Below are 144179 nucleotides of genomic sequence, written 5' to 3' on the forward strand. Positions count from 1 at the left end.
TGACTATTCAGGTATTTCACCTCATTTGAGTATTTGAGTGCATAGTCATTGGATATGTTAAGGAGTTGTCATTCTTGAAAAGGAGTAATGAACAACTTGGTTTTACTTACATCAAATAAGAGTAGTTAATCTCTTTTCAAGGTACATTCATTTTAATCATCTTCATTTCATCTATGAGAACGATAATATTAAAGACATCAAAACAACTATCAAAGCAAGAGCAAACTCGTGTGAGTGAAGAGCGCGCTTGCTTTCATTTCATCAAATGACATAAATGATATGACATGAATGATCCATGTAGTGACGATGATGATAGTGCATCTTCCTCCTCATGAAATAGTGGATTAATAGAGACTTTCATTGGTATAGGTGGCATTCATATGCCCCATACCTAGACATAAACAATATGTGATTTATAGATTTGTTATAAGATGAATCAAGTGAAGGTCCTAGCTCATGACCTTAAAATGTTTTGGGCTAATATTCCATCTATTTATGGATTACACATCCTAAAATTTAGTGTAAAAATATGTATTTTCATGGTACTTTATGATTTTAATTTCTTATAATTATCATGGTGGTTATTCATTTTTCACATTTGTTTATATTCCATATTTTTGCACATGAGTACTATCATTTATAATAATGCTTATATTGACACTTGTAATTTATGATTTTTAATTTCATACACTTCAAAGCCTTGTAGGGTAGTGAATTGATGTTAAGGAACGAGAAACCTTATATTTCAGTAAAGCATTTTTGCCAGTTGTTGGAATAAACACAACTACATCACAAGGAAAGCTGGACTTCATAAGTGGGCCTAAACAACATAAGAAAACCTTTACTTTAGAAGTAAACCACGCTGGCTGGGGTTGGTGGAGGTGCCCTCAACTATACTAGTAAACCTGGATTATACTACTAGACCTAGACTATGAGGCTACAAACTTGAAGCCATATTGAGAAGTAAACTTGGACTATACTACAAAACTTGGACTACAATAAACTTGGACAGTGAGGCTACAAAATCAAAGCAAAGTTTAGAAGTAAACTTGCATTTTATTACTTATCGTTTATGATTTAACATGTTATAAATAATCACCTACATTGTGGGGTTTGGCACCTTGTCTTGATAGGACTACCTCCCGTTTGGCGACACGTTTATGTGCACACTCTAGGTTTCGAAGACATAGAGAGGGTTTACCTTAGGACTCGAGATGTTTGAAAGGGAAATTGCTGACATGCTGGCAATTGGCTTAACCATATTACATACATTGTCAATCACACGATCAAGGTCATTGAGATCACAATCCACAAGATGCATCTCATCACTTCTAGCATCATGGCTCTCATCCTCATTGTGTCCACCATGATCCTTAGTCTGGATTTTTATCATGGTTATTAACATCCCCATTGGATTTACCTAAAAGGCATTTGTCCTTCTCTAGAAAAGAACAACCATATAAAGGCAAGAAATTCAGATAGACTAACCATTTGCAAATCATGCAAACCAATATCTAACAAATTTCATAGCTAACAGACTTGCGCCCATATGCTGCACATTGTCATCATACTAAACTAGGCCCTCATTTTAAAATCATTAAAATTTGAACACACAATGTCAAAAAACTTAAAGCAATAAGGTAAAGAAGGCCCTGATCTTAAAAGCTTACATGCTTTATATAGCCCTCATTAATTTTATTTTTAATCTTCCTCATTCTTGGGGGCTTATCTAACCTGTATATTATCATTGCTTTTTTCACAAACTACTCTACAAACATCTCCTTTGACCCCGTCTCATCTGACTCGAATGTGGCATGAAGTCCCAACAAAATTCTACCTTTGCATACTGCCCTCTTTCATACTTCTCGTAGTTATTGGCAAATTTCCTCTCAACATCCAAGAAGCGCTCCTTCGAGTGCTTTAAAGATCCCCGATATTGAGATCCAATCTCTCCTTCTTACATGCCCGTCCCGTCTTTTGTCGTGGCACATCTATGGTAATGCCATGCTTGGCTTTTAAATATTGATCCATGCGAGCTCTTTTTAAAAAGTGCAGATCATGTGACAAGCAATGCTCATCTACTCGGGCAAAGGAGGGCTATTCTCTCATCCTCCAATTGAACTTTAATATAAGGACACTGAACCTAAGCATTCAAAATTTATATTTACTATCACAAATAAAACTAAACAAACAAAACTTGTCACATCACCATAGCTGCCACCGCCATAGAACAAGAGGGGCAAGAGCTCTAGCACCACCCAACCACAGAGGAATGTGGATAAGTTTCCACATTAGCAGCTTATATAGTGGCATCTTCCCACACTAGCAAGGCTACCCACAGTCCTCCCGACCCAGGTGCCTCACCCCTGAACCCCGGACACACTTGCCACATGAGCTCCAACATGTGGACTCCATGTCCGGTCGAGCTCCGCTGCCACTACGGGCGACTCACACATGCCGTTATAGGCTACGTGAAATTACCCCCCCCCCCATTCTAAAGAGTTTTTGTCCACGAAAACAAACTGGGGAAAGTTGTTGGTAAGCATATATAGTTGTTCTCAGTTGAGATCTTTTATGACCTAACATTCCACTTAACAAATACCTGTCAAGACACAATATACCTCGTGTTCCGATCTTCAGACCTAAGAACCATCTTTGGTCTAGTGGAGGTGCCACTAACTCCAAAGACTTAACTACAACTTTAAGGTAAACTACGTGCCCTGGTTTTCTACAGCCACCACTAGAACAAAAGTTAGATGTACTCAAGTTTGTAGACTACGCTACCAACCATTTGTAGACTACGTTACCAACCATTTGTAGACTACACTACTAAATATTTGTAAACTCCGCTACCACGCTACGCTACCAACCTGTTTAATCTTCTCCTTGCATAGCTCTATGGCCATAGGAGATCTAGACTAGATTTCATAAAAAAACATAAATGGAGAAAATCTAGTCATGAACAACAAAAAATAAATTTCAAAGGTGAGAGGTGCTCCTCTCCACTAGATTATTCATCTATACACAAGCATATGCTCTAGAACCTTGTTGGGTTTCTAGTTTGACCACCATCAATCTATGGATGGTTAACCTCACACTTACTTAAGAGTGATATTTAACCTTTAAAGATTTTCCTTCAAAGATGACTATCAAACTTTCTATCTCTACCCAACAGGGAAAGCCATATAGTTTGTGGAGATGTTTGAAATAGCCTTTCAAACTCAGATGTTTTCACATCTTATTAGTTGATCAAATGTTGACCTTTTTACTTTTCCCTTCAAGAAGAGTTTTCGTCTACAAAAACGATTGAGAAAGCTGTAAACAAGTGTCTGTGTGTGTAGACCATATGGTCATCTACGTCTGTAACTTTCCTAAGTACTATGACAAGGAAAGCATGACACAGAGCACATATTTTCCTTAAGTACTACGACCAATGAAACATGCAACACTCATGTTTCATCTGGAACACCAAACCATAGTTACCACTTGCAACCATGAAAGATGTCAATAAAACACAAATTGCTACTAAGGCATTAAATGACATCATGCCTTTAGTATATGCCAGAAGTCCCCAAATCCTCAAGAACCTCATAATGAACGTGCTGCGATATTCAAGGAATTCCTTTGCATGTTCTACGACATCAAAGATGTTTTCCTCTTGTGGTTAGAAACATATTTCATCTAGAACACCAAACCATAGTTGCCACTTGCAACCATGAAAGATGTTAATAAAACACAAATTGCTACTAAGGCATCGAATAACATCATGCCTCTAGTATATGCCAGAAGTTCTCAAATCCTCAAGAACCTCAATGAATGTGCTCCAACATTCAAGGAATTCCTTTGCATGTTCTATGACATCAAAGATGTTTTCCTCTTGTGGTTAGAAACCACATGGACTATAATTCAACAAAATTTGCACAACTATTACAAGTCTTTAACAAATTGTTCTATAATGTGGTAAAGTTTAATTGACCTTACACATAGTTTAAGGAAAGCTACACTTTCTTCTCTCCAAATTTCTTTCGTTCTACCAAGAACAGTTTACACATCTTGCAACGAAGATGATTTCCACATAGACAGTGTCTATGTGATGTATAGTGTCTACACACTACTAGAAAACATGAACCAATAAGAGTACCACTCCCAGCCCACGAGTAGATACATGCTTATTCACATGTCTACTCCTCCAACCACTTTGGTTGCCTGGCAATACATATCTATGTCTCTACAACTAACCATGTCTCTACGGACATGTTTATGGGCTATCTATGGTCACATTTAAAAGCTAAAAGCACCATCCAGACACACCTCAATAAGTGTGGTCTCACTAGACATTTCTAGTATGCGAAACAATATCGTAAACCATTTCAATTATGGAAAATGATTTACTATAAAGCAATAAATGATCAATTCTTTATTGCTTACAGAGTCTGCAAACACATATGCTACGATATGTGGATTAGGTATGCCTCCAACACACCTTACACTATAGACAAATAAAATCAATCTCTGTACTTTGAGAGTCCTTCGACATGAATAACATAACATCTAATTTGTGTTCTGTAATGTAGGAAATTATATGCTTGTTTAACTACACATGCACATGTGGGATGAGGGCCTAGGCACATGATATGGGGCATAGGACTTGGGTTTATGGGCAGCCTTTATGGGCAGCCCATGTGTGAAAGGTCCTAGGAGTAAGTGACAATATAAGTCACTTATGGGATAGTTTGTACCAATCTTTAATATCTTTTATGAATACACATTACCTTATGCCTATGGCACAAGCTTCCATGGTGAGCTTCTCTCTTCATGAGATTCTAGGATGGTGACCTACACCCTTGTTATCTACTCCATGTAATGAGTGGGCCTTCTTTCTTACAGTGGTATGCTTATGCCTCCGATCCATTTTCTTGAATTATCTTGATTTTTTTGATCAAGAACTGAGAAAAACCCACTAAAGACATATAAAGATGTATCTAATAGCGTAGTGGCTAAGTACTTCCAACGTGATGATATGAATGCCACCATTCCAATCAAACTGGAGGGAACAAGAGTGAGCATAGTCACTAAAAACATGTGGTGAAGATGGGGAGTAAGCCCCTAAAAGATATGATGACCTTGAATGGTTAAATTTCCTTTTCTTCCTACGCTTTTGGTGCCATGGGTTTTATGTGGACCAAATTTTGGGTGACCTGCACCTAATTTCATATCTCAGGACCAAAATTAGGGGAAATTTTCACTAATCAAGATTAGTGTTTTCAATCAAAATGTTTTTTTTCTTTCTCCCTCATCTTAGCTTGATTTCTGTAAGCTATGGTGCCTTCATCTTGCAGTCTTAGTTAGCGATAGCTTAGGGTTTTGATTTGGCATGTCAAAAGCTTCACAAAGAGCCTTCCAATGATGAATTTCATGGTCCTTTTCTGACCATGAGGACGCTGGACAACTGCGTGCATTTTCTTTATTTCTTGGAGCATTGGGACACACATTGAAGCTTAGATGAGCCTTGGAACGGTTTTTGAGAGATTAATTGCAAAGCATTGATGCATAGTTTAATGCTGCAATACAACTCCCTTGACGTTTTTTTAAACTTCCATGGAGCTGCACGCATTGTTGGCTGCGCATGGCATTTCTCAAAGGTTTCTTGGAGCCATAGCAACAATAATCAGTTTCTTGTGGTGTTACATGCCTTAATCACTTAAGATGTGGCCATGCTTTTAATTTGTGACGATTTTGGCATTTTCTCCACCTTCATGGTGCTGCGCAAATCTGCCTTAGAGCATGGTGGTATTTTGTCAAACCCTAACTACTCTTCCATGATATAAGCTTAGAATGCCTAATACATGAGGTTTAGCACTAACCATCTCATGAGATAGCTATTAATCAAGTCTTTGATGCTTTTGGGGCTATTTTGTTTCCTGAGATTTTTTGTTATAATTTCAATTACTTTGAGCTTGGGGGTTTCTTATCAATAGTTATCATTTGCAAGGCTTAATACTCCTTTAGGCTTGCATTTAATAGTTTTGATCATAATTTTTCAAACATTTTGGGGGTTTGCACCTATCATTACAAGTGTGGGCATAACATGGGTATTGGAATCCTTATGCAATGGATGAAACTTTCCTAGTCTTCATTCATGCGCTTAACTAGTGCATTAAGGCCAATATGGATTGATAGTGTCAATGAATGATGCAAGGGATTTTATGTCTTCTTGATTGAGTACATACATTAACCTTTGCTTTTTGCCAAGGAATGGAATTGAATAGGTTGAATGCATTATGTTGTGTCTTTGAACCTTGGTAAGAAGCAAAGTGATTAGAAGAGATGCTTATGGATGCTATGGAAATAGCATAGCTTATGATTGGTGATTTCCAATGCAAGTACCGGTTTATGCTTTCCTTATGCGATGGGTGAGAGCACATGTTGTTACATGCTTGGGGGTGATGATTGAAGACTATGATGCAATGAGGACATAGCCTATGGTTCTTTTCCTTGGATACTAACCATTTGGAGTGACCCTCGAGCCTCCACTAAAATCAGACTTTTGTAATGTGATAGAGTGAATGGGCATGCAATTATAAGTGCCAATTGTAAGTGACTCCATACATACTTTCAAAGTTTAAGCTACACAACTCACACACACTTTTATCCAAATTTCAATTTTTAGTAAACAAGGGATGTATGAGGGTACCTCGATATATGGTGGAGAGGCCGTGGGGAGCATATTTTGAACCAACCATGCTATGAGTGCTTTTGGTAAAGCGGTACGGGAGGGGATTAGGTACTTGGTGAGAAGACATGGCCCAAACTTGTGCCCTCGGAATTCAAACTTGGATACAAGAGTTAGAAGAGCTTGGCTAGGAGATTAGCATGCTTCATCAAAGACAATCTTGTTGTTGGTAATTGCATTTGGAGCAAAGCAATGACATATGACACGAGTTGGTAATTGCATTTGGAGCAAAGCAATGGCACAAGAAAAGTGGAGAATATTGCAATTGTTTGGTATATGCATATTGCCTATGCTTGGGCATTGTTTGTCGTTAATTTTGGATTGAGATTCAGTAGCAATTGCCCAAAGTTAATTTTGGATTGAGATTCAGTAGCAATTGCCCAAAGTTCATGCCAAAATTTCTTTAGAATGAAATGCCAAATGCTTATCTTGAGTCAATACATGCTATTTGGCATTGGAAAGATCATTTGTGGTCAAGCTTGATGCATTGGAGACTAGTGGGACAATTTTGACTATGCGCAGGTAGTGTAGAAAAGCTTAATTCATTCACAAATAGTGTGGGTTGTTTTGAAGGGGTTTGGAGTGTTGGATAGCACTACTAAAAAGCTTTCTAACAAGCATTAGAACTCGAGAATCGGAATTTTGAAAGGTGGTGAACTTTGGCATTTTCCACCACATTGTTTTTGGGATAGATTATACAAAACCTTGGCCCAGTCTAAATTCCTTGAGCTGATGGAAAAGTGATCATATAGCATGAAAGTGTATATCAAGATCTTTCCAACAAGCCCAAGCACATGCCCGGTTCAGAGATCATTTGACCGGTCAACTCAAAGCGATTGACTTTTCTATTGTTCAACAAAAGGAAAATTGACTTTTCAAATCTGTTTTCACACGTCCTTGATCTACGCATCAAGAGTATTTCAATGACCCAAACTCGGGGGGTTCACTATATGTAAACCCTCTGTATCATGCACGTTCAAGGCCTACTTTAAAAACCCCTTATCTGTGAATTTTTCATGAATAAAACACACCCTTTTTCTATTCAACTTGTGAATACCCCCTTTAAATGGTACCCTTTTGTATGTAAAAAATGTGTAAAAAATGGATTTTAAAAATCCCTTCTATTTAACCCACGTGCCCGCTTACATATTCATGAGTGACCTCCCCTAGGACCTAAAGATTGGTTCATTTGAGTGGTGTAGTAGAAGACGGGCATGTGGGCACAAATCTCAAAATAGAGAGGTATAGCGCACATCCAAAGTGGAATCCAGGGTGGTATGCGCTTTCGTCTCTCCATTGCAAACATGACAAATTAAAGATCATCAAATTTGGAGTCTGTTTGAGCAAAATACGCCCTATTTGATGTTTTGGCAGTTTTTGACCGCATTGAGCCGAGTGCTAAAGCCTAATTCAATCAAGCTTTCAACCTTGTCGATTGGATTCCAAAATCACAAGTTGGATCAAATCTTGTACCAGGGACATAGTTTAGCAATTTTGGGTCTGGTACACTATTCGAGTCATGGATGACTATGATAGTGAGGATGATGAAAGCTATTATGGGAATGGAGATGATTATAGTACTGATGACAATATTCTCAATGGAAGTTGTACCACACAGATGAGGAAGATTGCATTGAAGAGGATACTCTCGATGGGAATCGAGATAATCTTGAAGATTCAACATGCATGGATAATGATCATTGTGATGAAAACTATGAGTATGATCATCAAGGACATACATGAGGTATGGATTTTGATGCTTATGCTTATAAGAATCAAGTTGGCTATGATTCTTCCTATGAGATCACTCATAGCAATGATGATTGGATCCATGAAAGTGAAGTTGAATTTCAACTGAATCAAGGTGGCTACAATTCTTCCTATGAGCACTCTTAGCAATGGTGATTGGAACCTAATTGAGAGTGATCTTACAAACTCAATTAATGAGGATAGTGATGAAGAGGATTTTGATGACATGCAAGCAAGAATCAATATTTTTACTAATAAGCAATCTTCTTCAAGCATATATGGTATACAAGGATAAGGCTTCTCTCAAGCAAGTCCAACCGGAGACTTCTCATTTTTAAGGGCAATGGATGGAAATGCCTATCAAAGGCCTTTATCAATTGAGATTCAAGACAAAGGACAATATGCTTTTGTGAAGACATAAGGATTATGGAACATTATGATACAAAAGCAAGATTTAGATTTTCCATGATGTATGGACTTTTTGTATACAAGGTTGTTGGAATCAATGAAAGTGCAAGCTTTTCTTGAGTATATAGTATCTACTCAAGTAAGTAGTTTATGGTTCAAAAGAGGGGAACCGTTTGCACAAAGATTGTTTGCATTCGATGGTGAAGGAATCACTTGCATGGGACTCAAGGATTGGATTCATAATTGGGATGCCTATTTTCATGCCTTTCCTTGTGGGGCGAGCTTGTGAAAGTGAAGATGGCGAGCTTGCGAAAGTGAAGAAAGGAGGAAGAAAGTGACTTCTCATTTCAAAGGAAGAGCTAGATCTTGATGGTTGAAGGAAATGCATAAGTATAATTTGGATTGGCAGAATTTGGCATATGATGTTGTGTAATACTTTGTGACCACCCAAGAGCAAAAGTGATTGAGACTGATGCTTACTATTCGCACATGAGGACTCTCTATCTAGCTATATGGAGAGATATTGATACCTTTCCTTCTTTGTTCCCGTCATCAAAGAGAAGGAAAGTATAGAAGGTTTTATGCAAAGATTAGACAAAAAGTTCATACAAGTATCTCAAGGTATTGTGCAAATTGATGAGGACATTGGTCTTAATGAGATCATGGTGTTGGTGGGACTTATCCACATGCATACCCAAAGGGTCAATCACAAGGGCAAGTTTATTGAGCTAAGCAAGATAGAAATGAATGAGTTCTTGGCTACACTTCATGCTTGAATGGGGATGGAATGCTTCAGCTCATGTTGAAAGATTTAGGTATAAAAAGGGATAAAAGAGGTTACCCGCTCACTCAACCTTTTGGGCATTGCATGGACTATGATTATGGGGGTCTTTGTGAGTTCATTGAGGGTATCCTTATGGTCAACACACTTGCTGAAAATTCTGAAAAGCAAGTGATTGTAAAACCATACACTCAAGTACAAGATGTTTTGAACATTATCCCATGTACCGATTATGTTCCGACATGCATAGATTTTTTTCCTATGTTGGAAACATCCATATGTGTTGATGTAACGGCCCATTGTGAGCCAATGATGAGCTTTATAATGGCTAGAAATTCACATCCCGTTGATGGTTGTGTGAATGAGCCTCTTTCACCTTTCTCAAGGACTCTTCACACTTGGCTTTATGATGCATTGATTAATTATTGTTGGGACAACAAGCACATGTGGAATGCGACGAGTTTCTTGGAGTGACTCACCTTTTCTTGGGGTTGACTTGAAGTCATATTTAAGAGATATTGATGTGCATGAGATGATGGAGTCCATATGTGTTTTGGAGGTGGATGGTTTTACTTTAGGCACTACACCTTCTATTGATGCATGTATCCATGAGTATGATGACTTTGTGGAAGAGATGGATGCTTATGTTCATAAGAGATTGGATAGTTGTGCATCTATTTTGTGCGATGCTCATGATGTGGACATATGTGATACTCATAGTGTGGACAGCTTTGTTTTTGATCCACCTATGGTAAGTTTACACGTGCATTGATTGGTGTGGACAGCCATACTAGGGATTCACCTGTGGTGGTGATGCTTTTTCGAGTTCGGAGTGGAAAGTTTATGATTGTGAGCTCTATGAGACCGCTTCTTTTGCGGATGCCTTATCGGAGTCTAATGTTGATGAGAATCATGCTTATGATGGTCTTGAGGATTGTACCTTGGACATGTGGGTAGATTACACATATGGTGATATTTATGCACATTATGATTTGACATGTATTGATCAAAGTGTTGTGTGTTACAGTGATGCCTTACATACACCTATTAGAGATGCTTCTTGTTTCCGTAATGTGTATGGCAATTGTCCTTAACTATGGGACATTGATAGGTGCTATGCTCATTGCATAGAGGATGACATAGAGAGAGTTGTAACTATGGAGGGTTTGTCAGATTATCATTGTACTACCACACCTATCATAAGGACGGGGATAACTATGATAATGCTTATTCTATGCTTGATGGTGGAGATTTCTGTATGTATAGTGAGCATGTGTATTTGGATGATCACACCTATGTCCATATGGATGTCAGCTCTATGAGGTGTGTATTTTTGGACCTTATGGATGCCAACACGAGGTGATGGTTTATGCAGTTGGGGAATTCATTTTTGTATGTGCTTGGTGCCATTTGGAATGTTATTTTGATGGATATCACACGACCATCTTCATCATAGATAATGGTTCTTTACATTTTCCATTTGACCCTAGGGGTTATAGAGCCATTGTCTTGGGCGAGTGCAAGACCTGGATTTCCATTTGACCCAGGAGATTGTGTGATGATTGAGGATGCATGGCTATATCATCTTTTTGACCTAGGTGGCATCATGTTATACAGCTTAGGAGTTGGTCCATGAAGTTTTCCATTTGATCTAGGAGGCTACGAGGACCTTTTGATGTTGGTGTTGCTTGTGCATCGATATTTGAAGGTTTCCATTTGATATTGGCGGGCAACTTGGCTTATTATAAAGGATCATGGACTATTGACACTTACTATGGTATATGACTCCACATGTTGTGGGTCAGTTTTGGTTTGTTTTGCACGACCACCCTTTGATTTCGAGGACGAAATCATTGTAGGAGGGGATGGTTTGTAATGTAGGAAATTATGTGCTTGGTTATACCACACATGCACATATGGGACGAGGGCCTAGGCACATGATATGGGGCATAGGACTTGGATTTATGGGCAACCCATGTGTGAAAGGTCCTAGGAGTAAGTGACTCTATAAGTCACTTATGGGATAGTTTATACCAATCTTTGATATATTTTATGAATACACATTACCTTATGCCTTTGGCACATAAGATTCTAGGATGGTGACCTACACCTTTGTTGTCTACTCTATGTAATGAGTGGGCCTTCCTTCTTGCATGTTCAATACCAATATAAAGTCTAGCGTATAACAAATCTTTGTTGCCTCCTCGTTTTATAATGGCAATGCACTACCTACTTGTAGGTGGCAAGATACTAACCAACTGTAATCTATGACCAACAAAGAATAATGGTCTTCATACACACTTCATAAACATATTACAAAACATAAATATGTACAAGTTTATTTTTCTTAGCGACATAAAGAGGAACAACATCCACTTTGCTTTGTCTATCAGAACGCCAAATCTTTCCCTCAATTTGGTTAACTCTGTACTTTTCTATGAGTAACTATGTACCCATGAATATACTCTTCTTAAGTTGGAATATTTCAAGAGCCACCTCTTACAATTTGCTTGAACCACTTACTACAAAGTGCTCATATAGATTGGGTTAAAACTTTTGGGACTATGGCACAAAGTTTAGGGCATTCCAGCACCAAATTATTGTTGATCCAACATATAAACAACAACTATGCCAATCTCTGAACTCTATGGTTTAGTATCTAACTATGATCCAAATTATTGTTGATCCAACATATAAACAACAACTATGCCAATCTCTGAACTCTATGGTTTAGTATCTAACTATGAGTCCCACTAGGGAGCGATAGGGGCCTTAGACTCATCTTCAGTGTGAATACAAATAGCAAAGTTCTTTAAGAACTTGCCCTAAATATTTTGTGGATCCACCTCATGGACATCTACCATGCTTGAGCATAGCGTGAAAACAATTTCATACATACTCAACTACACACTGAATACTCTTACCAATTTGGTTTAGCACCGAATTGACAAGGTTAGGGCTTTATCTAGAATAACAAGCACCTAAAGTTTGTGACTTTCCATAAAATTTGAGCTCGATGGAAGTCAATAACTATATTGGTTAAATGAATATGTCACTTTCTTCCGATAAATTTATCACCCCCATTTGACACAAAGTTAAGCGGGCATGAAGGATCCACCCCTAAATGCTCTGTCTCAGTACATAACCCAAGAGATTCGTCGAATTCCTCCGAATCAGCACTCACTCTTCTTCTCGTAGAAACCTCGACTAATCCCTCCAGATTAGCACACCCTTTTAACGAGGAAGGTAATGATTGTTGGAAAGTACACGCACATACAATAATACCATGCCAAAGTATAAAAAATGATCGAGATAACTGCTAGGCATTCTGTACTAGCATCAAGATCAAGATCAAGATAACTGCTAGGCATTATGTACTAGCATCAAGATCAAGATTTGTGTAATCACTCTGGATTAGCTTCAAACCTTGAGTTTACTTCTGAACCACCATGTTCAGTCTAAACTCGCCACACATGTTAGAATACTCCGCTAAGCTCTCCGGCTTAGAATTCTTTTTAACACACAGTCATGGTTTGTAAAATTATGTTGGATCCAATTAAGTAAATAACCATGCTTGTTTGGAGTGAAGTACTTCTCACTTTAACCAAGTAGTAACCCTATCACATACTGGTAATGATCTACTCATTTCCCAGTGCCTAGGTTCTATAAGGACATTAACTTTGCAACACTAAATACCCTAAGAAAACTAAGAATTTACCTTTTTAATTTATGAAAGTCATTCCATACTTCCATAATTTGCATGGTAGTAGCCCTACATGTGCTAAAAAATGAACACCAGTCTTGGATATAGGCAAGATTACACTCCTTGAATGTTCTAGGGCACCCCCACATATCACAACCATCCAACTATACTAGTCTTCTTGGTCACCCCAATGGTTCTATAGGGGTTCTATAGCATTCTCAAACTAGAAACCACTCTATCAGCACTAGTATTTAATCATTGCTATGCTACACAGAGCTTCTCCGAACTCTATCATTGGATTTCTTCCCAACAAAAGGCTATAAGTGAGTCTCAAACTCAATCTTGTCTAAACAGTTGATCACTACAGAACAAGCTTACAACCAATCAAAGGGTCAACCTCTATGTACAAGCCTTGGTGTCCCATACCACCAAGACCACAATGACCTTCATGAACATTTGATGTCCCATACCAGCATGAAGCTCATCTCCTTGAGAAATAAAATCTTATGCATATGGATGACTACGCACCGTTTGCACAAGACGAACCATGCATAGTCTGCTCCAAAGTTCAACATGGCTATAATTTTAAGAACTATATCAAGTTCCATAGCCTCGGATACTCAATCTAGAGTATTTATTAGAATAATCCGACAATGTCCCAACGGCCTTCTACATAAACTACTGATCAAGCTAGTACATGAAGTAACAAGGGAAGGTCTAAAGACTAGCCTCAAGGTAGCTTTTAGAGCAAGACCTCTAAGGGACACTCCCATCTTATCAAAAGAAAGGAGCAATGACATACTTTAAAGGTGGGTAGAGTAGCTCCGTACTCTATCACAAGCCATAGTGAACAATTAGACCGTTAACATCATGAACATCCGGGTTTTGGTAAACTCCGAATTGAAAAATCACTACAGACCTCACTCTAAAATTACTACAAATCTTAGAATAATTGATCTATATAACCATGCACAAGTGCTTGCATCTCTACGGACCAATAATACACATCGATTATTTTGCAACAAACACTGCAATTATCATATTCTCCAGGTACTTATTTGTGGTTTAAATCTACAACACCCACCCGGATTGTACAAGTAAGCAAATGACTCATGTGCATTCTTGCACAATCATCCATAAATGTACACATTTATTTTATCATAGCATCATATGACGATGGCACCAATTTTATGGCAATTGCAACCATGAATTAAAATTCTTTATTCGGCTCTGTGAGAACCCTTCTTGTAGATAATTCTATGTGTGACTACACACACTTGGAGCCAAAAATGTCAGATTAGGCTCCCTTTTATCATGCCAAATACTCATGGTCAACACACAGGACCATGTCATTAGTTTTTCAATCGCTACGTTACCCGCAAACTATTTCCAGACTGTGCCAAATTAAGACCTCACTTACTCGTATCCTCTTTATGGGCATGCACAAGAGGTAAAAGCACTCAAATTCCATGATGCCAAGTTTTTGTGTGACGAACAATCAATGACAACGAAAGTGTGTACACTTGCAAATCTATGCTACAATGACGACACAAAACTGCCTACACGTGGCTATGTGTGCTATGACTTATGTCATCGTGTGTGTGTTTCACACACACCCCACACACACATATAAAAAGTGTGTGAGGTTTTTTATTGTGGGAACCTCCCCCAAACATCTTAAAAATAAAATTAAAAATTAAAAATTTATTAAGGTTCTAAAACCTCATCATCATCGTGTGGCACTCTCGTTGCTGTTGGCCTCGCTCGTCATGTGAGATAGCTGGTGAGCATCTATCGTTGCTGCTGCAGTCAGCGCAGAACCAAGGCAACGGTGTCGATGTCTGACAGACGGACGCCAAGGCAACGGTGTCACCTAGCCCTTGCCCCTGGGTGTCGTTACGCTCATGGGCCTTGGGGCCTGCGTTCTGACCGGACTATTGTCGGAAACACGCCGGCTAAGCGTGTAGTAAGAGAGCCGTAGCCCCTGCATGCTGCAGTTGACGAAACACGCCGGCGACGGCGACTGTTGCGCACACTAGACGGGCAAGACTATAATCATCATCCTTTTTTATCTTTACCCTGTAGAATTGCGTAGCCAGTTCATCTAATCATACGTTCGCCTTCTACTACTTTGCTGGTGTGGCTGGACTTTCCTGGTCGACGTCCTCTAATTTTTTGTAACCAACTGTTTGACTTGTTCTAATAGCCGGACCAGCTGTACAGGCTGTCCCAGTGGTATTTGTACCACGCGTACTTCACACTAATTATAATTATTTTCTGCCCAATGACATCTTTTGCGGCTGCGAGTTTCAGCTATTGTGTTTTCAGCCCAAGACTAATTCATGAGACACCAATTGTCAACTCAAAGACACCAATTGTCAACTCAGAGCGTGGGAATACCGGATTCATATTCATACACGGTGGATAGCAAGGCCAATTGCCTCTGAAGACGTTGGCTTCTTTGGATAGCAAGGCCAATTGCCTCTGAAGACGTTGGTAGCTTTGGGCGCAGTTATCACAGATTGTCATGGCTATATGGGTATGCCCATCATCAACATCTATTCCGCTGCACACACCTTTGGTGTGTGCACATACAGAATCGTTTTCACCCTACTCTGTTGCTTTTCTCGTTTGGCTATGGCTAGCTCGGTCGCCCATGGTCCTCTAACCCATGTGCCTCTGCCCTGGACCCCAAACACACTCGCCACATGTGCTTCGGTGTCATGTGGACTCCATGTCTGGTCGAGCTCCCGCCACATGCTGTTTACAGGCGACGTAGTAGCATGTCATTCTCCCCTGTCTGTAAGGTTTTCTCTTCCAAGTCTAATGTCAACGAATTTATTACCCATTGTCAGTTGCAATTCTTATCATAACAACATTCATAAGCTCACATGTTTAAGCACCATACAATAGCAATGACCATGGTATTTACTACATAAGCTATACTTTTAAATGCAGCTTAATAATCTTTACTACACAAGCTATACTTTTAAATGCAACCCAATGAGCTATAAATTGCAACATTGAAACCTTGTTTCCTTTATAAACAAGAATTGCCAAAGTTGACAAGCCTTCTAATCCTTCCCATGTATTGTTAAATTAGTCCTTTCTAATGATAATGGAAAAAGAGTAAACCTTTAGATTGCTATGCCTCGCAGGGTTCACTCACACTAAAGATACCCATTCCAGCCTAAGCATGTGGAAAAGAATTAAACAATAAAATATAACATGTTCACCTCCTAAATTGTCAAATGCCATACAGATTCGAGATTGACATAATAGCAAGGATCCCAAGAGAAAGCACCTCTCTAGATTTGGTTGGGGAGGATTGAGAAGTTTGAGTACTTTTGTCAGTTTTGCCTAATGTATTAAGAGAGCAAAGGGAGATGCCACTCCTAATTCATATGGGTTATAAACCACTACCAAGAATCCTGAGGTATCCCAATTAGACCTATCTCAACCTCTTTACATTAGAGAAGAGGCAACATAGGTAGTTACTACTAAAAAATGCTCAAACCCGACAATATTGTTCGCCCAAGAGCAAGGGGTCTAAGGATATAGCCACAAATTGACACAATCCCAAGTTCCTCATGCATGGATACGGGGTGAAGAATGTTATAGGCCTCCCCAATTGTCACGATGCATGAGAAAAGTCTCGTAAGGGCCCACCCTTGTTGGCCAGGAATTTTATGGGAGAAGTGAAAAAAAGATTGTGTGTTGAGCACACCCTTGCTCACCCACCTCTGCCACATGCTAGAAATGTAACCTTGACATTGAAACCCTTAAGCATTGCCAACATGCCCACCACATGCTTCATGATCAACATAGCATTTTGTGCATACATGATAAGTTGATTTCAGCCCTTGGTTAGTCTCTAACATTGGAAATGCATATTAAATATGAGGCCCACTATTTGAATGCCTCCCTAAGTTAGACAAAAACACCAACCTAATCTATCCTCTACTCTATCATGGACTTCAATTGTGCAGCATATATGCTCACCTCATACCATCATGCAAGCAAGCCTCTCGACACAACCTTTCAAGATGCATGCTATGGTCAATAATTGAAGAGAGAGAGGCCTAACATAAACATATCTCTAGGACACAGTAAATGTTTTGCATAACATACAATGTGTTCACCCAAAAACCTCACCAACAAATTTATACGCTACATATTAAAGAGGGCTGTGATTTGGGGCTTACTTGACAAGCTCTATTTTGAGGTTGTTTCAACGGTTGAGGAGGCGTAGATTGCTGGGCAAAAGGTGCAGAGAAGTGAGCAAACCCTTGCGTGGCTTACGGGTAAAGAATGCAAAAGCTTACACATAGGGCAGCACGGTGGTTTACCTGCATGATTCAAACTTGGCTTACATGAGATGACTCATGTGTGAAAGTCTTGGTGATGGCATTGCTCGCATGCCTGACATGTGGCCACATGTCTCTCTTGGTTTGGTGTGGTTTACCAAAAAAAAAAACTAGGCCCCGTTTTTTAAAAACACTCACCGTGCCATAACATGGGCCTTCACATGAGGCGTACGCTTGTAGATGGGTAATAACAATTTGTGAAGGCTCTCATAGTTTAGGTTCTCCCGTTAGTACCACTTGATATCCAGGCGCGCTCTGTCATTGGATTAGCGATCGCCTTCATTTTCAGATCAGTGGTCTCTGTGTGCAGATGATTTCAAGCGGAAAGAAGACCCTTATCACCTGCTTATGGCGGGGGATCGTAGCAAAGCAGGACATTTCTCAGGGTGTCAAGGAGGGCGTGCAGTTCCCACCAGTTGGCCGCATAGGTAGGGTTTCCTCAGAGATCAGAGGTCCCCCTGTTTTCTCAGAAACTAGGGTTTCCGCCCTTGCTCTTCACTCGCATTTCAGATTGAGCAGGCATCTCCAAGCTTACAGCGTCTCTGATTTTCAACAGCAAAAGGTAAACACTTAAACTGTTGGCCATGATTGCTCACAAGCTTCTGCAGACGGTTGCCCAAGCAGCGATACCATCAGGTTTAGGTGGCAGTCAGCTAAATGTTTCTATGTGGACTGTCGATAATTTTTGATTGCTTTCGTGGGGTTTTAGACAAAATTGTGGGTGAGGGCAACCATGTTTTGATTTCATGGCTAGAGAGACCTAGCATTGTTTGACATCAGGGAACACATGCATGTCTTATTAAGAAACTGTTTACTTGCAAATGCCTCAACAGTTACAAGGGAAATAATGTGCAATTCTTATAGTAGATTTTGCCTCTCTTCTTTTCTTCGTCACATAGTGTTGGGGCTCTTCACAGATGTCTGTGTGTCGGACAAGTTTGAATGTCTCATGTGTCAGGACAATCAATTTGCGCATCTATGGATGGACCAACCCATGTATTAAGCTGAATGTGATGTTTTGTGTGGAAATTGATCCGTGTGTCAGAAGTATTCCTTTGTCGGTATGACACCCTCCTCAACTTTGTTGAGAATCTTACTATGGAATTGATCATGGTGATTAGCAACATAGATTAAGCATAACTAAGGTGTGTTATACCACACCAAGAAAGCCATTGCTAGAAAGAGAGAGTAGCACACTCAACAATCAATTCTATTGCATATGCTAATGAACCATACAATGAGGTTTCTAATGTAGATAGCTCTCATCGCACTTTACATGTGCGCATCCATGTGGCACACTCTTTTCCACTCTTTTGGTCAACACTCATATACCATACAATATTATACGAAGCATTCTGATCTTTCCACAATATCTTGTACCTCTAGGGTGCTTTCCTATATATTCAATCAAATAACCCATTCATTTTACATATCTCATTTCAACACCCCTTCTTAATGTAAAATTGGGTGTTCATAATCTCTCCAATCATTTTTGACCAACTTACCTCTCTCCAATCATTTTTGACCAACTTACCTCTCACCTCCATCAATTTGGCATTGCCAATCTCAATACTCTCTTTCAATGCAAATTAGAGTGTTCAACAAGTGTGTGTACATGTGCCTAGCTAACGTAGACACGAAGTCTATTTTGAGGTCACTTGCTCACAGTGAAACCAGTGAGTCCAATTATTTGAACATAAATGTTCGGGTGGAACCGATCCATGCGCATGCACCTTGCACGTGCATCGCCTATGCACGTTATTACAAAACCATTTTGAGCTTCTTGGTGAGCTCGTGTACGGTTACCTTCATACCATAGGTGAAAAAAATACAATGCCTTTTAGTTGAAGCCAGGCAACGAATCCAAGTGTGTGTGAACATCTTCTTCAAAAACTTTGAAATTTTGGTTGTGTGTGAATGGACCTTTAAACTTTATTAAACTTTCTTAAAAAATTAACACATGCTGCTAACTGCAACTCTGACATCTGCACACGGCTTGCTTTTGCATTGAATTCTCTTTCACTTGCTGCCTATTGTTGCATGTCTTTCTTTCTTGTTGAAGTGCGCGGAACTGACTGCCTTACTTTCTGCTACACACCAAGACTTGTAGGTGTATGTGGATCTGCCTGTTGTAGGTTGAGACCCACTTTCCTCTTTTGTAAGTCGTCTTCTTTGTTGTTGCTAATGTATACACAGTCTGCCATAGCTTCTGCTCCATGGGGACCTTGCCACGATTGCAACCTCAAGTAATGATTGTGTACGTTGAGCTCTTGGTTACACTAACCATGATTGTGTTCGCCCTCTATTGTTCGTTGAATGTTCGCTGCTTGCCTGCTGTTTGCTGCAATGTCCATTTGCTGCTGTTGGCTTTCTTGACATTGAATAGAAAGTATATGCTTGCTTTGGCTGCCTATCTTCATGTTACCATAGCTGCATCTACAGTAGTTCTGTGCAATAATCCTTGCTTACCTTGCTCTTTGCGTGTTGTGCCGGCTGACTGTGATGTGATGTTGATGCTTTCAGAACTCTTTCTCGAGCTTCTTGCTTCTTGCCTAGCTGCACCTCTCTCTCGGGCTACACTCGGCCTCAAGACTCGGCCTCAAGCTTGCTCTTCTTACTGTGCAGTCTCCTCTGGCCGTGTCCATTATCAACCTCCTCATTTTGCAGCACTTGTGTTTGTCGCTGTTCCTTTCCATGCAACGGCACTAGCTCTTACAAAGCCTTCTTGCTTGATTATACTCTTCAAGTGGTTTGAATATGCAACCCCTTGTACCTGCAACGTTTTGCCTAAAAAAAAACCTCCTCTTTGATGTGTTGCTACTTCTTGTAGCTACTTGCCTCCACAATGAACCTTCTACCAAGGTTCCATAGCCATTAGTATGGCCATTCACAAGCTCACCATTGAGCTTCTCATAAGCATGCATCCACTGTTGCATGCTCCAAAGGGTGCTTCTCCCATAGTTGTCACGGTACGAAAAATACGATACCGTATGGGAATTTTTTGTTCGATATGAAATTTTGAAATACCATACGATAAAATACGGTTTTTTTTTTCTACTCTTCCAAAGTATGGAGCTTCAAACTTGAATGTGGGGAAGGTTGGGGGGGAGGAGAGTCTAGAGTGCTTGAGAAACCAGAACATGGAGATGTGTCTCTCCCAGTTGCATCTTCCAATTGTCTCCAAAAAGAGCCTTCATGGGTAATGCGATACCAAAGGTCTTCTAATGTAGCGTTTATGACTAAGGGACCATCCTTGCACAAATACGGATAGTGCATCTAGGGTTCGTACATAGCTTGAGGATCTGATTGTTTGCTACCTATACCAGGTATCTCCAAGTGATGTAGCAAGATTCTCTCATCCTACCAATCAAGTGTACACTACCAGTCTACCTTGCCATATTTTTTAGGTCTCTCAGCAACTCCATATGGAATACTGAGTGGACACGAAAGTTGCGAAGTATTGCGGGCATCTGGGATCTTCTTAGGGCATGATTTTGTTTTTTGGAGCATTTGGAATTTTTTTTCTCAAGGTTGGGGGGGGGGGATTCGTACCGTATGAAACCATACGGTACCGTATCGTATGGTACGAATAGGTTCGTACCGGTACGAGAAACAACCTTGGCTTCCTAAACATGGGTTTTCTCAGTGAAAGCTTTAAATGCTTCCACCAATGTTGCCCATTATTTGTGAGCACCTTCGTGAGCCAAGCCCATATGACATGCTCCAATATGAGTTGCAACCAGGGTTGTTTCTTGTACCGGTATGAACCTATTCGTACTGTATGGTTCGTATGACGGACCGTACTACGATATTGTACGGTTTCATACGGTATGAACTCCCCCTCCCCCAACCTTGAGGAAAAAATTTCAAATGCTAAAAAAAAAATCTTGCCCAAAGAAGATCCCAGATGCCCGCAATACTTTGCAACTTTTGTGTCCGCTCAGTATTCCATATGGGGTTGCTGAGAGACTTAAAAAATCTGGCAAGGTAGACTGGTAGTGTACACTGGATTGGTAGGATGAGAGAATCTTGCTACATCACTTGGAGATCCTTGGTATAGGTAGGCTAGACAGACAGATCCTCAAGTTATGTATGAGGGAGAAGATTTAGACAAGGCCATTTTGATCTATAGATGTCATGTGCACAGTGTGTATCGCACGCAAGACTAGTTTCGAGGCTTGGGGAAGCTTGGAGCTAGGCAGGCTGATTGACGAGCTGAGTTAGGGAAATACTAACGGGCGGGCACCCAAGTATGGACGGGCGGGCGTCCAAGTGTGGACGCCCGATGACCAGCCAAGAGCCTATAAAAGGGTGGCCAAGGTTAGTTATTGAGATATAGAGAGTCTCGCGAGTTTGTGAGAGCTCTATGGTCTTGGAGCGTGGATCTAGTGCAGACATGCACCTGCTTTATGCAGCCGAGGCCGGCAACAATCTCAAGGCCCGTGAGGGCAGCTTTGTGGCGGTATGGGATGTCGTGAGGAGGAGATTGGTCGGTACGTCATCCTAGTTAGCTCAGCTCGTGGCTCGGTGGGGACAGCCAAGATTGTGGGCTTGCCCACGGCTGTCATGGTTGGGAGGTGAGTCAGGCTTGCACCCCCTTGCTTGTTTGTTTGTTTGTTTGTTTGCAGGATTCGAGTCTCGAACCGAGATCGATCACGAGGGGATCTGTGGGGATTTGACAGTGGTATCAGAGCATACCTCGTGAACGAGCAAGTCGGTAGGTAGAGAAGAAGAGGTCGAAGAAAGGTATGTGTTAAAAAGCTTTCTTGTTTTTTCTGTGCATACTGTTGTTTTCAGATTCAGTATGTGTTTTTTCTTCATCAAAGAGACCCATGTTGATGGGAGATGGTAGTCTTAGAAGGGTCGTTTACTTTGCAAAGAAGAGAAGAGTTTGTTGGTGCAGTCGCATGAACTGCAGGGAGAGAATCAGAAAAAGCATGTTGCTTTTCGTTGAACGAATGAGCGAGAGAGCACGTGTGAGAAGATGGATATGCGGGCACGTTTGTGCGCTGGCGGGAGACCTTGGCTATCGGGGGTTGGCAGGCGGGCGCATGTGCCTGCGTAGCCAGGCGGCCAGGCCTGCCAAGCTAGGTGGCCAGGCAGCCAGGCCCACGTAGGCGCCTTGGCCTACGCAGCTAGGCGACCAGCCTAGCGTCGGCGCCCAAGTTAACGCGGTTGGCCTAGAGGCAGCACCGGCCGACGGCTACATGTGCGACGCACTCAGGCGCCGGCAGCAAGGCGTGCACCGGCAGCAGTTCGATGGCGGCTCGTGGATGACGCCTGCAGACAGCTCGCCGCGGCGGTTAATCCTGGAGGGAAGAGAAAAAAAAAACGAGGAAAGCCTTCGCCGTTTTAGACTGGCTTTCGTTTTTTTTAAAGTTTAATTGTTAGAGATTTAAAAAACCCCCCCTCCAAGGTTAAACGTGTTTTATTTTTTTTAAGAAAATTGAATATATATATATATCCATATATATATTAATATATATATATTTATTTTTTAAAAAAAACACAAAAGCAAAGCAAAAGCTAAGCCTAGCTTTTGGAGATTTTTACCTTTTGGGAAATCTTTATAAACCCCTCAAGTGGGCTTCTTGCCACACATCTCTCAAGTTTTCAAGCTCTCAAGCTCTCAAGTTCACTCGCACTTTCATTGTGCAAAGATCGACTTTTCTCTCCACGTACCCTCTTCACGATGTCGACCCAAGAATCGGAATTGGAGCCCCTTGTGGAACGCGAAGGCTTGCCGGCTACGGAAGGTATCGATGCCGATCTTTGTGACGATTTTGTGTCAAAATCAGATTTCCAAGAGTTCAAAGTAGCTCTCGAAGCTTCTTCAACGGAACGTCAGGCTCAAATCGCAGCCTAGATGCAAGCTTTGCAGAACTCCATCGCTCTATTGACTACTACCCTCTCTACTTTCTCGGGTATGGATACCTTGGCTTCAGCTTTAGGCCCCAATATTACTCTAGGACTGTTCGGGGGCGAGCAAAAGCAGCGCACCAAGGAGATCGTGGACACGTGGCTACGTAAGTGGCAAGTTCACTTTCAGTTTCATCCATATGATGATGGAAAGAAGATCCAGTTAGCAGCAGGTTTCCTGCTCGGCAAAGCCTTGCTTTGGTGGAAGGAACTTAACCCTAAGCCAACGACTTGGGCTCAATTCGAAGACGTCTTCGAGAAAGAATTCCTCAAGAAAGAGGATGACTATGATGTTGTTGCCCGGTTTTCAGCTTTGACCATGACCTCGCAGCACCTTACTTATGAGGTCTACCTCCAGAAGTTTCGTGACTTGCAGATGAAAGCTACAAAGATGGATCCCACTACTCTTTTGAGATTTTTCGTAGCTGGTTTACTAGACTCGTACCGTCTACAGGTTAAAAATAACAAATGTAAAACATTGGACGAGGCCATTCATGCAGCTCGTATCTATGACGATACAATGGTCTCTTCCAAGTCAAAACCCGTTACCGAGCAAGGGAACAAGCATAGAAGAAAGTTTCTCCGCACCTATGGCTAACACGACAGAAGGAAAGTCTTCGGACCAACCTTCGAAGAGTTTCAGCTCGACACCAGCGAAGAAGAAACGACTCCTTAGGGCTTTAAAGCTCAAGAAGGAAGGACGTTGTTTTATCTGCGAAGAAAAAGGACACATGCGTAACGAGTGCCCAAAGCAAAAGGGTACCAAGACAAACGCAGGACGCAAGCCAAAGGCAGCTAATCAGTTGTCTTTGATAGGTACGTCAATTACTGTACTTTCTCGCCCTAGTTCTTGTTCTGATTGTCTGTTTAATTCTAAAGTATTTGGCTTGCATGATCTTCTCCGAGTTTATGGAGAAGTGAATGGCCATAAAATTCACATTCTTTTAGACCCTGGCAGTTCACATAACTTTGTTAACTACAAACTTGTGCAGAAATTGAGTCTTGATATGACACTCAGCGACCATACCTATGAGATACGTCTACCTGCGGGAAGGCAAGTTTGGGATCGCAAGGTGGAGATGCTTCCAATCTAGATTTAGGACTACAAAGACACTCTGGAATGCTATGTAATGCATCTAGAAAATGTAGACTTGTTATTAGGGATTGAGTGGTTTAAGACTCTTCAAGTCCAGATAGATTGGTCTAGTTATATTTTTTCTTTTCAGCATAGGGACACTAAGTATAGTATTTTAGGTGATTGTATTCATCCCTCTCAGGGACCTCTTGTAAATACAATTGATTTTGGAAATATAATGGATTCTTCTTCGTATACCGCTTTCCATTGTGTATTGATTCCACTTTCTTTCTTTCTCATCCCTTCCTTGGATGTAAATGAATTAAGTGTGTTTGAAAGCAAAGAATTACAGAAGATACTTGATTCGTTTCAAGATGTATTTCCTAAGGAACTGCCATCGAGTTTATCACTTGAACGGGCGATGAAAGGGTATGTAGAAGATTATGTTCTCAAGTGTCAAATTTGTCAGGCAAATAAAGCTGAACGCTTTAGACAGGCTGGGTTGTTGCATCCTTTGCAAATCCCAGGTAATAAATGGGAAAGTATTTCCATGGATTTTATTACCGGATTGCCAAGAACACATCAAGGCCACGATTCTATTTGGGTTGTGGTAGATCGCTTGACAAAAATGGCTAGATTTTTACCGACCTGGAAGACCATTGCAGCTACGCAATTAGCACGGCAGTTTATCGAGCAATTCTTTAGACTGTATGGGTTACCGCAGGACATATTCAGTGATAGGGACTCTAAGTTTACGAGTGATTTTTGGAAACTTGTTTTTGAGAAGTTGGAAACAACTTTAAATTTGAGTTCCTCTGATCATCCTCAATCTGATGGCCAGACTGAAAGAGTGAATCAGATTTTGGAGGATATGCTTCAAGCATATGTATCCAAAAGACAGAGTTCATGGGAGGATTATCTTCCTATGTTAGATTCTGCATATAACAGTACTAAGCATTCGAGTACAGGTTTTAGTCCTTTCATGCTTATGTATGGTTTTCAACCTAGATCACCTGTTACAGTAGGATTCTCAGGACTTCAGCATGATGCAGCACGTAATTTTTTGCAAGATATGCAGGAAATGTTACAAGTTGCGAAGGAATCTATTAGAAGTGCTCAAGACCGAGACAGGTGGCATGTAGATGGCAGCAGGCAGAGGATGTCTATCAAGCATGACCAGGATGTGGCGTTTACCCAGAGAGTTCTCTGAAGGAACGATGGTGTATTTGTCTCCGAAAGATTCTGAGACTTTACGGACAGGTAGATCTCCAAAATTATCCCCTAGATACTTACTGTGGATCATTTCGTATTACACGACGGATTGGTTCAGTTGCATATGAATTGGATTTGCTTTCTCATGTGAAAGTTCATCCTGTATTTCATGTCAGTAGACTTAAGGAAGTACTGGGTGGAGCAGATCAGTTAGTTACTCCTCAAGAAATTATAGATGTCGAGGACATGACATTTGTTCCGCACGAACCTGAAAAGATTCTTGGATTTCGTGAAAGAAGATTACGTAATACGCTTATCACGGAATACAAGATCAAGTGGAAGGATCGTGTTGAGGAGGACGCTACATGGGAGACATTGACTACTCTTCAGAGAGATTACCTTGGCTTTTTAGTGAGCTCAGGAGTGAGCTGAGGAAGGGGAGTATGTCATGTGCACAGTGTGTATCTACTATGTGCTATACGCACGCAAGACTAGTTTCGAGGCTTGGGGAAGCTTGGAGCTAGGTAGGCTGATTGATGAGCTGAGTTAGGGAAATACTAACGAGCGGGCACCCAAGTATGGACGGGCGGGCGCTCAAGTGTGGACGCCCGATGACCGGCCAAGAGCCTATAAAAGGGTGGCCAAGGTTAGTTATTGAGATATATAGTCTCGCGAGTTTGTGAGAGCTCTATGGTCTTGGAGCCTGGATCTAGTGCAGATGTGCACCTGCTTTATGCAGCCGAGGCTGGCAACAATCTTGAGGCCCGCGAGGGCAGCTTCATGGCGGTATGGGACGTCGCGAGGAGGAGATTGGTCGGTACGTCATCCTAGCTAGCTCAGCTCGTGGCTCGGTGGGGACAACCAAGACTGTGGGCTTGCCCACGACTGTCATGGTTGGGATGTGAGTTAGGCCTGCACCCCGTCGCTTGTTTGTTTGTTTGTTTGTTTGCAGGATTCGAGTCTCGAACCGAGATCGATCACGAGGGGATCCGTGGGGATTTGACAACAGAGGAGTCCCTAAACCTATCACCCTTGATGCACTGCCCATATTTGTGCAAGGACGGTCCCTTAGTCATAAAGGCTACATTGGAAGACCTTTGGTATCGCATTACCCATGAAGGCTCTTTTTGGGAGACAATTGGAAGATCCAACTGGGAGAGACACATCTCCGTGTTCTGGTTTCTCACGCACTCTAGACTCCTCCTCCCCAACCTTCCTCACATTCAAGCTTGAAGCTCCATAGTTTGGAAGTGTAGGGGAAAAAAAATCGTATTTTATTGTATGGTATCCCAAAATTTCATATCGAACCAAAAATTTCCGTACGGTATTGTATTGTACGGTATCGTATTTTTGTACCGTGACAACTATGGCTGCAACCAGCCCATCACCGCTTGCTACCAAGTTGACAAGCTTGCACCTTCAAACTTGCTCTTTGCTAAATGCAAGAGCCATGGGAATTGTAATTCCCCACGCAGCAACCCTTCACAAGAATTGAACATCTCAGCATGCCCAAACTCTAAAATTATGCTCCACAAAACTTTTTGGCAGCTTCTTGTTGACTATGTAGACTCCAAAGGTTTTTATATTACTAAAATCTCCATTTTCAGCTTTGTAGGCAGCTTCATAATCTCTCCAATCACCAAGAGCATAATCTCTCTCCAAATGCAATACTAATGACAATGAGTGTTTAATTTTTTTTCATAATAAAATAAAAATAATGCTTAATGAAATACCTCATAAACAAGAAAACTATACATAGATATGCACCGTGATCAAGAGCCCATCCTAGCTTTGATATCATGTTGAGAATCCTATTGTTATAGGACTGAGTATTTTACCGTTTTATCTTAAGCATTGCAATCATGTTTTAAACCTATTTAGCATTCACTAATCATGTTTACCTGTAAATGCATGTGTAAGTTTGTACACGTGTGGATGCATGTTTGGTGTGTGTGTGCGTGCATGTTCATATGCATGTGTTCTTCTCTTATGCTGTTGCAGGGGCAGCACAATTAGCAGCTGACGTGGCACTGCCACATGGCAGTTGACACGTGTGCAAGTACGGCTGGCTGCATAGGCTGGACTGCACGTGTGGCAGGCTGCTGCCTAGGAGCTGAGGCGGCTGCTGGTATTGCCACGTAGGCAGGCGCACAAGTGTAGCGCTGCCATGTTTGTAGCAGGGCAGCAAAGGCAAAGAGAAGCGAAGCTGTGCAAACAGGTGCAAGGCGAGTAGCAGCGATGGCGGCTGGCTACCACGCAGGCGGACAGGCGCATATAGCGTGGGCAGCAGCAGCGAAGTGCCGTGCAGCACATAAAGCGTGGGCGCCGGCCAGCAAGTCGCGTAGGAAAAAAAGGCGCAAAAGAAAAATGCCGGGCAGCCCATATAAAAAAATATATATCAAAAAAAGAAAAGCAGCGTGGGTTTTCGAAAAAAAAATGCTAGCGCTACTTGTGTTTTTCTTTTATTAAAAAAAGAGAGAGAAAGAAAGAGCTTTTTGATTGTCTTTTTGAAAAAAAGCCTTTCTAGTAGATTTTTCTAAGGGAGAAAAGCATAGCTTATTTCCCCAAACTTGTATAAATAGAGGCCAAGGCCCTTCTATCCCACAACACATCTTGGGTGAAAGCTTGAAGGAGATCTCCTCCCTGTGGATCAAGGAGGAATCTTCTCAGGAATTGTACAAGGGCTACGCCGACCTTGAGTTATAAATAAATACCTGCGGGGGCGCCACGCTTTGGAGCCAATTGGTCTTTTGTGCAGGAGCACTTTAGCTCCACTTAATTATTTTCTTCTTCTTCCAAATTTATTATTCCAGTTCGTAAAGTGATTAAAGTGTGATTAAGTGTGCTCACCGCCCGTCAAGGCCAGTTTCAAGGTTCCATTGTCGGGATTCATCGTCAACTTTTTCAAGAGGGCAAGCTTGTGGCCGACACGTTTAATTCTATGGCTGGAACTAGTACGGAGATGAAGGATTTATCTTCAGAAGAGGACGACTACTACTTCGATGAAGACAAGGAAAGTGAATAAGAAATACCTTGTGATATGCCAGAACTTGAAGATGATGATGCCACCTATGAAGCAAAGATGTAGAGTTTGATGGAGGGATTAATGGAACTCGCACGAAGGACTCACGTTTTCCACGAAACTTCAAAGTTGATTCTAAACCACGGAGGCAGGGGTCTGAGAAGAAAGCTAAGCCTCAACATTCGGCTCCCATCCACCCAAATTTTCAGCCATACCCCGATTCTTCTTCTTTTCCCCCACCTATGTTAGAAGTCATCTCCTGTCTTTACTGAGACACCAGGGCCTCTGTTGTGGGTGTGCCCGCGCTTATTAGGTGTTTTCTCATTTTTCCCCACTCTTCGTATTTTTTCCCATTTTTCTGTGGCTTGGGAGGCAGCCCTGTGGTGGCAGGAGGTCTTAGTTGTTGGCCGATTGCAGCTGTATGCCTACTGGAGGTAGCCAACTATACTTGCACAGGTCGTGGACTTGTTTCCATGCAGGCTAAATGTTCACACCTGGCTGACTGGGTGTAGGGGCTGGTCGTGGAGTTCATGCACCTGTCGGCTGTCCTAGAGCAGGCCGACTGCAGTGCTGGGCCATATAAAATGGCTCCACAGCCCCCTTGCCACATTGTATCATATTCGGGATCTTCTTGTGTATATATAGAGCAGAGTAACACGCCTCTATCTCTCTCCCTCTCTTGTGTTGTTTTTTTGCATTGCGTTTGCTCGTGTTCCCAGAGTTGGTCATCATCTCTGCTGCGTATTTTGACAACTTATCAAAGGAAACCCTTTCAATACTTCTCATCCTGGTTACTTTGGCGGAGGCTCTGTCTTTCATTCCATGACGGGTGTTACCCAACATGGGCATGACTGGTAGCTATGGTATGCAACCAGGTATGCATGGAGGTATGTATGGAGGTATGCCAGGAGGTATGTATGGAACTTATGGTGGTGGTGGTGAAAGTGCTTTTGGTATGCCTGGTATGGGAGGTGGTATGATGGGCATGGGATCTAATGTTGTGGGCAATTCTTTTCTCAAACCCCCATCCCTATGATAATCTTGTTCACGGCGAGAAGCCAAAAGATTATAAAGAGGGTGGTGCTGCAGTAAAGTTTGATACTTTCAGTGGAGCAAAGGATCGTTTGAAGGCTCTCACCTTCATTCAATAGTTTGATGCGGCATTTTTTGGTGGTAACTTCACAGAGGTATCTAAGGTATGAAAGGCAGCTTCTTTCCTAAAGGGTAATGCTCTTCAATGGTGGTCGACACTTCTTCATCAGGGAATAGCACCTAGCACTTGGGTGGAGTTCAAGCGAATCTTCTCTTCCTTATGGTTGACATCGATTTTTGAGGTGGATGTTATGATAGCTTGGTATCGATTAGATTCTAGAGATTGTGACAATTTGGAAGAATATAACAAGAAATTTTGGGATGCTTTGCTACCGGTCACATCCTTTAGGCCCGTGTCACTAGTTGAGCAGATAGAGACTTATTGTTGTGGGTTACCCAAGGAGCTTCGAGATTATTGCATCAAAACAAAGGTCATTAATATGACTCAGATGATAGAAAATGCTCACACTGGATATGCCATGCTTACTGGTCAGATGTCAGGATTCAAGGATCAACGTCTCTTCTCCAAGAAAGCACCAAAGGAGTCGAAAGAGACCAAAAACATTGCCCCACGAGAGAAGGGGCAATCCAAGAAGAGAAAATTTCAGCCCTTACCTCAAAGGACAGATGAAGAAAGGAAAGAGCTTATAGCTGGCAACAAATGTTTCTCTTGTGGAGAAGCAGGGCATCGGTACTATAGGTGTCCGAAGAGAGCACCTAAAAACGCAGTTGATTCACAGGAAGAGCCTAAAGCAAAGAAACAGAAACCGTCTGCTGGACTAGTACCTGACTTGATAGGGATGAAGCAAGGGGATGCATCTTCAGAGTTATGCAGAGCATGGGGAAGACTTCGGGATCAGGAGGTTTTGATCTTTTTCGATCCTGGGGCTCGTGCAAACTTCATCACCCACGAGCTTGCAACAAAGTTGGGCATCAAACCAGAGGAACTGGGTGTGTTACATGAGGCTACTTTGGCTTGTCTTGGTCATTCGGTTGAGGTTACACCGATCATTGGGAAACTGCGTCTCAGTGTGTAGACTTACACGGACAGAGAGGATAATTTCTTCATAATGCCTTTGGAGGGTTGTGATGTTTTGTTGGGTATGCCTTGGTGCCATAAGGTTCAAGCGGTAGTAGATACTTTCAACAGGAAAATCTCTCTAACTAATAAGAATAAGGAACACACTCTTGATGTAAAGCTTAAAGGGGAATCTATTCCTGTTGTATCGGAATAAAGAAACATCTTTCTGTATACTTAACTGTTTGTTAAAGAGAATCAGGATGCCACAGATTCTAACCTATCTGAGTTGGATAAGGAAAGATTGGATTTTCTCAAAAGTTTTCAAGATTGTTTTTCAGAGGCTTTGCTAGGGGAATTGCCGCCTGCTAGGCCCGAGGATCATGGGATTGATTTGATTCGTGGAAGTTCACCACCGAATAAGCCATCCTATAGGGTGAGTGCAGCCCAACAAGAAGAGATTATGAGCCAAGTGTGTGATCTGTTGGACAAAGGGTTGATTCAGCCGAGCTCTTCTCCCTATTGTTCACCAGTGCTTTTGGTACAAAAGAAAGATGGTTCTTGGCGGATGTGCATTGATTACAGGGCACTAAATAAGATTACCATCAAGAACAGATTCCCTATACCTCGAATTGATGATATTTTGGAATCGGTTACAGGGAGTAGCTTACTTCAGTCGCATTGATCTGAAGAGTGGATATCATCAAATTCGCATCAGGCCAGAGGATGTGCACAAGACGGCTTTCAGGACAACTTTTGGACTCTATGAGTTTTTGGTCATGCCCTTTGGTCTTACGAATGCTCCAACAACATTGAACAGGATGATGGATTGGATTTTTCGACTCCACTATGCTTTTGTGGACACTTTCTTTGATGATATGATTGTGTTTTCTCACTCAGAGAAGGAGCATCAGGAGCATTTGACCAAAGTCTTTGAGGAACTCAGAAAGCATAGGTTGGTTGTCAATGGAAAGAAGAGTGAATTTTTCATGTAGGAGATTCACTTTCAGGGGCACAGTGTGTCTAAGGATGGTGTCAGGATGGATCCAGCAAAAGTTGAAGCGATAAAGAATTGGCCGGATTTGCAGACCATACATGATGTGAGAAGTTTCTTAGGACTTTGTTCATATTACAGGAGGTTTATCCGATTCTTTGCAGAAATTGCTTCACCTTTATATCACTTTGACCAAGAAGGATGTAAAATTTTGATTGGACAGTAAAGGAAGTGGAAGTTTTCAACAAGCTTAAGGAAAAGCTAACCACTGGTCCAATTTTGGTTTTACTGGATCTTCATAAATTTTTTGTGGTATAGTGTGATGCATGCGGGAATAGCATTGGAGTTGTTCTTATGCAAGAAGGACATGTTATTGCTTATGAGAGTAGAACTCTGTCACCAGCAGAAAGGAATCTACAAGTGTATGAGAAGGAGCTTCTTGCGATTATTCATGCTCTTTCTTCTTGGAAGCATTACCTTCTTGGGACTGATTTCATTGTTCAGAGTGATCATCAGACTCTTCGATACTTCCTTACTCAAACGAAACTCTCAGAGAAGCATATGAGATGTGGGCAAACTTTTTGTCCATGTTTCACTTTCAGATTGTTCATGTGGATGGCAAAAAGAATGTGGTAGCAGATGCCTGCCGCCGTCTCCATTATCTTTCATCATGAACTTGATGATATGCGAGAACAGTATGCTCATGACTCAGTTTTTGAACGGATTTTTGATCGTTTGACCGAAGGAGAGTGAGTTTATCATTATTCTCTCAAGGAAGGATTTTTGATGATGCATGACAAATTGTGTCACATCTCAGTTGAGGCAGAAGGTTTTGACAGAATGCCATGCTCCGCCTTATGTAGGCCATCGTGGTATTGAGGCTACAATGAAGGCTTTGGAGGCATTCTTTTATTGGCCTACTATGCGCAGGGATGCTGATCATGATTGTATCATTTGTCAGAAAGTGAAGTATGACCGTCAAAAGACACCTGGGTTACTTCATCCTTTGCCTATTCTAGATAGACCATGGGAGAGTATTGCCGGGGATTTTATCTTTGATCTTCCTAGGACAAAGAGTGGGAATGATGGCATCTGGACTATTGTGGATCGTTTCAGCAAACAGGCACATTTCATTCCAGTCAGGAAGAAGATTAATGTAGAGCAAATGGTGAGGATATTTTTGATGAATATCTTCAAATACCATGGGATGTCCACATCTATTGTCAGTGACCGAGATCCTTGAATGACGAGTTTATTTTGGAGAGCATTGTTCGAGGACATGAAGACTTCGTTTAAGTTCTCATCGTCTTTTCATCCACAAACAGATAGGCAATCGGAAATTGCCAACTCAGTTGTATTGGATCTTCTAAAGTGTTATGTTTCGGATCATAAGGAACAATGGGAAAAGTATCTTTCTTTGGTGGAGTTTGCTTACAACAACACCATTCACACTTCGATAGGAAAGGCACCTTTCGAGATTGTGGAAGGCGGGAAGAAAGTACCTCCGATCCTGCATACAAAAGATAAGATCTTCGAGGCAGATCGTTTTGTGGAGAATATGGATGAGGCTTACAAAAAGGTCAAGGTGGCTCTTCAAAGGACTCAAGAGAAACAGAGAAAAGCAGCAAACCTTCACCGTCGATCATTGGTTTTTGATTTGGGTTGGGTGCTTTTGAGATTTGAGAAGGCTAGACTCAGGAAAATGAAGGGTAAACAGAGCTTATATCCTAAATTGAGTATGCGGTACTACGGGCCTTTTCAGGTGTTTGAGAAGATGAGTGATGTTTTCTATCGTCTTCTGTTACCGGATCATTGAAAGATTCATAATGCATTCCATGTGAATCTTCTTAGACCTTTCAGAGGTGCGGTGCCTACAGAGCAGGTTGATGAGCCGCAACCAGAGGTGGAAGAACTTGATGAGATTCTTCAACCGGAACAGATCTTGGCACATAAAGAAAGAAAAGTTAGAGGGAAAGTTTCACGTCGATATCTGGTGAAGTTTGTGAACTATTCACCTATGGATTCGAAGTGGATGGAGAAGGGTGACTTGGCAGATTCACCGAGGATACTACAACTTTACCTCGAGGCTTTTGGTTTGGAGCCTACCTTAGAAAGTGCTTCAAAAGGTTCAGCTATGGATTCTGGAGTACTACCTGTTACCCAAGAGGGGGGTGACTCCACTCCTTTGTCACAAAGTTCACTTGGATGAGATCTGGAAGTTGGTTGGTGTTCTTATCAGCACACCTGAGATACTGACCTGACAGTATATCTGCCTATGGGATTTCTATGATATATGTGTACTAGTCACATGGTTTGATTCATGGATATACGAATATCTTCAGAGAATATTCGAGAAGTGGAGGCTGTTTTTCTGGTCCTGCAGGCTGCGAGCAAGGTGTGACTCCTTCTTGCTTGGTAGAGCTTAGATGGCAAAGGTGGAGGCCCCAAGTAGAGAGGTAGAGGGTGTGGTAGAGGGCTGATGTGGAGGTAGAGGAGTAGAGGGCAAGGTAGATGGGTAGAGCAGCTCCAAACAGGCGGCGGAAAGAAGGCGCAAAATGCCGGCGAAAGAGAGCACGCGGGTTTCTAAACCCTGGAAAAAATAAAACTTGGAAACGCCGTTTCCGTTTCTGGAAACGTTTTCGAAACGTTTCCACGTTTCGGTGGTCCAGAAACGGCGTTTCTGGAAACTATGCTCCATCGGGATGGGACGGGGTGAAAAAAAAATTCAGCGAGGCTTAATCTTTAGGCATCTGCTGCGGGTGAGAAGATCTTTCTTCTGCCTCCATACAACGCCGGGTAGGGGAGTAGAGCGGAGAGGGTGAGAGGCTCACAACCGTAGGCCCGGGAAATTTTTTTTGCTCTGATACCACTGTGAGGATTACTGTTGTTACTTAGTATTTCATCCACTATCTGTGTATTTAAGACTGAAACTGAAAGTAGACTTGAACACAGATGTTTGATTGATTGATTGAAACTGTGGTACAATAGGCTCCTTATATAGGAGTCCAAGAGACACGAATGAAAAGACACATCCCATGACCAATAGTCATGACTCTAGGCGAAGAGACACATCCTTTGGACGAATAGCTGCAACCATTGGATGAAGAGTTGCAACCCTAGAGCGAAGGGGTGTGACCAGTCGTCGAAGGAGTGTGGCTCTTGATGAAGAGGCATGTCTCTAGAGCGAATAGTCGTGACCATCCGAGTGTAGGGGTCCTCTGTAATCATGTCACTTCAGTATCTGTAACCATGAGGAGACTGTGTATAATGAACTAAGTCACAATCGTGACACCTATTCTAGACTTTTGTTTGATATGCATCAGTGTTTACTCATGTTCATGATGCACTGCTGATCGTGGGTCCTGTGGGATGGCCATGAGCGGAGCAGGTACAGCACAGGGGGGATATGACTATTCACGAGGTGGATGCCCTTGATTTATGTTATTCGGATGTTTTGTTTCAGTTGGCAGGACATAGCTTTCTCGTTGCTTTCTTAGGTTCTGTTTCAGTTGATAGATCCTTTGAATGAACAATCGAGGACGATTACTTTGTTTTAAGAGAGGGGTATGTTACAGGATTGAGTATTTTACCTTTTTATCTTAAGCATTGTTATCATGTTTTAAATCTGTTTAGCATTCACTAATCATGTTTACCTATAAATGCATGTGTAAGTTTGTACACGTTTGTGGATGCATGTTTGGTGTGTGTGTGTGCATGCTCATATGCATGTGTTCTTCTCTTATCCTGTTGCAGGGGCAGCATCTTTTGGGACAGCACAGTCAACAGCTGACGTGGCACTGCCACGTGGTAGCTGACACATGTGCAGGTACGGCTGGCTGCATCGTGTGGCTGGTTGCTGCTCAGGAGCTGAGGCGGCTGAGGTACTGCCACGTAGGCAGGCGCACAAGCTTAGCGTTGCCATGTTTGTAGCAGGGTAGCGAAGGCAAAGAGAAGCGAAGCTGTGCAAACAGGCGCAAGGCAAGCAGCAGTGATGGCGGCTGGCTGCCACGCAGGCGGACAGGTGCATATAGCGTGGGCAGCAGTAGCGAAGCGCCGTGCAGCATGTAAAGCGTGGGCGCCGGCCAGCAAGTCGCATAGGAAAAAAAGGCGCAAGAGAAAACGCCGGGCAGCCCATATAAAAAAATATATCTCAAAAAAAGAAAAGCAGCGTGGGTTTTTGAAAAAAAAACGCTAGAGCTACTTGTGTTTTTCTTTTATTAAAAAAAAAGAGAGAAAAAAAGAGCTTTTCGATAGTCTTTTTGAAAAAAAGCCTTTCTAGTAGATGTGTCTAAGGGGGAAAAGCATAGTTTTTTTCCCAAACTTGTACGAATAGAGGCCAAGGCCCTTGTATCCCACAACACATCTTGGGTGAAAGCTTGAAGGAGATCTCCTCCCCGTGGATCAAGGAGGAATCTTCTCGGGAATTGTATAAGGGCTACGCCGACCTTGAGTTATAAATAAATACCTGCGGGGGTGCCATGCTTTAGGGCCAATTGGTCTTTTGTGCAGGAGTACTCTAGCTCCACTTAATTATTTGCTTCTTCTTCCAAATTTATTATTCTAGTTCGTAAAGTGATTAAAGTGTGATTAAGTGTGTTCACTGCCCGTCAAGTTGCTGAAGGCCGGTTTCACCTACTATGGGATTGATCATAGCGATTAGCAACATAGATTAAGCATAACTAAGGTGGGTTATACCACATTAAGAAAGCCATTGCTAGAGAGAGAGAGAGAGAGAGAGAGAGAGAGAGAGAGTAGCACACTCAACAATCAATTCTATTGTATATGCTAATGAACCATACAACGAGGCTTCTAATATAGATAGCTGTTATCTCACTTTACATGTGTGCATCCATGTGGCACACTCTTTTTCACTTTTTTGGTCACTCACACACCATACAATATCATATGTGGCATTCTTATCTTTCCATAATATCTTGCAGTTCTAGGGTGCTTTCCCACATACTCAACCATATAACCCATTCATTTTACATTGCACATTTCAACAAACACTAGGGGGGAGTGTTGGCGATTTATACTCAACCCAAAGCATGCATGTGAACATATTTGTAGTGGAGAGTGCAAGAGCCTTGCTATGAAGCCATTACTGATGCCACTAATTTAAGGTTTTAAGGCCTATTTAAAGGCATCTCTTGTAATTGTTTAATATAATAGAGTTCATTGTTATCTGTCCATGTTACTGCAATTCTATCAAAAAGTAGTCGTTTAGGGTATACCGTATTCCACATACTGTCTCTCTCTTTTTCCTATGCTTTCATCTCTTTGTATCTGCAAACCCTAATGTGGACACCATCTCCATTTCTATCTTTTCCACTTCCTTTTACATACGTTAAGATTTAGCCGTAATCTTGCCTAACCGAGAGCTTCCTTGCTCACATGTTGCCTATTACCAATTTAAAACACGTAACACTAAAACAAAAGAGACAGGCGAGGGGAGATAGAGACTACCATAGTTTGCCCATCTTCCTGTATGCAATTGGCTGCCCAAATCGACATTTACTGTTGGTATTCACTAACACTGGTGGGCAGTGGGTACATGAAGGCCTGCCAACTGTTTAGAAAGTGCTCGGAAGGTTGGCGTCATGTGAATGTCCACTTTATGAAACTTTTAAGCAAGTGGCTAGAAAACAATGAGCAAGGACATTCATGGAGACTAGAAGACTTGCACGGGAGACAATAACTATGAATGGCGGATGGTCGAGTACCACCAGCAAGGACATTCATGGAGACTAGAAGACTTGCACGGGAGACAATAACTATGCATGGCGGATGGTTGAGTACCACCAGTGTTTGGTTGAGTGGTGCCTTACCTTAACATTTGAAATTGTTAGAAACAGGTTTTCAAGCAGTATAGTGTAAATTTGTCAAATTGTTTGCTTTGAATGGTAAATTTTTCGGTTTCATATATAACTGGACTACTCTAGTTTGTATTGATGCAATGCCACATGGGACCATAGGCAGGTAGATTGTTGAAACAAAAGTGAAGCAGAGTTATTAGAGTTGATTTTTGGCAGATATATCATATAACATGGGATCAACTTGACATGCTTCATCAGGAAGGGTTTATATAGAGCTGATGGGGCTCTATTGAGAGGTCAAGATACTTGGGGGTTCACTTACCATGTGCATTTTTCTTGGGGACAGCTCTGTGTTCCATCACATAATTGCATGTCGATACAGGTTAAGAGGTGGTTCTCACAAGGGAGGGTAGGGAGGTTCAAATAAATATGCATGATATGTAACACATAAGTGTGGAGAGAGAGGAACATGCCTTACTCTGCTAGTCAAGATTTCAGTGCTGCCTGCTCCTGCTCTCTCTCTCTCTCTCTCTCTTCACATAAGATCTTATCTTCAATATAATGCTGGGAAATAAAATCATTTCTTTTTTGTTTTGGGTGATAAAAGCAGGACTCAGGGCCATTTCTAAGGCAACAAAATTGCTTTCTACTGCAAACTCGTGGCTTAAAGGCAGCTCCCAAGCAGATGGAAATCATTCTTACGGCGGTATGTACTTTTACTAACTCCAAATACTTAGCGCCTATTTATAAGGTCAAAAGTTGTTTCACATGTTCATCTGAATGCCTTCTTTACTTGTTTCTTATCTCTAGGACCTCAACAAGGTCGGAAAAGCTGGAGAGATTGTGAAAGTTGCAAAAGGATACGCGCGGAACATGTTAATCCCACAGCTCCTTGCCTTGCCAAAACTTGATAAGTATGTGGACCTTGTTCGAAGGCAACTTGAGGTAAGTTTTCAAATCGTGTGCAAGGTTCTTGAGCATGTCTGGGTTATGAACTTACGACCATATTTTGTGTTGTCAATATGGAAAAATATTTATCAGGAAAAGGGTTTTTTATACTTTGATGGTTTAAAAAAGTAGTATACTGTTTAATTTTCTGAACCGATGTGCATTTTTATGCTTATGTGACATGTTGCTGCCCTTTATACCCTCTTTTGATGCCTAGCGTACTATGGGAATACAGGTCCCGTCCAGTGCTTACTCGAACAGCGTTCTGATTCTCTCTGCTAAGTTGAGGACCAGGGACTCTTTTTTTGGATGAGATACAGACGCTAGATGTAGACCTTCTTGGGAGGCTAGGGTATCAAGGCTAAGATATTGTTTTTCCAGAATTCAGGCAGGATGGAGCCATGGAGCTAGATGATGAAGAGACTCAAGGTGTGAGACACCTCACCTGTAGTAGCGTCACATGGCAGCCAGGTGGCAAACGGACAGCCAAGAAGGCATCAGGCAGAGTGCGCACGCAGTTAGCAGAGGCGGCCATGGTTGTGCAGGCCTGTGGGCTGCCTTGGGACTGGCACCTGTGCCATGTGGCAGGCGCCCAGTGGACAGCTGGTTGGCATCACTAAATGGAGGTCATGGACAATAAAAACAGGCAGACAGCAGCTTCTAACAGCTGACCAGCACTCTGGTGCATATATATGTGCATAAGGATATCATCATTATCATCTGCATACTTTGCAACGCTAGGCATCTAGAGAGTGTTTCTCTACAGGTGTGGGCTGGCCAAGGGGATCTACTGCAGAGCACCGGTTGAGTATTGGTGTCTTCGTTCTCAGTCATCCCTTGTACTCAAAATTCAGTCATGATACTTACTTCTTGTACGTAATACAAAATAATAGTTTTAGGCCTTGTGTGTGCTGTGCGTGTTTGATTTTGCTGCTCTCTTCTCTCTCTCTCTACTCTCAAACCTTGGTACATATACACAAATGGAATCTTCTCACCTGCCGTGTGCATTGGGTGGAGTATCTTCTGTGTTCAATGTCATGGAGGCACCACAGGAGGACATATCACCACATTTGTCTTAACTCTGGGAGAATATACTAGTTCACAGTGTGCAGAGATTTCTTGGAGACTATCGACAATAGCCAGAGTTTTTTCTTCGGTGTATCAGGGGATGTATTACTTGAAGTATGTGTTCCACAAGGAGATAGTGGTCCAGATATACAAATGCAAGCAGTACTGATGGATACAGATTTGGTTCAACTCTTCCAAGGAGTATTGTTCTTGGTTCTATCCTTCAAGGTGCATTGGAGTTGGTGAACGTAGGTATTGTGATCTGGTTGAGCCGATGCATTAGTGGTTGGAGTGTGGATAGCGGAGTTTTGCAAGGCCATTTTCCAAAGTGTTCTTCCCATGGGCTACCTGAGGATTCTTAGTGGCCTGCAATGATTCTTCATGGCCAGTTTTGGACAAACACAAAGTGCTAGGTCATGCAAGAGTTGGTCATCCGTAGGTTTCTCTGCAAGTCTTTGTGCTGACACGACGAGGTGGAATGTGAACCCTTGCATTGGATGCAAAGTGGTCTCGTAGTGTTTGGGATCTTGGGTACTGTGGATCATAGTTTCCACGAGTTTCGGAAACGGGGGTGCGGAGCACGGCGGGAAACGGAGTTTCGGAGTTTCGGCCTTCGGGAAGAAACGGGGAAACGGAGTTTCGGTTTTAGGGTTCAATACATACATATATAATTAATAAAAACATTACAAAAGCTTGAAAAATACATCTTTGCTCAAGTTCAATGTCAAAGACTCAAATGATAGATCAAAATTCAGAAATGACAACTGTAGGCTCAAGGCTCAAGCCTCAAAAGAGTCAATACAAAACAAGATCCATCATCCATCATCCATCATCCATCATCCATAATCCATAATCCATATGTATAGACTATAGTAAATACAAAACATGATCAAAAAATATCCATGTGGCTGGCAGGTTGGCAGCAGCTGCTGGCATGACAAAATCCTAGAGCTAAGTGCTCCAAAAATCACTCATCAAGATCATCCATGGAGGAGTCATCCTCCGACTCATGAGAGTCAGGCTCAGATGAAGAAATGGTAGGATCGTGGTCCTCTGCCTCTGCTGAAGTGGAAGCGATGGATCCCCCCCTCTGCCTCTGAGAATGGGTGGTGCAGCGGGTGTTGTGGCTCGGCACTGTCAGCTCCTCATAAAGCAAGGTGTACATATCACGCTCATTCCGTGGGATCTCTGGGATGAACCTCTCCCTCCTGATGTCGATCTTATCCACATTCACCTGCGAAGGCTCCGGATGTCGGGCATTCCTCTCAAGGAGCTGGAGGTTGCAATGACAAAACACCAACCGCTCTAGCCGAGCGGTACTCAGCCTATTCCTCTTCTTTGTATGGAAGAGGGCCCAAGTGCTCCAATTCCTCTCACATGGACCCGAACTGCAATCCTGTGAGAGCACTCGAATGGCGATTCGTTTCTGTTATTGAAATGCACATACAATTAGAAATTAGAACTAAGTGGAAACAAGAAAGATGCACATTGTACAGTGTACTATGTAAACTGTATTTAAGGGTAGTGAATTACCAGCGTGGGAGCACAATTTCCATACTTCTCCCACCATGAGACAGGCTGTAGCTGAGTCTCTCGAAGCTTTGCAGTCTCTCGACCAAAGCTCCCTGTCGGGTTGCGAAAGGCCAAGAGATCATCCTCTATACATTTCAGCATGTGCACATTACCAGATGTCAAGTTCCTCATGTATGTCATGAAGCCTTCTTCTAGCTCCTCGTTCTCGTATTGCTCCTCATCTCGCCACAAAGGATGCAATACATGTGCTATTGCATGAATCGGCCTGTGAAACCAATCCCATCGCCGATTCCACACAGCCTTGATTTCATCAACCCTTTAGAGATCAAACCATAAGATAAAAAAGGACAAAAAACAAGAGTCAAGAGTCGAGACCAATGTAAAGACTCAAGAGTAAAATAAAGATAAGAAGTAAAGCAAGGGTAGCCATGACTGAGGAGACTTACTGCTCTGCTCTCAAGTAGTCTTGCTTGTTGAGAGCCTCCCCAATCTTGTCCATGTACTCATATAAAAGGCCTAGAGTACTGCCCTCCATGTCTGTAATGCGTAACACTGTGTAGATGGGGTTGAGAGTTTTGATCAACCCCTCAACCTCTACCCACCACTCCTCTCTCATGACATCACGCCCAAAACCTCTTGCCTTGGGGCTCTCTCTCTCATCCCACTCTAGCCATTCATTTGAGTAGACAGTGCGTACCAACTCTCTGCGGACTCGCAAGAGTCTCTCAAGCACAATGAACATGTATGCAAATCTGGTGGCTGCAGGCTGCAATAGCTCAAGAGTGCTGTAGGCCCGATACATGCTCAAGACTTTTGGCCTCTTCTTCACAAACTTCACCATGCTTCGTGCGGTGCAAAAGATGGCTTCAACCCATTGTATTTGACCTATGTCCTCAATCAATAAGTCGAGGCTATGTGATGCACAAGGGTCCACACAATGGCTGGAAATTCATCCTCTAGCATAGAGCCCATAGACTTACAATTACTTCCATTATTTGTCACCACCTGCACAACATTCTCAGGCCCAACTTGCACTATAGCCTCCCTTATATGTGTCCAAATAAATGCACCTGTAACTGTGAGACCTGGGAGGGAGGCATCAATGGCTTTCAAAAACATAGTGCCTTTGCAGCATGACACCAAAACATTGTATACATTTCTCCTGCGTACATCTGACCACCCATCACACAATATAGTGCAGCCATACTTTTTCCATGTTTCCTTCAAGGGCTCTAGCTGCACTTCTATGCATGATTTTTCCCGCTTTAGCTCTCGTGTCCGCAGAGCCTCAGATGTAGGGCCATCCCACTCGCATCCAATGCGGCTGATGGCCCTCATGGTCTTCCTCCATTGATTTGTCTTGGCCACATGAAAGGGAATGGCACACCGTATGAACATCCGGGTGAGCTCCCTAGTTGCCTCTGCAATTGCTTGCTTTTGAAATCCTGCTTGGATGCTAGCGCTTTGTACAGTATTTATTGGAGGGGTGTCTTGTGAATGTGATACATCACCTGGCAAAGGAGTCCTCCTTGCATGCACACCCGACACTGAGGTAGAGGAGAAATCTGATCGTGTGTCTCTGCCTCTGGCCCTCTTTGCTGCTGCTGCTTGACTTGAACCAGCTTCATGCTCTTGACCACCCATTGCTGTAGATACTTCCTCTTCGGGAATGGCCAAACGCTTTCGCCTCCACATTTCAAGGCTTTTCCGAACATCTAGAGGAACAGAGGGGCATGGCCCTACATCTTTGTTTGGAACATGAGCAAGATGGTCCTTCACACGGGTGACACTCCCCGTTTTGGCCAACCCACAATATTTACATCTCCATTTCCTGGAGCCACTAGATCCTGCATAACCCCCCACTTGCTCCACATGCTGCCAAAAAGGATCCGGAGTCCGAGCCATGTTACTTAACTTACTTGTGCGGTTCGAGGTCGGAAGACTCGGAGAGATTCGAGAAGTGGAGGCTGTTTTTCTGGTCCTGCAGGCTGCGAGCAAGGTGTGACTCCTTCTTGCTTGGTAGAGCTTAGATGGCAAAGGTGGAGGCCCCAAGTAGAGAGGTAGAGGGCGTGGTAGAGGGCTGATGTGGAGGTAGAGGAGTAGAGGGCAAGGTAGATGGGTAGAGCAGCTCCAAACAGGCGGCGGAAAGAAGGCGCAAAATGCCGGCGAAAGAGAGCACGCGGGTTTCTAAACCCTGGAAAAAATAAAACTTGGAAACGCCGTTTCCGTTTCTGGAAACGTTTCTGAAACGTGGAACGTTTCGGTGGTCCAGAAACGGCGTTTCTGGAAACTATGCTGTGGATGAGCTTTGCTTGTATATTTTCCTTTTATGAAAGGACACTTTTTAAGGACACTGTGCCGTTGAGGACAACTACAATGCAAGCGAGGGAGAATGTGATGTTGGGAATATTAACGGTAGTGAAAATGTGTAACGGGCTAGTAAATAAACAGAGGTAGGTGGTTTGTGTAAACTAGCACTTACTTGTGTGTGAACTAGGGCTTAGATAAACAGGTTCGTGTCTCTGTGGGTGTGCCAAACGGTCATAGGTCTCATTTAATAATGATCCCCAAGACTCTTTATTTGATGAGAGCCCAAGACTCTATGGCTTCTGAAGATTGTACTAGTGACACCTCTTTGGACACTTGACACAACATGTTGACATGTAGCATATGTGGTGTTAGCTTATGCCTACACCATGTAAAGGGAGGTTCACCTATAAAAGGACCACATTCTAATAATATTATATGCTTTCCACGATGCTTCCTAATCCCTTAATCCCCAATTAAGTGTTATATTAATCATGCTGATAATCGTGTGCGTCTTCTCTCCCTCTCTCTCTAGTCATGCCTCACCTTCTCTCCTTGCAGTTGAACCCTTCGATCGCCTCCCTATCTCTGTGCCGGGTGTAACAATTGGTATTTGAGCTTGTGCGCACTAGCTGCACCTTTTGTATTGCTGTTTTGTTGTTTGAATCCTGTTGTCGCCACGCACCACTGCCCAAAACAACTGCCACCACTGCGTGCCACTGCATAGAGCCGCTTTTCCTCTAGTTGCACTGCCACTGCTGGTGCGCCTGGCACTGCCATGGCCCAGCCACATTGACGGGGCTAGTGCATGCCTGCAGTGCCTGTTAGACATCATCTCCTTCTTGCTGGCTTCCTGTTTGGTGTCCAATTATAGCCTCTAGGGCTGACTATGTTAGTCAGAGGGGCTGGTCACCCCTCACATATATTTTCCCACATTATTCCCCATATTATGGAGTCTTGGGTGTTTTCCTAGTCGTGGAGGTGTTTTTATCACCAGTCGGCTGCCTACTCATGGGCATATATATAGCTGGCTTGCCTCCCTCATTTCTCACTGCTTGCTTAGCATTGTTTGCTGCAGTCCCTCGCATACGAGGTTTTCTCCCCTCTTGCTCGGGACATGTATTCCTTTTGGTGATGATATTGAGAGCAGGTTCTCACCTGTGTTTCCTCTCCATCTCTCTCTCTCTCACTCTCTCTCTCCTGTGTTTCCACTTTCCCTTCTTCCGCTGCACATTCTATCATATCAGAGCGCCGGTGATCTTCAGTGTTGGATGCTCCCTCCTCTCCGTCTTGCATTTTTGCGTTTTCAGCAAGGTGGACATATCTGCATTTTTTTTTTCTCAGAAGTGCTGCTGGCCGCCTGCCTCTTTCAGGCGTTTCTTCTCAGCAGCCCGTGGCCCTTCTTCATCGGTTTGACCTTTGAGAACACTTGTTTTTTGCACTATTTTTAGGGCAGCAGCACAGGTTGCTGCGTTTTTCTACAGGTGGCTGTTTACAGTAGTTTGCAGCAGTTCTCAGCATTCATACCCCCCTTGTAGTGCTGGTCGCCTGTTTTGTACAGGCCAGTAGCAACATATTTGCTGCGTTTTTTTCTTCTACAGGTTTTTGATACTGATTTGCTGATCTGAGGCTTGGGTGTATCTATTTCTTCTGCGTTTCCAGATTCAGCCCTTTCTACTGCCCCGAATACCTCTGCGTTTTCAGATTTGCAGCCATGGTTACTGCGTTTTTTCTGAACTGATCTTGCTTGTAGCTCTACCTTCACCTAGGCTTCATGTGTTGGACCCAAAGGTACCTTCTCTTCAGCGTTTTTCCTCATAGGAGGTGTGGACATTGGTTGACCTGAATTTTCAGGTTTGCAGCCCTTGTTTGGCTGCGTTTTCTTCTCCAGTGGACACATATCACTTGGAAAGGGGGTTTCTTGTTTGGATTGTGGCTTTGGAGGCAGTTAGGTACTTGAGGAGGATTCTGAATTTCTGATTCCAGTCAGCATTTTGCTGATTTTGGAGCATCTATACTTGTGTTTTGTTCGTGGCCTACACGGTTTCCCGGTTTCTTCATGTTCCTTGCCTTCTATTGGCGGTGGAGTGCTATTTCTTGCTGGATAGCAGTGTTTTGCGTTTTTCTTTCCATAGGAGTTTTCTACACTCAGAGGGGCCTTTCTCCAGCTACTTCACTTGAGGATCAGTTTCGGGAGTTGTTTTGTATCTGCGGAGACTTTCTTCTGTGACAGGAGTTTACAGATTTTGGAGGAGAGCAGTCATATTTTCAGAGATCTTGAGCAGAGTTTTTTGTGTCCGAGCTTGTGTTCTTTGCAGTGTTTGCAGAACAAGGAGGGTGTTTTGCCCTTGAGGTGTGATCCTTTCACATGGATTTTTTATTTGTTGCTGATTCTTGGGATCTGATTCTACTTATGGAACAATCTTTTGCTATCTATGATGCTTTTGAGGACTTTGTTACCACTGCAGTTTATATTCTTGCTTTCCTTCCTCATTGTGAGGAGTCTACCTCTGCCTCTCTTTGTGATGCTTCTGAGGATGCCCCTCCCCCTGCGAGTTCTGCAGGTTTGTTGTTTTGGAGGATGGTTTTTTGGACCCAGTGGGATGCTTTGGATCTGTGGTTGCTAAATCGTGCCTGGGGCATAGTGGTACTTCCAAAGTTTTTGGATTTGTATCAGAATCAGGTTGGGCTTGTACCAGTTTGACGATATCTTTTTTCAGAGGGGGATGTGGAGTCCTTTCATCTTGCGATGCCCACCTCAGTGGCGTGTACTTATGTACAGCATTGGGCAACTCATGGTGTAGAGTTTGAGGAGATGGACCCCATCTTTTCTACAGAGCCTTTACATCTTGCGATGCAGACCTTTTCAGAGCATGCTTTTGTACAGCATTTGGCTACTCTTGGTACAGTGTTGGAGTAGATTGACTCATTTCTTTTGAGGATTCTAGTGAGGAGCAGGATTGATTATATACAGGATCTGATCTTGGTTGGTTATGAGGTTTTTCATACCTTCTGCAGATGCCTTTGAAGTCTCATTGGGACGCAGGATTGTGGATCTTGCGGTATCTATAGGGTACGAAGGATCTTGGACTCTTCTATGACACTGGAGGGGAAGCGAAGGACAGAGTCTGACTCCAAGGCTGGAGTGACTCAGATTGGGGAGGAGATCCAGACACGAGGAGATCTACATCAGGCTATAGTTTTATCCTCGGCTCAGGAGCTATATCATGGAGTAGCAAGAGGCAGTCAACTATTGCCTTGTCGTCTACAGAGGCAGAGTACCGGGCTACTTGTGGTGCTGCTTGCGAGGTTGTGTGGCTGCGGAGGTTGCTTGGCGAGATTGGGTTCCACAGAAGGAGCCCACGGTCATCAAGTGTGATAACCATAGTTGTATCGCTATTACTCGGAACTTGGTCTTCCATGCTCGAACCAAGCACATAGAGATACAATATCACTTTGTTTGTGAGAAGATTTTGGCTGGTGACGTCTTGCTTGTTTATTGTTCAATGAGGACAATTCGGCGGACCTCTTCACGAAGTCTCTACGTAAGGCTATGCTCCGGTAGCACTCCAGCTCACTGGGGTTGGTTCCACATCTAGGAGCTGAGAGGGGGTGTTAGCAGTCATCTCTTGTCTGTACATTACACCAGGGCCTCTGTTGTGGGTGTGCCCGACCATTTTTAGGTGTTCCCCCATTTTTCCTCACTTTCCATGTATTTTTTCATTTTTTGCTAGGTGTTGGAGGTTGTTTTCTGCCTGTCGGCTGCATCAGATGCTGGCCGATTGATCCCTTTGCTACCCAACCTGTTCTGTAGTTCTGGCCGTTTATGTTTACCTGGCTGACTGGTTTTTACCTTGTCGTGAGCATGTTCTGCTGGTCGTGAGCATCTACGCTACTGTCGGCTTGTTTTGGGCTGGCCAACCAGCAGCCTGGGGCCATATAAAATGGCCCTTGCCCCCCACACTTGCATTGTAGCATTTTGGGATTTTCTAGTGTATATACAAAGTTTATATAGCTTCTCTTTCCCTCTCTTATCTACGTTTTGCTCTCTACAGCAGTTGTCTTCATTTCCGCTGTGCATTCTGTCAGACATACCCCCCCGGCTTCTAAACAATTGACCTCAAGTGAAAATGTCACGTGCACACCCATGCCATGGTCTAAACCTTATCATGAATAGCATAGTCCTTGATTAGGACAGCAGTTAAGGCTTAGCATTAAGGATCATCATCATCATCACCAACATCATCATCAGCATGTTAAGCACATGGAGGGCATGGGGTATCTAGTCTCCATATAGTAGTTGACAGCGAGCAGGGGACCAGGCGGCCAAGCACAAGTGAATCGGCCAACAAATGGGGCATGCAAGGAAGTAAGCGCAACATTTAAAGGGAATATTTTATGAATATTTTGTCCAAGAACTGGCTGATAGCAATAGCATTGGACCGAGTAGCAACTCCAAGCATATATATAAGCATCAAGTCATCATTTCCATCAATCATGCATTCATTCACATTTTGAAGAAGTAGAATTCAATAAATATGTAGAAGGGACCAGAGGTCACCCCTAAGGGGTAGGCCAAGGGCCTAGAATATGTACAGGCATTCAGCTACCTTTTTGTACCATAAGACAATAAAACCTTGACACCAACTCTCTCTCTCTCTCTCTCTCTCTCTCTCTCTTCTTTCTGCTATATCATGTATAATCAGCATGTTGTTCTTAATCAGGCTTAGGGTTGCGGATCGGTATAGCAAGGCTTCCGCGCATGCAACATTGGTATCAGAACATTCAGGCTCAGCCACTCAGCATAGTTCCTGTCCTGGCTAGACTATGGGTGACACGAGGCTTGGCTTCCCGTAGGTGATGTGAGTCTTGGCCTCAGTATGGGAGACACGAAGCTCCATGGCCTCCTTTACCTTAGCACAAAATAGGGGAAGACGACTTTGGTGGCCAAATGGTGACATCGGTCCTTTGTTAATGTGTTGATTATCTTGCTGGTCATACAATTTCTCTCATTAGTTGTGCTTTTTGCTCATTCTCATCCAGGGACCCACCTCACCTGTACTATTGCCATGTGGCAAACGAACAGCTAATAAGGCATCGGGCAGAGTGTGCACATAGTTAGTAGAGGTGGCTAGGTGTGTGCAAGCATGTTGGCTTCCTTTGTGATAGGCACCCATTGGATAGCTGGTCGTCTCGGTAGTATTAAATGCAAGACGTGGACAAAAATAACAGGCAGACAACAGTCTCTACTGGCCAACTAACACATTGTTGTAGATGATAATAATGATTTCCTTGTGCACTTATATATACGTGCACAAGGAAATCATTAGTTTTGTTTGCATATTTCTCACTTCTATAGGGCGTTTCTCTACTAGCGTGGGTTGGCTAGGGGGGTGTTCAATAGAGCACGGGTTGAGGACTAACATCTTTATTCTCAGTCATCCCTTCTACTCGAAATTCAGTTGTAATACTTTCTTGTACATAATATAGAACATTAGTTTTAGGACTTGTGTGTGTTGTGTGTACTTGATTCTGTTGCTCTCTTTTCTATCTCTACTCTTGAACGCTAGCACATAGGCACGATTGTTCTACACAAGGACATTCAACCACAACACACCTTTAGAGTCATTAGGGAAGGAGACGAGGGGATCATAGCCAAACATTCCTCGCATCTTTTTTCTTCTTCCAAGGATGCCAAGCAACATGGATCCATGGGCCAGATGATGGGGAGACACAAGGATGCCCAACTACAACATGCTGGGAGAGACCCCTTCTCCAAGGAGTCATCATCGCGATATTTAGGCAATTAGTTGCATCTAGATGTGAGGGATGCGATCATTGGTACAATATGCAATGCCTTATAAACTTGTATTTGTAACACGGACCTTGGAGGTGTCAAATAGGTCTACCAAACAAATCAGGGTGCTATCTCAATAGCTATATCAAAGAGAAAGGAACCATCACTTTAGAACAAATCAGGGAAGCAGATGAGGGGATCATAGCCAAACATTCATCGCATTCTTCTAAGGATGCCAAGCAACATGGATCCATGAGCCACATGATGGGGAGACACAAGGATGCCCAACTACAACATGCTTGGAGAGACCCCTTCTCCAAGGAGTCATCATCGCGATATTCAGGGAGTTATGCGATAATAGTAGTAGAGGGATGCGATCACTGGTACAATATGCAATGCCTTACGAACTTGTATTTGTAACACAGACCTTGGAGGTGTCAAATAGGTCTACCAAACAAATCAGGGTGCTATCTCACATCAAAGAGAAAAGAACCATCACTTGAGATTCGTCTTGGACATCTGTGGGAGTAGGTCTGACATAGTGCTTCAACCAAGCAACTTGAAACACATCATGCATGGTCCAATTGGAAGGTAACTTCGGTTTCATGAACACCTCGTTGATCTTCTTCAAAATGGGAAAAGGTCCGAAACGCAAGATGATAAATTTTTTCATCGCTTGTCCACCTGTTTCATAATCTTGAGATAAACCCAATCTCCTTCCGAGAATTTCACATCCCTTTTGTCCTCGTTGGCCTATCGAGAATAGGCCTCTTATATTTGGCCAACTTGTCTTTCGCAGACTCCAAAATCTCCTAGTAACTCTCTGTCGCGTGGTTAGCGTCGGGCACCGAAGATGATGTCCTGGTCAATAAAGATAGGAACGGTTTTCCAGATGCTGCCTCAAATGAAATCTTGCTAATAGCTGAAGAAAAAGAGTCAATCAGAACAACTTGAACCAAAGGCAAAAATTGTTCTCGGTTACCGTGTTGATTGTGGACATAGCACTTCAGTATGTCGAACACCAATTGATTGTAAATCTCCGTCTAGGTGGAATGCACTTGTCACATGCACGGAAGCTCTGTGTCTTCTTTCAGCCCTAAACACCTTTCAGATGAACATTTTGATGCAAAACGCAAAGAAGAGAAGGAGCGAAGAGAGGGAGATAGCTGTATTTTCAGTATATTCATAGTATATCTAAAAAGGTTACAATATATGTGGCCTCAGGCCTTCCCAAAACCTTGGGGTGACACCGAAATTGGGGACCTAGAGCGATAGACCAACACTTGAAGTACCAGGCAGAGCATGAAAAACACAGTGGAAGAACCATAAACAATATAAAAACACCGCACTGAGCCGGAACGGCCGGACCTCCATAGGAACTTCTTTATTGAGAGAGAAGCTTTTACAATAAACCAAGGTGCGGGTGCATACATCACCGGATTTTCTAGAGAGTATCAACAAATCTCTTGCCCAGATTCTATCCAGTGTCAAGATAAAACATAGCACCAAAAGCCATCCGAAAACTGTCTCAAAACAGCCCCATGAATCAGCTTATAAACAGTCCATGCAGCAGCCCGGTACGAAGCCAAAAAAAGCCCCGAACTCTGTGCCAAAACAGCCCCAAAATAGAGCCTCAAATCAGCCCCATAAGAGCTCTCAATATTGTCCCATATGCCTCCAAAACAGTCCCAGAAACAGTCCCAAATCTGTCCATGACGGGGCCAAAACTATGAGTGAAGAACACTAGAAGAAAACCAGCTCCAAAACAGGGCAAAAGAGATAAAAAAGGTGATGGAAGACAAAGAGGTACCTGTTGTACGGCATGCGTAAGAAACACCACCAAGAAATTGCTGTACGGCTAGTGATGAGAGGAGAGAGGGAAGACTGCAGCCAGCGAGGAGAGATGAGCGCTGGATGATCAAAAACACCCCCAAGCCTTGCTTTAATAGAGTCGACTAGCTCAATAATAGCTGTGCTTTTCCTTTTAGCCCAAAATAGCTGAACTTGCCCAAAATTATCAACTTTATGCTTTTCTTGGCTTGATGCCCAAGTTTCAGCCCAAAATATCAACTTTCTGTGCTTTTCCGAGGCCTATAGCCTAAGTTTGCTCTAGGCGCCTCATTCTCCACATATACATGCCCAAAATAATAATAAGTCCAGCCCATCATTCCCATGGTGCTCATGCTGCATAGCCATCTTTTAAGCCAAACTTTGCCAGCAAATGCTCCATCTTTCTTATGTGGAAAATCCCCGTTCACACCTTGGCTCCAATCAGTGTGGGAACAAGACTGGTGAAGTGACCAAATGGTGACATGGGGGAAGATGATTCTACAATGAAGAAGAACATGCCTTTTATAGGCCCTTTGGCTAATAGTCCAACCGGTCGGCTGTTGTTGGCCAGCTATAGTGGACTTAAAACCCAATAAATCCACCACTGACCTGGATTACACCTGTCGACTATGCTTCTTCTGGACCAAAAAGCCGTAAATCTATTGTTTTATCTGTTGCCCTTCAGAGATTAGTCTTGGGCTAGGCTTGTCCATGTGCATGCACATGACATCCCCTTCTGCTAAACTTGACATCATCCCTTGTCACCACACATGGTCTACCATACCTGTCATCCTTCCCTTCCTCACAACCTTTTTATTGAAAACCTTGCCTTAGGTCTTTGATTCCACTCCAAAGTCTGGTGTAGATTTGTGTGTCTGTCCCACTTGTCCCCTAGTCCTTCATGCCCTGCCCTTGAACACTTTCTTTGGTCTTCTTTTCCTGACTATTGAGTCTGGCATCCTCACGCCACCTATCTACTGCCCTTCAGAGCTTAGCCTTGGTCTGGTACTTCTCTGAAGCATTGGTAACGATCTGGGTGGTTTGAACATAGATCAATGCATCTTGAGCACCTTTTTTAGTTCTCCTTGAGCTTGCATGTCGCCGATGAGAGGAAAGTTGGCAATGCCTAGTTCACACTTGATGATGACCGAGGCTTTGGACATGTTCCAGAAAATTTGAGAAGTGTGTTGTTCCCAATCAATAGGGTGAAATTTGTGAAACCACCAGATCCCGAAGACTATGTCCGATCTTATAAGAGGGGAGACCTTAACATCGTGCACAAATTCTGTGCCCTGGATGACTATTTACATGTACATATACATACATACATACATATATATACATACATACATACATACATACATACATACATACATACATGCATGCATGTGTGTGTGTGTGTGTGTGTACATATATAACATATACACATATATATGTATGTATGTATGTATGCGTGTGTGTATATAACATATATATATACATATACATATGCGCCGCGCATGTGCACACACACACACACACACACACACACACACACACATATATATACATAGTATGTATACAATTATATATATATATATATATATATATATATATATATATTTCATTGTATATACTGTAAACGAAAGGGCAACTGAACACGGAAAATCTAATCAATCGTGAAATCTGAAAATACACATAAGCATGCCAGATAACACAAGATGACAAATTTGCACAGTTCACCACACTAGGGGCCAGAAGATGGGCTGACCCCCTCCCCCCCTTTATGGTTAGAATACCAAAAAGGAGTCTGCTTCCAATACAACTTTGCAGGCGCCCATGGTTCACCACCACTGGCTGCACTTGTTTCTTCCAATACAATATGAAAACAAGAAAACATTACATAAATTGAATTTGCTGACAATTCTCAGCACAAGTGAGCATTCCCGACATCAAGCACATGCAGGATAACTATGGACAGCCCATAGCACTCCCACATCAGCCCGGGACAACTCAACATCATCATCTTCTTCCTGTCTGGCTCATAGAGCAAGTCGACCAGCCCTCAAAGGCTGTTTTCAGCAGTCAACCAGCCCTTAGTAGCCTCAGAAGAAAGCAACCGGCAGTTGTACACAAGCTTGCAAACCCCTGGTCGGAAGGAAAACTGTCTAGATGCCCCCGACCAGCAGACTCTGTTCAAGCTCCAGCAGTGGAGAACATGCATAAGGAGTCGGCCAGCACCGCCCATGCACCTGTTAGGTATTTGTCGTGATAGAAGGCTGTAAACAGCTTGGAGAAGCAGTCGACCAGTTCCCATACATCCAGAAAAGTAGGCGCCTACCTCCAAATTGACTTTTCTCCCATAATAGGGCTTCCCTGTTGAAAATAGCCCACATGTGTGCTTTTCTAGTCTAGAAAGGGGGCGCCTACATGAAGGAGGTCCAAATAATGTCCAGTGTCCAGTTTTTTTCCGCCACGTGTATTAAATAAGTCCCGCTCAATGTGTACTCACTTATAAGTTGTCCGGCCACTTAGAAGTGAGTGCGAACTTGCATCAATAATTATTAGCACGTGTTTGAAAGCTTAGGAAACCGGCCTTCCTTACTTGGTCACTTCCGAAGATGTGCTTTCTCAAACTTAAGTAATACCCAATCACCTTCCTTGAAAACCACCTCTCGCCTGTGTTTGTCAGCTGCCTTTTTCTGCTTTCCCATGGTTCCTATGGAATGGGTAAGGGCTGAAGCAAACCAGGTGCCTTGTGTCTGTCAAACTTGACTTTCTGACACACTATGCACTCTCGCACATAAGCTTCAATATTTCTGCGTAGAGCTGGCAAAAGAAATATCTTTCTAAAGCCTGTGTAGTAGCGAGAATACCACGATGAAGCATATGGTGGAGCATGACACTCTTCCATAACCTTTTGGCGTAATTCACGCACTACACAAATACGATTCTGCATCATCAGAAACCCATCTCTAATCGAATAAGATGGGACAGCAATACCATGATTCATATCAGCCCAAATAAGCTGAAAATCTGTGTCCAAAGTATACATATCTCGCATCCCTGATAAGTCTTGATGGTAGGCTGTAGTTACGGCATACACTTGTGGCCTGCAGGCTGCGTAACAAAGCATCCGCCACCAAATTCTTCTTGCCCGGGCCAGGGTATGCAAAATCTGAAAATGGAACATGGACAAGAAGTTTGTCCACCTTAAATACTTTTTTCGAGAGTTTAGGCTGTGTAAGAAAGTGTCGTAAACTTTGGTGGTCTGTTTTTACCATAAATTCAGTCCCCAAAAGATAATGCTTCCATGTGTGAAGGGCATGAATAACGACTAACAACTCTTTCTCATAAACATGCAAATACAATTCCGCATGTTGCAGGTGGCGGCTTTCAAAAGCCACTGCATGTCCCTCTTGCTTCAAAATAGCCCCCAAACAATCTCCACATGCATCACACTTGACCACAAAAGGCCTAGGCAAATCTGTAATAATAAGAACTGGCCCTGATATAATGGCATCCTTCAACTTCTGAAAAGCTGTCTTTTTCGGGTTCCGACCAACGGAATGCTACTTTCTTCTTCGTTAGATCATGTAACGGTGAAGCTAAGAAAGCAAAGTGTCGAATAAATTGACGATAATACGAGCATAAACCAATAAAGCTCCTAACTTGATGCACATTCTGCAGTTTTGGCCAATCCTTGATTGCGTGAATCTTTGCGGGATCCATGCGTACTCCATCCTTGGAAACAATGTGCCCTAAATAGTGAATTTCTGACAAGAAGAATTCACTCTTCTTCCCATTGATGAAAAGCTTATGTTTCCTTAGCTCTTCAAAAACAATGGCAAGATGCTCTTTACGTTGAGTCTCACTCTTTGAAAAAATGATAATATCATCAAAGAAAGTTTCTGTGAACTTGCGGTGAGGTCTAAAAATTCTGTCCATCATTCTATTGAAAGTAGCGGGAGCATTCGTAAGTCCAAATGGCACAACCAAATACTCATATAATCCAAACGATGTTCGAAAAGCCGTTTTGTGCACATCTTGAGGTACCACTCGAATCTAATGGTAACCACTCTTAAGATCAATGCGACTGAAACAAGGAGCTCCCTCAAGTTTATGAAGAATATCATCGATTTGAGGAATCGGAAACCTGTTCTTGATATTAACCTTGTTAAGGGCCCTATAATCAACACACATTTTGTATGTCCCATTCTTTTTCTGCTCATTTTCAGCTCTGAATTTTTCCTTGTATGAGCTAAATTCTTGTCTTTTTGATGCTCCCTTACCATGCAACTCCTCAAAAACAGTTGCTGAGTATATGAGCTCCTGTAAGGTGTTGTGGGGGTACACTGCAAAGCTCTTTTGAATGATTTATTGGAGCCCTGACTCAAACTTTCTTTTCTTCTCGTCCTCACTAATCGTCATGAAAGGTGTGACTTTGAGAAGAATCCGCCAAAACTTTGAAACATAAGAGGAAATGGATTCGCCTTCATCTTGTGTTAGCCAATTCCATTCCTTTCGTGCATCCTTCTCAAAGTGAGGAGGAAGGAATTGATCATAAAATTGCTCTTTGAAAGCACTCTATGTACGGGCAGCTGTCCTATCCAAAAGCTTTGCCATCCACCAATCACTTGTAGTCTCTTTAAGATGCATACCCACATGCCTGAGCATAGATTTCTCGGTAAATTCCTCAGTGCAAAAGGCTATTTCAAATTGCCTTATGAAAGCAAGTACCCTGGTAGTATCCAATTTTCCATTATAGCTCTCGAATTTAATATCCTTGTCCCCTGACTTGAACTCTTTGGCCTTCTTGCTATGACAAGCATCCTGACGCTCTAATACATCATCCTCCTCGTCATGTCTACGATGGCGATGATGCCCAGATCTAGGGCTGATTTCCCGCGTAGCACCTTCCACTCTGGATGGAACTTTAGGAGCAAGAACATACCTAGAAGGTGGAGACACCACCGACAATGCATGAAGATCTTCTGCATCTCTCAAATGGGCTGAAAACCTCTCATTGCATGCCCTCTCACATCACTAGTGCGGGCTGCATGCCCTCTCATAACATCATCGAAGTTCCCTTCACGGGATAGCTTGCGAGGCTGCCGTGTGAAGACCCACTCGCCCTCATCATCGGAAACAACTTTGCCACGGCTTTTTAAATAAGCAACAGCCAACTCTCGAGGTTTGTCGATTCCCATCTGTTTGGCAATTGCATCAAAAGTGACCACATCAGCCTTGACATGAGACTTTGATTCTATGACCCTCTGCACATCAGGATCTCTTTGCAAAGCACAGAGCTCTTTAAGCTCATTCATCAAGGCATCAAAATCCTGCTGATCCTTACCCCTGGCAGACAATGGTGGATTGTTATCTGCCAAAGCCCCAACTGTTAGAAGTCATCCTACAGCAGGCCGACTGCTGTAGGGGGGCCATATAAAATGGCCCCTAGCCCCCTTGATTTCTAGTTTATACTTAACCATCTTAGATAATGTATAAGAGGGTCATATTACATAGGTTAGCGTAAAGGAAACTCATATGGGGGTTTACATAGTAAAAATAGCTGCAATGGGCGCTTGAAATAGTGCCTAGACACCAAAAATTGACCCTTAATTGTGATGCTGCTTGTGAGGTGGTGAGGATGCAGAGGTTGCATTGCAGGATTGGGCTTCCACTGGAGGAACCCATGGTCATAATCCAGAGGCCCTTTGTTTGTGAACAGATCGTTGTTGATGACATCTTGCTAGAGTTCTGTTCGACAGAGGACACTACAGTGGACCTGTCACGTGCACACCAGTCAGGTGTACAGTGACATGGCATCATTATGGCTTCATTAGCATCATCAGTAGTCATCAGGCATTTAATCAGCATTTTACAGCATTTTTTAGGTATTTTATGACCAGCCGACTGGCATTTATGGTATTTATGCTCAGTCGTGGACATACAGCAGCTGGCCGACTGCATTAATGCTGGCCGACCAGCATCCTTCATGCATATAAATAGAAGAGCATATCCATTCAGTCATCAGGCTCATCAGAGTGAAGCGCATCCTCATCTGGAGCATCTGGCGTTTCAGCATATCAGCCTCAGCACCATAATCAGCACCATAATCAGCAAACGCAGCCTCCTCTGGAGCATCATGCGTTTCAGCTTATCATCTACAGCAGCATTCAGTTAACGCATCTCCATCAGCCATCAACATCAGCAAACGCAGTCAGTTCAGCCCAACAGGTCTGCGTTTCATCATTCCATCAGCATTCAGCATCTGTTCCAAAGCCTCCCTTCAGCGTTTCCCTTCCAGGAGACAAGGGAAAGAGTGGACAGCAGTTCAGCCCGCATATTCAGCATATAGGCAGCATATTCAGCATTACAGATCCATTTGGATCATCATTGTAACATCTTTCATTCATCTAATATAGCTGCATTGCATTGACACATATCTGTTTGTCTCTTAAACATCATTAAGTGCAGTTAAGTCAGACTAAGGTTGTGATTACTACGGTCACCATCCCTCACATGTCACAGGACCTCTTCACGAAGTCGCTATCTCAGGATTTGCTCAGGCGGCACCCCAGCTCCCTATGGTTGGTTTCAAAGCAAGGAGCTGAGAGGGGGTGTTAGAAGTCATCTCCTGTCTTTCTGTAGACACCAGGGCCTTTGTTGTGGGTGTGCCCGCCCTTGTAGGTGTTTTCTCATTTTTCCTCACTCCCCGTATTTTTCCCCACATTTTTTCCCTATTTTTTTGTGGCTTGGGAGGCAGCCGTGAGGTGGCAGGATGTCCTTGTCTATAGCCGACTACAGATGTTTGCATTAGTCAACCAAATGGAGGTGGCTGACTGTGTATGATTGGTCGTGGACCTCACAGCTTCTGGCCGACCGTGCTCAGCTGGCCGACTGATGTTGCTGCTGGTTGTGGAGTTCTTCAGGCCCTGTCGGCTACCCTACAGCAGACCGACTGCAGTAGGGAGGCCATATGAAATGGCCCCGAGTCCCCTTGTCACATTTGTGTCATTTCGGGATTCCTTTGTGTATACAGCGCAGAGTTACACGCCTCTATCTCTCTATCTCTTGCGCTGTTATTTTTTGCATTGCGTTTTGCTCTCGTGTTCCCAAATCTGGTCATCATCTCCGCTGCGTATTCTGACACCAACATGATCCCTGTCTCTATCTTCTTCCCGCATGCGGCAAGTACGGGTGATAGAGTCCTCCACAGAATGATTTGACTGGTTGGCCATAATGTATCTTCCAGCTTTTCAGAAAGAATAGAATTTTCCGTGCCCCGGAATCGCTCTCTACCAGTTCCCCAAGTATGATACCGAATAGACTGCAAGGGTGCAACAGTGCCCCTACACAGACAGGAGGACCACGAAGTCTTTCCACATGCTCACTGCCGCCTAAACCAAAGGTAACCTCTTTCGAGGCGCGACAATAAGACGAGGGCTACCCGAGAATCCCAACCTTCTCTCATGGATAATGACTCCTTACAGCCATATCCAGCATCATATTAGGTACAATTGTCTACAAAGCCATGCTCTGATACCAATGCAAACGGAAGGGCAACTGAACATGGAAAATCTAATCAATCATGAAATTTGAAAATACACATAAGCATGCCAGATAACACAAGATGACAAACTTGCACAGTACACCACACTAGGGGCCAAAAGATGGGCTGACCCCCTCCCCCTCTTTATGGTTGGAATACCAAAAAGGAGTCTGCTGAGTGGATGAGTTGGGAGGACCATGAGCACCCGAGGGCAGTTGCTTTTGCACGCAGAGTGATGCAAGAAGATTGGTCTTCAACCGTTTATAGTGTTCTTCGCATCACTGACATGGAGGGCAGCACTCTTGGACTCTTGTACGAGTTCATGGATTGGATTGGAGAGGCTCTTAACCGATGCACTCTCTTGACAGATGAGAGGTACTGAACTTCCAACTAGTTGCCTTCTTGTTGTAACTTGTAAGTTGTATCGTACTATGGTCTATCGTAGCCTGTAGGAGTGAGCTAATAGCTTCGATCATTCTTGGCTAATTTTCAGGGTTGAGGACATTCGACGTTTTTGGAATGACCGGTGGGATTGGTTCCATAGACCAATCCACGCGGTTGCCCACATATTGCACCCTCTCTGGCGTAGTGAGGCCCAGTATATTAATGAAGAGTTGGAAGCTTGATGGCAAGATTACATTCAGAAATGGACAAGAGGAGACGTGGAGCTCATGAGACGCTTGGAGGATGAGTGGCTAGTGTATCGGAATGCCAACCACGCAATTGGTAGACAGATTGCATGCATGCGAGAGACACAGCTTCAGCCAGTATCATGGTGGGAGAAGTATGGGATCAGTAGCCCTCACTTAGTGAGTACAACTCTAAAAGACAAGTTTGTTATTTACATAATACATTGATCAATGATGATTATACTTAGACTTTAGTACCCTGTACTTACAAAGTTTCTGTATTTTAATGGCAGAAACGCCTCGCCATTCGAGTCCTCTCACAGGATTGTAGTTCTTGTTCTGCTGAGAGGAACTGGAGCACATGGACCCTCTTCCATACAAAGAAGAGGAAAAGGTTGTCTAGTGCTCAGTTGGAGCGGTTGGTGTATTGCCATTGCAATCTCCGCCTAATCGAGCAGTCGGGCAATCCGATAGAGCCTCGTAAGGTCAATGTCGATAAAATTGACATTGAGAAGATGAAAGACGTCCCACAGATTGCTCACGAGGAGCACGCCATATATGCCATGTTGTATGAGGAGTTGATTGCACTTGCTCATGGCACACGAGCATCTAGTGCAGCAGCTGAGACGAGTGTGGCAGCTGAGCTAGCATCATCCTCTTTTGAGAGTGACATTGAGTCTACCGAGGAGAGTACTGATGAGGACATCGAGGACGTTGAGGATTGAGTGCCCAGTTGACAGTGCTCACACTCCATATTGAGGACTCTAGTCTTTGGGGCTATCAAGCTCCTCTAGTTTACTATTTGTCATCATTCATGCATGATTGCATCTATTAGGCTTCAGCATGCTTTACTTTGTGTATTTCAAACTTCAGTTTACTTTTTTTGTATCAGCTCAGGATTCAAACTTTTTGTGATCTTTTTGAGTGCCATTATTGACGATGAAATCCAGATCTTGATTCTTGATGTTGCCAATTGGTCACTGGGTCACTTAGATTCTTCAGTTTTAGCTTGTAAACATGTTTTAATGTGTAAATGATGCATGTTTAATATTATTTTGTAGGGAAGGCATCATATTTTTAACATATTATAAACTTGTATATAAATTTTGAGGCCTGTACCCCCCCTCTTTGTATGAAACGTTTTTGAAACTTCTGGAAAATGAATGAAACGTTTATGAAACACGTTTCATGAAACGCCTGGCAACTATGCACACACATGAGTGCATTTATATTGGAAGAAACACCCATCTGCACAGTAGTGGAGATTGAAATACGATCTCTCTTCCGAGTTCTCAATATGCACCGTTGGCTTTTTCACCTGTTGGCTGGAGAGCCAACATTGGGCACTGAAGCATAGTTGCAATGAAACGCGTTTCATTTAGTTTGAATGAAACAAAACGTTTCATAAACGTTTTATACGAATGAAATGTGTTTCATTCGTGTCACCTGGGAACTATACGATTTAAGCGTTTTTAACCCAGATTCTTTAGATTTAACTTGAAAACATGTTTTAATGTGTAAATGATGCATGTTTAATATTGTTTTGTAGGGAAGGCAACATATTTTTTATTATTTTATAAATTTATATATAAAATTTGGAGCATGTAACGCCCTGTTTTGTATGAAACGTTTTTGAAACATCTGGGATTTGAAAGAAACGTTTATGAAACGCGTTTCATGAAACGCCTGGCAACTATGCACTGAAGTAAGATATAAACACCCCCCCTTCCCTCCCCTAATTCAATCATCTCATTCCTCAGCAGCAACTCTTGAAACACAACCCAGCCCGGTTTCCTGCAAGTAGAGGAATCCACCTGACAGATTTTAATGGATATCGCGTTAGTTCCTGCAAAATACCTTAGATCACTTTAATGAGTGTGCGCGCTTGTATGTGCGCACTGGCATCCTTAACCACTTATTTGTCTCCTCCTCTTTTCTAGTCCTCTCCTCTTGCAATCTCTTCAGCTTTTTATGCGTTTTCTTTCTTTTGACATCTGCCTTGGACTCTAAATATTGACTTCTAAGGATTTGTTTTCTTTTTGAAATAATGTGTGATGGTGTATATCTCAAAATCCATGTTTCTGAAGTAAACATGTCCATACTTGTTTTATTCATGTGTGTGTATGTGTCAAGTTCTGACTCAAAAACTGGTTACATTTTTTCCACACAGAACAACACATGAGACAATTCTAAAATTGCGAACCCTCAAAATGTTTTTTGGTTTCTGGATCATTCGCGTGTCTGCAGAAGCATCATAAAATGCTATGCTATGCTTTCCTAACATGGACTGCACACCTGCTTTAAATTTACGTGCAATCATCATAATATGCTGTGCTTTCCTTACATGGACTGCATGCCTGCTTTAAATTTACATGCAAGCATCATAATATGCTGTGCTTTCCTTACATGGACCGCATGCCTGCTTTAAATTTACGTGCAGTCTTTGCATTTTTATGTCTTATAATGTGATTATATATGGAGAAGGCTAGGGGTTTGGGAATAAGGTTTCTATCTTAAGCAGGTACCTTAATGTGATTATGTGGTGAGCTGTAGTGACCTTTGTTTTCGATAGTGTTGCAAGCGATGTTGAGGATTTTTATGGTTATTAACCAGGCAGTAAAGTTAGCCCATCCAGAAGAGGAGACAGTTGAGGAGGTCGTGGAATCAAAAACTGAGGAGCAAAGGTTGAAAGAACTGAATGTAGTGCTGAACCGCTTGGAAGCGCAGCGCGTGGTACTTCTCGACACATAAAAACATACTCTCTTGACATAAATTTTTTTATTGACTGAATGCAATACCTATAATTTTCCTGATAGGTGATTAGAAGACATACTCCCCGCAGGAGTAATGTTCTGCACAAGCAGGTCACACCGGCGGATCTAGTTGCTGAGGTGATGTTCTGTTTCCTTGATGTATAGATAGAAGTGAGTCTAAGGTAGAATACTTGTGTAAACAAACCTTGCACTTGTAGCCAGCCAGGGTTAAACTAGTGGCTAAAGGTTATAATTCTTTGATGCTGATGAGCCAGGTTGGTTTGTGACATGGCAGCCAATGTGCTGCCTCCACACCTAGGTGCCCTTGTCAAAGATTGCTGGGTCTTGACAGGGGTGTAAAGGCTGCCCAGCCCCGTAACTAGTTTTTGTACCACCAATTGGGCTTCCTCTAGCCTTGATGAGTTTGTGCACAAAGTGATAGTTTAAGGCAATCCTTGAGCTGTTGCAAGGTGCTTTCTGGAACCCATTGTACTTGGGGGTCGAGAACCAGTGCTGATGTGTCTTGCCATTCTGTCAACTGGTCACAGATGGATTGATCCTTGTGAGAATCACTTTAGCTGATTCATTTTCAGCCAACAGCCGGTGCACAAAACCATTTTTCCCTGCCATAAACATATCCAACATCTGTTCAACTGGAGTAGAATTCCGCACATGAAACTCACCTACCTAAGCCTTGTCTTCACACACGTATCTTCTTGGGTTGTGGGAGAATGAAGTCGTAAGTTTAGAGCTTGAGGCGTCGATCAATCTGAAGATGCCATTTTTCGCTCATGCTGTTGGTAGCTATTTCCACTTGTCACACGGGCAAGCAAAGGAGAGTTTTTTTTGTCTTGTTTTTTGTATTCATTTGCAAGTCATCTGTTTATCTAAATAATTGTGGTTGCCACTACCACCACCTCATGCAGGTAAGAAGGCAACAAAAAGTGCAAATTCAGGAGATCAACCTGGAACTGTCTTCATTCATACAAACATTGGGGGAGTATGAGATACCCGTTCGGCTACCTAAGACTGTACAAATCCCAGGCGGAAAAGCTAAAATTTTCCTGAAAGTGAAAGTCAGGAGGGCATAGTTATACAAGAAAGACACATGCAGATATAGTGTCATCGGTGTAATCTTGTGCCACGTGTCAAGATATGGCATCGAGATCACCTATATTTGGATGACGATTTTTTTTTTAAATTAATGAGGTGAAAGGAAAACATAAGTTCAGCAACCATTTTGCTTTCAAGCTGTAGGTTTTGATCAAGCCTTTCATATGTCCTTCAATGGATGGTTGAGTATTTCTTTTCTGTAGCGGAGTATCACAATCAATTGCCTTGAGTGTAGAGATTTATGGTTTGCGTTTATTTTCCTTTCTGATTTCCGTGGCATTTGCATAATTTAGGCTAACTCAGATATTTAATGGATGCAATTCCTTGTTGATATGTGGCATTGTCATAATTTGGGCTAACTTCGATCTTTTATGGATTTTGATTTCCAATTTGCCCCAAGCTACCTAAAATTATTCCTCACCTTAGAGCCAACAATTTGATGTTTTGCCTGCTTTTTCTATATTTTGGCCATTCACATCTTTCAAAGACTATTTGGAGAGAAGTTTATGAGACCAATGCATTGGTACCACTCCAAGGCTGTTCTAAACTGTAGTCTTTTCCACACCAACCAAGGAGAGATTGTAGACACTAAAGAAAATGGGTGTGGCAATTATGGGAGCGAGATTAAAGAACTCATGATTAAAAAATTACCCTCACAATTGAAATTATTTTAAGTAGATAGTCTTCTCCCTATTTAAAGTGATGGTCTATTGATTGTATTTATAAATCCTACAATACAAAATTAGATGTGAATGTGCTGATTTTGATTGTAAGATTTAAGCCTTGAAGTTATTAATGAAAATTGAAATGTAAGACTTGCTGATTGTGATTGTAAATTGAAATATGTAAGCCTTGAAGTTATTAATGAAAATGACAAGGCTATAAATAAAAACATGCTTAACTGTAATAGAAAAGAAATGTAAATACACAAGACCCAACATCGGATTTGATCAAATTATTAAGGTCTGAAGGCTTCACGAAAGTGATTTTCAAAGCAGTGTTACAAAAAGTCATAATGCGTGTAACATGGCACGATACTGAGATGCTCTGAAGGGGCAAAAAGTTCTCTCATACTTGCTCCTCTAGATGGCTTCTCTTTGCACTTCATGGTCTCCTATCTCTTCTCCTAAGCATTCCATGCTCGTGTCTTTGATTCCCACAATCTACAAGGATATTTAAACTTCATCATAAAGGATATATTTTCATTTAAAGCAAGGACTCATATAATACACGAAATAGAACTTAGTGCTTGCTTTAAGAGATGAAGTGAGTGATATAATGCACAAAATAGAACTTAATGCTTGCTTTAAGAGATCTATTAAGTTCTATTTTGTGCATTATATGAGTCACCCCATCTCTTAAATAGAAAAGTTGTGCCTTAGGTGGTGCTCATATATTTATATGCATTTTAATGTAAATAGAAAAGCACAACCCCTCCTAAATACCTTCAGATGCAATCATGATAATGATGTGCAATTATAAAAATGATTGCTTGTTATTGTGTAAAGAGGAAATATACTTGCTTCCCCAACAACACACACGAGGAATGTGTTGGCAAAACCAATGGTTATTGATATTGTTTGGTGGAGTGTATTGGTTTCACTAATGCTCATAGTAGAAGTGTAGGACATTCTCATGAAGTATTTTTACCCTTAACTGAAAATGTGTAAAATACCATGTCAAGAGCAGCACTAACTGTCACATCTTGAGTTGCACTTTCGCGATAAAGAAGAGGGGAATTATATTGTGTGGGTGAGGTGTTTTCAAAATTTGGATTTAAGGCCATTTTGGGCCCCATTTTGGTTCTACAAGATTTTTACAAGCACTCTATGGAAGTGTCAATTTTCATAGTATGTGTCTAATTTCAGGTTCGGTGCATAGTTGTAGCATAAATTTGGTTTGGTGAATAATTATGGCATTAATTTTTGTAAGCACTCTGTGGAAGTGCTGATTTTGACTGTGTATGGTCAATTTTCAGTTTGGTGCATAGTTGGCTTTTGTGAGGAAGGTGTAGGTTGAATTAGAGCCCCTTCTTAAGCAAGTGGTCACTAACCTCGCATAGCCATATCCGTAACCTTGTTTTGGAGCTAATCATAGAACTTATGAGGGAGCATCAATGCATTCCAAAGGCCTTGACTGAACCCATCAGTTGTTCTCAAGAGGTTGCATAAAAGTGCCAATTCGGAGCCTCTACCTCTGGAACCAATTCACATAGACCCCACATTACTAGATGTAGTGAAGGAGGATTTAGTGGGATGAGAATGTTGGCCTTCTAGGGGTCATCATGCTCACCACAATATTTTCTCCAAGATGATTGGTGATGACTTTATTTCAACCCTGTAATAAGTGGCACCACCGTGTGCATCCCTTACATGTTGGTACGTCGAAGCAAACCTTCGAGTAAGTACAAAATAAGTGAGTATGAATATTATCTATGGGACATAGCAAGCCTCATAGTCTCCTTGTCCTTGGAAGTTTGATTCCTAAAGTTCTCTTTTAGAAGGAACTTCTCAACTTTGGAGAGGCTTATCCAACTGGATGATGACTAGTATCCTAAGAGCCCACACACACAGCTATACCTAGAGAGGATAAGGATGAGTCGTGTGCCACATTGAGTGCTCTCCTTTCATATACAAAACCAAAATATATAGCCAAAAGAGAGCATGAACAAGTTAGGACACTAATTCTTCAAAAGTGACAAAATGAATGCCATGTCGTATACAAAGGAACATCAATCTCCATAGTGGTACTGGTGTTAGCATAATCATCAAGGATTGTTGGGAGGCCTAGGGAAATCCAATAATTTTAGGCACAAGCCTCATGGTCAAGATTGCTAATGGAACACAGCCAAGCCATTCGTAGTAGGTAGTGATGGATTTTCAGAGAAGGGGGTCGTACACCATGATCCACGTGTTGGTAATGTTCACCAAATCTCTCTATTCATTTATGTGTGTAAGGGTCAAATGTTCTAAGGTTATTTCATCATTGTAAAAATCAACTTAGTTATTGACGAATATCTACATTTGCAAATGGTAAGATAGATGCCAATCAGCCCACCATGAATCATGGAGCTAGAATCAGGGAGGAGAGTGAATAGTGGAGTGCGGAGATATTATGGGAGAGAATCTAGGAGCTACCTTTTGGATTGTACTCAACCTATAATTTGGGCTCCACTTTATGAATAATCATACTCTTTATTCCTCATTAATATTACTTGTGTGATTATCATCTTGGTTAGGATTCTCTTAACCATTATTTTCACACAATTAACCATGATATTAATCATGCTTAAAGCTTGTGTATGATCCACCATAGCTTGAGCTTCTTCTTTGCTTAGTGCTCTCAAGCATGATTCATAACACATGGTATCACAACATGCTCTCTAGCCCTCTATTCATTTCTCTAATCAACAAGACACTGGTTTTTGAAAAGGCTAAGACCCCCTTCATATTTTTTGCATTATCATTTAAAAGGGATGGGCATTTCATGTTTTATCATTGCCTCCATAAATCAAAGACAAAGAACTCCAAGTTCTACATTGACATGAAGATCAATGAAGAAGAAGACAAAGTGAAGACAACCTTTCATGAGGCCAACTATGTTGCTGATGATTGGCTAAAAAAGGCCAAGGACCATGACCTTGGCATCATTTGCTACCCCATAATGTGGGCCTTCACTTTTTTTAAATCCTTATTATACTAGGAGAAGGCAATATACTACTTTCACACCCATAGCGTAGTGCTTGAGTAACCGGTTGTTGAGGGGGATTTGCTGGTAATGTTCACACACCAAATATCCTAGTCATTTATGTGTTTAAGGGTCCAATGTTCTAAGCCGATTATTTCATCATTGTAAAAGAAACTTATTGTCTTGAATGTGTTGCCGGACTTGTATCAAGGTTTTCCCATCAGACTCGTGATGAAATGCAATGCAAATGCCTTGAAGTTTGAGAAGTTGGTTTCTGTGCTTTTGCAAGAAGAGAAATCCAGGCAAAACAGATCTGCCATGCGTACATGAGATCATACTTTTGTTGCGAGTCAACAAAGAGGCAAAGGTAAATCCTTTCCTTAGGGTAGCTATAAGCCAAAATTAGAGTCATTGGGCAAGCCTGTAAACAAGGAAGGTGACAAGCCAAAGAAAAGGGCAAATGCAACTATTGTAGGAAACCCGATCACTGCATTAATGAGTGTAGGAAATGGCTGGAGAAGGAGAAAAAGAAAGACTCGGACATGGATGTAGCTAATGCATCAGCATTCAATACAGAAAACAAAGAATCTGCAAACTATGCACATGATGATTGGGCTTTCATTGTGCAATGCAGTTATGATTCTTCACATAAGGATGTATGCATGGCTGTTATACAGATATACATGTCTAGTATTTTGAGAGTGGTGCTAGTAAGCACATTACTTCTCATCGCAGTGTTTTCTCATCACTTGAATTTGCTTTGCAGAGCAGGGAAACACTGTAGCATGTGCAAACAACTTCTCAGATCTTCTAAAAGGTGTTAGTAAAATTGTTCTCACTCCTGCAAATGGTGGAACAATCATTCTTTCATATGTATTACATATACCAGGGATCAAGAAGAACTTGTTATTTGTCTCTATGCTATTATACTAAGGTTGGACTAGTGGTTTAGTTTGAGGACGACAAATGTATTGTTCATGATTGCAATTGACAGTAAGATAATTATTGCTTCTGGTAATTTATCTCATGGCCTTTACAAGATAGATGCATATGAAAGACAAAGGCATGCTATATGTATAGTTTCTGCCACACAAAGATAATGGGTGATGCTAAGTTGTAGCATGCACACTTTGGTTACTTGAACTTTGGTAGTTTGTTGCGTTTGCATAAACATGACATGGTGTATGAGTTGCCACATCTTGAAGCCCCAATCAAACATGTTTGTGAGGGCTATACTCTTAGAAAAATGTAGCGGGCATAATTTCTCAAAGATGGTACAGATAGAGTTGTTCAAAAATTATAACTTATACATAGTGATGTATATGGTCCTATGAGGACACCATCTATTGGGAGATATCTCTATTTTTTCATATTCATTGATGATTATCGAGGCATACCTGGGTATATCAGAAATCATAAGTTTTTATGTGCTTTAGGCACTTTGCTACTATGGTTCAAAATGCTTCTACATGTAAGATTGTTACCCTGCGTACTGATCGAAGGGGGGAGGGGGGGAAGTATATGTCTAAGGAGTTTCATGCATACATGGCTGATCATGGGATAAAACACCAATGCATTGTGCCCTATACACCTCAGCAAAATGGTGTAGCTAAATGTAAAAACAGGTCTCTCATGGAGATGGCATGTTGTATGGTTAAAAGAAGTCAGAAGTTACCTCATGGTTTCTAGCTTGAAGTAGTCGTGTGAAACATATGTTTTGAACATGTGTCCTACAAAGGCTTTGCATACAATTATGCCTTTTGAAGCTTGGAATGGCAAAAAGCCCTCTGTGTGACTAACTTACACATTTTTGGTTGTCTTGCTTATGTACTTGTGTCTGAGCAACTTCGCAACAACATAAGGCTGTTGAATGTATTTTTGTGGGATACAGCACAGAAAGTAAGGGTTACCATCTCTATCATCCTCCTACCAAGCAGATTCTTATGAGTAGAGATGTTGTACTTGTGGGTGGAAGATGCAATTCATCCCTTGCTTTCATGTAAAAAACACCAAAATGTATGTTCGGAGGATATATTCGACACTCTCCTTCCATTGTTCAATGCAAGACACACTGATACTACAGAGCATTTAGGTAATCCAAGAAATGCTAAATATCAACCCCCACAGATCACAAATCATCATGTTTTTCTGCCTACAGATCAAGCTATTGATGAGGCAAATGTGGATGATGCAGTTAATGAGGAAAGAAGGAAAATTGTGGAGCCTAAAAGTATGCCGAAATGGCTAGTGCAAACACTACGTGACAACAAATCGGCCACACCTTTGCCTAGAAGAATACTTGCAGGCTCTCATCATGCATCTCTTGTTCATGTAGGTTATGCTCTTATTGCCAGTTTATGTGATGAAGATGAACTTGTCTCCTTTGATGAAGCAAAGGGATTTGAAAATTAGATGAGTGTTATGCAATTTGAGTATGATTCGATACTTAAAAATGATACATGGGATTTGGTAGACTTACCTTACTGCTAGTTTATGTGATGAAGAGGAACCTGTCTCCTTTGATGAAGCAAAGGAATTTGAAAATTTGAGTATGCTCTTATTGCCAGTTTATGTGATAAAGAGGAACCTGTCTCCTTTGATGAAGCAAAGGAATCTGAAAATTGGATGAGTGTTATGTAATCTGAGTATGTTTTGATACTCAAAAATAATACATGGGGTTTGGTAGACTTGCCTCTTGATAAGAAGGTCATTGGTACGAAATGGGTTTACAAGCTCAAAGGTAGAGCGGATGGCAGTGGGGTGACCAATACAAAGCTAGGCTTGTTGCAAAAGGTTATGCACAAGAAAAAGGCATCAACTATGGTGAAATCTTTGCACCCACATGTATGACTACCATGCGGACTATCATTGCATTTGCAACACATAAAGGTTGGAAATGTACGTGAGTTGGATATCAAAATTGCTTTCTTGAATGGAGATTTGCATGAGGAGGTCTATGTATCTCAGCCTTGTGGTTTTGTTCAGAGAAGTGAGGAATCAAAAGTATGCAGATTGAAGAAAAATTTATATGGTCTTAAGCAGGCTCCTAGAGCATGGTATGAAAAGATACATGCATACTTGGTTGCACAGGGTTTTTGAATAGCATGTTCAAGGGACTAAGATGTTATATTGGTCATTGTGTTATACGCTGATGATGACATGCTTCTCACATGCCTTAATGATGATCATATTTTAGCTTTTACATAACTGATTTAGAGAAGTCTTTTGAGATGTCAGATCTTGGACCGTTGCACTATTATTTGGGCATTGAGTTTTGGTGGCGTATTGATGGTCTTGTTATTCTGCAGAGGAAATACATAGATAGATTGTTGAAGAGGTTCAATCTTGAAGATTGTAAACTTGTGGCTACACATATGGAACCAGGTTTACGACTAAGTCTTGAAGATGCATGTGACTCTTTTTAATGCTGGCTTGTATCAACAAGCTATTAGATGCCTTATCTTTTTGTGTAACACTAGGCTTGACATTCAGTATGTGCTCTCAATATTGAGTAGATTTATGCATAGCCTAGATACAAAGCATTGGCAGTCCCAAGGGGGGTAAATCACAGCTGCATGCATTTATAAACTTAGACTGGGCTGGATGTTATGACACACAAATGTCCATGAGTGGTTTTTGTTTTCACCTTGGTGAATCATGTATATTGTTGCGTGACGAGTGAAGATCAATGCAAGGATGCAACAAAAAGACACTTAGGGCTCTTGTAAAGAGTTCCAAGTTGTAGATGAGTGTGGGAGTGGGCTTGACAATAATCCCACATGGAAACTTTTGGGAGTTTTAGAGTTTTTGTATAAAAAGTGGCTCATTTGAGAGCTTATGGAGACATTGGACAAACTCATGTTTGAGCTCTCTTGAGACTAGCTCTCCCTCTTTTCCCATAGAGGTGCAAGCTCTTCTCTCTCCCCATCTACATTGTTGTAAGTTCTATTTTTGTTAATTCAATGCAATGAATTACAGCTCGATCCAATACAACAGTACCACAGTTTCCACCAATTGAAAGATATTGTCTAGGGTGTTGTGTAGAACACTTCCCAAAGGATTGTCTGCTGAAACCACATGAGGAAGGCACCTCTCAACCAAAGGTCTCACTAAACCTTGTAGGGGCAGTTCCATCGCCACCTTCATCTGAGAATGAGGATGTCGTGCCACTTAGAGTCATGACTAGATCACAGACACGAAATGCCGAAATGCAAACTGATGAGACACCTCGAACTAGGGATGCAAAGGCAAATCTAGTGGACAAGACCCTACATTCCAATAGAAAAAGGACCACTAGGAGGAGAAAGAACCGAAACAAGCGAACTAAAAGTGCATCCACTAGTTCTCAAGAAGCCTCTAAACAAAACATGAAGGATCAAACTTTTACATCCCAAGAAGTGCATGAGGAACATCAACCTCAACCTGGGCCTAGTGCTAAACAAGCTGAGGCTAGTACGACTGAGGATAGTTCTGGGGGTTTTGTTTTTGTGGATAAGGTGAATGAGACTCTAGATGCCATCATTGATGCTCATAGAAGTCGCATTGCAACTTTATCTGAGCTACCCAAGAAGCTTCAAGAATACCCAAACCCTCGTGAGGAGAAGATCAATCTAGCTGTACATCAGCAACTCATTAGGGAAGCTCAATTAATACTTGAGGGACCACCTCCACCTATTCCTCGGGGCCCAACCTCTCTTAAGCCAACATTAGAAACCATACCAGAAGTGTCATCAAGTCGGGAAATGAAAAGTGAGCTCATTTCACAAGCTCATAGCGAGAGGTCTGCACCAATTGACACCCAATTGAAAGGAGATATTCTGCCACCACCTAGCCTTGTCTTCCCATGCAATGATGAAGTTATTGATGCTAACGAGAACATGGCAAATGAGATGTGGGCAGCAGTTCATAAGAAAGTTAATGAGAATATGTCCTCTATTAGTTCACCTCCATTCTCTGAGGTGGATTTTACCAGGGGCACAGAAAACAACTTTAGACGCCCAAGCATCCAGGAGGAAGTTCAAACAATTATTTCTCCTAGAAGTAAGCATACAATGAAAACCTTACCATCATATTTGGGAGAATATGAGAACTGTTCTCAAACCTTGAGGATACCCTCTATGCATAAAAGGTTGATAAAGGAGATGGATATGGGTATCGTGCAAGCTATTTTGTCAGCACCAGTGGCTTGTACCTTACCTTTGCTTGATTTGATAAAACTTCGACCTGAGTTGTGGAATGATATTGCCACTTGTTTGTCAGAGCAGGTATTGCTACAAAAGAGTCACCATCATGGTACTATACACCCTGAGACAAAGCATGTTATGCCAGTTCCTATCAACAAAGTAGGAAAATTTTGTGAGGACGATCAGGGAAATGCTACCCTTCCATTAGAAGTGCGAAAAGTAGCTTCAACTGCAATACTTGATAGTGGTGCAGGAGTGGGCATTGTGACAAGGTCCATTTGGGACAAGTGGGGCAAACCAGCTATTAGGAGTACCAGGATGCGCTTGCAGCTAGCAGATGGAAGCTTCGAATATCCCCTTGGGCTGCTTGAGAACATATTGGTCACCACATGTGGGATTGAATATGAGCACACCTTTGCAGTAGTGGATTTTGGAAAACATCCAAACTATGAAGTGATATTGGGTAGACCATTCATGTGACAATATCAAATGATTCAAGATTGGGGATACAATTATTTGTACCTCCGACATGATTCTGTCATCACAAGAGTCAACCTAAGGAATCACTCATATCGTGATGTAACAAGGTCTCCAATAGATGAGTTTGATTCTGCTTCATCTGAGGGCTCAAGAGTTACATTGTCAGATGGGCGAGAAGATCTGTGGATGTGTGGAGCCTCATGTAAGGATTTCAACACTGAGAGACTTAAGGGTAATCGAAGTGTATCAGATGAGGCATACATTCCACAACCCTTGCCTGAGCATTTAATTGATCCACTAGAATGGAGTCATGTCCTTGCAACATTATCGACATGTGCTTAACCTAAGCCAATTCAATTTTGTGACTCAGATGGATATGACATTATTCCTATACGAATGGTACAACCACGTGACCTTCTAGATGATTTGTACTATAGGGATGCATCCACAACAGCTCTGCAGGTAGAGGAAGTCTCAGTGGAGGATTTAACACTCGAATCTGCTAATGATGCTAATAAGGAAGATGGATGGGACTCTGATTTTGATAATAATGTGATAATCCCTGAGGAAGAGTTAGGAAAGGCACGCCTACTCTTGAGAGGAAGGGAGGTTCAAGTAGAGATCCCTCGAAGCCGACCTAAACGTAAATGCTGTAAGAGCCATAAGAGAATCCGTAAACAAGATGAGAGGGAACGACGTGAGAGACTACAAAAAGAAAAGGAGGAGTCTAAGAATGAACTCTCTAGACCACCACCTCACTTCTCAGGAAAGAACGGATATCTATACTATGTCCAAGCACACGATAGTATCAAAGACCAAGTAAAACGATCAGATGGATTCCAAGCAGGAGAAAAGCTAAAAACTGTTAGCAAAAATCGTAAAAAAATGAAGAAACAAAAACCAAAACTCAAGTCTAAAACCGATTCAAAAGAGAGTGTCGGAAGTGCAAAGATAACGGTTGAACAAAAAAATCCGATGCAAGATGACAAAGGAGAGCTCAAAACCACATGGTCTTCAATGAGTGTGACGACTCAAGTGGACAAGAACAAGGTCTCAAGTGGACAAGAACAAGGTCTCAATGTTCCCCCTAACTTCACACAGTACACTCTTCAAGATCGGAAGATTGTTCTTCAACAGCCCATGCGACAAAAACCAAGCGTGCCAGGGGTTTCATATGATGGTCCAGAAGATGCAAAAGAGATTGATATTGCTAAGCCAGGAGAAGAGCCTCGCTATGTGTGGATTGCCACAGACTTGTCCTTAGATGAGGAGAAGTTATTAATTCAAACAATAAAGGAGTATCGCGATGTTTTTGCTTGGAGTTATAAAGACCTCAAAGGAGTTGATCCAAGCATATGTCAGCATACAATTCCATTGCGAGAGGATGCAAAGCCTTCCAAGCAACGTCCTTATACTTACAATGAGAATTTTGCACGGAAGATAAAGGAAGAAATAGACAAGCTCTTAGAGGCAGAATTTATCTATGAGATTGAACACATTGAATGGGTCTCCCCTATTGTAGTGGTGCCCAAGAAAAATGGAAAACTTCGAGTATGTGTAAACCTTAAGAAGGTAAATGCAGTTACTGTGCGTGATCATTATCCACAGATGTTTTATCGGCTGTCCTATATGCCCAAAGAACTGAGTGCAACTTTTGCTCCCAATCAGTCCTATGTCCCTCAACAATCTTTGTGAGTGCTGTGCAGAGAATCTTGTTAGTACTCTCAGCTTGTCCATTGGTCTGGGGATGATAGGGTGCAGAACGCTTGTGAATTACCATAAATTCTTGAAGCAAAAACTCTATGACCTCATTCACAAAGTGCACACCTTGATCACTAACGATTTCAATAGGTAAGCCATAGCGTGTAAACACGTACTCATACAAGAACTTGGCTGTGGTTCTGGCATCATTTTTGACTGTAGCCTTTGCCTCTACCCATTTGGTCAAATAGTCAGTTGCGACTATAATATATTCGGCATGCGTGTGACGAGCTGGAGGTTTAATGGGACCGACAAAATCAATACTCCATTTTGCAAAAGCACGTGTGCTTAACATAGGCCACAATGGCATATTGTTCTTAGTGATGGGAGGTTTGGTCCTTTGACAATCGTCACAACGTTTCACATATTCTTCGGCATCCATTTGTAAGGTTGGCCACCAAAGCCCAGACCACCTAATCAACTTAGCTATGGTATTGCCCGAAAAGTGTCCACCCCCAACACCTGCATGTGCATGAGTCAAGATTTTCAAGTAGTCAGCTTCACATACACACATGCATAAGTTGCCATCCTTGCCCCTCTTGTAGAGTTGGCCCTCTATCAGCATATAGTTTGCCACTTCAACTTTAATAGCACGCTTTCGATGTTTAGGAATTTTTTGATCAGTATGACCATGCTGAAGATAGTCCACAATATACTTACTCCAACTTGGTGTAGTTGAAATTTGGAATAATGTGACATTATGAATTGGCTGTTGAATTTGACATGAAGCACAGTTACGAACAAATTTTTCAGCATCCGCATGCATGGTAGGCCACCATTGCCCATCCTGAGATATACGTCGCACACAAGTGATGCATGGATTCCACCGATACCCGCATGTGCCCACTCCAAGATCTCCTCATATTGGTCAGGGTTAGGTATAAGCCGCAACACTCCATCATTACCCTGATGATATAATCTCCTTGAGATTAACTTGAATGGTCGCCATAGGTCCACATTAGGACCCGCTAGTTGTATCTGCCTACTTGTCAAAATTTCTAAGATGGATTCAGACCATCTAGAAGCTGTCTCTACAAGGAAAAGTGTTGAATCTAACATATCATCATCCACACCCACAGGAGCTTCGCCAGAGGTGATTCGAGACAAATGATCTGCTCGAAGATGAGTTGTTCCTTTTCGAACTGCCACTTCAAAATCAAACTCGAGAAGGATGATAAACCACCTCACAATCCTTCCAGTTGCACAAGGCTTATTGTGAGTTTTCTAAATTTCATTGTTCTACGTCCAGATAACTCCTGATGGATATTTGGTGAGATACATGTCCACCATGCATTGACCCTGATAGTACTCGACATGAACATCGCGGGGGTTATAGTGCTCCTCCTTTTCAAACTCATTCTAGGTACTTCTATGCTCCCTTAGGTGAAAATTGCTGTGGGCATCACTGTCACATTATTCTATCAACAGCATCACCCATTTCCACATTGTCAAGAGTGTGCACGACTCGTATTAGGAGAAGCTTCACACATTTGTTGGATATGCCGCTCTTACTTTAGACGATATGGCACGGGCTTAATGAAACAAATTGTGGGAATTACACCCCAACGCCATAATCTTATTAATGTGAGAATACCAGAGAGAGGACCAAATCAACGTAGATTACCTGAGGAGGTTCAAGCACAACAATGGAGGGATTCAAGCTTAAATGACTTGCAACCACCTATCTTGCAAGCCCTCCTTCCCCAAGCCTCAACATGTCAATTTTGGATCAATATGAGTACCTATATTGCGCAGTTCCAAAATCGAAATTGTCTGCTTAACCTTCCCATAGAACCAATGCCATATTTTAGCGAGGAAGCACTCCTTCCTCTACCACCTTCTCCAGAGGCCGGTTTTTGTGAAGGGTTGTACCTGCATCCTGAAGTAATTGATACCATCTTTCCAGCAGAAGTGGACACGGATCAACCACCAGCGCGCAAGGGTAAGCTCAGCGACTCCACAATAAGATCGACAAGCCAGGGCACTTTTCTCCCACTGGGTTTTTCCCCTCGGCTATATTCGGTGATTGGCACCAATAACAAATTTTATTCCTTTCTTTTCTTTTCTTGTTTGTTAATAAACATTTTGCAGAGATCTCAGCTAAACAAGAGCATACAAACACGCCCCAACAGTCCACCTACCGTGCACACAAATTAGGAAGGGGGGAGACATGCAATGCCTACAAGAAGCAAAGAGAAGCAATCAGCATCAGTAATGAATCAATGCAAACACACAACATCAACGAGCACTACAACAGGTGTATTCAAATCATAATCTTTTGTTTTTTATGTGCTTTTAACTTTTGGATACATTGTTTGCATGTTCACACACAGTTGGCTGGTTTAAGTTTTAGATTAGTTGTTAAAATGTGGTGAGTAATTTCTAGATTCTTAGAGGACTTAGTAGAAGGTAATTCTATTTGAAGACAGTGTAGGATATACACCAACGGAGTATGCCAAGTTCTTATGCTCTCAAGGTATATTAGTTATCCCTAGTGGTAGCTACCTCTTAGGTATGGGCTAAGTGCTAGGATTAATAAAAAAATTATAAAAATATATCCCAAAATATATATATATATACAAGTGAATCGAGACATGACGTGTCTACAGCCATGTGGAATGCTTGGTAGGACCTGGGGTTGTCTTAGCACCTTGGGGCCGATGCCTTGGTTTCCATGGGGTGAACACTGACATCTAAAAGCTTCAGAAAAAGACCTTCAAGGACTCTATCGCCTTGATGGATGTTGGTAGGACTCTGGGGTACACTATGGGCCCTCGAGACCGATGCCCTCATCTTCATGGGGTACTTCTTATGACAAAAAGAAAGAAAAGGGTCTGTCGCCTTTGAGATACTTAGCGGCCTTTAGATTCTCTTGGCGGAGGTCTCTTGGCCATTGCTTGGGTCTCATTGGGATGGAACCTTCATCTTTATCATCTTTTACACATACAAAGAAAAAAAAAAACAGGAGAAAACAAGAAGAGGTCCAATCACCTTTGCTCATATTTAGGAGTAGGTTTGCTACGTAGGAATAACTTAAATACTTGTAGGACATTGAGACTGCGGTCATAACCTGTGGTGTGCAAGCATAATTGCCTTTGCATAGTACTATCTACCACTTAGTCTCACTTTGACTAGTCTTTACTCACCTATTTTAGTACTCTTTAAAACTCTAATCAGCCTTTCACTTGTATGTTCACGTGTGAAATTGTCATTGCTGGTTTTTTTTCTTTCCTTTCCTTTTCTTTTTTTCAATAAAAGGATTTACTTATATCCATTGTTTTTTGCAGCTCTTGCTTCTACCGCGCTCGAGGACGTGCGCAAAATAGGAAGGGGGGAGTGTTGCGTGACGAGTGAAGATCAATGCAAGGATGCAACAACACTTAGGGCTCTTGTAAAGAGTTCCAAGTTGTAGATGAGTGTGGGAGTGGGCTTGACAATAATCCCACATGGGAACTTTTGGGAGTTTTAGAGTTTTTGTATAAAAAGTGACTCATTTGAGAGTTTATGGACACATTGGGCAAACTTATGTTTGAGCTCTCTTGAGACTAGCTCTCCCTCTTTTCCCATAGAGGTGCAAGCTCTTCTCTCTCCCCATCTACATTGTTGTAAGTTCTATTTTTGTTAATTCAATGCAATGAGTTGATATTTGTCTCTCTTCTCATGTCAATTCTCTAGTGTGCATGTTTCTTAATGATAGCTTCAAGGTTTGTGTGCATGCTAGGGAAATGAGTATTTGAGAATGAAGAATGCTTTGATCTTGTGTATGCAATAGCTAAGCTTTCTTCTTGTTTGGATGCATGGATGAGTGGGATAATGAGTGAGTGAGCAATAGCAAGATTGAGCTTGTGTGTGTGTTAAGTCTATGTCAATAGTAGTAGTATTCTTAGCATTCTCTCCATCAAATGGATAAGCTTTTGTGCACCGATACGGGTTGAATCCCTAGCTCCGAAAGGGATGCAAATCCCATTGGATTGAGCTACATGTGGATCATACTACTCTTACTACAAGTGAGAGAGTTTTTCGTCTCTCCATATATCATGGCTCAGTAATAAGCAACCCATCTTGGCCACTTCTAGCTATGAAGCTAAGGACAAGGTAGTGTTTATATCTACAATTGAGTGTGTTTGGCTCAAACACCTTATTGCTGATATTGGCTTAGCCACTACCATCTTCACTATACTCACGCTGGTAGTTAGAGCCATTAGGACTTGTTTGGGGTCTTCTTGGGCCCTTTAATTTGCCCCAAGCCTAATGACAGTCATTAAGGAGTGGTGCAATGGGGGAAGGCCATGTGGAGAAAAATGTTGGGTTTCCCTGCCCCTAATATGTAGGGGTCAAACTTGAATCATACCATTTTTTAAAAGAAATTGGGCTGAAAAATGCAAAATCTTTCAATAAAATCAAATTTCCCACCTTTTTTTAATAGAGACAGCTCAAACTGGCATAAATGACCCCACCTCAAAAAGTGGGCTAGGGCCAAAAACGCCCCCCCATCATTATCCCTCATTTAAAGCTACTTTTTCCTCTCCCCACTCCCTCTTCCTCTCTCTAAAACTAGCAATTCGGTTTTGAGTCTCTCTCTAACTAAAAGAGTCTTTTTTTTGGCCTCCTCCCTCCCCATTCTGCCTTCCCCTTCCCTCCTAAAGTTAGATCTACCTTTCTGTGCCTTCTTGGCTATGGAAAGCTTGGAAAACAGTCCACTTTTTCCCCCATCAAGTCCATCCTCTCTTGCTTGCACACATTCTTCACTCTCCTCTTGCTAGCTTATACACATTCTTGACTCCTCTTGCCAGCTTATATGCTCTGCTAGCATTAGGTTGCAGAGATCTTCTTGGCTATGGAAAGCTTGGAAAACAGTCCACTTTTTTTCCCATCAAGTCCATCCTCTCTTGCTTGCACACATTCTTCACTCTCCTCTTGCTAGCTTATACACATTCTTGACTCCTCTTGCCAGCTTATATGCTCTGCTAGCATTAGGTTGTAGAGATCTTCTCACACACCTACAACTTCATAGCATTTAGCTTAATCGGTTAGCCAAGCACAATGAGTCGTCGACCTCGTTCAAGGGTGGAGTCCTTTAGCAGCAACAACGAACAAGACGACACTGGCTTGTGGGTTACAAGCACCTTTGCAAAAGGAATGTGGGTGACGATGCGTCCAAGCACAAGGGGAGCCCACAAAGTCTCTCGCAGATACATAGGGTTAAAGTCACACCATTGGGGGGGCTGATGGAAGCAAGCAGGTGATGATCCAACACGTCTACAAGGCATCGCAACTCCGTGTTGACAATGCCAATCACAAATGCTTTCCTGCAAATTGTAAGTTTAATTTGTGCTTCTTGTTTTATGGGCTACACTGAGACATGCTAATATCATTTCATGTTACGGAAGCTTGATTTTTTCAAGTGTGTTCTTGTAATGTTCTGTGCAGACATCTTTCCGTCGACATTTATGGAATGGGAGCCTTTAGAGGCCCTTTCTGGAACCTTTGAGGCACACCACTTTGAAATCGGCAAGCTACTATATACTGGTTGTTCGGCATCAGAGCTTTTAGAGCGCTCAGTTTTCTTCTTTCATGCAGAGTATATTGTACCCACGTCAAGAGATGGTTCTGGGACTCTACGAAGGCTCCCTACACCAAGTCTCACGGACCATGATTGGCCAAAGCCCGACAATACTTTGGTTGCACTAACCAGACGTCGGATTGAGATTGATGTGTGCAATGCAATGAAGTGCACCTATGGGTCACATCGTGCGACTCTCACGTTCTTCATGCCTTTACATTTGTTTGTGTTTTTGTTCAAGGAGGCTGATGTTCACCGGACTCCTACAATGTGGATTGCAAAGGGAGGCACAGTAATGAGTGCCTTTCTGCCACCTTCGTGGGATTTGAAGGTTATTCAACATCAGGGTGACAAGATAAAGTGCATGGTGGTGTCGGAGAAGATGGTCGTTCGGTACCAGCTTGGAAAGCAACAACTCTCTATTATCTTTCCTTACAGACGTTGGAAGCTGACTGGTGGAGGCGAATGGCAAGCACTCGATTCGGACATCAACGATGCAGAACAGCTTGATGTACATGTTAGCACGCAAGCTGACGTGTGGGATATCGTAGTAAATGCTGATTGGAATATGGCGAACCTAAGGGAGTACTTAGGCCTTAGGTTTGCACTGAAAGGTGACTTTTCATTTGTGATTGATAACACACCTCTACGTAAGAGGAAAGAGGCATCTTACTTTTGTAAAAGCATTCCCTTCCCTAGATGTATCCATATCAAGCAAGCTATGTAACAGATTTTGAGAGATTAATTCAAAACAATTTTGGCTACTCGCAATTTGCGTTCAATTTTGTGCACTTTCAAGTTATGTCGCGTGTTTTTATTTTTTTGGAGGTTTTAAGTGAATTTTTAAACATAAAAAAAGTTTTAAAGACCTCTTTATAAGTCACTTTTGGCCACTTTGAGTTCATCTCCTCACTCTCGGCATCTTTGCGGTCCCCTCGCCTTCTTCGCTACTCAAGCATGGCCACCCCCGCCCAAGCTCTCCTATCTCAATTGCACAAGCTTGACCTCGATCACTTGATCGAGAAGCTTGCACCCATCTTTCAGACATCTATTGACATGGAAGGCACCGCCGAACTCCATAATGACGTGTTTGGGGCGTTCACTAGCTACATGGACACATACATGGCTGAATATTGTGTCAACTTTGAAGACGAGGAGGGGACTTGGGTGCCTGTGGATCTTATCAAGCATACCTACAAAGCAGACAAAAATTTCAGGTTCAGGCTTGCAAGATTCCTCAAAGGCCTTAGTAGCACATATCTAAGGGAGGAGGAAGAAGATAACCTGGTAGGTCTTGGAATGGGCAACATCGGCACAAGTTTTTTGAGGTGGGACATGACTCTTGCCCTCCTGATCTTGGAGGGAACAGAGAAAAGCAAGGGAAAGAGGAAGGCCACTCAAGAAAGCCACAACTTATCTCTTGATCAAGGAAGCTGACCCAAAGGAGGAGATTGTCACCCCAGTGCAAGAAGCATCTCTTGCACTTGTGACTTTGGCAGAAGAGCCGCAAGCTGAGGCTGTGAAACGGGACATCGAAGGGGACGATGTCATGGATGAAGTTCCAGAGCTCGAAGTGCGAACTCTACACCCCATCATAGTAGAAGGTGTAGAGTTCTTATTTTTGGATGACATCGCCCATGTCCTTGGGCTGCACCAGGATGAAACTCTCTCAGTCATTGCTATGTACGCGGGCATGCGAGACACACAACAGCCATCCAAAGATGATGACATCCGCATTGACTTCAGTTCCGCAGATGTCACAAAGGTGCTTGCGCTCCCAGAAAATCATGCCTCAATAGAGTCCCTTGTGGCAGAGACTCTTGTACAAATATCCCAGTGCAAGGATTTCTACAAGAGTGTGCCAGAAACTAGCTTTGCCCCTCACAAGCCGCTTGCCATTTCGGATTCCGTCAGCCTCGGGAGCATCAATATTAGTGATGCAGACCTTGCGGATCATGATGATGCCACTGAGGTAGTACACCCAATTTCTTCCCTTCTTAATTTGTAATTTTTTGAAGTCAACTCATTCTTCTATCTACTTTGTAGACTGCAAGAGAAATGGACTGGTTCGCAAGCCGAAAGGGTGGAGCACGAAAGGAGGTGGAGGGGAAAGATGCTGCGCTATGGCACTACATCCCGAGCTTCAATGCCGAGATGCTTCGCGTGATTCACAATGACTTTTCAAATGATGCGCAAGCTGAATTTTTGAAGTGCAGAGCCCTAAGCGCCATCCTGTCTGAAGCCCCTATAGCCCAAAATGCCCATAAATGTATTCTTGTAAATAGGGAAGCAGCTATCTATAGCTTTGGTGATAAAAGTGCAGGGTCTTTCCTAGGATTTTGTGGCCTTAGCCTTGGACAAGGCATCACTGATGCCAAAGAGATAGCCGAACGCATTGGTGACAAACCATCAGTAAAGACTCTCACCCACGAGGCTTTCACCAAGCTCATCAAGCGAGTTGGCTAGATCCAATGTACTCATTTGCCTTTTGTGAAAATCAAACAATTAATGACATCAAGATGTTTTTCGAGCTGATTTTAAGTTTTATCTTCTTGATGTGTTTATATGTTGTTGTCGTGTCCTGTCATTATGTTTCAATCAATTTTTGTGAACGCTCGTCTGCCACCACCCGTCCGACTTTGGCTCGACTCGACGGGCTGATTTCTCCTGCGTATGGCCCCAAAAGGGTAGATCAGATGTGCGGGGTGCACCGGGGCCGACGGGGGGGGGGGGGGGGGCCGATGGTCGCGCCGTGGAACCTGTGTGCCACGGAGCGACTTTTGCCTGTTTGACCAGGGAAGTCGCTCCGTGGCACACAGGTTCCACGGCGCGACCACCGGCCCCCCCCCCCCGTCGGCCCCGGCGCACCCCGCACATCTGATCTACCCTTTTGGGGCCATACGCAGGAGAAATCGGCCTGTCGAGTCGAGCCAAAGTCGGACGGGTGGTGGCAGACGAGCGTTCACATGAGGTCGAATGTACGTAGCGACAACAATTACATGCAAAAGACTACAATTACCTTGACACAAGACGACAATCACTTGCAATAGAAAATAACTTTTTTGAAAATAGACATGGTTTTTCATTAATCAAATTGAGATTACAAAACACGGATTTGTTGCATTACAAAGGCTTCCCCTATCTAGTGAAAGAGAGCGTCCTCTCCACGGATACGCCTAGCTAGATGAAGATCAGATGGCTTCAAAGTGACACGTTTTGCATGCACCATGCACAAAACCGCGTCTTGGAAAAGCGAAACCAAAATATCCTCGGCACCTTGTTGCAGAGCGCCTAGTGCTGCCGCTTGCACACGATTGACATCCCGGCGGCTGGTCGTGGATAATCTCTTTGACGAGACGCCCAAAAGGTGCCTTCGGATAATTGGTGTGCAGGTCTTCTGATATTTGCGAATTTCTCTAAGGGCAACTGTCCCTGGTCTCCACCTTTGCTTCTTTTGCGTTGTTGGGGGCGGTGGTGCTTGCGCGTGGCGAGTCCAAGCTGGCGTGTCATTTTTGAACTTTTGTCGCTGCTCTTGGAAGTTATCGGAAGGGGGTTCTGTGCGTTTAGGAATGGTTTTCCCCTTCTTAGCCTTTGCAGGTGTTGGAGTTTTCTTTGCCTTTGCAGATGGAGTCTTCTGAGCTGCTCTCTGCTCTGCCTCCTTCCTTACTCGCTCCTCTTCATCTTTCCTTTCTTTTTCCTCACGAAGCCTCCGTGTGTTTGTTGCCCTGGCTTCTCGTTCAAGCTTCTGTCTCTTATTTTCTACTTCCTCAGCTGAGAGTTTTCTCTTTCCTTTACCAAGTGCACGAGCCAAGACTCTGTCTAGCATTGCATTGAGAATCCTATTACTCGACAGGTGCTCCCTTTCTACTGTGTCTTCATTTCTCCTCTTTGTATATTCTGCTCGAAGACTTTGTATAGCCGCTTCCAAAATTGTGTCATCTTCGTATCCGGCCATTCGCAGGTCAGCAACAAATCCGCGAGCTTTTCTATTAAGCCAATCCTCCACCGCAGCAAAGAATGCTAATCTTCTCTCGTTGCTTGCGGCGGCCTGAGCTTCTTCTACAGCCTTCTTATCTGCCTCCGCCTTTCTAACTGCCTCGTCTTCTTCCGCCTTCTTGGCAGCCTCATCCTCCTGTGCTTTCTTTGCTGCCTCGTCCTCCTCCTGTGTTCTGACGATCTCTTCGGCTTCTTTTCTTGCTCTCTCAGCTGCCTCCATGTCCTCTGCTTCTTTCTGTAATCTCTCCGCTTCTTGGCGTTCTTGGGCTTCTTGGGCCTCTCGCTCAAGCCTCACACGCTCAGCTTCCAGATCCATTTGGGCTTGTGGGTAAATGTTTGGGATTTCAGTTCTATGTGCCACCGGTAAGGGCCCAAGGTCTTTGAAAATGTCATCCTGCGTATTGGAGGGAGGATCATTTGGGGGCTCCATGTGCGTGAGATATTAGTGCACGAGCGAGAGAGAGAGAGAGAGAGCACGCGAGAGAGCCAAGGGGAGAGGAAGAGAGAGAGCTCACAAGTCAAGACTTTTAAAAATGACTATAAAACTCACTGATATTTATAGGGGGCCAAAATTACAAAAAGTCAATTTACAATGAACGCGCCAAAAAGTGGCGAACAAGAATTATTGGGTGGGTAACCACACGCGGCCATTTCTTAGTCAACCACTGTGCCATTGCCTCGCTCTTTCACGTGCCATTGATGCATTGCACCCTTCTCTTTCGCCTTGCACCTACCACCTTCATGATTTTGCGCCTCAAAGACAAATTTCCGGCTCGCTTTTGGGCCTTTCTCCCAGTAAGTGCACGGTAAAACCAATTGAACATTTCCTGAAACGCATTGCTGCAAACTTGCCACCGCCATGACCCGTGTTCTTAAAATAGGCCGCCTTGGCTTGGTAATGTGATCGTTCCATGCCTTGGTTGCTCCAGAGTGCAAGAGACCCATATTCATCTAGAAAGAAGGAACTGTGCGCATAGAGAATATGCATGTAGTGTGTTATATGAGTTTCCCCCCAAGCATCGATCATTTCTTCTGTGAATCTGTCAATCGAAGTCTTGAATGTAGCTATCTCTGCTTCATCAAGATACGGGCGCTCAAGAAGCCTCATCATCTCATCACAAGCTTCCCACACATGTGCACGCTTCAATCCTAGTGTCGCCTCATTGCCTCGATAGGTTGTTACATCACAAATCTGCTTCCATAATTCAAAATGTGTATGGCTTTGAGCCTCACCATAGTTTGAGAGCAGGTGTCTTGCTTTTGCACCACTCATACATATCTTATTAGGGTTATCTTGGGTACTTGATGGGTTTTTGCGATCCTTAGAGAGGGTGACAGCACCTGCGTGAAGCCCCACGGATGATAAAACAACTTCAAGCTCTTGGATGCCCTGTTCTCGCCGTTGATGTGGAGCATCAACAATTTGTCCGAAATTCTAAGTCTTGCGTGCAAGGTACACACATGTACTCGCGACAGTGGAATTGAAAGAATAGGGTTCCAAGTAGCATCCTCCTCTGTGCGAGATGGTGCCTTGCTTTGATTGCAGCTCATAATTCCATTGAGCCAGACGTGCATACCCTTCCCTTTTTGTAATTGATTTGAGCCCTTTGCACTTGCCTGCTTACGACCTTTCACCTTGGTTTCTTGTTTGGCCTTCCCCACTGCGACACTTGGCATCCTTGGATGACAACAAAAGATGCATGGAAACAAAGTGTTAGCACCGCTTTTAGTTCCCAACATGCATTTGAGGGTCTTGAGATCACCACCAAGGTGCCACTCTATTTCAAAGTGACCAGTGCTGCCAGGCACATGCAAGACTTCACCATTTGATTGCCTGTGTATCACTCCTTGAATACCTGTACGGGTGAAGTACCACCTCAGACTGTCATGGTCCTCGTGCGGAAGGGTCCATGCCGCCTGCCACCATATGTTCTTCTCAGACTGCACTCCAAAGTAATCTGGCTTGCGTCGCTTTGTGTGCAAGTTATTCTCCGCATCACCTGTTTCATCTTCGCCGTCTAAGCTCTTTCGCTTCAATGCCCTGCTCATGAGTGTCAGACTTGTACGTTCCACCCTTTGGCCCTTTACAACCTGACATTCATCCAATTTGAGGACAAATATAGCCTTTCCATCCGTCTCCTCTAATGTCATATCATAAAACTGAATCATAGCTCGTTGAAGCGCCTCCACCTCGACGTAAACATTGTTAAACTTGTTGTAAGCAAAATCTTTTGAATTTGACATTGGCATGCTACCATCCACCCATCTGTAGCCGCCTAGCAAGTCGGCAATATTGTTGTTTGCTGACTTCCTTGCCATAACTATACTGTATGGTGTTGGAAGTATAGATCGTGTCATTCCTTTGCCTCGTAGACGTGCTGTGATGCAAGTATACAAAGCCCTGTATCCCTTATCACTGATACCTGCTGTGTCGCACACAGTGAGCATGTCAAGGGGACTGACAATCTGCTCGAATTCCTTGAGAAAATACTTTTGAATCCTGTCACGCAATGCACCATTTACTAGATTGGTTATCATATTGATTACTTTCTGCTCTGGAATAATGTGCTCAAGGATAGACTCCTCAGTATTGGAACAACCTAATATTGCTTTAGCACATTCCCTGGACATCACATAGTTCAGAGTCAATGACATAACTATATGAAAAAGGAATGTAATGCTAGTTGTGCAAGCGAAACTTTGATTGCTTGTTGGTGATGTCCCGTAGAGCCATTGTACCTAGCAAATGGAGATGGAGATGTAGATGGATACAGAGATGGAAATGTGGATGGTGATGGAGATGATGGAGATGGAGGATGGAGGTGGAGGATGGAAATGTGGATGGTGATGGAGGAGATGAAGATGGAGATGGTGATGGAGATGGAGGTGGAGGAGATGCAGATGGATACAGAGATGGAAATGGAGGCCTTGAGGAGATAGATATGGAGAGCTTGCTAGTGATGGAGATGGAGAGCTTCAGCTTGCAAGGATGTGTAGATCTGTACCTTCACAGGAGGGGATGGTGAGCTCTTCCATGAGAGCTGGTGGAGAGGATGATAGATATGGAGAGCTTGCTAGTGATGGAGATGGAGAGCTTCAGCTTACAAGGATGTGTAGATCTGTACCTTCACAAGAGGGGATGGTGAGCTCTTCCATGAGAGCTGGTGGAGAGGATGATGGAGTAGGAGGTCCAGATCTGCAGGCCATGGCTCCTAGAGAGAGAAAAAGAAGCCCTTACCCAAGTAAAACACCCTAAACGCGTTTTAGAGAGAGAGTGTAGAGAGAGAGTGGGATCTGCAGCACCTCCAAAAAGGGAGGGAACAAAGTGATGAAAATTTTCAAACATTCTTTGTGAAAGGTACTTCACTACAAGACAAAAAGGCAGTTAGGTCCATATTCCTTCCCAAGGACAGAAGATCTAATGATTAGATCACCTTTTGGCCTATTTTCTTTTTTGTAGAAAAGGAAAAATGCATTTTCAGGCCTATTTTCTTTTTTGTAAAAAAGGAAAAATGCATTTTCAGGCCTAGGCCACTAGCTTGGTCAAAGCTTGATTAGCATTTTAAGCATTTCACTAAGTGTCCAAATAAAAGGGCCCAAGAAGACCCCAAACAAGTCCTAATGGCTATGATAGTTGTGAGGAATCCAATTTTTCATGCTCGCACAAAGCACATTGAGGTGCACTATCATTATGTCAGGGAGAGATACTCCGGAGGGGAAATTAGCTTGGCTTATGTGCCAACACAGGATAACTTGGCATATTTGTCTCACGAAGGCTCTCCCATGAGAGAAGTTTGAAGCTTTTCGCAAAGCTTTGAACTTACTTCCCTTTGGGGACTAGTCTGGGCTCGCTATCACAATCCAAAGAGCCTAGCACATCTCTCTACTTCTAGTGACAGATCACCCCTTGGTCACGTCATCACTTCTAGGGGGATTTGTAGCCATATTTGGTAGTGATGTGTGTGAATACACTAGGAACAGTTGGGGCACTTTTTCTCTCTTTAGGAGGTTTTTCCCCCCCGTGCTAGTATACCCATCTTGGGGTATACTTATCATCCTTGTACAACACACATTCATTATCTATCTATCATCTCATTGTGTGCTCCCTTGAGCTTCTCCACTGTGTGTTGTTGTGTGTGTACATTCATGTAACCCTATTTCCAACACTGATCTGCCATTGGACCATGTGAATTCAGGGTTGGCTGCTAAATCTATCAAGTCATGGAAGTCTTTGCATAACATCCAATCCAGTAGCTCTTGACCCTTTAATGTAAGACCTAAACAGAACAATCTATTCTATTGGTATTCAACCATTTTAAAGTCCCCCATTAGGATGATTGGGAGATCTAGTTAAAGAAGAGAACACCACAGAACTGGCCTAGAACTGGCTAGTCGAGAAGCATACAGAGATACCAAAAATTAGGAGAAATATGTTTCCATCCTGACAGTTATCCATTTTTTGGAAGGATCAACAACTCTCCCAATCCCAATGACAATGCACCACTGCCTTGGTAGTGCTACTCGATAAAGAACCAAATGTGATCCTTAGAGACCTTCTCAAGGTTAGGTCCTAAGGTTATGGCATGAGGCTTTGACCTCTTGGAAACAAAGACAATCAATGGATAGTTTCTCCTAGAAAAGCCAGTTTTTAATCTTAAAAGCTTTGTGGGGGTCTGTGAGACCCTTGCTGGTGGTGAATGAAACTAATGACTTAACCATTATTTTTGTTGGGTTTTAGTAACATGTGCATTTCTAATTGGGGCATGTTTTTACCATGAAAGTGGCAAGTCATTACTAATCCCTACCTTGGAGATTCTTCTTTTCGCGGTGGAAAAGTCCTGATGGGAAAAGGTAGAGCTAGGGTCGGTACGTTGGTGCATGTATACATGATTGGCATCTGGACAGTGGGGCTCTAAATGAGGCCGTTGGCATCCTTTCATTATCTGAGGAGCCTGGTGGCCTCTCTTTCTCTGAGGTTAAGAATGTGAAGGGGAAGTCTTCTCTAAAGTCCATTTTATCAATCTCCCTTTGAAGTCTGTTCGTAGAATTGTTATGTTGAGAGTCTTGGACCAACTCCTCATCCTCAGTTCGTCTTCTCTAGAGGTTGAGAGGGATAAACCACATCCAAAAGCAGAGTGAAATGATTCTAGCTTCCTCTGGCCTAGTGTTTTATTAGGGCTTGTTTGAAACCTCTCCCTCTTCTATTAATGGGTTGGAAACTTAAAAGACTCGATCTAGGAGGCATATTGGCATGCAGGATTTTCCCTTAGGTGCTAATGAGGAGGAGTATGATTTGATAGAGATCTTCAGTAGAAAGGACCTACTTTGACATAGCCCCAGCTCTTACAATTATGCCCCAGACTTAGGAGAATGTGGAGTAAATTGATCAGCACCAAAAGCTCTAGAAACTAGAAGAAGGTAGGAGGCCAAATTAATGTGGTGAAAATAAAAGGAAATAAAGACTATTTTCCCATCATGGATGTTTGGGTAAATAATCATAGAGTCCCAAAAGTGTATATAGATGGTGGTCTACAGGTATATGTGATGACAAAGCAAATAATGGAAGCATTGAGATTGAAGGTAGGTGCACCCTCTAAATTTAGAGTCAGAATGGCTAACAGTGCAAAGGTCAGTAGGGATTGTGAAGAAGCTACAAGTGAATGTACTAGGACAAGAAGCTGAATGTACATGTGATGCTAGCCAAGTCAGAAGCTTACCCACTTATCCTTGGGAGGCCATGGCTGATTGCTATGAGGGTAGGACAAGACTGGTGGAGAGGACACTTGATTTTGGGGTTGGACCAACCTGTAAGGAGGCAGATTAGTTATGATATGGCTAAGGGAAGGGAGTTGATTCAAGAGAGTAGTACATCAAAGGAATCCGACTCAAAAACTAAAGAAGTTAGCTCAAAAGATGATGGGGAAGAGGTCCACATGCTGGAGCCAGATTTAGAACTTTTGGGCTTATCTATGTAGCTATGTGCAGAGGTCGGGCCAGCAGCCTTGTGTTTGTCTACATAAAGAGATGCCCATGGAGATGGAAAGCCAGGAGATGTTAGATTTCTCATCAGGGAGTGGTAACCTCCATGAGAGATCAGTGAGAAAGATAGTTGTGAGATCTATCTTGGGGCTATGTATATGGATTTGTACACATGTTATGAGGATGTTGGTATAGGTGTTCCAGGCGACCAAGATGTAGATGAGGACTTCGCTTTATGACCGTTTGGAGGGAAAATGCAATCTTGTAGATGATGTGGCGTGGTAAGTAAGCATGATGATTGGGATATTGATGATTTCAATGAGAATGAACCATAAGTGGAGCTTGATCTAGAAGAAAAGGTGAATGTGCAGCATGCATGTGCCAAGATTGCTATGTTAAGGTGCAAGTGTAATAGCCTGCCTTTGGTTGATGATGTTGTTTATGAAAATATTGATGATGTGTTGGATGCTTCTATGGACTCCCCTGATATGCTGAATCATAATGTTTTGAGGCAAGGTGATTCCATGGGATTTTATGAGAGCCCACTAGTGCTTGATGTGAGATCAATGTTTATGGGTGGTGTCTTGGACTTACAGGCAACCAAGGCAACCAAGAAAGTGATGAAAGCTATATTGATGTAGACGTGATGCATGAAATGGCCATAGACATGCCATTTGATTTGGGTGGGGTAGAGTATGTGGTACATATGCATGGATTGCACCCTTGTTTTGCATTTGATCTAGGTGGAGGATGTGGTACATATGCGTGGATTGCACCCTTGTTTTGCATTTGATCTGGGTGTGGTGGTTGTACAAATTAGCTAGTAAGAGCTTGAGCTAGTTGCAGTGTTTGACTAAGTCTTTGCCAGAATAAGTGGTTGAGCATGATTGCTCTAACCAAGGGGGATTTGGGAAAATAATAATAGGTTTTGTTTGTGTCAAGACGCTAATGCCCAAAACATGTGCCAAAAAAACCCCAGAAATAAGAATAAGCCTGTAGAGTATGGTTAGAACCTTAGGAAATAAGGGGATTTTGCATGGCCATCTTCTAAATAGAATTAATTGATGTAAGTCCAGTTAAGTGAAGGAGGAACTTCTGTATGCATAGAGGGGTAAGAAGGATTAGAGAAGAGGGCAAATTAGCCAGGAGAGAGTGGATTGCGTAGAAGCTGTGTGGAAGCTTGTTGGATAGTTGTTTTGCTATTTTTGTTTGTTTGGGTTGAAGGATGTTGAGACGACGATATTGTTTTATGAAGAAGAGGTGGGAATTGCATGAGGAAACTTGGATTTTTCCAGAGTAGAGGGTGCAAGGGGAAGCAAAGGTTCTTGTAGGAGGTTGATGCCCTAGGATCTCTGGGATGCAGCTCTGTAGTATAAGAACTTGGAACACTCCATAGTTTTGTTCAAACAATCCCCTTTGTATTGAAGATTGAGACCTCTTGGCTGTAAGTGGTGGTTGTTTTTTGGTTTTGTGGTGTTGAATCATTGTTGTTAGGATATATTTGTGGAGAATCCCTTTGGTTTCTGGTGCTTTCTCTCTTTGTTGGAACCCCACATCTCAGGGTTGTTGAGATTAGCTCAACTTTTTATATACAAAAGGCTTGACTATGTGTTGGATTGATGAATTTCTATGCTTTAGTGTTATCTGTGTTATTTTTTAATGGAACTTGTTGAAAAAAATCAATTGTGAGTAAAGAGCTAAAGTTTATTGAATTAGAACTGTGTCAGATAGTTAAACTTTGAGTCAGTAGGATCCGACAAGAGTCAATTGTGAATTCGGATTAGTTCGTTGATGCTATAGAAGAGTAGATCTTGTCTTGTTGGAAGCCTTTGAAGTCTGCTTTTACAATCGGAGAGCTGTCGGCGAAAGTCAAATGGATAAGTTGTGGACTGGGATGGTGGTCTAGGTGTCAGTTGAGGGCTGATTCAGGTTATAAGGGTGTCAGATAGGGTCAGCTGGGTATCAATAGGAATCAACTAAGGGTGTACAAGGGTAGATGTGGATTACATGGTGGTCTAGGTTAAGATGAGGGTTGATTTAGGTCAGAAGGGTGTCAGATAGGGTTAGCTGGGTATCAGTAGAAATCAACTAAGGGTGTACAAGGGTAGATATGGACTTGGGTTGAAGGGAGGTGATATTTTTGAGTTTGGTCTGACTATCAGAGATCTGTTAGAAGAGCAGGTAGTCAATTTTTTGAGTTGTGGGGCTGAAGGAGCCGGGGGGTCAGCAAATTGTCATTATTGGGTTTGTTGTGTTGGATCTTGGTGTTTTCTGAGGTTTTTGAGAGTGTAGTGGTGTCAGAGGACACTGGGGTTGGAGATTTTTGAGTCAGATCTGAATCACCTCTATCAGAGCTGGGTCCGTTGTTTCAGGTTGATAGTCAGTATAGGAAGTCAGCATAGGAGAGATTTTTCAGGTTGGAAGTCAGAGCTGATAGAATCAGTGAAGTTTTGAAGCAAGGAATTTGAAGTTTACTGATACTAGAGGACTTTTTTGGGAGCTAGGAGGATATATTTATGACTGGTTTTACAACTATCCAACTCAGATATTTAACCAACAAATTGATCAGCTGAGTGTCAGCTCTGGGAGCTTTTTTGGTCAGCTGAGTGTCAGCTAAGGTCAGTTGAGGGGTTAGGAGTAAAGATCATAGCTATTGGAGGTCAAATCTGGCATGGGAGGACAATTGGTGGAGTCAGGTGAATCAAGTTGAGGGGTTTTAAGGTATTCGACTTTGTCACTTGAGGGACAGAGGATATCAACTGAGTGGATTGGTACTCTAGATTTGTGTTGAGGGGTTAGGAGTGAAGATCAGAGCTATTGGAGGTCAGATTTGACATGGGAGGATAGCTGGTGGAGTCGGTTTTAAGGTGTTCGACTGTGTTAGCTGAAGGACTAAGGATATCAGCTAAGTGGATTGGTATCTGGATTTGTGTTGTGTTGGTTTTGTGGTGTTAGTTTATAGAGCCCTCCCTACAGTGGTGTGTTTAGACGAGCTATAGAGGCAGACTCCCCCGACACATCAACGTGACCACTACTCAAATCATCACATCGAATCGACATTGGTGTTGAGGGGTTTTAAGGTGTCCGACTGTGTTAGCTGAAGGACTAAGGATATCAGCTAAGTGGATTGGTATCTGGATTTGTGTTGTGTTGGTGTTGTGGTGTTAGTTTATAGAGCCCTCCCTACAGTGGTGTGTTTAGACGAGCTATAGAGGCAGACTCCCCCGACACATCAACGTGACCACTACTCAAATCATCACATCGAATCGACATTGTGCTAGCCACTCATTAAAGTTCTCTTTCTACTTTTGAGTCTCCGTTCTACTACCTTTGCAGTTGATCTTTCATAGGGTGAAGCTGGAGGTGTAATTGGCAACAATTAAGGTAGAGTTGATAGAGCTTCCACCCTTTGTGGGCATGTTTGCAAGCAGGTTTGTGAGCATGAGAAGAATTATCACCCTCCATTAGACTCTACAAATTTCTTTTAGTGGATTGGGATTTCTCGTTTTTGGGGCTAGATTCCTCTTTTTTGTGTGTGTTGACCCAAAGCTAGAGTGCCACGACCCCTTCTCAAGGGTTTCCATCTACCAAGCCTAGTGGTTTTGTTGTGGGCCCTCCACTTCAAGAGGACCTTAGGCTTCCTTCTTAGTTACTGGGTTTCAGTTCCTAATTTTGGCTTAGAGCAGTTAGAGAAACTCTTCAAGAGGACCTTAGGCTTCCTTCTTAGTTACTGGGTTTCAGTTCCTAATTTTGGTTAGAGCAGTTAGAGAAACTCTTACCATTTTTAATCATCACATTTTATGTTGTTATCATTTTGGATATTATATTTTTGTTTTAGACTTGGATATAATGGCTTTTATTAGTTCTCTCTATAGTGGTGGTATGTGGTGGTGGCTAGTTCTACACTTGTCTTTGCCCTTGACACATATGCTTTCTCTAGTGAACTGCTTCTCGACATATTTTTCTCTCTCTGGTGATGCATTGAGAACGATGAATCAACTATTGGTGGGTGAGTTATAACCACCCTAACTACCCATCTCACAAAAACTACCCCTAAGTGTGTTTGACCAAAATTATATGTGTTAGATGGTTAAATGTATGGCTAACAAAAATACACTTGGTAAATTTTTGCTAAACCAATGTAATTAGTTACCCGATTGCACCCAATCAAATGTAGTAATATATAACTTATACACGACGGGAAAGTTAGTACACCCACAACAGGGGGGTTACATTATTGCGGCTTGAAGCCAAGATTCAACAACACTTGATTCAAGAAGGCTAACGTACTTAGTAAATTTCACCTGAACTAGTGTAATTGGTAAGCCGATTGAGCCAAACAAATGTAGTAATATATAACTTATACATGATGAACAAGGTAGCACCAAGAACACCCACATCAATGGGAGTTACATTGTAGCTCGAAGGCAGAAGGCTAAGGTACAAGCTCTTGACTTGAACATATTTGGTTTTGGTGAGACATGGGATAGCCTAGGTCTTACCTCCATTATTCTATCCATTCCAAGGTATTGGTGTTTCTTGCTAATTTCCCTATTAGCGGAATGGCAAGATAGCAGTCTGGTGTGGCAGACTAGTTAGGAAATGCCGTGGGAGACATGAAGACTCCCGCCAGAGGTTCAGGGTTCAAACACCAATTCTAAAGTGGTTGCGGGGAATGCTCCAGACTTCTCTCTCATGGGCAGGCTTGAGTGCAGTGAATATGCATAACTCCCTTCCTCACTTAGCTCTCACTTAGCATGTACACATGAGCAGAACTACAACATAATCATTCACTACTACTACTACAGAGAGTAACAGTTGACACGAAAAAGGAAGAGTAATAACAAGTGTGCCTTTTGTGACATTCCAGAAGTATTACAAAGTGAGACAGAAGACATTTGTAAGACTCTGACACATTACAAGCTCCGTGACATGACAATCAATTAACATTGCAAGCTTACAAGGCTACATTGCAGTACACAGACCATGAGTCTACACACGCACATGCCAACACACTCTCCTCATCCATCTCTCTCCTTTCTGCAGTAGTTGATCACTCTTTTAAGTTGTGCCTTCTTGATCTTGGCAACGACTCCAAGGTGGTTACAGTCCACCGACTCTACACGTGTGACACCGAGGAGGTGCTCACATCGTGCATTGTGGGTTGACTACTCCACCAACTACCACCGACCCTTTTGTTGCTATTGCACCGCCAGGCGCAACACTTGGCATGCCCGATGATAGAGATTCTGCTTCCAAACCAGTTCCCTTGATAAATTTTTGCTTGAACAACTTGAAGAACATCTCTCGGGGAGTGTGATCCGGAATGTAAATTTTGTCAGAGTAGGTGGCGCTTTTTGAATCTTTTTCATCTTCTTCTGAACAGCCCAGACCCCTGTTGGTTGCTTGTGATGTCTTTTTATCAAAAGTCTCATCACTGGTCTGAGTGGAGTTTGCCCCAGAATCTTCTTTTCTGCCATTGGTGTTGGTCTCCACTCAACCTAGGTGGCCTCCTCATACTCTTCTAGATTATCTGAAGAAGGGATTTTTTCTCTTTCTGCTACTGCTTCTCCGATGCCCCATTCCCATCATGTGTTGATACTTGTGGTGGTTGCATTCTAGGTGGAAGCATTTTCTTTCCCTCGAGTGTCTATGAGAATAAAAATTGGGTGCACGGATGCTCCAGGGGAAGAGGTTTAAGTATAGACTTTATTCTTTTTTCATCATTAAAGTACCATGGCAACTCTCTATCCGCCTTCAACAATTCAAAAAACATTACATGACATGCCTCAAAGAATGGGTTGTCTATGCTGGCCCATGGAGCTGAGGAAATGTTCACCAGTCGGTCTCTCGAGCATTCATTTTCTTTGAGTAAAGCTTGGTTGGCATCTTGCAGCTTCCAGACCTCAACCAACTGTTCACCTCTTTCCTTTTTGGGCACACTGGTTTTGGGTGACAACATCTGTGTGATTTCTCAGTGTTCAGCTCCGCATCTGCTCTTTCTTTTGCATTCTCTGCTTGGAGTCTGGAAATTTCCTCCTTCGCTTCCTTCAGCTCTAATTTCCATTGTAGCCTTGTTTTCTGGGTCTGCTGTACTTTTTCAGCTACTTGCCGCGCTTCTTCTATTTGCACCTCAAGGGCAGCTCTGTAACTTTCCTAGTCTCCGTGTCCTTCCTTCCGAAGTTGGTTTTCATTTTCCATGCACTATTGCAATTCGAGCTCTAGTGCATTCAACCCCTTGATGGCATCCATTTCAAATTTTGTGCTTCTTTCCAACTTATTCTTGTATTCCTCTGCTTGGTCTCTTGTCTTGTCCCTTTCTTGAAGTGCATCTCTTAATATATCGACATACTTTTTTGTGGGCATGGCCTCTTGCAACTTCTGCTGTGGGAATAACTTGTTCCTTTCCATCAACTTCTTTGCTTCCTTCTCACAATGTTCTGCCTTCTAGGTGGTGGACTTTAGTGCCTATATTAGACTCTGATCTTCACCTTTTGTTTGTTTCCCCTTTCCAGAGGTATCGGTTTTGGGGGATTCATGGCCTGCTGGGGCTGTTGTTGTTATTGTTTGTTGATGCTATTGGTGTTGCTATTGTTGTTGGTGTGTTTGCTGTTGTTCCCCATCATTATCATTGTTATCCTCCAGGTTATGGATGACCTAATGGGGATTGCAAGACATTTGTTTCTAGATCTCCACTAGAGCTTACAACGCTTGATCCCATACTCTTCTTAATCTAGCTTTCGCTGTTTCTAATTGCTATTGCTTTGGCATCCAGCAGAAGACAACTTCTTCTTCTTTCGGGTTCTTTAGGGCTTGTGCCTTTGACTGAGCTACGACCAATGTTGTTGTGTTGTCTAGCACCTCGTTCTTCAGACCTTGAATGTGTCAGCCCAGACTTTGGCTGGCTTCCTCACCTCTTCCAACTCTGCTTGTAGCCTTCCTATCTATGACTAGAGTAATTTCCTATCATTGATAAGGGCTCTAATTTTTCCTTCACTCAATTCCTTTTGGTCCATTAGTGACCTTTCCACCATGGCTATTTTCTTTTGCACCTCCTTATTTTTTTGCGCCATTGATTGTGACTTGAGCTCTAGCTCCTTGGTCTTGTTTGTGGCACTCATTAGCATGCCATGCTGCTTTTGGTTAGGTGCATTGAGCTGTGTGATGGTACTCCGGGCTTTTGTTTCATATTCCTCTATTGTAGAGAGAGTATGTGAGAGGATTTTCTGGGCCATGGTTAGTAGCCCCTTGTCCCTGTGAAGTTGCCGGGGCTAGGGAGTTATGCTTCCAAATTTTTGGGTAATTTGTCCCTGTGAAGTTGCCGGGGCTAGGGAGTTATGCTTCCAAATTTTTGGGTAATTTGTCCCAGTGACTTGGGCCTTCTTGTGCCTTCTGTGCCAATGCTGTTACCCATGGTTACAATTTTGTTGGTATGATGAGCTCTGTCCTGGCAGACATTTTCCCTTTTTTGGGGCTATTCCTTCTTTTTCTCATCTTCCCCTTCCTTCTTCTTCTTCTCTACTTCCTCCTTCCTTTTCCTTTCTTCTTGCTCTTTTCTTTTCTCAGCTTCTTCAGCTTTTTTCTTTCTTTCAGCTTCGGCATTAGCTTCCTATTTCTTCTTCTCCTCTAGTTCTATTTTCCTTTTTTCTTCTTCAGCCTTTTGTTTCTTGACCTCTTCCGATTCAGGCAATAGTTCTTCATCAACTCTGTTTTTCCTCTTTTTACCTGCTTTCTGGGCAATCTTTTGCCACTCCTCCTCATTGTCCACATTGTCCTCAAACAAGATGAATGTTACCTTGGGTGCTTTCGAAGATCCTGCGGCTTCCTTGTATTTTCTCTTGTCTGAGACATCTCCTGTCTGCCTGTCTCAGATCTTGCTACTTGAGTGATTGCCCTTAAGTGTGCATGAACTAAGGGCTGCTTCTCCTTAGCCTAGGTGGCTGCCCTCTTAGCCAGATTCTTGTTGTAGTTGCTGCCTAGTTTATGTTTTCTCCTGATTTCGCTGCTCTGAGCAGTCTGTAATTTTTGCATGTCCTCCGGCTTTCCCATGAACATGATGTTATGCAAGAAGAAGACAAACTGCTCCTGTCGGGTTTCATCTGCTATGTCTTTCACTTGGTGCATGCTACCTATCTTAGGGATCTCTTCATCTACCCTTGGCTTCATGCTGCTATCTAGAGCGCCATCAATGGGTAGACCCAGCGCATGGTGCAGTGCGTTTTCTGAAATTTTTATTGGCTCCTTCCCCTCCACATGCACAATGTTGGTTTCCAAGAACTGATTGATGAGTTTCGCTCCGTCTTCTTCTGGGTCCTATAGCTCCTCCCACTATCGGTCGAGAAGTTTTTCGAACCCACACCTTTTTCCCCATTCTTGATGCTCTTGCTTTCTCAGGTCTGGTATGAACATGGTTATGCTTAGGCTCTTCTTTGGTTTTTTGTCAGAATTAAGCATTTTGTTGATTTTTGACATGGTGCTGTTATCTAGAAGAATGTTGCATGGTTGAGATTAGTTCAAGCAAGAGCATGAAATGAGAACGCAAGTGACTGTGCTCTTCTTGATGATGTTTCCTCTTCTTGGCTTCCTTTTTTGGGGTATTGTCATTTTCAGCTTCCCTATTTTCAATGTGATGTGACTTTTGATTTACATCATGGTTGCTGCCTTGATTTAATGGAATTAAGGCGTTTTTGCCATTTTCCTCCCTTAACGTTGTTGCAAGTGGAGATTTAATGATGTTATAAGACTTGTCCTTCATGTAATCATCCACGTGGCTCGGGCTGGCACATGTTTGGTCACTTGCTCTTTTGTCACATGTTGCAGTACCCAAGGATTTAGTGGTTTGATAATTCTTGTAGACTAGCCATTCTTCCGTAGTGTTGTGATTTATATGACCTTCCGCATTGACTTATACTAATGAAATCATGCTGCAGTAGCAGATGCCCCTAGACTGTCTCTTGATCTTCCGCTGCTTCTCCTTCTAGTGAGACTTCCACCAGATGGCCTTTGTACTTCCTCATCCTGAAACCATTGACCGTTTTTGGGAAGGGCATACCATCCAAGTTTTCTAGGAAAAAAGCATTTTGGCTGACCATGTCTTTCACTTTGAATGGCCATATCCACCTGATCTTGAATTTCCCTAGATGGGGTCCCAATTTGGCATTGTAAACTAACACAGAGTCACCTTTTCCAAAAATTCTATGCTTGAGATGTTTGTTTGTCCAAGCCTTCCTTCTTCGTTGCACTATTTCTACTTTCAAAGAGCTGATTTGTCTTTCTTCTCCTAAGGCTAGGATCTTTTGTATTCTATGCTCCTGAGATTCTTCCTTTGAAAGCTTCGCTTGAATTTCTATTCTAAGATTGAGTACCACGTATTCCATTGGCATGACTGCTTCTTCCAAACCATAAACCATTTTGAATGCCGTTTGCCTAGTAGCAACCTTGAATGATGTCTGAAATGCCTTCTGGTCCCAATCATTCTTGTTTGCATTTATAATCTTCTTCAAAATCTTGGTAAGGACCTTGTTTGGTAGACTCCACTTGAGCGTTGTAATGTGGATAGTAAGGCGAGGACTTCTTGTGATTAATCAAGTATCTTTCCATTAATCCCTTCATCACCTTGTTCATAAAATGTGATCCTTGATCACACTGACTATTTCTACTGCTCTAGCAACTCATGCCTTGTAATAATGTCTTTGAATAGGGACTTCACCACCTCTTCTGCGAAGTTGCTTTTCATAGCCTTGGCTTCTAGCCACTTGGTGAAGTAATCTATTGCCACACAATGATGTATTCTTATCTACTTCCTTGATAGGTCCAACAAAATCCAATCCCCACTTCATGAATGGTGCTAAGGGCAGTATGGGTGTGATGGGCATCCTATCGGAATTTCTGGGTTGGCCCATCCGTTGACAGACATCACAATTCCTTGCTTCCATGTTGGCATCTCTCATGAGAGTTGGCCACCATAGGCCTGCTACTAGTAAAATTTTTCGGGCCATTATTTCGTCACCCATGTGTTCTCCGGTGATGCCGCAGTGTGTTTCCCTTAGCATTGCTAGTTGTTTATCAGGAATGCATCTTTGAAGAATTTGATCTATTCTTATTTTGTAGAGTTTCCTGGGCGATCATTATGAAATTTCTGCTTCTTATGGGGTGATTCTCTTCTTGCTATCACCAGTATATCCTTCTTGAAAAGACTTATCTTCCAAAAACTACATCATGTCATAATACTAGTCTTCCTCTACTCTAGATGATGTAACTGTGAACAAGTTGGCACTTGGAGTTTGGTCCTCACACTCCAAAGTAGGTTCTCCTGAATCTAGTCTGGACAGAAAGTTTGCCCCACTGCATTTTCTTTTCTAGGTGTGTGCTGAATGGTGAACTCAAATTCTTGAAGTAGGAGCATCCATCTTGCCATTTTCCCTCTTAGGAAGGCTTTGTTCACCAGATAGATGAGAGCTTGATGATCCACATGGAGAACAAATTTGTTTCCCAAAAGGTAGTGCCAAAACTTATTCACGGGGTGAAGATCATGGAGAGGGCTTCTTGCTCTATTGTACTGTTGCTCTTGTGAGAGTCTTGTTGTGCTGGCATAATGCAAAGGCTGCACGTACCCTTTTTGTTTTTCTTGCATGAGTGCGCTCCCTATAAGGCATCTACATAAACATGAAATATCAAATTCCATTCAGGAGGATTGATCATTACTGGTGTAGAAGACACCATGCACTTTAGCTAGTGAAATGTCTTCTCACATTCTGGGCTTCATTCATATTTAGCATCCTTCTTTGTTAGAGCATATAACGTATATGCTACATGAGCCAAATATTCTTGTATGCCATTTCACTTTGCCCAAGAAATCTTTCAAGCTGCTTTGTGTTCTGGGGAGCGGACATTTCAATACTTGGGCCGACACAATGTGTCTTAACAGAGTTCCATATTTTACTACAAATGCACACTTGGTCAGATTCAACTTCAGCCTTATGTCCCTACATCTCTACCAATATAACCTTAAGTGATAAATGTGTTTAGGCTTATCCTCGGACACACTGAAATCATCCACAAAAGCTTTCATAAAATCTGTTAGAAAGTCATAGAAGATTTCCTGCACCATTCTCTGGAAAGTTGTTGGTGCATTCTTCAAGCCAAACATCATGACAGTTGGCCACAAAGACCCCCATTCAATGACAAAGGCAGTCTTTTCCCATTCTTTCGGAGCCATCTTCACTTGATTATATCCACTAAAACCATATAAGAAGGAATACATCTCTTTTTTGGCAACCTCATCAAGCAGGAGTCTGTGTGAAAGGGAACAAAAAAGGATTTAAATTGGTTGCTGCATTTAGTTTGCGATAATCCACACATATTTTGATCTTCATGTTCTTTTTGGGGACTATTACAATTGGAGATATCCATGCAGCATTTTCTACAGGTAAAAATGAAACCTACCCTCAATAGCCTGTCAATTTTTTCTTTTACTTGTTTTGCATAATTTGGGTTCATTCTGCTTGGCTGGTATGGCTCCTTCTTTCAAATTGATACTGTGCTGGAAGAACTTAGGGTCAATTCCCTCCATGTCTTCATATGACCAAGAAAAGATGTCTTAATACTATATTTACTTCCTGTAATTTGTACGGGCTCACCTTAGCTACATTGTTTCCCTAGTTTTCTTTTGCTTCTACAATCCCGGATCTCTTGGATTTCTTCTTCTTATTCCAAGTTCTGAGCCCACTTAATTTCTTCCATCGCTTTTTTCTGCAGGGTCTTGCTTAGCTTCGAGCTTTTTGCTTCCCAAAATTTTCTTTTGATTTCATTGATTGATCCTTAACCACTTCTGCATTTCCGGCCTTTGTTTTAGTGTGTTGCCTTATTGCTTCCTCCACATTTACCATGTACAATGGTACTAAGTCTAGGTGTTTGTTGCGGAGTATTTAACCTTTTGACATGTTGTATGTTTCGGTATGGATTGGCCTCTGCGTAGGTTGTAGTGGTCTCTTAGTATCCGTGAGATCAACATACACCTTCCGCGCTTACCCTTTTTTATGGTAATTCAGTTTTTGCCCCAGTCTTGCTTCACCTTACCATGTCTTAGCCAGGGTCTTCCTAGTAATACTTGGTAGGACCCAGTGTGATTTTCTATGGTGATCACTGCTAGATTCACCTTGAAGTCAACTTATTTGATTCTCAATAATGCACTTTTTATCATTCCCTTTGGCACCACTATTCTGTTGTCAGGACATTCTTATGTTGAACTCAATGGGTTCGCACTTGAGGCCTAAACCTAATGCGGTTTCTTCTATGACCACATTCACCCCAGATCCTCCATCCAGAACTGTATCATTAATGAGAACATTATTGAGTTGAATTGTGAATTTAGCCACTTCATCATATTTGGATGCTGGCGGTTCTTCTACTCGCATATTGCCACATTATTCCGGGGTCTCTTCCTCCACTATGTGCTTTAATTCTTTGCTAAGTCCTTCAATGCCTGTTAACAAGATCTTGGCTTTGAACATTGGGCATAAGTCTAGTAGTTTCTTTAGCTGAACTTGTCTATCTAGCAGCAATGACATTACATTTGATTGCAACCAGTCAGCATCTCTTTGGTTCTCTTCCCGGCATTCCTAGTTGAAGTGCTTTATATGCTTGCTTCCACTGTTTATGGAATATTTGCAGGGATTTCTCTTGCATCCTCCTCCTTTTTCTTGCCTTTTCTTTTTTCTATTTCCTTTGCAGTTTGGATTCTCACTTTTTCCTGCTGTTCCCAATCAACAGCTGCCTTTTTGTGGCTTTTTGGTGAGTCTTGACCATCAATCAGAGTTATCACCACCTTAGATTTGTTTGCCTTAGCCCTTGTTACTGTTAGGATGTCGTGCACCTCCAATTGCATGTCTTCTACCTGCATCATGTTGGCACTTGGCGGATTCTCCTTGACCTGCATCAGTTCTGCTTGTCTTTCTTTGTCATGATTTTTCTTCATGGAACATTCCGCTTTGGTATGTCTGGGATGTTGGCAATAATAACATGCGAGGTTAGTGGTTCCTCTCGAAATTCCTTGGCTTCTTCTTGTGGCAGAAAATTTTTTGCAACCTCTATTCCCAAACCTTCCCCTTCTAGGAGGCCTTCTTTCTGCTCCCTCTATGTTATTCACCATGGGAGCTCTATTTTTCATGTTGTACCTATAGCTCCATGTACTGTGGTTGTACATGTTATAAATTGAACAAGTTGGAGGTACCATGCATTTCTCTTTGAGGTGGCCTTCTTGTTTGCATTGTGAGTAGAACACATTTTTTTAGAAATTTTCTCCTTTACCCTTTTTCATTTCTTGTACCAACTGCTTTACCTACTGCATGAATTCTCCAGAACTTGCATGTGTCTTTCCGAACTTTTTCTTTTTGTCTTTCTTTTTTGCTACTACCACCAGAGTGTCTTGTGAAGAGTCACTTGAATCATCCTCTTCGGTGGTGACGCTCTTCCTAGGCTTCCGTTTTTGTCTCCTTTCTTTTGGACTTCTTTTTTCTGCCCTTTTGGCTAAATCCACCAATTCCTCAAGTTCTTCTTCAATTTTCGCTTGCTTTGTGCTGACCGCTGCATGAATGCCCGACTTTAGCCCTTGGACAAACCAGTCAGCAACAACAAACATAATTTGCATCGAGGGTCGACTCTGCTCTGCCACTCTCTGCCTCAAGCTCAATAGCTTCATTGCATAAGCTTCCACATTCATGTCCTCTTGACGAAGCTCTCTCATTTGATCACTTGCGGATTTGATCTTGTGGAATCTTCCCCAAAGGCAATCATGACTTCTTCATAGGTCTGGAAGTGGTTGTCCTGATATCTTGACACCCACTCCGTTGCTTTGTCCTTGACGGTATTCATGAAGGCATCTCTGCGAATTTCACTTAGCTTTGGTTCTTCTAAATCCTGAGGTCTAGCCACTTTCCAGTATTGCTCAAACCTCCTCACATGCAGATATGCATCTTCCCCTTTATCACTTGAAAACACCGAGAAATTTTTGGCTAGTGACGCCATGGCTCCATCGAACATTCTCTGGGGGTTTACATGTGGTTGTTCTTGTTGGTTTGGTTGCTCCTCCCTTCCTGGGTTTTCCAAGCCAGGAGTGTGTGTTACCTCTCTGTCTTGGCACTCCTTTTCTTGGTTCGAATTGTATTTAAGTTCTGAAGCTTCCTCTTGCTCACGCGGGTTAGCGGATATTTTTACACTGTCTTCTTGATGATGTGAAGTACTCCCAGTTGCGTGCTTCTTCCTAGAGGGTCTTTTGGGAGGCATTACTTTTCACCTCTTCTGGCTTCTTACATATGAGAATGGCATGCTTGAATGTGGCTAGGTTGTGTGATAAGCAGCTCTTCATGTTGAGTTTTCCAGAAGACTCCCTGCATACTGTGATTTCAATGTGTGTTTGCTTCAAAGCCCTCTTACCCTTTCCTAATGGTGTAAATTGCTACAGCGAGAGGTTTGTGAGTTCCCCAGTAGGGTCGCCAGGTGTTTCTTGCTAATTTCCCTATTAGGGGAATGGCAAGACAATAGTTTGGTGTGGCGGTGAGGAAACGCCATGGGAGACATGAAAACTCTCGCCGAAGGTTCAGGGTTCAAACACCAATTCTAAAGTGGTTGCGGGGAATGCTCCGGACTTCTCTCTTGTGGGTAGGCTTGAGTGCAATGAATATGCATCACTCCCTTCCTCACTCAGCTCTCACTTAAAATGTACACATGAGCAAAACTATAACATAATCATTCACTACAGAGTAACAATTGACACGAAAAGGAAGAGTAATAACAAGTGTGCCTTTTGTTCCATTCCATAAGTATAACAAAGTGAGACAGAAGACATTCAAAGACTCTGACACATTATAAGCTTCATGACATGAAAATCAATAAACATTGCAAGCTTAAAAGGTTACATTATAGTGCACAGCCCATGAGTCTACACATGCACATGCAGCACACTCTCCTCATCCATCTCTCTCCTTTCTGCAGTAGTTGATCACTCTTTTAAGTTGTGCCTTCTTGGTCTTGGCACAATGGCTCTAAGGTGGTTACAGTCTGTTTCCTCTACACATGTGACACCGAGGTGGTGCTCACGTCGTGCGGTATGGGTTGACTGCTCCTCCAACTGCCACTGACCTTTCTACTGCTATTGCACCGCCAAGCACAACAATTGGGATCACCCAATATTGCCTGTTGGTGTCAATTAGGAGGTCACACTCTAAAAGACATATGGTTGTAGAGATTTGGATGTGTTTAGACTATTGTATTTAATGTTGTTTTGAAGCTTTTTTTAATTGGTTAGGTTATTATATTTATATACATTAGAAGGAAAAAACAATGATATTATTAGAAGGGAAAAACCTTGATTTCATTGGCTTTTGCATAATTTTGAAGCCCATAAGGCTTAATTTTTTACATTAAGCCAATGAATAGTTTAGAATTTATAATTTGGAGTGAAATACACTCCAAAAATATAAGCTAAGCTCCATTTGGTAATTAGAGTGAAGAAGTAATGATTTTTTATTCATGCATTTCTTATTTTTTTAATTCAACTTTGGAATTAATAGCATGCACTTAGAAGCATAAAAAATCAACCAAAACAATAAAAAAACATAATCACTTGAATAATCACCATTAAAAACCTTAGTCACCCTCTATCAAGTCCAAAAAATCTCAAAATTTTCCAAAAACCAGGCCAAACCATCTCTCGATTTGGGAGATGTGAGACCACACTCCTATGAAAAAAGATGTGAGTCTACAACACATGAGCCTAGAGACATGAGATCTCTTGGGTTGGGAGACATAAAACCACACCTTTGAAAAAATACGTTAATCAACACATGTGAGCCATGAGTCTAGAGATATTGAGGAGGTAAGTAAATCTAATATTATACTAGATAATTGAAACTACTTTGAAGACTTATAAGGAGATACCAACTCATGTCTTATAAATACTTATAAGAAGAACATTCCTACTCATGTCTAATAAAGATTTTCTTATCATACAATTTGTACTAATATTATGCCAAATAATTAAAAATACCTTGAAGAATTATAAGGACATACCGTGACTTATAGAGATCTTCTTGTCATACAATCTATATAGCTATCTCGTATAAAGATTTTCTTGTCAGACAAATTGTACCAACTATAAACTCCAAGGAAAACTCTTATCTTTTGCAATTATCTAGGAATTAAGCATAATTATTATCCATATAATTATTAAGTATAATGATTGTCCTATAAAGATTTTCTTGTCATACAATCTGTGGTGCCAAGCTATAAATTTCAAGGAAAATTCATATCCTTTGTTTCAGCCTTAAGTATAATTATTACCCAATAATTACTCATCAACTATCATAGCTTAGTCCATAAAAATCAATGTCCAAGTATGCCTATTTCATAAAAATTAAATGCATGAACCTAGTTCATCTAAAAAAGGGGTGAGCTTATAAATGTGAGTGCATGAGCCTATATCTATGAGCATAAATATGTGAGTCTTTAGGCATGATCCTAGAGACGTGAGCCTATAGGCATGAGGTCACCAAGTGTGACATGAGTCTAGCTCACATGTCTAATGAGTCTAGCTCCAGGCATAAGTCTAAAGGCATGAGCTTATACCCATGAGCCTTACATATATGAGCACCCATGAGCCTTACATATATGGGTCTACATATGTGAGCCTGTAGGCATGAGCCTATATACATGAGCCTATAGATGTGAGCCAAGCAAAAAAAAGAAAAAAGAAAACTCAAATGAAAAAAATACATTTAACTTTTGTAGATTCATTTTGAGACCTGTTCATGAAGCACAGAGACCCTTTCACTTAGGTTAAACCCTTTGATGCGAGCTCGATCCATAATAATTATCAGAAATGACAATATAGTTGACTATAGCGCATCAAACCACACCTCCTCAAACCCACCAAAAATAGTGACTATTTCAATTAGGTGAAACCCTTTGATGCGAGGCGATCCATACTAATTGTTAGAAATGCCAATACAGTCAACTACAACGTATCAAACCACACCTCCTCCTCAAACCCACCAAGCCTTTGATCTCAGCAAGGACCATACCTCAATAGAATGTCCCCCTATTAAGGCAAGGCTCCTTTTGATCTACCTTAAGCAAGAATATTTGGGATGAGAGCTAATTAAATGTAGATGTCAATGGAGGAATTCTCAAGTTCCACAGGAGCTGCTATGGTCCTTCAAGCCCTAGATTCACCAACTAGCTCTGTAAATAACATCATCAACTTTGTGAAGAGGGCATTAAACTACCCTATTTTGGATCTCCATAATGGTTTTGGGGGATATTTTACCTTCCATATATAAATGTGATTGATTTCCCAATCATGACCCAACCTTGCAACTCATATGTAAGGTGGGCTCCAATGGTGTTATGAATCATGGTTGTTGAGAGTACTATGCAAGATAAGAAGCTCAAGTTATGGTACTAATAGAGCATATACAAGCTTAAGCATGATTAATGTCATGGTTAATTATGTACAAAGAGTGATTAAGAGAATGCTAATCAAGATGATAATCACATGAGTAGCATTAAGGAGAAATCAAGAGTATGATTATTCTTACAGTGGAGTAGCTCAAGGAAGTTATAGGCTGAGCACAATCTAAAAGGAGCCAAAGTTACCTAGCTCCGAGATTCTCTCCCAAAATATCTTCACACTCGACTGTTCACTCTCCCTCATTCTAGCTCCATGATCATGGTGGGCTAATTGGAATCTACCATACCACTTGCAAATGTAGATATTTCTCAGTAACTAGGCACCAATGAACTGTCAGGATATATTTCACCAACACTAGCCAAGTGCTCCTTAAAATCCTTGATTTTTGTAAGGAAACTATCCATGGATCTCCCTCATCCATATGCTTTGACTCTAATTGCTTGCGTATATAGGAAACACGTGCTTTATTATGTACTTGGTACAATGATGCAAGTGCATCCCAAGCATGTTTAGCGTCATGTATGACCAAATGTGAGGAATGATGCTCCTCTTAATTGATAAAGCAAGCAACACATGTGCTTGCACATCTCTTCCATCCCACTTTGTTTGTTCCTACGTAGGAGGTATGCTATGCTGTGGTAATTCACCATGTGAAACTGAGTCCTTTTTTATAGATTTGCCTTCTGTTAAAATTACAGCAATGTGATGAGCTATGGTCGATCAAACGCTAGAATTAACATCATTAACAAAGAGATTAGATGATAATTAACATGTGAGCAATTAACTGATAGCTTAATGTAGGCATGGATAATAAAAAACTAGCAAATTCTCATTAGGTCAATGCCTCAATTTATAGAGTTTACATCCAAGCATCTAATCCCACTGATAGCTTAATGTAGACATGGATAATAAAAAACTAGCAAATTCTCATTAGGTCAATGCCTCAATTTATAGAGTTTACATCCAAGCATCTAATCCCACTGATTTCTCCTTGATTTACTCCATCTCTTTTGCTTGATTCTCTCCACCTCTCTTAGAATATCTCCACACCTCCTAAATCTCCCTCATGCTACCCTTTATTCTCTCCCAGTAGATTTTTCTTACCTTTTCACAGGTTCTCTCAGATTTACACATTCTCTTTTACAGCCTCTAGCCAAGGGCTTGGTCCCGCACACACCCTATTCACTTGTATATTTCAACACCTCCCCCTCAAGTGAATACTTCTAACACACCTGGACCCTATGCCAAGTTTCCCTCTTACTTGATAGTCCGTGACCAGTGCCTAGCACACCTCCCCTCAAGTGAACAATCCTAGCACACGTGGACCCTATATAAAGTTTCCTTCTTACTACTTGATAGTCCGCGAACAGTGCCTCAAGTCCCTAAACTCATAGTCCTTGACACCCTCTCTCTACGTGTCCAAGGCTACTATAAGTGCCCGTGACCTTGACTAAAGTGCTCACACATACATCTACCACATGGCCTACATCATCGGTGGCTCAGAGGTGGTTTTACTCTGTTGGGGCAGGTTACATTGGGTTGTGGGGTTTCTCTCTCTCTCTCTCTCTCTCTCTCTCTCTCTCTCTCTCTCTCTCTCTTTGAGATTTTCACATGGCTCCTCACTCTTTGGAGCTCACATCTTCTCTTGTCTTCAATCTTCTTGTCGTGGTAGCTTCTCTTCACACGTCCATGTCTTCCTCTTCTTTCAGTATTCTTGTTGTGGTAGCTTCTCTTCTCGTGTCCATGTCTTCCTTCAATGCTTCCTCTAGCTCTTCTTCTTGGTGTGGATCCTCCTCTTCAAAAAAAGATGTTCTTCTTCTTTCATGGCTGGGGCCATGAGCTTGTCCGTCAGTTCTTGCTCCATATGTGAGCAACATGTTTAAATGTTTTGTTGACAGTTCTTTTAGTCTTTTGATGTTTATCTTGTGTCATTATGCAATGCAAACCCAAATCTATGTGGGAGGTCTTACCTCTTGCCTTATTCTGGAGACAAGGGCAGTGTCTGATCCCATTTTTACACTGATGTAATGTGCCCAATACATAATGTATATAGCATTCATTCTTATGCACATTCCCAAATGCAACTCTGGCTGTGAATAATCTTGAATTTGAGTGTGATTTTCAGGCATTAACCAAGGGTTAAATGCAAAATGATGATTACCAAAAATTTATCAGCATAATTTTACCAGTTATTATATTAAATCAAGGGTAACCAATTTGTACGGAATGGTTGGAGTATCAAACCATCTCCGAATCGCAATCTAAAGTTATAGGGATCTGCATCAGATACCTAATGGTTAATTTGAACCCTCAATTTCACTAAAAAATAGTGATTAGCATTGATTAACAAATTAATTCTCTATTTTGTGTGCAAAAAACAGAGTATGCGGGGAGCCTAGATCTGAGGCCTTAGAGTTCAAATGAGCTCAAATACTTTCAAGGCCATCAATAGTAATTAGTCTAGTAGAGGATTAAGCCAAGAAACATAAGATTTGACCAAACATTGAATGCTTAATCTCTGTTTTACCAAAGTCATCTGCAGATTTGATGAAGAGCTTGGATCTCACTGTAGACTTGATCAAATCAAATTCTGACTACACCAACTTGTAGAGCACCCTTGAAAACCCCTAGGGCCAAGAGGAATTAGACCCATTGCATCTGGTGAAGCAGATATTTCAATTTCTCCTAAGAAAAAGGGCGCCTGTAAATCAGCAAAAATCGACAGCTTCAGTAGGTGATTTGCGATTTTGTTTGGATGTGCTGGAGCACAAGAGTGTTAGCTATGTTTGGCTAAAGTGGCTTGAGCTAATGTTGCTCCTGGAGGGAGATCAAGCCCCTCCACTGGCTGGGGGTACAGTGGGCTAGTTGAAAATAACTAAAAAAGTGATTATTTTTTAATTATCTATTAATCCTAATTCGTTAGATAATAGGCTCATAAACTTGATGGATTTTAGGCTACGCTCTGATACCATGTTAAAATTACAACAATGTGATGAGCTATGGTGGATCAAACGCTAGAATCAACATTATTAACAAAGAGATTAGATGATAATTAATACATGATTAGTGAGCAATTAATTGATAGCTTAATGTAGGCATGGATAATCAAAAACCACCAAATTCTCATTAGGCCAATGCCTCAGTTTATAGAGTTTACATCCAAGCATCTAATCCCACTGATTTCTCCTTGATTCACTCCACCTCTTTTGCTTGATTCTCTCCACCTCTCCTAGAATATCTCCACACCTCCTAAATCTCCTCATGCTACCCTTTATTCTCTCCTAGTAGATTCTTCTCACCTTTTCATAGGTTCTCTCTCAGATTTAGACATTCTCTTTTATAGCCTCTAGCCAAGGCTTGTTCCCGCACACACCCTATTCACTTGTATACTTCAACACCTTCTACATCATGTTCATTAGAGGAGCCAAGAAGTTTATCAATACCAACCACAACATTCCATAGCCTTTTGGCTACCAATACATGCCACATCATATAGGACCATAATGAGTAGTTGGTCCTGTCAAGCTTATCCTTAACAAATAACATCCAAAATACATCATTGTCTTTTATTTCTAATAATACCCAAGCAAGTAATCATGCAACCTGCAAAGTGTCGAGTGCTCTTTAATGCAACCAAGGTGGCTACTAATAAGTTTGCTCTGACACAATGGAGACCTACAAGGTGTATGAAAGAAATGTAGAGTATAGAAATTTTACTCGTAAGATGTAGAGATTGATGTCGCTAAAGTGAAGCCTTCTGATGCTTTCTCATGTATTTGCACACCCATTTATAGTAGATTTGACAAAACTACTCCAGAATCTGATGAAGAATGGTGCAAATCCGGTACCCGAAGATGTCTGTAGAAAATTGAAAATCCCACAAACAGCCCCAAAATGTGCCTAAAAAGGAAATCTGACCCCGCCAAATCACAGTACAAAGTACTAAACACTTCAAGGCCCTCTCTCTCTTTGCCAAAAAAGGCTCCTTGATCCAAAAGATAGGTGACCCAGGGTGAAGGGTAGGAACAACACATGGGTGAGGAGTGTATGCTTTGATACCAAATGTTAGAAATAGGGTTGTAGGAATGTGCGCGCATGTGCACACACATACACACAAAGTGGAGAAGCTCAAGGGAGCACACAATGAGATGATAGATAGATAATAAATGTGTTCCGTACAACTATGATAATTATACCCCAAGATGGGTATATATTAGAATGGGGAAAAAAGAGTGCCCCAACTGGTCCTAGCGTGTTCACACACATCACTACCAAATATGGCTTCAATCAGACTCCTAGCTCCACAAAGCAAGGTTGGATCAATGTTATATGAGTGGTTCCCTTGCTAAGGACTAGTTAACTCCACAATTAGAGTCCTCAACTCTACCCACATATTCGACCACAAATCGATTCTCGTATATCCATTCTTAAAGCAGGGAACCAAGTTTAAATTGGGTGGTTCCACGTTGACCCATCATTGTTCAATCTCCCTATAGTGCAAGAGGAAATACAAAAGATTTTCTGTAGGGTATTCCACTCCTTGATATCACGTGCTTGAGCCTCGTCTCAAGCAGTCAAGAAAACACAACAGTTTCTAAGACATGTAAAAGTCCAAAGGGACATACATAGGATTGCCAGGAAGAAAGCCAAACTCAGACAACTGGAATTGCTTAAGAAAGACGTCAATGATGAATGGAAATTGTGCTGCCAAGACCTACCTATACCTAGCTGTAAAGGCTGACCTGAGAAGAGAGGAGGAAATTGAAAATGCTCAGACCTAACTCTTTTTGAGAGAATTGTGGGCAAGGAAGGGGGACAAACTAACCAAAGAAACCTTCAATTGCTTTAAAATGAAAAAGGAAAAAGACACTATCTCCATGCTGAGGGACATACAGGGGGAACTTGGCTGTGTCACAACAATTGAGGAAAAATTGGTAGTAGTTCACTCTTATTATGAGAAAATTTTCACTTCACCACCTCTCAGATCTGTTGCAAAATAAGAAGCTTGTGCTAAATTTGCTATGTGTGTCAAAACAAAATAGTTCCTGCTTCTTTGGCCGCAATGCTTGATAGGGGTCTGAGTGAGGAGTAATTAGGGGTAGCCATAAATTCCCTTAAGAATGGCAAGAGTCTTGGACTAGATGGCATGCCTAGTGAGTTTTTCAAATGCTTCAAGAAAATCTTGATCCCCTATCTAATTCAAGTTTGGAAGGAATCCCTTTCCTTTGGTGCCCTCCCTCGCCAAATCAATGAGGGTGTGATTAAGCTAATCCACAAAAGGGGCCTAAAGAACATAAATGTTTTATTTATGGCAAATTCATTATGGAAATGAGTAGAAAGCTAATCCACAAAAGGGGGCCTAACGAGCAGAAAGGTTTTGTTAGAAATGAGCAGAGAGGTTTTGTTAGATACATTATGGATGCCATTATTGCTCTTTGGGACGGGATATAATATGCACATAGCTCTAACCAAGGACTTCATCTTCTTCAAAATTGACTTTGATAAAACATATGATAGAATGGAATGGGAGTTTATTATGCAATCTCTCCAAGACATGGGTATCAGGTAGAGATTTATAAAGGCAATTCAAACCCTGCTTAGGAATGCAAGTGCTAGGGTGGCTATTACATGCAAATATCCCCCCCATTCACACTACATAGATCTATTAGGCAGGGTTTCCCCCTTGCCCCTTTATTTTTTGCTATTTTAGTTGATGCTCTTGGTTGGATGGTTGAGAATGTAATACAAGTTCAAAAGTTGAGAGAGATTAATCTCCCAAGGGACCAAAAGCAACTATGTCTTTAGCAGTTTGTAGATGACACAAATAGTTTGATTCATAATGACCCCAATCCATCTAGGCATTCTAGGAGTGCCTCCAAACATTCTGCTTGGCTTCTGGGTCCCTCATTAATCACACTAAAATAGTCTTTTGGGTCCCTCATTAATCACACTAAAATAGTCTTCTGGGTCCCTTATTAATCACACTAAAATAGGTATTAGAACTCTTAAGAGCCTCCTCAATGGCTTCTTGATCAAGGATGCCAGACTATCCCTAATGGCATAATATTTAGACTGTTAGGGATCCCAATGGGCTTTGGAGTTAGCATGCATCAGAGATGACTAGTCCTAGGTCATGGACAAGATCAAAATGCATTTTGCCAAATGGAAAGGTCTATAAAACAGTATAGCCTCCAAGATTGTGGTTCTAAAGCATATCCTAATCCCTTCCACCATCTTCTTTCTGTGGATGACTCCGTCGGCTCGCTTAGGGAACTCTTTGACTACCTACACAAACACTATAGTTGGGGGGAAGAGAGTGTGGATCCTCTTAGTAGTAAAGTATACCCGCCAAGGATGGGTCAACCTCACTGGGCTAGAAATGAAAGACCTATGCTCCACACCGTCTACCATGCTCTTTGAACACCTCCTAGAACCGCAGTATCCCGACAGGCTACTCACTCACAGCACACCCACCACTGACCACTCACTCACCTTACTCACATAGAGAGAGAGAGAGAAAAAACACCACGAGCGTAACACTGTATACCAAAATGCCTAAAAAGAATGATATAAGAGATAATGTGCTACACCAAAGAATGTCCTCCACTATATCGAGAGAGTTCTCCCCTTATCTCCTCCTTGGGTGTCGTCCTCCTTGAAGTCCCAACCCTACAGCATGTTGTGTAGAGGAAAGATCTTTCATTGGTGGGAAAAGGGATATGGTGCTCAAATAGGATGCCTTGGGAAAGGGAGAGGGGTGTTGCCTTCATGAGTATCTTTGGAGTTGTCCATGCACGTCATAAGTGCAACTGGTACTTGAAGGACCCAATGGGTTGGAGATGTCAGAGGGCACCAACGATGACGGTGGTGAGAGGTGATAGTGGGAGGAGTTTCTCTTGGTGGAGTGTGGAGGACCTGGCTTCCTATCCATAGGTCGCCCACTACTACTCAATTCATGGTCTCGATGAATTTCATAGAAAAAACAGGTAGTTCTCTGGAAAACTAGACTCCGAGCAAACATCTGACAGGCTCCCAGGCATACCTCATACAATTATCTTTCTAGGAAGACCTTTTGGAGAGATATAAAATAAGAAAAATGAGTCAATTGAGCTCCTGGGAAACTTCGTCTAGCAAGCTAGCTTTGGAATAAGAAAATTTGATTGACTTGAGCTCCTTGGAAACTTCATCCAGCAAGCTATCTCTGTCTGTATTACCACTACAATTGCCTACATCCAACAAGCTATCACTACCTATATTACCACTATCATCACCCGAGCAAAGCATTCAGAATGAAGGTTACTCTTACACCAATAGAATCATAAACCAACTAAACAATAATCACTGGCCACTTCGTCCAAGCAAAACTTCTGGCACGAAGTCCAGGCATACAAAGATACAAAATGAAATATGGTCATGGCTAGTACATGCCCATAGGCAAACAAAAAAAATAAAAATACTGAAGGCCGAATCAACCATCCTGAGTGGTATGGGACATGGCCTCGGTCCCAAGCCTTGTAGGATCGGTGGTGGATGTGGGCGGCTAAAAGAACGACGCTACTCGATGAGACACCAGAACTCTAAAAGGTTATACTTTATGGATGAAGCATGTGGTAGAGATTGACTAACTTAATCTCATGCTATTAATGGAGCTCTATAAGAGTGTGTGCATGTGCGCCCTACAAGGTGGTGAGATCTATCTCATGCTCCAGACAAAGTGCGTGCATCTCAGACTCATGTTGCTGTTCGGTCTCTACCAAAAGGGTGCGCTTCTGCACACGAATGGCTACCATGGCATCCTCATCAAGGATTGGAGACAAATATAGCTCAAAAAAATCCTTCCAAAGCTCCTAGAGCTCGCCGTCCTATTGTGCGATGGTCTCCTACACTACTAATGGGCCTCCTCCGCATCCTTTGCCCAGGATGATGTAGCCTGCTGAGCGGCGCTCTCTGCTAGATAAATTGACTGACGCAAGTGTCGATTGGCATTGTTGAAGGCACCTAAGATGCGCTAATGGATGAGACTGATGGTTGTATCCGATGGGAGGCCTCCATCCTCGTGTCGGCCATGAGATAGCACTCAGAAGGCACCTAAGATGCGCTAATGGATGAGACCGATGGTTGTATCCGATGGGAGGCCTCCATCCTCGTGTTGGCCATGAGATAGCACTGAGAAGGGAGCCTTGCCAGTTTGGAGGGAGTGGTCAGGAACTGTCTGAGGGAGGCTTGAAAATAGACCAACATGGGGGTGGTGGAGAAGATGTTGTAGGTGACGGTCGAGAAAACAGGCAGTGCTATCGGAGAGAAGGTGGCGGAGGGGATGATGAGGGTGGGCTAGAGTAAGTAACTCAGGTCTGTGGGAGAGAGGGGAGAAGGTGAAGACAAAGTGGTGATGCGGAGAAGGCTCTGAAAAAATAGGTGAGGTGGGACAAACTGAGGGGTTGATAGCTACGGGAGGAATCTCCGCTGGAAGAGATTCCAAGTCGTTGTGGAAGGTGAGGGAGGTGGGGGTGACAAGGATAACCGTGGTGAAGATGGGGGGTGCATAAGGAAATGTGGTGTGATGTTGATCCCTGGGAAGAAGAAGGGATCCAAGGAAGGAGTATTGGAGGCGAAGATGCCATGGAGGTAATTGATGGTGGTGGTGAAGCTAATGATGAGGGTGGCAGAGGCGTGGACATCGATGCAGGAGATGGCCATAGGTAAAGGAATACAAAGCCAATGGTGGTGATGAGAGGTTCTTGGTTGGTGATGGAGGGTGCACCCCTAAGGAAGTAGTAGGTGCAATCATTGACGGCGGGTGAGTGCCGGATGGTCAATGGGGAGGGTAAGAGGCGGCATAGGCGTCGATGGGAGGGGTGTTGATGGGAGGGGTAAGAGGCGGCATAGGCGTCGATGGGAGGGGTGTTGATGACAAGGGTGAAGAAGGGACGACAGTCGATGGGGGAGAGGTCGAGAGCAAAGATGATAACTTCCTAAGGACACAAGCTTGGGTGCTAGGTCGGGAGGGGGAAGCAAGTTCCGGCAAGGGATGACACTTAGGATGAGCCACTGAGTGAAGAGTGGACCAGCAAAATATAAGGCTAGTGTGCGTGTAGAAGTGAGACGAGTTGCAGAGTGGAGGATAATGGAGATGAGTGCAGTCCAGTAAAGGGACGAGTGGTGTGCAAAGAGAGGAATGCATCAAAAACAGGGGAAGGCGGAGTACTCCGGGCGGGGTGAGGAGATAGTAAATGAAAGCATGTGGGGGTTGAAGCGAGTCGGTAGAAGACACCAAGGTGCTGGCGTCCAAGGAGATGATGGGGGATGCAGGGTCATGAGGGGATTTCCATCGCGGAATCATGCCAGGGACTAACCCCTCCGGGGTGGGGATGAGGGGCGAGGTGGGTGAGGAGATAGTAAATGAAAGCATGTGTGGGGGCTGAAGTGAGTCAGCAAAAGACACCAAGGTGATGAGGGGCGAGGTGGGTGAGGAGATAGTAAATGAAAGCATGTGTGGGGGCTGAAGTGAGTCAGCAAAAGACACCAAGGTGATGGCATCTAGGGAGATGATGGGGGATGTAGGGTCATGAGGGGATTTCCACCGAGGAATCATGCCATGGACCCCTGGAGGTTAAGGAGCCAGTCATCCTCCGGAATCCCAGAATGCCCCATCCCATGCAGGCTTGGGAATGGTGGGAATATCAAAGATCTCACCTATGTAGGCGGTGGTGAGGGTAGGGATGTGCTTGGTGGCAAGGTCCACCAAGCGATGGGAAAATGAAAGATCTCGCCTAAGTAGGTGGTGGTGAGGGTGGGGATGCGCTTGGTGGCAAGGTCCACCAAGAAGGATCGACATAAGTCCTTGGACACCATGGTGAAGTCTAAGGAATCGAAATGAGCAACCCTACTAGGGCAAGCTTTCCTCTGGTGATAAAAAACAAGATGAGGAAGGACCTAGAGGGTGGCGGTGATTGTTGAGGAAGTGGCACGAGATGTGATGGCGATGGAGGCCACAAGAGAGGTGGGCCCATGAGTAGGATCCGAGAAGTCTAGGTGACAATCAGTGGTGGGCCAAAGAGGAGCGACAATCTTGGGGCGGCGGAAGTCAACCCATGGGTGCAGGCTCGACTGCTACTGCCAAAGTGATGGTGTCACAGTGTGAATAGGGCACTCCTCCATGGTGGCGGCATGGACGGACGATAGATGGATCGGCTACAAGGGTGGGGTGAGAAAGCGAGAGAGAGAGAGGGGGTAAAAAGGGGGGTCAAGTGCGAGCAAAAGAGGGGGTAGACTTGTGTGTGTGTGTGTGTGTGTGTGTGTGTGTGAGAGAGAGAGAGAGAGAGAGAGAGAGAGAGAGAGAGAGAGAGAGAGAGATGAGGGAGAGTTGGATGGTGAGAGATAGGGAGAGGGGTAGGGGTGGTTGGTGAGGTGAGATGAGAGCGGGGGATGGTGAGAGAGGGAGAGGGTGATGCGGGTAGGAGAGAGAACAAAGGGGGAGAGGGGGTGAGTAGGATAGAGAGAGAGAAAAAAAAAGGGGGTGTTGGGGGCAAGAGGGTGTGTGTGTGTGTGGGGGGGTGTTGGTTGGAGTGAACACAAGGTGGGGTGGCCGAGAGAGAGAGAGGGGGATGTAGAGGGGGTGGTGGGATGCACCGGGGAGAGAGGGGGCAGGAGCTGCACCTGAGAGAGAAGGAGAGGGGGATGGTGGGGTGCGCAAGAGAGAGGGGGGAAGAGGGGGTTGCGAAGGAGAGGGAAAGAGGGGGGCTATGGGGGGTGCGCAAGGGCAAGACGGAGAGGGGGGGTGGTGGGGTGCACAAGAGACAGGGGGGAGGAGGGAGAGGGGGTTGCGAAGGAGAGGGAGAGAGGGGCCAGTGAGGGGGGTGCGGGGGGTTGCGTAGGGAAGAGACGAAGAGGGGGGGTGGTGGGGTGCCTCTTAGGGGAGAGAGGGAGGAAGGACGGTGGGGAGTTAGAGAAAGGGGGGGTGGGGGTCGCAGGAGAGGCAAGGAGAGGGGGCTAGTGGGGGGTGCGCAAGGGAGAGAGCTCAGTGGGGAGTGAGAGCAAGGGGGGTGGTCGGTGAGAGCAAGAGATAAGGGGGGTGGACGGTGAGCCATGAGGGGCGGGTGGGGAGTGCAGGAGATAAGGGGGGTGTGGTGGGGAGCGCAAGAGAGGGAGGTGGGGTTGGTGAGGGAGAGTAGGGGGGAGTAGGGGGTCGTGGGGGGGGGGGGTTTGCTAGAGGTAACGAGAGAGGGGGGTGAGGGTGGTTGGTGAGGTTAGGTGAGAGAGGGACATTTGACATTTTTTTCTTTTTGGTTTGTTTTGTGTTTTTGTTTTTGGTTTTTGTGTGTAAGTGTGTGTGTGTGCATGTGCGTTTTTCTTTTCAATGTATAAAGGAAGAAAATACATAGAGGGGGGAAGTGATCTTTGTTTTGTTTGTGATTTAAAAAAAAAAACTACGAGGGGTCTCATTTTTTTTTTGGTTTGTAATGGAAAAAATACTAAAAAGGGGGATTTTGTTTTTGTTTTTGTTTTAATTGGGTTGGTCGGTGAGAGAGGTGGCATGGGGGGTGAGAGTAAGGGGGTTGGTCAATGAGGAGGTAAGAGGAGAGAAGGGAAAGGTGAGGGGTAGGGTGGTTGGCAGAGATGGAAGTCAACTACCTTACCCAAGGGAGAAAGAAAAATACTAAGAAAATCATTAAAGTGATAAAAAAGATTTTTTTTAAAAAATATACAATCGTTGCATCACGACCCTTTACTGGCCTGCACACCTAAGGAGGCCAATATTCTTCACCCGAGATCCGTTCACCAATGGGAGGGAGGCACCTTGGAGAGTTTCTAGTCACACGGCACCCATGGACAAGATCTCCACTACCCGGAAGGGACCCTACCAAGCATACCCCAACTTCCGAGCCTTTTTTAAATATTTAGAATTGTAGACCAAAGCCAAATCACCTTCAAAAAATTGGGGAAGTCTCAAATGTTGATTGTGCCATGCTTTGCATCAAAGTTGCTCCACCTCTGTGGCCCTCCAAGCGAGTTGGCGGGTCTCTTCCAAGACTTTAAGCTACTCCAACGGAGGATGCAAGGTGGTAGGTGGGGGTCCTAGGTTGCCCCACTCTGGGTGATCCTACATTAAATTCAAAAGGTAATACGGCCTCTAGCCTAAAAGCGAGTTGAAATGGAGTGTGCAAGGTGGTGGCCTTGTAAGCTATGCGATAGGCCCACAATACTCCTAAGAGGGCTTGATCCCATTGGTGAGAGTGTTCCTTGGCTACCCGTAACAAGGACTTGCACAAGACCTTGTTTTAGGGCTCTCCACTTGTCCATTAGACCTAGGGTAGGACCTCTAATGGAAGATTTAATAACATGCTAGCAAGGTATCTATGACTTTGTTCACAAAATGTTTCCCTCTGTCACTGATGATTTCTATGGGGCACCCAAATCTGGTGAAGATGCTCTCATACATAAACTTGGCCATTGTGAGAGTGGTGTTGTCCCAAGTGGCTCTGACCTCAGCCCATTTAGTGGCATAGTTAATGGCCACCAAAATGTACTCCCACCAAGTGGGTGGGACTTTGGGGTGATGGGTCGTCCCACAAAATCAATGCCCCACTTCTCGAAGGGCTCCCAGGGTGTGGGGAAGCATGGAGAGGTAAGTAGTGCCTACTATCTGGTTTGGGTCCAAACAAGGTAGTAATCAGAGAATAGGGAGGGCCACCATAGACTAGACTGTATGAACTTTCGGGTGGTGACATGGCTAGGCAAGTGACCTCTACCTTCTCCAGAATGAGCATCCTCCATGATGACGAGAACCTCATGAGGGTTGACACATCTCCTCAACACTTCATCCTTGCCCATCTTGTACAACTATCCAACAATGACCTGATAAGGCCTACTCTTAAGTAAAAGCCTCCTCTTTGCCTTGGCATCGGCATTATGGGGAAACCTAGTTGTGCTCAATGACATCACAATGTCCTCATACCAAGTCGGGGTGGCATCCACGCGCAAACAACATGTTGTCCGAGAGATCATCACAAATCCCATCTTCAAAGGCTAGCTCCCCACTTGGGATTCTGGACAGATGATTAGCCATGACATGGTCCTTCCCTGGGACCATAATCTCAAAATTGAATTCTTGAAAGAGAAGGAGCCATTTCCAGATCCTGTCGGCCACCTAGGCTTTATTTAACAAATACTTCAGTGCTTGATGGTCTGTGATTACCACAAAGTGATGCCATAATAAATAATGTCTGAATTTTTGAAATGAGTACACTACGGCCAAACCCTCCCTCTCTATGGTGGAGTAGTTTCTCTCGGCCCGATTGAGCTGCCTGCTCTTGCATAGTGGATAGGCCTATCCATCTTCAGTTCTACATCTGGGTGCGCTAGCATTGCTCCTACTGCTATTGCACTGGCATCCATGTGCACATCGAAGATCGATTCCCAATTTGGGGTGATGTGAGTACCGGAGTGTGCACTAGCATGTGCTTGAAAAAAGTGAAGGCTCTCTCTTGATCGGGGCCCCAATGGAAGGGAACATCCAAGTGGAGCAAGCGGTTGAGTGGAGCAAGCGGTTGAGTGGAAAACAGATATCTGCATATATGTGGACGAACTAGCATTGGTAGCCTATATGCCTGAGCAATTCTTGCACGCCTTTAGGATTGGACGGAGGGCCTAATCTGAGAATAACAAAATGATCTTGTTAGGATCCAAAGAAAGACCATCGGCTGAGATGATGTGACCCAACAAGGCACCATGACCCACCAAGAAGTGGAACTTGAAGGGGTTAAGGTGGAGACTTGATATCTTGCACTTCACAATCACCAAAGTCAGTTGAGGCAGGTCTTCCTCTAGAACCACCACCCTTGGAATGCCCTTTTTCCCCACTGAAGTTAGAGAATTCATCCAAAAAAAAATGATGCATAAAAAAGCATTCAAATACTCCTAGAAAATCTTGGTGATGGTCCTCTAAAAGGAAGCTGGGGCATTGCAAAGACCAAAGGGCATTATCTTGTAGGCATATGTTCCCCACTATGTGACAAATGCTATTTTGAGTGGTCACCGTCCCCTTCAGGTTAGGAATATGAAAGTTGTCTAGGCTCCAATCATGGATTACCTGAGTTGCCCTCAATCAAGGCCTTCCAATGAGCAAGATGTAGGCCCCTCTAGCTGGTGGGAGGTCTAACACCACAAAATTCATTTCAAATACTAATCCCTCAAAAGTGATCAGAACTTGCCTGTCCCAAGGGAATCATTTCCTTCTAGTCTACCACTTTGATGGAAAAGGGAGCTGGCTCAGTAATTCGAAGACCTACGGATTTCCTAGTAGCCTTTGGCATGATGTCAACACCAGAACCACCATCCACAATGGCCCCTGTAATTTGAGTTCCTCCCACGGAGACTATCATTAGGGGAAATCAGGACTCATTTTGGGGCCCTGTAAGATAATCCACGTCACCCTATTTTTTGTGCCCCAAAAATTAGAAAAAGGAAGGCTTTTCGACCCTTTTTGTGTATCTTTGTAGAGAGAGATAATCAATATGGTGGTCCATAACTTCTTAAATACTCAAGAACAAAGAGAATATACCATCGTCTTATGGGTGCATGATAAATATCGAAGGAATAAAGGTGCAGTATGTATCATAGGTAAACAAGCTCTCATTAATGCACTTTCTGAGCGTGTTTATTTCCTCTTTGGTGAAGGATTTCCTTTCTAGTGACTTTTCCCTCCCATTTTAGACATTCAAGTGCATTTCTTATGAACTCAGGCTATTGCTAGCTCATCATTGTGCTACATTGTGACTTAGTTGCATGATTTGCATCATGTTGATATGGGACAGAAGAGGAAGCCATATCATATTCATATTGCTCTTGAAGAAGAATATGCACCTTGGAAGAAAAGAAATCAACCCCAGCTTTCAATCAATGGAAGAGAGAAGGAAGAGGTGAGAGCTTCAGGCTCAAAGCATATAGACCTATGGTGTGTTGGATCTATGTATCCAAATAATCCTCTAACCTCAAGCACACCCTTATTCTCAAATCCAACCTCATTGATTAGATATGTTGGTGACGGTCACCAAGGGTTTCTTGGCTATTGCAATGCACTAAGCCAATAGAATAGAGTTATAAAATACTTGAATTCTGTAGCATAGTTGGAGTATAGTCATTTGCAAAACAAATGTACATCCAAAGCAACAAGCATTGGCATGAGAGCAAAAAAAAGGAATCCGAGGAACATAGAGCAACTTAATCCAAGTGTGGTGGAGGAGTCAAGAAAAGAATACAAGCTGCAAGGTAATAAACTTCTACATTTCTATGATACAACATTTAGTGCATGTAACTTGTAAATTTATAACAAGACGAATTCATTTCACGTGTCTCCTACATCCAAATAAAGAAAACCTAGAATTGGATTCAATAGCCAGACAATATTCCATGCTTTTATCTTCAAAGATGGTAGGCCAGATGCTCAAGGAGAAGAAGTATAATAAAGTACAATGAAAATTCATAGAAGAGTTTACAAAGAAAAGCCAGGTGTTAGCTCTTGATATACCAAAATGTCTTGATGATGTTGGCATAGGGAGAAAGGGGTATTCTGAGATTTTCAAGCTAATACACTCAAAATACAAAGAAAATGGAATTCGGGCTACAACTTCTTCCGAAACCATATCATGTTAGGAGAGAATGTGTGGTGCTCAATGAGCGAATCAGAACTTGGCTTGGTCAGCCTTTTCACATCGAAGACACCTACCTTAATAATGGCGAAGAAATAAGATATGATAAGACCAACAATATTTTCTTTGATTTGAAAATATTACAAAAGGCAATGGTCCAATTTTTTGGAATGACCATGGTAAAGAGTAGAGGAGTCCTTATGTTTGTTATCAAACTTGATGAATGTGAAGTTGTGAAGCAAAGGAAAATAGAGATAATAATGGTCACATTAGTGAATAGGGCATTGGACAACACAATATAAAAAAAAGATCCCAGATATTTTAGTGTGTGCAATCAGAGAACAATATTTGGTGGCTTGGGTCATTTGAGGTATGAATTTAATCTTTTTATTTTTGGTTTCATGAACTCTTTCATGAAACCAAAAATAAACTTTGGTGGCTTGGGTCATTTGAGGTATGCATTTAATCTTTTTATTTTTGGTTTCATGAACTCTTTCATTAAAGAAATCTCACTTTCAATTTTATCATGTAGGTTGTGAGACAGAGGACCATGATACCCTCCAGTTGGGTGTTCCATAATACAGACATACCTAACATAATTAGGAGGTAAAACGAAGGAGAAACGTTTCATGTAGAAGATATAGGAATTTTCACTGCAAAATGGCATATTGCAGGTATGGCTTGTATTAAGAGAATGACACAAAAAGCATTCCCAAATAGTTCTTCTAAACAGGAAGCATTTAATAACAATTCTTTTTCTTTTATATTTTAGGAGACTTGAAAACACTCAAGTGCATGTACAATATTTCAAAGGCTAGAAATGTAAAGTGCCCCTGCCTATACTACATGGAACATGCAAGTACCATGTGTTGAAATATACAAGTGAATAGGGTGTGTGCGGGAACAAGCCCTTGGCTAGAGGCTGTAAAAGAGAATCTGTAAATGTGAGAGAACCTGTGAAAAGGTGAGAAGAATCTACTAGGAGAGCATAAAGGGTAGCATGAGGAGATTTAGGAGGTGTGGAGATATTTCGGGAGAGGTGGAGAGAATCAAGCAAAAGAGGTGGAGTGAATCAAGGAGAAATCAGTGGGATTGGATGCTTGAATGTAAACTCTATAAATTGAGGCATTGGCCTAATGAAAATTTGCTGGTTTTTGATTATCCATGCCTACATTAAGCTATCAGTTAATTGCTCACTAATCATGTCTTAATTATCGTCTAATCTCTTTGTTAATGATGTTGATTCTAGCATTTGATCCACCATAGCTCATCACATTGCTGTAATTTTAACATGGTATCAGAGCCTAGCCTAGAATCCATCAAGTTTATGAGCCCATTATCTAACTAATTAGGATTAGTAGATGATTAGGAAATAATCATTTTTAAAAGTTATTTTCAAGTCGCCCACTGTACCAGCTAGTGGAGGGGCTTGATCTCCCTCCAGGAGCAACATTAGCTCAACCCACTTTAGCCAATCATAGCTAGCACCCTTGTGCTCCAGCCCATTCAAACAATGCGCCAAACCGCCACTCGTAGCTGCAGAAATTTGCGATTTAGCAGGCACCGTTTTTCTGAGGAAAAATTGAGATTTTTGCTTCATTAAATGCAATGGCTCTAATTCCTCTTGGCCCCAGGGGTTTTCAAGGGTGCTCTACAAGCTGGTGAAGTCAGAATTTGATTTGATCAAGTCTACAGTGAGATCCAAGCTCTTCATCAAGTCTACAGTGAGATCCAAGCTCTTCATCAAATCTGCAGGTGACTTTGGTAAAATAGAGATTAAGCATTCAATGTGTGGTCAAATCTTGTGTTTCTTGGCTTAATCCTCTACTAGACTAATTGCTATTGATGGCCTTGAAAGCATTTGAGCTCATTTGAACTCTAAGGCCTCAGATATGGACTCCCCACATACTCTATTTTTTGCACACAAAATAGAGGATTAATTTGCTAATCAGTGATTAATCAATGCTAATCACTATTTTTTGGTGCAATTGAGGGTTCAAATTAACCATTAGGTATCTGATACAGATTCCTGTATCTTCATATTGCAATTCGGAGATGGTTTGATACTTCAACCATTTCGTACAAATTGGTTACCCTTGATTTAATGTAATTTCTGGTGATTTTATGCTGATAATCATCTCCTAAACACCAGATTGAGTTGTAAAAGGGTAGACATTGCCCTTGAATCTTGAAATTGGATCAAGAGGTAAGACCCCCTTCACATTATGATGAGTACGGCACAAGAAATAGCCAAATTTAATGGGGAGCAATTTTACACATGGTAGACAAAAACCATGTATCTGCACATGAGGAAAAATTTGTGGGGGCTAGTTGAGGGAAGAGATGAATGCCCAGAGGTGAGAGGGGAAAATGAGTGGAAGAGCAAGAATGAAAAAGCATTGGGACTTATCGCACTCAGTTTAAATGATGAAATCATTCATCACATCACAGGGATACATGGACAAAAGATGCATGGGATGAACTCAATAAATTATTTGGCACACAAGCTAAAAATTCAAAGATAAATCTGTTAATGCAATTCTACAAATTGGATATGAAGGAAAGTGAACCTTTAATCACACACTTAAACAGATATAAAAGCATTAAGCAACAACTGGCAGCTACTATTGGCAAAAAGGGAGAAGATGATGAGGCACTAGCAGTGCTTCTGAAGAGTGTGGACAAAGGTGATTATGAAAACATTGTAGCAACACTAAAGAATGTACCTGAATTGAAGCTACACGAGATAGAAGGAGCTCTTTTAGAGCAAGAGACAGGGGGGGGAAGAAGAAATGGCTTGACTCAACAGCAAGAGAAGAAAAAGCATTCTTCACTCGAGGAGGATTCTCTCGAGGACGAGGATGAGGAAGAGGCAGAGTAGGAGGAAGGACCTTCACTTGCCACAACTGTGGAAAGCTAGGACACATGGCAAGAGACTGCTACAGCAAACCCAGTGGAGAAGGAACGACATCGGCAAATTTCATGGAGGCTCCTAGGGAAGTGGAGTCAGATCATCTTTTCTGACAACCCAATGTAACGTGCCCCAACAGAGTAAAACCACCTCTGAGCCACCAATGATGTAGGCCATGTGGTAGATGTATGTGTGAGCACTTTAGTCAAGGTCTCACGGGCACTTGTAGTAGCCTTGGACACATAGAGAGAGAGAGTGTCAAGGACTATGAGTTTAGGGACTTGAGGCACTGGTCGCGGACTATCAAGTAAGAGGGAAACTTGGTATAGGGTCCAGGTGTGCTAGGAGTATTCACTTGAGGGGAGGTGTTGAAATATACAAGTGAATAGGGTGTGTGCAGGAACAAGCCCTTGGCTAGAGGCTGTAAAAGAGAATCTGTAAATGTGAGAGAACCTGTGAAAAGGTGAGAAGAATCTATTGGGAGAGAATAAAGGGTAGCATGAGGAGATTTAGGAGGTGTGGAGATATTCTGGGAGAGGTGGAGAGAATCAAGCAAAAGAGGTGGAGTGAATCAAGGAGAAATCAGTGGGATTGGATGCTTGGATGTAAATGTTATATTTGATAACTAAGCTATGAAGATTGATCAAAACATCCTCAAGGTGGATCAAAGATTGTACAAGACATCATGAATATGAGGGATAAAAATTGGTATATGCAGAAAATTGATATAAGATTAACACAAGAAGACACTAATTGTGATTAGACATGAACCAAACTTACATAATCACTTGATCATGACTTGTACCTTATTTAGAGACTCCTCTACCCTATTTTTAGTTGCATGAGTTGCATGAACAACATGCACCAACCATTTGTAGGCTTTACACACCAACCACTGACCACTAGCCTATCAACCACATTTAAATTGGACTAAGGAGTTGGGATTACATTTATCCAACAATCCCCCCTTAAGACCAACTTCTTACAAAACATGAATCAAGTCTAACAAACCATCTTGACAAAATGAGTAAGAGTTCCCCCTTAACAACAACATAGGGTAGTGTACTCTCCTCTACAACTCGTCAAGTTGGAACAACATAAGTCTTGACTCAACCACATACATGACATAATCTAAAAACCATACTCCTCATCTACATATTTTATACTAAGACTAGAACAAAGATTTGTTTCTTCTTGTTGGTTGACTTCTTCAACCACATGTGCCTTTGCTTGCTTTTGATCTTTTTGGTAGCACTTTGAGGATGGATGATTCGTCTTTCCACAATACTCACAAGGATGTTTGGAGAAACAATCCTTAGTAAGATGATTTGTACGACCACAAATAGTACACTTCTTCTTTGCCGATGTCGTAGTAACAGTATATGCATAAGGATCTATCACATCCTTTGTAATCTTCTTGTCTTCTTCTTGCAAAGAATTTATGATACTTTCCAAAGAAGGGACTGGCTCCTTCTCTTTAAGTACCGTTACAATTTGTCTAAAGCTTGAAGGTAAGATTTTGAGCAGGATAGCAATAGCATCTTCTTCAGAAACAGGAGATTTAACATAAACCAACTGTGTCATTAAGCTCTTCAACCTGTTAATCAAAGCTGCTAAATTTTCATTACTCTCCATGGTTAGATCAAAGAGTTGCATCTTCAAACTGATCTTGAAATGCTATGCCTTTGCACAAAAAGTACGTTCTAATAATTCCCAAGCTTCCATGGCTGACTCAACATCATCAATATAATGAATAAAATCATCTTCTAAAGCAGTAATGATAATACCAAGTGCTTGCTCATCTTTTTCTTGAAGTGCAGCTGTTGTAGCTCTTGTAACTGCAGCAGAAATACCAGCTTCATCTTCCGGAAGAGGCTTGACCGTACTCCACAGATTTTTCTTCATGAGGTAGCCCTTCACCTTGATTTGCCAGGTATGGAACCCGGTTCCGTTGAATTTGTCGGGGAACTTTGAACCCATGATGAAGAAATATGATCCTTGATGTTGAAAAATTGCTCACATAGATGATTTAGACCCAAATAATAAGAATATCTTCAATAAAGATCAAAATAATCATCACCATGTTGAGGGAGCAGAAAAACCAGAAAATAGGCGTCTGCAAAAACAGCCCGTACAGCAGCTATAGTGCTACCAAATTGCACAAGATTTGAGATGCACAATCTTCACTTCATGGTCTTGCTACAGCTTGAAGGAATCGGCGCAATTTGTAGCGAAGAAGGCGAATGGTTTGAATTTGCAGAAAACGACTAGCGCTGATGGCGACTGCTGCGATGGAATTGGATGATGAGAGCTGAGTTGTAGCATGCGTGGGAGCTAACCAACAAGGCTATAACAAAATATTAGGGTTTCATCCCCTCAGGTGCACACACGGAATCAATCTACAGCAAGGGGTTCTAAACAAAAAAATTGGCTATGGTGATTAAGAAAGTGATTAGGGTTTTGGCTAATAATCTAATCCTAAATTGATCATGCTTTGATACCAAATGTTATATTTGATAACTAAGCTATGAAGATTGATCAAAACATCCTCAAGGTGGATCAAAGATTGTACAAGACATCATGAATATGAGGGATAAAAATTGGTATATGCAGAAAATTGATATAAGATTAACACAAGAAGACACTAATTATGATTAGACATGAACCAAACTTACATAATCACTTGATCACGACTTGTACCTTATTTAGAGACTCCTCTACCCTATTTTTAGTTGCATGAGTTGCATAAACAACATGCACCAACCATTTGTAGGCTTTACACACCAACCACTGACCACTAGCCTATCAACCACATTTAAATTGGACTAAGGAGTTGGGATTACATTTATCCAACAGTAAACTCTATAAATTGAGGCATTGGCCTAATGAGAATTTGCTGGTTTTTGATTATCCATGCCTACATTAAGCTATGAGTTAATTACTCACTAATCACGTCTTAATTATCATCTAATCTCTTTGTTAATGATGTTGATTCAAGCATTTGATCCACCATAGCTCATCACATTGCTGTAATTTTAACACCATGGACAAAAGAAACTGGTCACGGGCCCCTAACAGGCATGAGAAAGATCTAAACTTTCGACCTGTGCTAGATATTCCTCTTGCAAGAGTATATATCTGCACGTTGCATGCATTGTGCAGGATAATTGAGAAACTTGTATTCTTGTACATTGAATTTTCTTGGAAGCTCTTGCCTATATGTAGGAGCAAAAGGGCTATTAGAGCCTTGAAAAAACTTCTATCTCACATTGGCTTGCATGGGGACAATGTGAAGATAACAGTTGATGAAAAGAGGTTAACAAAGATGTCCAAGTACCATCAAAGCCATCAATTGGTGGAGTGAAAGAAAGGCGTTTTCTTTCCAACAATAGACATAATGTAGAAACGAGGAGGAGGAGCACTACAGTGTCATATGAGAAATGGAAGGCATTGCATAATACAGTCAACGATCATGGGGATGATGGCAGTGCAAGAATGAAGAAGGTAGATGTGTGGAAATCCATAGACAAGATCTTCCATTTCTACGGGAAGAAACGTTGGGACAATAATGAACTTAACATCTTCAAAGCCACCGTCGAGAAATTTCAAAAATTGATGAAAGATGCATAGGGCAAATTAAACATAGGGCAAATTGATGAAAGATGCATAGGGCAAATTAAACATCACACATTGTGTGGTTGAATTCATTTCATTCATTCAGCAAGGACTCCTTTCATTCATCGTGCATTGTAAGGTTATAACTCATTTCTGCAGCACATAATATAAAACCATCTACCATGGTTTGTGAAAGAGCATGGAACTCCATCAATATGGTCAACACAAGGAATGGAGAAGTCTCACTATCAAGCAAGAAATGCATACTTTCACCACATTAGACATGCAAGAGGAAAAGTGAGAGAAAACAGTCTACATGAAGTATTCCAATGGTTCTATCAGAGGATTCTACACATAAATTATGAATAAGAAGCAAATTAGAGCGCATGAGGCCTTACAGAGCACATCAAGCAGCAAAAAAAGCAAAAAGACAACAAGCATACAGAGGGTCAAATGTTGCACAAGAACACTCAGAGTGACGATCACAGAAAGTGTGCATCAATCAACGCTGGGTAGACCACACAGAATGAAGCTACTCTTTTGAATTTTTTTTGTACGTTAAAATAGCAAGAGGAAGTATGTACAAGCCTTTTTGTATCTGGACGGAGATAATACCAAGAAAGTTTATCATCATCTTTTTCCTTGTCTATAACACGATTCTATTAACAAGACATGTTTATTACAAAAGACCATAACAACGCAACAGGGGGTAGTCCTGTGTTGAAATAGAACCCGTATCGCGTTGTTGTGGTTGCTCACAAAATCGTGTTTAGCAAATAATGATACAAAAAAATCATGTTTAGTACCTCATGTTTGCATTCTCTTTTACAACTAAGGAAGTTGATCATCATTTTGTCCTTATCTATAAGACGGTGCTATTAAAAAGATAGGTTTATTACCAAAGACCACAATAACGTGATAGAGGGTAATCTTGTCTTGAAACATAAGATCTTGCATATTCAAACATCTTCATTTACCAAAACATATGATTTTGCATTAAAAAATCTTCATTCAAATAATGAAACATACCTTCACAACCAAAATGACCAAAACAACGCGATATGGGGTATATTTGCCAGAGTAGGATGACCTAGCATCGCGTTGTGGTGGTAGTTTTGGGGGATTGAAAGGACTTCCCGTCTTGCATTTCTCTTTGCTACAAAAAGACCACAACAACACGATACGACACATAATTGCCAGTAGAATGCCCTCCCCTCGCGTTATTGTGGTAGTTTTCATAGCAAAGAGAAATGGACATTTGATTAAAGTATTTTCCCACCAACCAAAATTTTCTTGTGTCTACTTTTTTGCTTGAGATAGAGAGTGATACTCAGGAAAAGACCTAAGAAATAAGGGCATATGTAGTATGGAGCATTTTACCACCACCAATTTTGATTTTGTCTTAGAGGGTGAGAGAGAGAGAGAGAGAGAGAGAGAGAGAGAGAGAGGGAGGGAGGGAGGGAGGGAAGGAGGGAGAGAGAGACAGAGACTCAGGCAAAGAGCCGAGGAAGTTTCAACAAGATCATTTTTTTGGTACACATTAGAGTGAGAAGGACATAAGGGCACAAATTTATATTATTAGCATAAAAAGAGAGAAATATTACAAAATGGCTTTTTAAAAAAGAAGCCTAACTTAAAAAGATATTACAAAATGACTATTCCTTAAAAGAGTCTTTCAGGGCTACAACTTTCCTAAGTTGACCAAAGATTTTAGCATCTTTTTTGAAGCAACACTATACTCAAGTCCCTCCTTTCTATATATTCTGTGATACACCACTTTTGCATCCCTAACCTTGTTCTTTAGCCACTCATCAGCTTGGGCTATCCTCTGGTCACACTCAAATTTTGCCTCAACAATTTTCTATAGGGCCTGCTTGTTGTTAGCTTTTACAACCTCTCTTTTCTCCTGCAAAGATAAAGCACTTAGTTAGTCTTACCTATGGAACCACAAAGTTAAGCACTTAGTTAGGCTTTCCTATGGAACCAGTGAGTAAAGCATTGAGTTAACGCCTGAGTTATGTAGCAAGGAGAAAAGAGAAGGAGAAAGGCTTACCTCCATAAGGGCTACCTCCAAACCTTGCAGAATTTTGAGCACGTTTATTCTATTTAGTCTCTTTCCGAATGATTCAGGGGGAACCAGGTGTTGGAGGGGCTCAAAAAGCTCCATAAAGTCTAATACCTTCTTTGTGAGCAGGAAAGGTGATTTTTCCATAGTTTTTACACTACCTCACTATTAGCAAAGGATGGTGTGTTGATAAAGTGGCTATGTTGAGAAAGGAGCACGTGTAATCTTAACCCCAGGGCTTAACCATGTGTGCACATGTAATGTGTAAGTTCGTCTTTTAACCACTGGCTCAAGCATGTGTGTCCGTGTGAATTTATGATGAATACAATTGGGGGATGATTGTAAGTACTATTTGTTGATGTTGTCATGATGATTATTATTTGTTGATGTCATCCATGATGATTACTATTTGCTGATGTCATCATGATGATTACTATGCTGATGTCATTATGATGATTGAGAGAGAGAGAGAGAGAGAGAGACGTTCTTAACTATAAAGAATGATTAAGAACATCTCTCTCTCTCTCTCTCTCTCTCTCTCTCTCTCTCTCTCTCTCTTTCTAGTAATATTTTGAGTGACATGACGGTAATCTTTTCTTTGTCTATAACACCATTCCATTAACAAGACACGTTTATTACAAAAGACCATAACAATGCGACAAGGGGTAGTCCTGTGTTGAAAGAGAACCCGTATCGCGTTGTTGTGGTCCCTCACAAAATCGTGTTAGCGTTCACTTTTACAACATAGGAAGTTGATCATCATTTTTTCCTTGTCTATAATACGGTGCTATTAACAAGAGATGTTTATTACAAAAAGACCACAACAAGAGATGACCTGTATAAGGAATGTATATTTCATTATTTTGCATAGAGGTAAAAATTACAAAGCCCCTAAGATGTTTGGGGTGGTGAAAGATCAGAATTGTTAAGGGGGGACTCCACACGACAGGGAGGAGGATGATCGGGACTATCGAGGTGGTTAGTTCCCGCAACATTACGTCGAGGGGGGGCGAGGGTTGCACCATCGTGGGGCGGGTGGCGTAAAAGGATACTAACTTGGTTGATTATCTGCTCGATAAGCTCGCTCTAAAAAATGTCATAGTCCTCCTCCTCGTAAGCATTCAGTGTGGGGGGTTCTGTAAAAAACAAAAAGAAAGCTCAAGGAGGAATAACAGACATAAAACAAAAAACTATTAGAAAGGTATTTAGAATGTGATGTACAAAACTGTACCTCTGATGGTATTTCAAGTAGAGTATGCATCAGCCAAAAAGGCATGGACTGTGACACGTCAACCACACAGGAGCTGCCATCCAGTTGACATGGAACCCTATATCTAATATATCTTGTGAAGCTTACAAATGCATCCTGGGTGACACCCTCTAGGGCTGCAAACAATGAATTTCCTCAAGGATCTGCATCCCAAACAAAATAATAATATAAAGACAATGTCCACATGATAACCAAAAAATTGAATTGTCTTTATTGCATGTACTCACAACATAACGTTAGCATGAGTGCCACCGGTGGAGTTGACCAAGTAACATTTCCTGGTCGGCAGGTGGTACATCACCAAACTCCAATGGGCACAAAAGGATGGAGTGAGAATTATGTATAAGAAAAACGAATCCAAGGGCCAAACCATGAATAGTAGCAATGAAAGAAATTAAGCAACTTACTCCTCGTGGTATGAAAAGAACATGATTTGCATCAGATCGACGGTGCAAGTGTAGAACAAGTCGTAGAATCGATCATGCTGGTGACCTCAGATGCAAGGACCACCACTGAGACCAAAGAATTCACCATGTACATCGACATCGACGACTGGTGATTTTCTGGTAGTCTTGAAATGACAAGGCTACAAACACAAGCCGAACATGAAATTGGAGAAAATTACAATGGACCACACAAGCGAAAAGATACATTGGAACGCCACCAACCTGAAAATGAGGGACATCAAATCATCATTGACCTCCCTAGAAGAGTCAGACAAAATATTCACTTCGTTTGCGCATCGACAATGAAAAAGTAGTCAGCATTGCAAATTGAGACCCGAACTTCAAAGTACAGCCTCAGGTATTCAAGGGCTTGCAAGTTTGTCGCAAAAAGAAGCTCGAAGCGAACTCCTGTTTCTCCCTTTGTTCTCGATCTCTTCTTTCCTATACTCTTATCCTTTCGGCTTCAGCCCTCCTCTCCACCTCCAGTTGTCATAGGGTCTCTTGTACCCGCCCTTGCACCTGCTCAGCCACATTCTCTTCGTCTCCTCCTTCCTGTGCATTCAAAAAGTCTAGTCGCCCAAGGGTTTCAGCCCTCCTCTTCGAGAGAGTGTCTCAATTATGGGTGATTGGAACCTCCTTGAGCCTGACCCTTTGCCTCAGAATGGGAGGGACATCCAAGGTCTCCCTCATTCTCCGACCAGGAGTAACAAAGGCTCAAGAGTCTTGTTGTACTTGAAACAGATACACTGAAGAGAAGCCATGTCCCTGAGCATGACGGTAACACGATGAGCGCGTGCCGCAAGGACATAGCTATCCTGAAAGAACTCCACAAGGAAGCACATAACCTATTATAAATGGAAACAATAACGATATGATGACGAGCAAGTTGAGAAAATGACATAGAAGAACCGAATACATGAAAACAAGAAATGACCACAACAATGCAATGGAGGTCATCCTTTGACCAAGATTGGTCTGTATCGCATTGTTGTGGTCATTTACTAAAACATAAGATTTTGCATTCAAACATCTTCATTCAAATAAAACATACCTTCACACCCAAAACGACCACAACTTACACGATACGGGTATACTCGGGAAGGATGACCTAGCATCGCGTTGTGGTGGTAGTTCTAGGGGATGGATAGGACTTCCCGTCTTACATTTCTCTTTGCTACGAAAATGACCAAAACAATGTGATACGATGCATACTTGCCATAGAATGCCCTCCCCTCGCGTTATTGTGGTAGTTCATAAATAGAACCGAATACACGAAAACAAGAAACGACCACAACAAAATGATGGAGGTCATCCTCTGACCAAGATTTGTCTATATCGCATTGTTGTGGTCATTTACCAAAACATAAGATTTTGCATTCAAACATCTTCATACCTTCACACCCCAAAGAGACCACAACTTATGCAATATAGGCTATTGTGGGAAGGATGACCTAGCATTGCGTTGTGGTGGTAGTTCTGGGCGATGGAAGGACTTCCCATCTTGCATTTCTCTTTGCTATGAAAATGACCAAAACAACGCGATATGACATATACTTGTTGGTAGAATGCCCTTCCCTCACGTTATTGTGGTAGTTTTTGTAGATAGAACCGAATACACGAAAACAAGAAACGACCACAACAACGCGATGAAGGTCATCCTCCTCTGACCAAGATTGGTCTGTATCGTGTTGTTGTGGTCATTTACTGAAACTTAAGATTTTGCATTCAAACATCTTCATTCAAACAAAACATACCTTCACACCCCAAAGAGACCACAACAGCACGATATAGAGTATAATTGCTGGTGGGATGACCTCCCAACGCGTTGTTGTAGTCGTTTTGGTGGGGACACAATGTTTTCTAAGCTACCTACATCATTAGATGAGCACCTATGCTAAGGTCGTATCTCAGAGAAGCACAAAAACAAGACATGAGCACAACAACACGATGGTGGTCATCCTCTGACCAAGATTGGTCTGTATCACATTGTTGTGGTCGTTTACCGAAACATAAGATTTTGCATTCAAACATCTTCATTCAAACGAAACATACCTTCACACCCAAAACAACCACAACAACGCGATATGGGGTATACTTGCCGATAGGATGACCTAGCATCGCGTTGTGGTGGTAGTTTTGGGGGAAATGACTCCCCGTCTTGCATTTCTCTTTGCTACAAAAAAGACCACAACAACGTGATACGACACATACTTTCTAGTAGAATGCCCTCCCCTCGCGTTATTGTGGTAGTTTTCATAGATAGAAGGGGCCTCACCTCTTAAACTTTCTATCCCCCAAAGCGACCACAACGGCACAATACAGAGTATAATTGCCAGTGGGATGAGCTCCCAACGCGTTGTTGTGGTTGTTTTGGTGGATACAATGTTTTCTGAGCTACCTACATTAGATGGGCACCTATGCAAAGGTCGTATCTCAGAGAAACACGAAAACGACATAGAAATTGAAAGGCGACCCTAATAGCGAATACCGATAGAGAAATCCGAAAACTATGAAATCAACTAAAAACCCAATGCACACATCACTGTAGTACCTGTGCACGAGGTTGTGGAATCAGCCACCACGGAATGGCATAGTCGTGAGGACAAAGACAAAGACAAGGATGATGAGACGAAAGCAATAGCATAGTCATGATGAAGATGAAGACAAAGACGACGATGAAGACACAGAAGCAATAGAGGTCGAGAGGCCCACGATGACGAAAGTGACGGCATGCAAAATTAAATATAGCATTAATTGGCATTGAATGCACCACGTCAATCACATCATGAACTTTTCGTTAGTTTTGGACGTGGAAAAAGTCTCGGTCTTCGAGCCCTTTACCCGAGCCTACCTAACGTTCCCACTCTCATTTCTTTTTTTGTTGTTTCCTTGTCACATGCCCTTCGTCTTTGTCTGAGTCCTTCACTGCACCTTTGTCAAAACCTGAATCCTTCTCATCCATTAAAAAATATGTTTTGGTACAAACTTTTTCGTACGTTTCTTAGGGGCTTTAGACATATGGGCCTAGAATTGAAGGAGATTTTCAAATTTTACCTAGGATGTTAGGGGGACCATGTCACCATGGGCAGGCAAGATGTTCCCCAAAAATTGGAAAAAGGTGCAATTTTCTCTCAAAATTCAGGAGGTTGACCAGATGGGTAAAATAGGCCACTAGAATTCTTTTTGAAAAGGTTTTTCAAAAGGCTGAAGAGGCTATTCAAAAGGTTTATTAGAATGGTTTAAATTTCCGTTTCAATTCGGAAGGTCCTGACATTTTTCGGGTGGCTTTTTGAGGGGACACGTGTTCGCTGTCCATGCAAAGTTGTTGCTGCTGGGGCGGCTGCGCATGCGTGGTGGTGACCATGGAGTAGTGGGCTGGTTTTTTGGTGTTTTTGAGGTTTTTTCTTTTCGTGGACGGACGACGTGTGCTCGAATCATGGTGGGCTGGAAGCTTCTGCTAATGTGATGGCGCCCATTTTCTATAAAGAGGAGTTGACGCCCCACGTGCTCTATCATTGTCTTCTCGCGCGCCTTTCTCTCTCTCTCTCGCTGCTCCCTACAAGCCTCTCTCTCGCTTACGTTTGTGAGTAGCGTAGAGGCTGCGCTCTCTCTCTCTCTCTCTCTCTCTCTCTCTCTCTGGGAGGGCGTTTGGGGGGAGGAGGAGGCTTCTTTGCTGTTGGAATGCTTTGAGTACGAGGTTGTGCTGTTAGGGGGCAGAGGGCTGGGCGAGGGAGGAAGGAGGAGCTGCATGAGGGGGGAGACGGGCTGGGTGAGGGAGCGAGCAAACCCTAGCCGCTGTCTACCCTTGATTAAGGGTACCTTTAATAATTATTAAAGGTACCCTTAGAAAGGGTACCTTTAATAATTACGTGGCATTTAATTATTAAAGTACCCATGAAGTGAATATGTACCTATGAAGTCATATGACCAGATGGGTAAAGGATATGCCTTCTTTGTATAATTAATTCTCTAAACTAAGAACAAAAAAATAAGTAATACCAAATACTTATTTTATCACACTTAACTATGATATCTATAGATATGGGTTTGGGGCCTAACTTCATCAAAATGGTACATGTCCTTTTTGGTAATGCCAGGGCTAGGATCATAGTTATGGTAATCTTAAAGAGCCATTTGAGCTGTGCAAATCTATTAGACATGGTTGTCCTCTTGCCCCACTGCTCTTTGCCATTGTAGTTGATGCACTAGGATCGACAATTTGCTGATATACGAATGGTCTTATACATAATTATTTGGCCTCAATTCGTTTTTGGAAATGCTTGTAGTTGTTTTCCCTGGCCTCAGGTTCAATTATTAATCACTCAAAAAGTGGGATAAGAACTATACTTTCAGAGCCGCCACAGTGGTTGCTCGATCAAGGATGTACGGTTTTACAAGAAGGACAAATATTCAGGCTCCTTGGGATCCCGATGGGGTTCGGAGTGTCTATGCATCAAAGATGGTCATGGGTTTTGGACAAAGTGCAAAACAAATTCAGAAAATGGTATGGTATGCAACACAATCTGGCTGGTAGAATTGTAGTACTAAAACATATCCTCTTCCCCATTGCCATCTACTTCTAATTCTGGACTTAAAACAGTTGGAGAAATTATGCAGGAACTTCCTATGGATGGGAAATGCAGAGGAAGCCGCAAAATTCCTAAAGCTGCTTGGAATGTATGCACAAGACCCAAAAAAGGGTGACCTGGGTCTGCCAAACATCTTAGACTTTGTTGACTGCATGGTAGCCAAATAGATTGTTCGAAGTTTCATCATGACCCAAGCAGACTGGACAGTCCTTCTAAGCCGTAACTTGGACAAATTTAGTCTTACAGAGTTCCCTCTTAGTGGAAAAAACTTTCGTTTGATGACGCTCTTCTTCAACCTTGTAAGCATCAAAGCCCGAAGGGGAGCCCATTGGTTAAAGCAATATGGCAAGCTTGGAACAGATGCAAACCAAAAATCATTCTGCATAGCAGTATCAGGAAACACGCTCATAATCTACATCTAGATTCCATCTAGTTTTCTTCAGCACTACCCAATAATATCCCTGTAGAATTGCATAAATAGGCGTTTAAGCTACACAAGAAGGGCATTCAGACATGGGATGATATTTGGTGCAGGAATGAATGCAGGTGGCATTCAGAACAAGAGCTCAAAATTCTCTACGAACTTTCAGAGGAAGACCTACTCCTAATTCAGAGTAGAATGCAACTTTGGCCTGCCGGCCGTCGATAGGCTGGTGTGTGCTGATCCAACTCACAGGTTCTCTTACTCATAAAGCATTCTCTTGGAAGTCAAAATGTAATCTATTGCCAATTCCTTCTCTCCCTCCATTACAAGATGAACAAAAGATGGAATCTTCTTTAGGTAGAAACCAGTGGGGGTTTAAATTCAGAAAAATTTGGTCACCTTTTATCTCGCCAAAAAAATCTTGCTTGTTATAGTGCTGATTGCTCAAAAATCCCTATGGACTAATTCCCAAGCTTAGAGATTGGGATATGGAAATAGTTTATGCCCAAGGTGTCGTAACACACCAGAAACAATTGAACATCTATTTATAGGGTGTACCCACAACACAAACGCTATTAAGTTTTTGAACCAGTGTGTATACTCTGTATAGAATTGGGATTTGACTTGGCAGGAAATCCTTCTTGGACAACAAATTAAATGCTTTGCTGATCTTTGGAATGTCATACGTGCTAAATTTTTGTGGGATGTTTGGATTAATAGAAATAACTGTTTGTTTAAGAATGCACACATCAATTTGATGCATTGGTTGAGAGCTGAACTACATGTGCAAACAAAAATGCTACATAAAGCCAACATGAAAACGTGTGAAGTGCAGTGTACCAAGAATGCCATGGAGGAGATGCTTCACATGAACAAGGATAAAGAAGACTTCCAGGAGAAAATCTACAAAATTCAGAAAGAGGGAAGGCTTTAGGATGTGGCCTGGTTGTAGATGAAGAAGTGGACCTCTTGATCAAAGATTCAGAATTGCAAAAGCTAGCGTAAATCTATGAAGTTAAGCTTCTTATATGTAAGCATAGGCTAGACTGTATGGTCTGATTTTGATTTTCCTTTTTTTTTCTTTTAATATATTTCCAGCTCTTTTAAAAAAAAAGATATCTATAGGAATCATTACTTATTACTACTTGATATTTAATTATATATGCCTTCTAATAAATTAATAATAAATGGCAAATACTTGTTTTAGCACATATATTTACCAGTACATAGAAATAGGAACAATATGATGACTGGTCAAGTCACCTACTTAGGCGCCTAGGCTTACGATTCAAATGGCAATAATGGGAGCGTATTGGTTCTTTCCACGTGTTCTATGGGACCCATCTGGCACACACGTTGCCGCACGCATGTCTCACCTTTCACTCAGAAAACCAATTTTTAATCAAAATTCTAGATTTGTTTTTAGTATCTTATTTCTTTTTTAGTAATAAAAATGAAGAAGTGGAAAAGCCCTCTCCATGCACATAATCTTCAATCATTCTTTGATCTTGGTTTCAACGCTCGTCCTTTCAAATTTTCGTTCCAATTCACATTTCTTAATGATTTTTTTTAACATTTTTCAATTCTAGGAAATGAATCATATACACCTTGTCGCCTTGTACTATTATTATTTATTTTTACATTATTGTTTGGAACCCAGGTCAATTCAAGCTTTGGTATGCATGTCAACATCACTCTACAAACCTCTACTTTATGTGAGAAATTAGAACATCCACCAACCTAAACCCTGAGCACTATCTCCTCTTAAACCAGGGTTCTGGAAAAGGTAGGTTCGACTTAGCCTAGAACTTGTTCAACTTTAGAAATTGTAAGATTCCTCCCCCAACCCCTTTTTGATGTCTAGTATATTTCCCTGTAATCAATTCCTTTTCTGAAATATAAGAGATCTTGTTTGTGGCTGTTTTAACCTAGAGAGAGAAAATATGCTAGTGAGAGAATATTCAGATTATGAATATTTTTGGGTAGAAAATTAACTCATCTTATTAAAATAAGTTCCCCTGAAATAGAAATTCAAAAAGAATTTTCCAATGTGCAATTGGAATTAAATGGAAATAAGTATAAAGAACCTTAGTCTAAGGGTCTAGATTTTCAGAAATTTTTAGATTATGGTCCAATTAAGGTTCCTATGGGCCAATAGCATCAATCCATGTGTAGGGAGGAGATAAATCCAATTTGTAAAAGAAGATACCCAAAAATGAGTAAATTCTCACATAAGATGAAGAGTTGAAAATGTACAAGATTTATTAGTAAAAAAACTATGAGCAATAATAAAAATATGAGATATTTTGGGTATCCAAAAATGAGTAAATGCTCACATAAGATGAAGAGTTGAAAATGTACAAGGTTTATTAGTAAATAAACACATATGTAAGGAAGGGGAGTTCTTTAAAGGAGGTGCATATTTCACATAAGATGAAGAGTTGAAAATGTACAAGGTTTATTAGTAAATAAACACATATGTAAGGAAGGGGAGTTCTTTAAAGGAGGTGCATATTTCACATAAGATGAAGAGTTGAAAATGTACAAGGCTTATTAGTAAAAAAACTATGACACATATGTAAGGAAGAGGAGTTCTTTAAAGGAGGTGCATATTTCACATAAGATGAAGAGTTGAAAATGTACAAGGTTTATTAGTAAAAAACTATGAGCAATAAAATTTTGACACATATGTAAGGAAGGGGAATTCTTTAAAGGAGGTGCATATTTCACATGCTTGAAATGAGTTTTAAACTCAAAAATAATGTGATATTTTTATCTCTCATCTCTCTTGAACCAAACCAAATCAAAATGGAACCAAACCGAATCAAAAAGTAACCAAACTAGGTCCAAATCTAGTCCAAATTCAACCAAACTGACTTGGAAAATTCTAGAATCAGTTTGTTTGGTTAGGAGCTCAAATTTTCCTATAAATAGAAGCCTCCCCTTGTTGAAAAAAAAATATATAGTGTCTTATGCTTTGTCACTCTACTCCACCTAAGCCAAATTAGATAGAGTCTTATGCTTTGTTACTCTACTCCACCTAAGCCAAATTAGATAGAGTCTTATGCCTTGTTACTCTACTCCACCTAAGCCAAATTAGATAGAGTCTTATGCTTGTTACTTTACTCCACCTAAGCCAAAATATATAGTGTCTTATGCATTGTTACTCTACTCCACCTAAGCCAAGAACTATGAATTCTTTAATAATTCACTAGTTTTTGACACTTCTCTCTTTCTTAAATCCCCATTGGTGGCTCCATCAACATACTAAACCAATTGATTGGTTGGGGGCCTCTACCGTGAATAAAGAATCAAGCAAATCATAAGGTAAGTATATTGAATTTTGATCTTTTCTATGATTTCTCAATGATTCTCTCTTCTCAACCCCTCTCAAGCTTGAGAAGTTTAATTGGTATGGTTTTTTTAAATGCTATTGAAGTTAATTGGTGAATAGTAGTGAAGAGTTACATAATTTAATAAATGCTATAGAAGTTAATTTCCACTTATATTTAAATTCTAATGGTTTTTATAATTTCTCTCTCTCACTCAAGAAATGGTCATACTCATGACCCATTCTCAATCCAAATGAAGCTTTTCATAAAGCTTTTCCTTAATCCAAGATTAAACTATGCTTGAGGCCAAATTAATGGCTTTTTGCTATGCTTTTAGTTTATGCACATTGATGATTCAATCCATTATGGATTGATGACCCAATTAGAGACCATTCTAATTGTTTTCTTAATGATCTAATTAGAGACCATTATGGATTGATGATCCAATTAGAGACCATTCTAATTGTTTTCTTAATGATCCAATTAGAGACCATTATGGATTGATGATCCAATTAGAGACCATTATGGATTGATGATCCAATTAGAGACCATTCTAATTATTTCTTTAATAATGAGCTTTATCCCTTAGAAAAAAATTGAGATTTATCAGTCATAGTAGCGGAGCTATGGCAAAATTTTTATAGAAATTACGCATAAAATAAATTCATTCAAAGTATAAAAAGAGGAATTCCTACCATATTCTAGGAACTATCATCCTAGATTAATTAAAAGAATTTTTTTATGCATGGAGATGTGGATGTTGCATGTAGATGTAGATGTATGGATGTGAGTGTGAATGTGGAGGTGGATGTATGCATGGGACGTGGATGTATGCATGTAGAAATAGATGTGTAGATGAGGATGTAAATAGAGATGTGGATGGATGCATGTAGATGTAGAGGTATAGATGTAGATGTCAATGGAGATGTGGATGTATACATGTAGATGTAGATGTATAGATGTAGATGTGGATGTGGAGGTGGATGGATGCATGTAGATGTAGATGTATAGATGTAGATGTGAATGGAGATGTGGATGTATGCATGTAGATGTAGATGTATAGATGTGGATGTGGATGTATACATGTAGATGTAGATGTATAGATACGGATGTGGATGTGGAGGTGGATGTATACATGTAGATGTAGATGTATAGATGTAGATGTGGATGTGGAGGTAGATGGATGCATGTAGATGTAGATGTATAGATGTAGATGGGAATGGAGATATGGATGTATGCATGTAGATGTAGATGTATAGATGTAGATGTGGATGTGGAGGTGGATGGATGCATGTAGATGTAGATGTATAGATGTAGATGTGAATGGAGATGTGGATGTATGCATGTAGATGTAGATGTATGGAGGTGAATGTGAATGTGGATGTGGATGTATGCATAGAGATGTAGATGTATGCATGTAGATGTGAATGTACGCATATAGATGTGGATGTATGGATGTGAATATACGATATGCGATGTGAGGGAATCTGAAGTGATGAGATAGAAATGATGTGATGGGATGAGTATACATATAAATGGAATATGGAATAAGTAATGTAGATTGATGAAGGATAATGTGGAAAAATGAAAGTTAAAATAGAAATTGTGTTGTAAACTATTTGTAAATACTGTTTGTAAATGCTGTTTGTAAATGATTGTTTTATGTCAAGAATGCTGGGGGGAGCATTTTGACCATCTTGTGATTAAAGTCGTGATGGTAAAGTTGCAACTGCTGACGGGGAGTCAATGAAGGACGTCTCGCGTAGCAAGGTCGGCCGAGGTCTTGACCAGCCTCGGTGCGATTAAAATGGTGAGCTTCCGGTACGGTGGATGAGGGGCCAAGGAAGCGGCCTATGCGTGAAGCGCTAGGTTACCTGCGAAGGATCCTAGAGGGTGCTGACCATACGGTGCTCGGGCTCTGGGTTGCCTAGGATACCCACGCGTGCGTCGAGGAAGATATTGGAACAGAGTTGGAGTTGTTTTCTGAAATCGAGCATGGATCTGGTTGATTGACCTTGCTGGTCTTCAATGGATGAGTCCATGGCTCCTTATATGGATCTGTTGGTTGATCTTGCTGATCTTCAACGAGAGTCCATTATGTTAAGTGATTATATTGCCAAGTATTATGGGCTAGGAACTATCGAAACGGCTCCTGAGCGTTCTAGTTGCCAATGATGCCATAGATACTCTGATGAAGGAATGATGGGAAATTAAGAATCAATTGGATAAATTGGAAGATGGTGATCAATGATACTATGGTTTTATTAAAGGATTGTTTTAAACTGGTTGAATCTGGTTGAAAAAGGCAATTTCATATTGGGTGTGTGAGTGGTGTGACTAGTTTTATTTTGCATGAACATCCG

At 42.1% G+C, this 144179-nt stretch overlaps 2 protein-coding genes across 3 annotated transcripts; both read left to right on the forward strand.

The window, feature by feature from the left end:
• The first annotated feature begins 17955 nt into the window (after positions 1–17955).
• LOC147628383 (uncharacterized) lies at positions 17956–63636 on the forward strand. Of its 2 annotated transcripts, none has more exons than XM_086813460.1 (6): positions 17956–18303; positions 38497–38595; positions 38700–38834; positions 62149–62268; positions 62352–62426; positions 63215–63636. In XM_086813460.1, the coding sequence occupies exons 1-6, from the start codon at positions 18052–18054 to the stop codon at positions 63377–63379; spliced, it is 846 nt and encodes a 281-aa protein (XP_086669586.1). In that variant the 5' UTR covers positions 17956–18051; the 3' UTR covers positions 63380–63636. The 2 variants fall into 2 exon arrangements, with proteins under 2 accessions (XP_086669586.1, XP_086669587.1); XM_086813461.1 differs by having other exon boundaries at positions 17957–18303; positions 38500–38595.
• Positions 58222–60666, forward strand: LOC147628384 (uncharacterized). Its single transcript, XM_086813463.1, has 3 exons — positions 58222–59281; positions 59400–59715; positions 59829–60666. The coding sequence occupies exons 2-3, from the start codon at positions 59578–59580 to the stop codon at positions 60258–60260; spliced, it is 570 nt and encodes a 189-aa protein (XP_086669589.1). The 5' UTR covers positions 58222–59281; positions 59400–59577; the 3' UTR covers positions 60261–60666.
• Positions 63637–144179: the final 80543 nt, after the last annotated feature.

Source organism: Cibotium barometz, chromosome 19 (assembly GCF_041138505.1).
Source record: "Cibotium barometz isolate CiBa-2024 chromosome 19, ASM4113850v1, whole genome shotgun sequence".
In the NCBI taxonomy this organism is placed as follows: Eukaryota; Viridiplantae; Streptophyta; class Polypodiopsida; order Cyatheales; family Cibotiaceae; genus Cibotium; species Cibotium barometz.

What these genes read in the sequence shown, in the direction of transcription:
- LOC147628384 (XM_086813463.1), top strand. Translation starts at nt 59,578, where the DNA reads ATGAGACGCTTGGAGGATGAGTGGCTAGTGTATCGGAATGCCAACCAC. An exon ending in GGATCAGTAGCCCTCACTTA is followed by an intron (nt 59,716 to 59,828) that starts GTGAGTACAACT and finishes TTTTAATGGCAG; the next exon opens with AAACGCCTCGCCATTCGAGT.
- LOC147628383 (XM_086813460.1), top strand. Translation starts at nt 18,052, where the DNA reads ATGATTTCAAGCGGAAAGAAGACCCTTATCACCTGCTTATGGCGGGGG. An exon ending in TTGTTCGAAGGCAACTTGAG is followed by an intron (nt 38,835 to 62,148) that starts GTAAGTTTTCAA and finishes GTTATTAACCAG; the next exon opens with GCAGTAAAGTTAGCCCATCC. An exon ending in CGGCGGATCTAGTTGCTGAG is followed by an intron (nt 62,427 to 63,214) that starts GTGATGTTCTGT and finishes CACCTCATGCAG; the next exon opens with GTAAGAAGGCAACAAAAAGT.